Source organism: Vigna umbellata, chromosome 11 (genome assembly GCF_029865625.1).
Source record: "Vigna umbellata cultivar VRB3 chromosome 11, Vumbellata_1.0, whole genome shotgun sequence".
Classification (NCBI taxonomy): Eukaryota; Viridiplantae; Streptophyta; class Magnoliopsida; order Fabales; family Fabaceae; genus Vigna; species Vigna umbellata.
This window is the reverse complement of record NC_142175.1, coordinates 33,414,544-33,547,567: the sequence shown is the minus strand read 5'-3', so window position 1 is coordinate 33,547,567 and position 133,024 is coordinate 33,414,544. Positions and strand designations below refer to the sequence as shown.

The window sequence follows — 133,024 nt, the reverse complement described above, 5'->3', positions numbered from 1 at the left end:
ATAATTATACTCCAAAACTGATTTGGACCGTTGACCTTTGTTTTGTACATCTCAAAACCAGTTGCAACTATCGAACCACAATGCAAAATTTCAACACAGGAAAAACTTGTCACTAAATCGTTAACGTTTCCATTCAAGTTAACAGATAATTTGATAACGAGTAATAAATTACAGAAATAAATTGAATAAACAATTTTTTTTATTAAAATAAATTATTTAGTCTAATTCAATCTTATAAAATTAATTTATAAGATAAGATTTACATTCATCAATGCAAAATACCTTCATTTGGTTAATTTCGTATTAAAATATGTACAGAATCATCTTCTTCAAATTACCATTGTCTATGTGACTACAAATTTTAAAAGAAAGAAGATTTCTATTGGTGAAATAGAAAATGAAATGGTTAGTAATAACTTGTAAATAAATTAGAAACATATATATATATATATATATATATATATATATATATATATATATATATATATATATATATATATATATATATATATATATATATATATATATATATGGGGTTTGCTAACGCGCGTACGCCTGTTTTTCAGTTGGTACATTTTAGCAATGTGTACCGGATTTTAGTAGACAAAAATATCCTTATATATTATGGATTCCAAGTTTTAAGGTTAAGGGTATTTTAATAATTTTCATTTTCAAAACTTAAAAAAAAAAAAAGAAACCCCCCACTCACCTCTCTCATTCCTCTCAATCATTTCTCTTTCATCTCTCTCACTCCAACCTTTTCTCTGTCATCCCTACTGTAGCCCCAATTGAAAAAAATCAGAAACACATGCCTTTAAAAAATTTTCCTTTGTAAAGAATTGAGTCATTGACATATTCACCTTCAAGGCAAAGGTTCATTCAAGATCTCTTCAATTTCACCATCTTCACTAACCTCTCTAATTTCATCATCTGTATTTGTTGAATCATCATCTCTAAAAAAACCCTCCAGGCCAATTACCAATTCTTTCTGATGTCATTATGCTTGTGAAAATTAGATAAAATTATATACGACAAAAATTATAAAATGAAAACTCATTATAAAGTCATTTTTTTGTAAGAAATTGTTTAACAACTGAGTGTTTCTGATTTTTTTCCAGGCCAATTACCAATTTCTTTGATGTCATTATGCTTGTGAAAATTAAATAAAATTAGATAAGACAAAAATAATAAAATAAAAACTCATTATAAAATCATTTTTTGTAAGAAATTGTCTAACAGCGAGTATTTCTGAATTTTTTCCAGGTCAATTACCAATTCCTTTATGCTTGTGAAAATTGGATAAAATTAGATAAGACAAAAATTATAAGATGAAAACTCATTATAAAATCATTTTTTTGTAAGATTGTATAACAGCAAGTGTTTCTGAATTTTTCAATTGAGGCTACAGTAGGAATGACAGAGAAAAGATTGGAGTGAGAAAGAGGAAAGAGAAAGGGTTGAGAGGAATGAGAGAGGTGAGTAAGGGTTTGGGGGGTTTCTTTTTTTTTTTTTTTTGTTTTGAGAATGAAAATTATTAAAATACCCTTAATCTTAAAACTTAGAATCCATGATATATAAGGATATTTTTGTCTACTAAAACCCGATACACATTGCTAAAATGTACCAACTGAAAAACAGGCGTACGCGCGTTAGCAAACCCCTATATATATATATATATATATATATATATATATATATATATATATATATATATATAAATAAATAAGTCTAAAAATTGAAAGTTTTGTTGTAAAAATGTAGTTTAATTGTTGAATGTCTGTAACATCCTTATGAAGCAATGGACAGGGATTAAATAGCTCCAAATTTATACAACATAAATGTTGGCTCATGTTTTACCAAAAAAAGCAGCATGTCTGAAGACGCATGTAACTGCCTACAGTCCCTTTTTTCTCTCTAATTTCATCTCTTCCCATTCCTCCGCACTCTCCAATATACCATAACATTGTACAATCAAAGCCTTCAAAGTAAGTTCCTCATTCTTTTTTCTGATCCAATTTTCCATCCTTCATGAATTGTAAAAGTAGTTCTATTCCAATTTTCCTTTTCAATCATGGAAATCGAAGGGGGAGGACCTGCTAGAAATGGACAACCCTGCATATGATCATGTCTTTCTCTATCTACATCTGGGAATGAAATTGTTGAAAAACATCATTATTATAATTGTGCATTGACATTGTTAATGAAAACGTAGAATTCAAACCTTAGAAAGTCACATGTTTGATATCGATAACCCACCCTAAAATCATGTCAAATTTTTATTTCCTTCGTTGTTTTCAAAGCATTATCTTCCTTTGGATTTCATATGTTAGAGCCTATGAACAGAACAAACTTTCTAACATCGTTGTGATTATCTGCATTGTTTGAAATTGAGCATTAAAAATACTCTTATTTCAGGAAACTGCCAGATAGATTTGGTATTTCTGGCGGTCTCTATGTAATTTCTTCAAAATGTTTGACTCTGGTTACAAGTCACAGTATATTGGAGGCCAGAAGGAGAAGTTCGTAAGGTATACAATACAGAAGCACATTTATTTCTCTGCTGCTTGTGTTTGAATGTAGAATGTTCAATACGATGATGTCAGAGTTCAAATTATATCGTTCCATGCAATTCGTTGTTATATCAATTTCATTTTGATTAATGATCATTGTATAGTATGCACCGAAAGAGTAAGTTGTTAACGAAAGTGTCTCCGAATCTGACGTACAGTGGATGATGTAGGTTGGATGATCTGGATTCGAATTTGTCGTATCAATCAAGCTCAAGTGGGATGAAAAAATTAAGATTCAATTTAGATTCTCTGCCAATTCCTGGTCGTGGAAGAAAAAGAGCATCGAAATCGTTTAAGCTAGGAGTGAAGAAGGGTTCGGATGGACTAAAAACATTTGGAAGATCACTCAAGAGTGGGGTGACTACATGGGCAGTGTTCCCTGAAGACCTTAAAGTTTCAGAGAAAAAAGTGTTTGATCCTCAAGACAAGAACCTTCTGTATTGGAACAAGTTTTTTGAGATTCTATGCATTTTTTCTGTGGCTTGTGATCCCTTCTTCTTTTATCTTCCTTATTTCAACCACAAATCATTTTGCCTCGCCATAGACAATGAGCTAGCAAGTTTTGCTGTCACATTGAGAACAATATGCGATGCCGTTTATCTTATCCGCATAAGTTTTCAGTTCCGCACTGCTTACATCGCACCATCATCTCGGGTATTTGGACGAGGTGAACTTGTCATAGATCCTACACAGATTGCCAAGAGATACTTACGACGTTATTTCATCATTGACTTCGTTTCTGTGCTCCCTATACCACAGGTTTACTTGCATTACTGTGACACACACATACATACATATGTGTATATATATACACACACACACACACATTCATGAAAGGTTATGTAGGCGTCATTAATACACAGAAAATACTAGGATTTATCGTCCATCTTCTATCTTTTTGTCCTACAAGAAGATTGTTTGCGGGCTTTTTCATGAACTACCAACTGTTAAAGGCATAGGAATTTCTTCGAATGATATAAATTATGGACGAAGTTATATTTGCAAAATTTTTGTGCAAGAGGTTCATTTATTGTCTGCATGTTTGGTGCAGATTGTAGTGTGGAAATATCTTTACAGATCAGGACGTGTAAAGGTCTTGGAAACAAAAACGTTACTGCTAAGAATTGTGATTCTGCAATATTTTCCAAGATTTATACGTTTTTTACCTTTAGCTTCTGAAGTTAAAAAGACAGCTGGTGTTTTTTCTGAGAACGCACTGCTCGGGGCCATGTACTATTTGATATGGTATATGCTTGCTAGTCACGTAAGTTCAACTCTTGGATATAGCAAACTAAATCGTCTCCGTTTCTTTTGACCATACAGGCTAATTAATTCATGTTTGAAGAGAATTTATTAATTTATGAAGTAATAACAAGTTCATTCTTCTGACAATTCTCCAATGTCACAGATAACTGGCTCTTGCTGGTACTTACTAGCCATTGAACGTAATGACACCTGCTGGAAGAATGCTTGTAGAGCAGTTGAAGGGTGCAATATACATTTCTTGTACTGTGCGAATTCGAACAAGCGTATGCCAGGGTATGACACTTGGAGAAATGTTAGCGAAACTGTTCTGAAAAGTCAGTGCTATGTGGAGGATGGTTCCTCAGAATTTAGCTATGGCATCTTCTCTCAAGCTATAGAGTCTGATATTGTTGCTTCCATAGAAGTTTTTCCTAAGTTCTGTTACTGTTTATGGTGGGGTCTTCAAAACTTGAGGTATATTCCTTGTCGTGTCTGATTCTCTAAAATTAGATTCGTCTTAAACTTGAGGTAACATTAAATTGCTATAGTTTCCAAATTTTCCAAGCCTAAAGCCCACCTTCTGTTTTGCGTTCCACAGTACACTTGGTCAGGGGCTTCTAACCAGTACATACCCAACAGAGGTTATGTTTTCCATAGTAATAGCTATCATGGGGCTTATCCTTTTTGCTCTTCTGATCGGAAACATGCAGGTAAACATTTATATATCAATGAAGATTATCAAATGTCTTCATTTATAAAAGACTTTAAGAGTCAGTTACTACCAAGGTTTTAATCTTTGTGCTATTTTGCAACCGGACAGACCTACCTTCAATCGATGTCAGTTCGTCTTGAGGAAATGAGGATCAAAAGACGTGATTCTGAGCAATGGATGCATCATCGTTTGCTTCCTCCAGAACTAAGGGAAAGAGTGAGACGCTATGACCAATACAAGTGGCTGAACACCCGTGGAGTAGATGAAGAGAGCATAGTTCAGAGTCTTCCAAAAGATCTCAGGAGAGATATCAAACGGCATCTTTGTTTGAATTTAGTCAGAAGGGTGAGTGAATACTTAGTATAGTAGCCTGTGCTTTGAGATATAACTCTTCATTTCCTCGTAAGTCTAGTGAAAATGACGCCGTGTATTGTTGTTCAGGTTCCTCTCTTTGCCAACATGGATGAACGTTTGCTTGATGCTATATGTGAGCGATTGAAGCCTAGTTTATATACAGAGGGAACTTACATAGTGAGGGAAGGGGACCCAGTTAATGAGATGCACTTCATCATACGTGGGCGTCTAGAGAGTGTCACCACAGATGGTGGAAGAAGTGGGTTCTTCAACAGAGGTCTTCTGAAGGAAAATGACTTCTGTGGAGAGGAGCTACTAACGTGGGCATTGGACCCCAAATCAGGTGCTAACTTGCCATCATCAACAAGAACTGTGAAGGCTATAAATGAGGTGGAGGCATTTGCTTTGGAAGCAGAGGAGTTGAAGTTTGTTGCTTCCCAGTTTAGGCACATCCACAGCAGACAGGTTCAGCACACCTTCCGTTTCTATTCACAGCAGTGGAGAACATGGGCTGCTATCTACATTCAAGCTGCATGGAGGCGGCATTGCAGGAGAAAGATAGCAGAACAGCGCAGGAGGGAGGAAGAAGAATTATATGACTCTGATTATGACAACAGTGATGATTCTGCAAAAGCCTTGGTCAAGCATTCTGAAAAGGCTGATTTTCCTTCTTCTAACCTTGGACTTGCTACAACCGTCTATGCATCTCGCTTTGCTGCAAATGCACTTCGTGGTCATAGGCGTCGTGATTCAAGTTCCAAGGACATACTCAAACTCCAAAAGCCCCCAGAACCTGACTTCAGTGATTATGATGAAAACTGATCCTCCTCCCCTTGCGGTTCAACTTGACTTGCAAGATATGCATTCATCAGCTGATATCACTAACGGTGTTAGCTTATGAGGTTCAACAATTTTTTGTTTGGGTAACCTAGAACACGAGTCTAGGTTTGTTTAATTTCTACTGGTGTTTTTTAGATATAACATCTCATTGCTAGCCATTTCGCACATGTCTGCAGGCTTGCTAGTATTAGCTGTCATGGTATGTCTGCAAATTTCAAAATATTTACCTATGAACATAATGTAAAATATGCTTTCTATTAACAGTGTAAAAAATACGTCAATAAGACTGATGTCGATTCTTCTTGTCTCCTATACCAAGCAAGGAAAATTATCTGTGTTTGTGATGAAGCGTTATCAAACACAATAAGGATATTACTGATTAAAAATAAATTATCTTCCTTGAATATATGTGAGCACATCCATTGACCACTACATACCAACACACTAAAAAAACACAATCTCTGCTAACACTGTACTACTCAAGTCCGCCATGCAGAAGATACTTCTGAATCAAAATTTTCTTCCCACCACGTGCTTGCCTGCATATCACAGCATGCAGGTATAATTTATAACTGAACTAGAGACAGGCCGAATAAGATATAATATCTAATAATAACCCACTGTAGCAGGAAACTGAGTCAACTCAATTCTCAAACAAAACAGTATGAGAATATGCTTGATCATTTGCATAAATATTTAAAAAAGGTGATCACATGTGCATGTAAGAATAATGAAATTGAAAAAAAAAACACTACATAAAATCCACAACAAGTTGTCTTGTATGTCGACTACCCTTATAGAGGATGCAGTGTAGGATCACATGTATATGCAAATTTTACCAGGGACTAAAAGAATAGTAATAAACAAGACAGAAGCATGCATATAAGGAACACAAACTGATTAACACCTTGTAGCCCCTTCGAAGAAATTCTAGAGAGCTCCCCTCTTCTTCTTGAAGCCCCAAGACCCTTAGCAACTCCTCTTTGGCCTATATCAGTCAATGGACTAATATGAAACTATTTACAACTAATAAGAAAATGAGGCTGATTATTTCCAATTAATAAGTAAATGATGTTAAGATTATTTTGAAATTACCTCACCAAGGCTGAACCGATCAGCACTTTCTGCTATGCATGCATAAGAACCATCTGCTTGTTTAAGCATCACCTGCCAAGGACCTGAACAGTTTATGAAGGAACAAATTAGTGCATCATCCATATCAGCAAATAAAAGAATGGTAGTCACACAATAAGAAGAAAAAATTGTCCCCAGCAACATAGAGAAGCATGTAATCACAATAAAAAATTAAAAATATAAAATTAATGTTGCTACTTGTCAGGTCTTATGTTAATATATCAAATTTATGGTATAATTTATAAAGTATCAGTCTATCATATCCGCATATTTCTCAGTAATGCATTACATTTTTATTTCAGTTTTCTTTAACCTCGATATTTATTTTACATAATATGTGATTGCATTAATAGACTGAAAAAATAATATGAACTTGCATAAGTGGGGTGCGTGTGGGTGTCTATTCGTGCATATAAGACACCCGTTCATATACATAGTTGCACCTGGGTACTGGCGGAACACGGCTCCAGAATAATTGACAATATATGGCGCTATTGCAACTGTCTTAAAAACAGAAAGAGGAAAGAGTCAATGTCTATTATTTGATAAAAAGAATCAATATATGGAGGCAATTCAATAAAGAAGTGGTACCTTTGAATACTCTCGGATTCTGATGTAGAAAACCGGAGTGAATTGAGAAAGAAAGCGGTAGTGCAAATCTTTGGCAGGAAAGCCTGGAAGGCCTAAATCAGCACTGCAAATTCAATAAGTATTCTCTGTCAAGGATAAGTATACGAAATTGTTAAGCAATTAGGCATGAATGAAAACTCAATCAGAAAAAAAAAACTCAAGGAGTACAAACATATACCGTAGTGTATCTAGTTCAAGATTAAATAAAAGTGTTGGGGTTGATGTAGCAATTTTATCCTGCAAAACCCAAATAGTAAAATTAGAAGGTATCCATCAAACTAAAGCAGCTAATAAAAATATGCAGAATAAATTCTTTTAAATTGCAGAACCTAGATCAAGTTTTACCATCTAAGATGTTACTACTGGAAGGGATATAATTAGAAGCTAAACTAGGTATGCTGCAAAATCTTATGCATTGACCGAAAATGAGAATAAAAAGAACTCAAATCAACGTACAATTATTTCATAATATTGATTACCAATGAACAAACTCTAAATATTTCTCGCCAAAACTAAGCAAAATAGCAAATGCAGATAAGAGTGAAATTTATTGAAGATTTGAAAAGGGAAAAGAGAGTTTCAGGAAACCATCTAATGGCAGAAACACCGTACCACATACTTCTCTATATATGCAAGTTCACGAGTACTGCAGTTAATGAATATATAGATTGATGGAGGATCACTGGATTGCCAACGACCTGCATTTAAGAAAGAAAATGGTCAATAAATTATTATTTTATCATGATCATGATTTACAAAGCAATACTGCCACCAATAGATGTTCCAAGAATAATTTCATAAATTGATATCCCTAAGTTTATCCTACACACTAGGAAAACGTTATTATTTAGAAAGCTATAACTATACCATTTCCCCAAGAACTAACCTTCGTTGTCATCTTCAAAGTCAAAATCAAGGGTGTTCCTGACAGATCTGAAAAACGAAGTCATAGGTCCAGCTGGGACATCATCTAAGGAACCTATGGTAATGCCATCAATCTGGAAGAAAAATATGGTGTGATCTTTTGCTGGCATGATTTTAGAAAAAATGTTGAGTGGAATGTGGATTGGGTCACTAGACAGATGGGAAAGAAATTCATAATGAGTTATTTTTTCATTACGGAATCTAGAGCTGTTTTGAACAATTGAGAGGCTCGGCGCTTTTCTGGTTTATCAGGGAATACCTACAAAGAGGAACAAATGTAGTAACATTTTGGGAATAGAGTAAAATACATTCATGGATTTCTTTTCAAGGGAAGAAAAGAATGTATTTTCTTACTATGCAAGCTCTGGTTTCCTTTTTCTCCTGGAGCTTTCTTACAACAGCCAAGGCAAGTTGAATGTTGGCATCAATGAACTCATCTGAGGATCCCTTGAAATATTTAGGAATTTGAGTAAATTATGTGCAATTTAATCAAATAAGCATGTAAAACAAAGGTCAAGTAACTAAGAATTAGAACGTTTCTTTTCTTGAAGCATGAAATCAGTGGTCACCTGACATGGTCAGTGACTTATTCAGAAGAGCATAAGATCTAATTGGGGGTGTTTAGAAAAGCTTCCATGGAACTTATTTGGGTTTACTTATCACATAAGCACTTTAGCCCAAAATTGAAGGCGTTAGGTTTAGTTTATCAAAATGATTTACAACATTCCTACAAATTAATTTATTTAGACAATCCCATCAAAAATCATTCAAGCACTTGTAGTCTTATTGAGTAAGTCTATCAACCCCAATTGCAAGGTATGGAACTTGAATCCCACACAGAAGGTATGGGCTTTATAAGGCCTGGGGTTCTCAAACCACAACAGCTACCATTTGTGGTGTGGTTCATACACGGTTTTTATCATGAACCAAGAGATTAGACGATAAAATGAAAGGAACAAAAGTGGCAATGATTAGTGACGACAAGAGCACTGCAAAGAATGGTACCTTATAGGAAGACACGTTGGTGGGCAAAGGCCTGCATACAAAAAAAAAAAAAACCCAAATGACAAATCAGGAAAACACAACCTGGAAAAACATGCAATTCATACATTACACAAAAGGAAAATCAACCAATCGTCATAAGACCAAAATGCAGACAGTACTGCAGAAAACAGGTTGAGAGTTAAGTGATAAAAAGGTTAAGGCATTCGGGAACTGCGATTCAATGAAAGTGGATGAGAATGCATACGGGAAATCGATTTCGAGACGAATTTTTCCGTCTTGAAGCGCGAAAGCTAGGGAATTTGCAGCATCGTTGACGAGAACTTGGTAGGATTTAGGTTTGTAAAGCGAAATTCCGGCCTTAGGATCGGAAGGTGCACCTTCTCTTCCAATTCCAACGCTGTGAATTTTTGCAGCGAACCTGAGTGGGAGAGGTTGAGCTATAGCAGAAGAAGATGGGAAAGTGAAAGTAAGAGGTTGAAGTTGGCATGGGCGAAGGAAAGTGAGCTTGAAAGAAGAAAATGTCGATGAAATCATTGAAATGGCCATTCTTTCTTACCACCCCACACTCTGCTCTCTGCTCACTCTCACCAGCTAACTAACATGGATCATGGATAGGATCATTGATGACGTGTCCCTTTGACAATCTTACTCTCCATCTCCACATACATTTACTAAAATATCCCCTTGGAAGGAAAAATTTCAAGATGAGTGTAAAGAAGTTTTGGATTTCAAAATATCATTCTTCTCCTTAAAATTATTTTCAAGTTGAGAATCCAATTCTGTACATATAAAGTGTTGTGGTGCATGTGTGCTGTGTTGGGGATGAGTCATGAAAGTTGGTAGTTGGGAAGGGATAAGGTTGTAATAGTTACAGAAACATATTTGAGCGAAAAAGTTAATTCAGTTAAATAAGGTAATAAGCAACAAAGTAAAAATGCTTTTTTTATGAGAATTAGGCAATCCAAAAACAAAAAATTTTTCCAAATGGAAATCAATAAACATAGAGCATTTGTTTTTTTGAGAAAAAAAATCAAACTTTGAAAGAAGTGATAACTTATTTAATCTTAAAAAATGTCAGAGGACCGTTTTCAAAATAAAAGTTTGATTTGTTTCAGCTAAATCTGTAATCACGAGACGTTGTTAATAAGGTTGGTTGTCGTAACTCCAAATGGACAACATGGCATCCACACGAAAAAAACAAAAGATGCCCAAACAGGATGATGAATGGACGTTTCAGATTTTGTAAAAGAGTAACGTGCGATGCCAAGATATCAATAATGAACAAACTCTCTTCTCTCTTACCAATTGTAGTTCTTGTGTCCAATGTCTTCTTCAACACTCTAATTTCTTCAACATTTCAAGGTTGTTGCTCTAAAGAAAGTTTTTTCTAACAAAAAAACAAAATGGTTGTGGCTATGAGTGTTGGTCTTCACTTCAGTGCTGCTCATAGTAGCTTGAGAGCTATGGAGAAAATCATTTGCAGCGCCCCTTTCTCGAGGGCTTCATCTGGGTTTGCTGCTACTAAACCGTTTAGCACCTTCAGCAGAAGGTATCGTTCATACTGAATAATTACAGTTCAAGTTTTTATTGATTGTTCGAGTTATGTTTCTGATTTTCTGTTGCTGTTATAATGCTTCGGTATACTATTTTCTTAATTCAATTTACGCTCCCAAAAACTTCTGATTAAAAAGAAAAAGATCGATCAAGTGGAGCTTGCTCTGTGTATAGTTCCTTTGCTTGCACATGTTTATTCAAGAAAGTAACTTTTTACCTTTGGCGTTGTTAGTTTGTGGATTTTCTGAACTGTGTAGAAGTAGAATACTAGGAGGACTATGTTCAGTGTGTTCTGACTAATATTCTCTTCTACAGTTTCTCAAAATTCTTTTGCGCCCTTGTCCTATTTTTTCTGAAAGACTAGTAAAAATTTAAAATTTGAAGTAGTAGGACTGTACTACGATGATGGGTGTACATTCTATTTGTTAATTGCATGTATACTTTTGTCAGATTGTCATCTTCTGGAACTACAATTATCCCTCGAGCAGCACCTGTTACTGATGTGAAGGTATTTAGCCTAATCAGCATGTGTGATTGCCACTAATTGCATGTGAACAGCAAAAACTTTATTCTAATGCTTGCTGATTGTCTTCACAGATCAGTAACAGATTTGCTTTCAATTTGTTTTATGTGATGAACAGGATGGAAATCAAGGAGAGACTGACACCATTCCAACTCCCGTAGTTATAATTGACCAAGACTCTGATCCAGATGCAACCGTGGTGGAGATAACTTTTGGTGATCGGCTTGGGGCACTTCTTGACACAGTAAGTCATTCTCTTAGCAAATCTTAGATGGTGTTCACTTATCCAATGTTTTTCCTTTTTACTTTTGAATGTATGCTTTTATGATTTCAATACAGAGATTGTGGGGGTAAGCAATGTCTCATTTTGTTATTGTATTACCGTTGTTTTATTTTGCCGAAACATGTTTGATGCTGTTCATTAATAAAAAGAGGATTTCCAAAACCAATCTCTACTTGGGTTGCAGATGAATGCATTAAAAAACTTAGGTCTCAATGTTGCTAAGGCAAATGTCTTTCTGGATTCATCTGGCAAGCACAACAAGTTTTCCATCACAAAAGCGTAAGTTCATGTGTGGCCATTATAATGCTTTTGTTGCTCTAGTATTGGTCTTCGTGTATGATTGCTGGTGTATGCTAAATGGTAGCTCAGAATGATTATGTGTTTAGCTGATGTGAGTCATATCTTCTTGTCTGAACTGAGTTGGCTCCTGTATCATTACGTTATTGTAAAAAGGTAGATGTGTTGGCAATTAACATACTAAATTCCCTCTTCTGTGAATGCAAAATTCGAACTATGCCAAAGAAAAAATTGAAAGTAGGGAAGAAGAATAACACTAATAATAAAAGATCTCCACAATAACAATAAGAATACAAGTAGTCTCTGTTTCTCAAGATGATCTCTCAAAGAACTGCTTCTCTCTCGGATGAATGACCATCTTTCAATTCTCACCAAGTGTGGTGAAAAAACAACCCTCTTTTTCTCAAAGAAGATTACAAAAGCTCACTTTTTCTCTTCTCTCTTGCTCTTAAAGAGTATTCTTAACCAAATAGAATGGAATGAAATACTCATTCTACTTAAAGGGGAGATGAAATAACCCTTCTTCATTCATGGCGTGCAATCGTTCTTATTTGTCATGCATCTTGATGGCTTCTTCAAATATTTGACGTTCCCCTTCGTTAGTAAGGTTGACATATTCATTTGAGATGTATGTTCTCTATAGTTGTCTAGATCTCAAGGATCATCTAACTTTAGATTCTTTTTTTATTTGACCATTTTCTGTCACATTCTTCATTTATTAGATTAAGAGGTCCATCTGTCTCTTCATGTTCCAAAATCTATTGAAGTTGTTTTGTTTTATCATGTTCTTTCATATGTGGTTCCAGCTGAGGACTTTCTCGCCTTGAATTATTAGGACTTTGATCACAAACCACCTTAAAACTTAGCTTCTCAAAGTTCTTGATATCTTGGATAGTTTGATCCTCAAAGAATACAACACTTCTCAAACAATTTTCTTGTTTTCAAGATCCCATAGTCTGAAACCAAGTTCATTTGGTATCTATCCATTTAGTGGTCTTGAAGGTGGCAGGTTGATCAAATCGGTAGTAGTTCTATTGCCTCTTTCCAAAATGATTTAGGGAGTTTTGAATGAGAAAGCATGCTTCCAATCTCTTTTGCAATTGTTCTATTGAATCTTATAATTGCATCATTCATTTGAAGTGTTTTGGGGTACCTTAGGCCATCTTATCCTATGAGACTTATAATAATACTCAAAACGACCTTTGTACTCTCCATCATTATCAGTTCTTAGGCATCACTTTCTACTAGTCTCACTCCGCACATGCATGAAACTCCTAAAAGTTTGAAGAACTCAATCTTTTGTTTTCAAAGAAGACACCCACAACTTTCTTGAGTAATCATGAATAGTATTGAACTCCACCAGATGATCTTTCAAGGATAAACTTTGATACCACATTGGAAAGTGGATTTAGTTGTAACTCAATCTCACAAAACTAGTTTTTAAAATGAAGTTTGTATCTACTTACATACTATAATTTGACCGGATCTCTATATGTTCAATAACTTTTTACCAATGATGATTATATTTATTAGAATCATACATTGTAAGATCAAAATAACAAGCGCAAGCGCTATTTTTGTTGCAAATTTGTACAGTATGGATATGAGATATTCATAACATTTTACCAATGATGATTGTATTTATTAGAATCATATATTGTAAAATCAAAATCACAAGTGTTGCAAATTTCTACAGTATGCTACTTAGTCTTAGGGTGTATATTGTCTGATTACAAGTTTACACAAGTATATGTAGCTAAACAAACTTCAGAACTAGCTAGGCCAATAGACTCTAGGAATTCACTGTAAAAAGTGAAACTTGCTGGAACTTGGGTTCAAATTCACTTTTAAACAACAATTATCTTGAATCAAATTTTGAACTAGTATCTAATAGTAATTCATTGGATATGCTGGTGGAAACTTGTTTGCAGTGATACTGGCAGGAAAGTGGAAGATCCAGAGTTGTTAGAGGCAATTCGTTTGACAATTATAAATAATCTTATTCAGTATCATCCGGTAAGCTCACCAAGTACCCTATTTTCTGCTGGAGCTTAATTTGGTTAGAACACAAACGGCAGTTTCAGCTAATTGGAGTTTTGAAACTTGTGTCCCAGGAGTCAAGTTCCTTGTTAGCATTGGGAGCAGCTTTTGGACTTTTGCCTCCAAAAGAGCAGGTGATGAATGCCTACACTTTTCAGTTTCAACTGTATAATATGAATACATTAAAAAATTGCAAAATATGATTTTCTTTTCACTCAGTCTGATTTTTGCTTTGTAGTGTTAAAAGATATCCTAGCTGCCTGGAAGTATTTTCTTTATATATGAATGATATAAAGAGAAAAGTAGAGATTGTATGAGAAAGCTTTGATGTTAACTCGTGATGCATGTCTGTAGAATTTATTGAAATAATCATGGACTAGTGTTATAACTAATTGTCTGACTATATTGGTCCTCTGCAATCTTGTTTATACTTTGTTAATATCTGTCAGGTTGATGTAGATATAGCAACCCACATAAATATTTCTGATGATGGCCCAGATCGAAGGTGATACATTCATCTGGTTCTTCCTTTATCATCAATACTAGAAATCCTAATTGAACCAAAAACATTGCCTACACTTTCAAACTAGTTGAGGCTTTAGAAAAGCATTTTCAGTGCTAGTTTTTGCATTGGCAATACATGAATGTGATCACTCACTTGTCTTCCATTTTGCAGTTTGTTGTATGTGGAGACAGCTGACCGGCCTGGATTATTGGTAGATCTTGTAAAGATTATTACTGACATAAACATTGATGTTGAATCAGGAGAATTTGACACTGAGGTTTGTATGTATACATCATATTCTAAAATATGCAAATTTATTTTTTCTGATATGATCATTCCTATGATGAACGAAATTTATCTGATACGTTTATTTCGAAAATAATATGATAGATACATGATACATGCATGTTGAAAAATGTATAAAAATTCTTAAAAACATATATAATTGTTATCATGTGAATCCAAATTAATATCATACGTATCAAACATTGTCAAAATAAAAAGTTATAAATTATTGTCACCATAAAAAGTACTGTTGTTTTATAGATTAGATATTTCATTAGGAAAATGTGTTTTTAACAACTTTTTCTTGACAACCTTTTTACAACGTCTATGTGATAGCTTGTGATTCGTTCATTTCAAATATACAGACCAATAAGATAGTGACACATAGTCTATTGTCAAAAAGTTGTTAACATATCATAATCCATTTCATTAATAAGTATCGGTAGAGTGTCTTAAAGTATCAGATACACATATTCGTGTCAGATAGTGTCAGATACGGATACATGACCTAAATTAAAGTATCAGTACATCATAGAGTCATTGAAAATGAATTGCCAATCTGATATAAAAAAGCTTTGTTGTATTTGACTTGAACAATAGGGGCTCTTGGCTAAGGCAAAGTTTCATGTCAGCTACAATGGTAAAGCAATCATCAAGCCTCTGCAGCAGGTAAGATTAATCTTGTAACAGATGGTAAAAATGAAAATGGAATCATACATTGAAGTGGCCATGCAAGTAGGTTGTGATGAAGTTTGATGATCTAGTGCTAGTGGTAGACTTCTCTTCACATACCAGCAATATTCTTGAGCTTTTGAACTGAATTAGATTCATGTTTATCATATGGCAGGTTCTTGCAAATAGCTTGAGATATTTCTTGAGGCGTCCGACAACAGAGGAATCTAGTTTTTGAGTGTCGCTTCTTAGAACATATATTCTCTTTCACATGGGATTTACAATGTTTGCACTTCTTTTGTCATATGAAAGACAAATGAAGAATACGGATACTTGATAAGCCACAGTGCATTAAATCATAAAATTGAATTAACATGAATAATAGGATTATAAACCCACTCTTATATCATAAATTTGAATAGTTGTTCTTGAAAATACTTATAATATGTATCTTATGTTTTCATATCACATCCATATTTTTTTTCTACCTTTTAATTAGTTATTTGACGAAATAGAGGTATCTAGTTTCTTTAATTTTCTTTACTCAAATTTATTATTTGAATCTTGTTTTATATTTATAAATATATTATAAATAAATAAAATCTATATAGTATTTATTAAAATAAATATAAATATTATTTTGGACGTAGAGTTAAATGTTGACTTAAAACATTTTCATTGTTGTATATTATAAGGTTGTTATTTTTCGTGCTAAGGTAATCAATTGGAAGTATTTATTAAAAAGTATTCTTACCTTAAAATCAATTCAGGTTGGATAGTAAAACAATCAATATTATAATAAGTGTATAACAAAAATTTTAATAACTATATCTTTAATTTATATTTATAGTTTTTTACATTAATTTTTTTATTTTACAAATTGTTATTTTATACGTTCGAACGATCAGTTTAGTTATTGTAATATGTGTGTACCAAATGATACATACCGTACAAATACTTTTATTAATATATATTTATTTATAACGGGCATGCGATAAAATATCGTGGTCTACTGCCGCCGCTAAAAGAATATATCATCTTAAAATATATTATATTTTACTTATAAGTATGTGGCTCTTAAAATAGTTTATTGATTTTCAATTTGACTTTTCCATGTATTTCATAATTTTCTAATCTATTCTTTTACGACTCTTTGACTACTTCTCTTTATAAAATTCTTTTAAGAAATTAATCTAAGTGTTAATTTTTATTGTTTCTATTTTTAATTACTTTTGGATAAAATAGATCGAAAATAGATAAAAGAAAGTGGAAATAGAAGATAGGAAATAGAACATGTTTGGCATAATGAAAATGGAAGAAGGAAGAAATAAAATGTATAAGTTCGTCTATTAATTTTAATTTTTTGGTTAAATCGTTTTATATTTCTCTTGCAAAATAATTAATGATTCTGGTGTATAGTCTATTTTTGACCTGTATTTTGGAGAAAGAAATATATTTTTAATTGTTATATAAAAAAATAGAGACAGAATAAAAAAAAATGATAATAGATTGTCGATATCTCATCTTGAGCTATCGCTATTTTGGGTTTAAATAAATTATTTTTCTTCTTTTTCTATTTTTCCTATTGTTCTTAAACTAACATATTGATCCTAGTCTTCATATGTTTTTATTCATCTTATTTTACTATTTTCATCCACTTATTTTGTAATATATTTATTTTATTCTTACCAAAATAAATGTTCTCTTTGACCATAAATGTTCTCTTTGACCAAACTAACATATATATATATATATATATATATATATGTTAGTACAAACAAGATATGTACTTTGTTCTTATTAAATTTAAATAATAAAAAATTGAATAACATGTATAAAAATAAAAACATTAAATTAAAAATTTTAAATCTTAAATCGTAAATTTTAAAAACATTTAAAAATTAAGTTTAAAAATTTGGGTTAAATATATTTTGTAGTATATAAATTTGTAAACAAAATTAGAATTTGTCATGGTCTTAAAATTTTAAAAATAAATTATATAATTTTTTTAATCCAATTTTATGAAAAATTTTGAAGGTATTAAATTTTAATTATCGTTTGAGTTATTTAAATTATTTAACCCATTCAAATATTAATTTCAAACATAGTTTTGAACAAAAAAATGATATTATTAGATCAAAAGATTTATCTTCATTTTGTTTTGTAAACAAAAATTAATTTTACGTTTAAATTCAAAAATTAAAAATATTCTTAACCCTATAACTTAAAAATTTTGTCTTAGAAATACTATCATTAATAATTAATTTTTCCGAAATATATTCTTAGAAATTTATGAAGAAGAATAACATTTGTGGAAAAACTGAACCACAAATAAGGTGTTTCCAATTGGTTAAAGTAGATTTTCCTTGTGTATGTAATATGAGACGAATGGCTGTAATAATTATTCTCTTACGAGATGGGTCAATTATAGCAAATTCTTGAAATTTTTAAGCAAATTTACAGCTTACAGTGGCAGAAGAAGAAAAGGCATTAGCAAGATTTTGATACTGTTGGTGTCAAAAGTCTCGAGGATCAACAAATATAACTGGCGAAGAGGATCTAGAAGTGAACCAATCAGAGTTCTGAGAAGAACCCTTGTGAAGATTCTTTATACACCACATGTCCTCTGCCCATGAGAATTTTCTCCAATGTGGGACTACGTCTCTGACTGGGTCCCTTTGGCCCAGTTCAGCCACAATGGCCCCACAACCACCACCATCTCTTCCCATGTTATGCACAAATGCACATAAGCACTTCATCAGTTGAGCACCACACTTTCCTTCCATGTGCAGTCCATACAAAAAATAAACCCCAAATGGCCTGAAAACATCTGGAAACGAAGGTAGCCTTAGCCATGGCATCCATTCATCCAACAACCTCGTACCTACGCAGCAGGCATGTGCCAATGGTGACACACCCTTTACTTGCAATTTGAACACGTCTTTGGTGTTCCACACGCTCAGTATGGCATAGCTTGGAGGGAGAATGCCCCTTTTTGGATCACACTTGGAGAAGTACTTCTTGGGGATGGCCATGAAAGTCCCCAGATTCAGCTTGTTGCACAAGATCGAGTCTTTGTCTTTAGGGTAAAATTCTGAATTGGCAAACAACTGGTCATACATGGAGCCTGCAAGGCGTGGTGGAAGGCGAAGCACGGCAACGTTGGAGCTGATTGGTTTGTAGTGAGCATGCACAGGTTGCACCAGTATGGTTAGAGTCCTGAACTTTGAGTAGCCACATTTTTTTGTGAACAGATTCACTGAAGGCTCATTGGTACAATCAGTTGCCATATATGCATACTTAGCCCCTTTTTGCTTGCACCACTCTTCTAAATGTTCGACTAGTTTTGTGCCAATGCCAAATCTCCTGCATATGCCAAGATAAGTCTTTTACTTGTTGTTGCCTCATCAAGCATCAGAACATTTATACCTACTGCTTTTTGGTCTCGGTATGTTTTTATCTAGAAATAGATATGTAATTAAAAGTTATGATGAAACGGAAATTAAAATGAAGGTGGATCATGAGGAATATTTGAACTGAATGGAAAAGTAAGGTTTGTGTGGACCTTGGTGTCTAGATGAAGAATTTTGTACGAAATTCAGTGAGATGGTTGAATATAAGAATAAGACATCATATCCAATTGCAGTTTCTTATTAAAGTAGTCTTAGTGGATACATCATACATGTGTCAATGACAGGCTAGCTTAACCATACTTTTTTCACCTTTCCATGATACGAGGAACATTGCCTTCTCTTTTTCTTAGAATCTAATCCTCCACCCCTTCTTTTTTTTTCTGATTTTTTCGTTTCTCTTATTTTATAAGGCCCGAATGAGATTAGAACCAAGAAAGCACACAACTAGCTGAAGAGAAAGGGATTAGAACCAATGGCAAACAGAACAGAAGCAAAACCAGTTTCAGAATTGACTTTTGCTTTTGTAAGTTGGAGGAAAACTGATTATGACTCCTCCTTCTGGTATTTTATTTATCTGAAACAAACACATGCACATTAACATCCAAAAGGACTTATGACTCTTAATTCCTTTTGATGACTTTAATGTGCAGTGCAGAAAGAGATTGAAGCAAGCAAACCAATAACATATGAGCAGAGTGGAATAGAACCTGTGTCGAGGGGAGACTCTGAGCCCCAAAATATAGGCCAGTTTTACATAAACCGAATTCCCTCTTGTAACTGTTTTTACACAACCTCTTATCACCCCAACAACTTCTCCTCCTTCTCCATATTCTGCAACCTGTTATTTTGACCAAATGCAACATTCATTAGCCTTTCTCAAAACCAGCAACAGATCTATCTGAAAAACATAAATCCTACTTCAGTTTTAAAGGAATGCAGGCTGATTATCATACAATTTCAAAGTGTGAAACTGATACTATTCCAAACTCACATATTTTTTGTGCTGCAATCAAAGTTGAAGATAGTGTAAAACTGAAAAAACTGAAAAGTAATGAGATTTTTAACTAGATTTGTAGCTGGTTGCTTACCAGCATGACATGCAATTGAAAGTGACGGATACGGCATATGGGGTCTCCCATGAGGTCAGTGACAAGAGATGGCTTTCCACTCTGCCCAACTTCACAAAGCCTCTCGAGTTTCTCTACTGCCACCTTGTGTCTATCTTCATCATATTCGTTTACCACAATCAATGGCTCCATCACTGTCTCTGATGGTGATTTTGGATAAACTTCTGCTGCTATCTTTAGAGACATGGTATAGATACAGATGATTAGAACAATCAGTAGCAAGCAAAAGAGAAAGAAGATCACTAATTATCCTTTGCTTCTTCTCAGTTGTGCTAGCTTCTATCAGCTTTCGATGCTCATCTCCCTATCTGTATGTGCATATATACATCTTAGAAGCCCCAAGAATATGCATACGTGGCACCTCCCCAAAGTTTAGTGGACCTTGTTCTTTTGGCAAAAATGAAAAGAAAAGGATGGAAAAAATCTAAACTTGTATTCTGCTATTTCCATTCCATAATATTACATCATGTTCATATCTTCTTTTGTTTGTAGTGCGTGATCCAATACATCATGTACATATCGAAATTAAATAAGCTCTGGTGCGCCTGTACACTTTTTGTGAGAGATAATAAACCACATATTATTTTGGATCACTATGCAGAGAGTTGAAATTTCAAATTTTTTCAGCATTCACATTAAATGTGCACAAGGGAGAGCTGCACTAACCAGTCTTCGCATTCATTCACAATGTGATACACCCATATGAGGATAATGATGTCCTAATAATGACAGGAACAACAACAATGACAGCAATAGCAGTTTAAGGTAAAGTTTATCTGCAGTCAAATGTAGTGCCCAAACTATTGAATAATTGTCCCTTGTTCATAATACAAGAGTAGGTATCACTTATCCCTATCCAAAGAAAAAAGCTCCACTGAAGGTTTATTTTGGAATGACATCAAAGTATGTGGTTTTGGATGAGAAAGTGTGATTTAACTGAGTAAAGGGTTACCATTTATGTCCTTGTGTGGTTAGTTCTGTCTTGTTATTGTTATTGTTATTGAATGAAAGAAGAGTGGTGGGTCATTGAGTGTTCTTTAGAATCATGATGGCAAATGTTGTGCAAGATTCGCCCAGGTGTTTGAAAACTAGAAGCCTGAAGCATACACAAATAAAGCCCTTATCTTATTACTTTCCTTTCACCAATTATTGGGGGAGGTGGCATAGAAAGCATGCCTTTCACCACGTTTTTGGTGAACATGTGGGATGCTACTGTGCGGCTTAAAAGTGGGGTTTTGATCACCATCATCATATGCACATATTGAGCTCTTTTTTCAATTGAAACCGTACCATTCCTTTGTTTGTTTATGTTTTAAAAGAATGGTGCCAAGTGTTGTGAGAGAGAGAGAGAGAGAACAAACAACTCTTTCAATGGCTACGCATGTCCCTAGAAGCTTCATTCACCCCAAGCCAAGCCCATATCTCATTAGCTGATGTGTCTTCTTTCTAAATTCGGATCAGTTTTGCTCATTCATGACTGCTACACTGTGGTCCATTTGTACTACAACTTACCTGTTACGGAATGCAAAATTTAATCTAAAATTTCATACACTTTGAGTCCTATCACCACTTGCTCCAAATGATACATGCAAATGGTACAAAAGCAAAAAAGAACTCTCTCATCATCAAAAACAGAGAGCTCTCAATACAGAAGAAAGCTATGCATATACCAATGTTCTGATTGGACTTGCATGATCAATGCACTATCACCAAAACGAGAAGCTGGTCAAGATAGAGCTGCAAATTCTGATTTGCCATATTAATAATCTGTCCAAAGCATATACTTTGACATGAGGAAGTTGTGTTCTCTGTCCTTATACCAACAAAATCCTCAATCATCATTCTTTGTAGCTTTGGTAATTCATCATGAAGGCTATGGTCAATAAATGAATGCTCGCTCTCTTTTATCTGTCCAACTTTTCAGACCATTATGTTTCATTGTTCTTCAGTTTTTATCACTTTTAGTTTGCTTCAATTTTCTCTCCAGAGTAATACAGTCAAAGGTGAACATCAGAGTCTTAATCTTAAAAAAAGAAAAAAAAAACACCCAATTATCAGAGTTACACCTTACACGTATGTTCAAGTTTTAAGGCCATCGTTGCAGAAATTTGATGCCTTTAAAACATAGAAAAACTGATGTGACGGCATTAATGTTGCATATGACCTGCCTGCCATATCTTTGATACTAATTTTTCTTGGAAATATGTTTTCCAACACTGTCAAAAGAAAAAAAAAAAAACAAGAGTCTCAATCGAATCAATTTTGTTCTTATTCTTTTCATAAAATGATTTGAGTAAAGTGGTGAATATGGTCGATTTTGTATGAACGCGTAAAGTTTACTTTTTATCAAATTGAAAGCAAACCATAAATGCAAAAGGGGTTTGAGCATGAAAATTTTCTGCTTTAGGTATAATTTTAGCTTCATTTTTAGAACCAATGATTATTCCAAGAAGACATATTTTCTCTTCAAACAAATTGATTAAGATTCTAATAATTTTTTTTTCTCAAGAAATAAATTATAGTTAAATAGATATTTAAAAGATGTTTTTTTCCTAAACTGTCTTATATTAAAAAATAAATGTTAAAAACAAAAGCTCAACTAAATATGAAAGCATTAATTAAGATTAGCATACAAAACCTGTCGTACTTGTATTCAAATTTTAAATAAATATTAACTTTGTAAAGTTTAAGGAAACAATATGAAAGTACGAAATACGAAAGTACTAAACTAGATTTGTAGGAAAACCTTAAAAAAATTGTGTAACCTGTTACTACCATTCTTTAATTATATTCTTCTATCAGTATTTTGTTTAATTAAAAAATGATTAATGATTGACATTCACACATTGGAAAAAATAACTGCAGGAAATCTTGATCCGTTGAAACCAGTTTCACAGTAACAGGTTTGATTAATTTTGATTTGTCTGTCAATCACCATTGATTACAACATCAAATACGTTATATTCGATTCTGTTTTCTCGTATCAATGACCTGCATAATTATATTGACTATATTCTCGAGTTCGTTGTTTGAGTAAATTAAGTGTAGAAATTGCACTGACCAAACTTTGCTGAATATAAGATTCAACAAAAATTAACATCAGTAATGCCTAAGTGGGCGCGGCTGCAGGGGAATTTATGCAAATTCCTTACAAAAACAAACTTTATATTATTAAATTCCATGGTTTATGACTTGATTAGTCTTTTTAAATATATTAATATAGTAGAGTTAAGAATATCAGTCTAAGTCTAAGATTTATACTGGGTAAAAATAAAAAAAATTAAATAATATATAAAAAGGAAGATTTATAAATTTATCATTATAAAGTTTTGAAATTTGAATTTAAGTTTCACGTTGTATAGAAATGAAAAGGTTAATAAAAAAGTATTTATAAATTTATCGTTATAAAGTTTTGGATTTGAAGTTACATCAATTTCCAATGAAAATTAGGCTCATGTCTTATCTTGTTATATCAAAATATCAAACAACCGGTATTAGAATTATTCGAAAGACCCCATATCTATTGGAAGTCTCACATTGATTAAAAATAAAATCATTTTACAATATATATATATAAGCAAATACAAATTTTATTTTATAAGCTAATTTGGTAAAGTTGAATTAAATTTAAATTTATTTTTTAACATGATATCGAAGTCATAGATTAAAACTTATCTTAGCAAACTTTATTGTTTGTTGAGTCTATTGTTTTATATACTATCAGACCACCAAAACTCGATATATATATATATACACACACATTAATGTAAGGACTGAATTAGACTTAAAATTCACTTCTTGATCATACTCAAACTTTTATTCATGGCGAAGACTTGATAATATTTTCAAACACGATTTTTTTTTTTGTAAAATTGACATGCATCAAGAGATGGTTTTTCAAAGTTTGGACCATACAATCAACTATGATAATAAAGAGTATAGTTTCTTTGTTGAAAGTGGAATTTTACGAGAAAAACAAGTCAAATTGTTGAAGGAGAAAAAGCAAGATGAAATCTAGGAGAGAAGTTGTTCCGATTTGCCTAATAAGAATAGGTGTAGGTGCATAAAATCTTCCATAAGAAAACAAAGGACATATAGAAGAGGTGTGCATGTTCAAAGAATGAGGCACTACATAAAGTAACATTCCAAATTAGAGATAGGCATGCATTTACTTTCCATCTTCACATTAATTACTAAACACATATCAAATTATTTACATTGCTTAGCTTCCTTTAAGTTGTGGCGTTTGGCATCACATGAACAAGGTGGTCCTTCACCTAAAAAGTAGGAAAAATATTAAATAAAATAATAAATAGGGTTTATCCCTAATCATTATTATACTACCCATAATATAAAAATATTCCCCCATTAGTCAAAAAGCAAGTTTAATATTGAAAGTGTAAGAATTAGAAGAAGTGGTAAATTTGTGTAGGGATGCATACCGACAATACTAACCTTATAATAAAATGTTAACTAAAGCAAATAGCTTAAGTTATAATAATATTCCTATTCATACACTTTATTTACGTGCTCTCAAATCATTGGTTTTCTCGTCCACATGCATATAAACTATTAAGAATGGATTAATTATGGAGTAATAAATATATTCTTTTAATTAAAAGCACTTTATCGTGATTCTTAATATTTTTAGTTAGAGCATTTTAAATTAAATGAGTTTGTCTATAATGAGAAGAGCATTTCGTACATTCTAGATCGTTATTTATTATTTTTCTGAAATATTAATCCATGTTATTTTTCTTTTTTCGATCGCTTGGAATATCAAATAATAATTTAGTTTTTATATTCAAAGACTTATCGTTTTTATTTTTATATTATATAGTTTTTATATTCAATGACTATGGTTGAATCAATTGATTGCATCAAGAAGCTCTCCTAGTTATTATCGTGACTAGCTTATGGAGTCTTTTAATATTAAATTTATTATATGTTTTTATTTTATTGTGTGCTTTTATTTTTATTTTTATTTGTAAATATACTTTTACTGGAAGAAATTATTATTTATCTATTATGCAATGATTCACAGTATATATTATCATTCTTATTTTACTATATAGTCATTATAACATAATTAAAGAAGTCAAATAGTACAGATATAAGAAGTAAAGCCCCTAAAAAGGGTGATGTGGTGTCGATTTTACATAGGCTAAAAAGTAGCGATGGGAATTGGGTTTTATTAGATATATAGATTGCACTACCAACTCAGCCATTAATATTTTAGTTTTGAATTTGTTTTTTTTTTTCTTATACTTTTAAATTCTCCAACTTTTGAAATTACGTGTTTTTACTTTGTATGTATACTTAAACGTAATATTTATTATTGATTACTTATAAAAAAACTAAATTCATATATATATATATATATATATATATTTTAAATATTGAGGATTAATTAATTAAATTTTGAAATTAAGAGACTAAAAACAAGTTTCACCAAAAATACAATAACCAAAATCATATTCAATCTTAGTTTTCAATTTCGACCCTCTTGCTATCGTGCTGCTTTGACATTTTTTTAATAATATTAGAGAAAAACAAATCCTAAAGCATATCTTAGGAAGAAGCTTATATTAAGTGACAAGAATCAAGGCATAAGTTAAAAAAAAAATGAATTGAGATTTAATTTATATTTTGAACCAAGTAATTTAACCTCTTAAAATACAAATATATGAGTTAAATATTTTTTTAGTTATTTAATTTTAAAGTGAAAATTAAAACTAGCATCTTTTCAAAATTTTGGATAAATTTAGTAATTCATCTTTAAAACTACTTAGATTTAGTTATTTTAATCAAATTTTGTTAAGTTTATTTCATGTTTTAAACATATTTTTCAATTAATATTGAACTAAAAATATATAAAACAACGTAAACAACTTAATAAAATTTAATTAAAAAAACTAAATTCATGTATTTTTAAAATTAGGAGATTAAATTAGATTAAAATTATAAAAATGAACTATTTTCAATTTTTATTTAAAATTAACGAATAAAAATATATTTAACCTAAAAAAAAGCTACTGATGACATGTTTTGTTTGTGAAAAGAAGTACTATAAAGAGAAAAGTAGAAAACACGAGGTTGTAGAAATCATCTTAGGTTGTGAGAAACCATTATTTTTATAACAATATTCTAACTAAAAATAGAACATTAGTTATTTGAGAATTATATAATGGTTATTATAGACATATATACATATATTTTCTTTATAAGATATCATTATTATTTTTTAAAATTAGTTTACACTTTTTTTAAAATTGAAAAAACATTGATATGATTCGATTAAGATTATTTTTAACTAATAAAATAGTAATATTTAAGTATCTTTTTATATTATTTAACTTAGATTTTATATTTGAAAGTTAACAATTTTTTTATATTTTTAATGTGAATAAACACATGGTAATATTAAAATAAAAAATAATTGATGTTTTAAATATATTTTTAATACATAAACAAAATATTAAAATCACACCACGTATTAACTTATTAAATTATTTTGACACAATTTATTTTTATAAACTATTATTTATTTAATTTAAAATTAAATCTTAAAAGATATATAATTTTTTTAATGAAGCCAATAATGTATTTCTTTACCTTATTCACATCACATACTCTCTCATAACTCTTCGTAAATAAGCATTGATCATAAACTTATGTAGTTAAAGAATAATAGTTTGTCACAGAATCAATATAGTTATTTTTCCATTTTTCAACAAATATTTATTTATTTAAACCGTCAGTGGATGAGTTTAATTTAATTAAACTTTTGTGAAATTGTTGTAATTTAAATTAATTAAATTTAATCAATTATCTGAATTTAGTGTACTAGTTACTAAAAAATAGATGTAATAATGAGAAAATGGTTTAACTTAATCTGAATCTGTATAATGTGTTAAAAATATTTAATGAAATGAACAAAGTTAAATGAAGAAAAAAAAATCAATGATAAATTTTATGGAATAAACAAAGTTAAATTTGTAAAATATATAATCAAAATTTTCTGTTATAATAGACTTAAAAAATATATCTCAGTATTTCTCATGAATAACTTTGCATTTATTTTTAAGTGAACCTTTATATCTAACCAATGTTACAAAAATCACATATCACACAACAAAACCAAAATTTATAAAGGAAAAGAAATTTAAACAGAAATATAATTGTTACAATAATCTATATATAGTTTATCATTCATTTAATGTTGTTTTTCTTTTACACCCACCAAATCTTGCTAGAAATCAATTTCAAAATAATGATTATTTTGGACCCAACAAAAAACACATGGACAGTGTTTGTGTTCCGGGTTGGTGAGAAGCAAGAAAAAGACAGCATATGAGAAGTGAAGAAGCAGTGAGTTTCGGAAAAAGAGGATCTGCAGAGTTATGGGAATAGCGGCGGCTATCGGAGTGTTGTCACCGTTTCCGTTCTATTACTGTCTCTGGAATTGGCCCCAATCATGGGTGGAGCTGTGTGGTAGAGGCAGAGACCCTTCTAATGTTATGGCTCACGTTGCTCATTTCTTGAAGCTCGTTCAGTTCATCTCCCTCTTTTCTGTCTCTTCATTTCATTGGCCTCCTCCATTATACTTTTGGCCCCTCTTTGCTTTTGGCCAATTCCTAAACTTCAGGTTTGCCTCTCTTAAATCTTATTCCCGGCTTTTTATTTTCTGGGTATGTTGCAACTTTCTGGATCTTATACTGGGGTTTATCAAGTTGCTTCCTTTATTTTCCTATACTATTGGATGCCGAAATGAAGCATTTTTTTAACTGTGTTGTTTATTTGATAGTATGATAGTTCGATGATCTTTGTTGGCTTTTAGAAAAAAGAGTTTGTTTTAGGCCACCTTTGGATTAAAGTTGGAAAAGTACTTCTCGGAATTCCAGGAAACCAAAGGAAAGAAAGAAAATTTTGTACTTTCTTGAGTTAAAGCACTTTTGAATTGAACCCTCTAACTGCAATCAAACGTACGGTGATGAATTCCATACTTCTAAAGTTTTGTCAGTCTTCCACTTTTGCAGTGTTTAGTTTACTTTGTGTTTGTGCTTAAAAAAATAAGAATAGAATCTGAAATTAGTTTGTCTTTAAGTTAAAATTAGTTTATGAAGAAACTCATTTTATGTTTCAACAAGATGTCCTTCTGGAAAATCTCGTCCTAACAAATCTTGTATCATGCTGTGGTATGAAGTTGTGATGTCTCTGTTGGGGTGACTATAGCTTCGCAGAAACCAGAGATAAACATATTCTGTGGATAAGCATATCATGACTGCAAAAGGCATGTTTTCATTGCTAAGTCTCATCATGGAAACTAGAAAACAAAAAACTCCTGTGTGTGATTAATAAAAATGTTAAAATAAATGGCTGCGTTTTACAAATTGTGAATCCAATAGATCAAATACTGGTTTACGAATTAATTTCCCTGAATGTCATAATAAATGTAGAAATAGTGGGAGGAATGGCAGGTTTTCTGATGAAATACTTTTAGAATTTTCTAGCTTGTTCCCCCTATCATTTCTAGCTTGTTCTTATGAGCCTTAATTTTTTTATCCTTGTGTGTGCCTTACTTCTAATTAGGGAGTGCAGTTACTTGACTTTATTGCTTTGAAGGTTGTCTGTGCATAATGATAACATTGTCAAATAACAGGGTTTATCAGCTACTGGGTGAGGCTGGCACATACTATGGTGTACGTTTTGGAAAACATATTCCCTGGGTTACTGAGTTCCCTTTTGGTGTCATCAGAGATCCTCAATACGTTGGCAGCATTATGAGTCTTCTTGCATGCCTCTCGTGGGTTCCTTTTCAATACATTCTCCTTTGGGTTTTAGGTTATGTGTTTATGATGCAAGTGGAATCAAAGGAAGATTCATCTACTCGTGCCAAGCCACTCCTCTGATTGAATTTCAGTAGGTTAGAAAGAACTTGAGGAACTCCAAATTTTTGAATGCTGCTGTTTCTTTCCACAGCTCTGGAATGAACGTTTCTATTTGTATGTTCTGATTCCATCAAACTATTTCTAAGGAACTGCAAAACTTCTTTCTGGTTCTCATGATATTCAAACAAGCCATAGCGTTAAGTGAGTAACTTTAATGCATGCAACGTCCACCTATGATAGGGGGTTTTTCTTTTTTGTGTGTTGATCAAAGAAGAAAAGCATTTATCTTTTTGTTTTTCGATAGTTTTATTTCTGTGTCTTTCACTGTTTTCTCAACCCAAATTTTTACAGTGTTTTGACTTTCACTTTCAATTCTGTTTTCTCATTCAGAATATGAACTGAACCATAACTATGTAGATATACATTTGTCTTTATTAATTAAAAAAAACAGTTAATATAATCCCTTAACCAGAAGTACAAACACTCCCTTTTTTCTCTTTCACTATACTAAAACTGGAGCCAAATTGAATGTTTGAACTGCGGTTTTTATGGCCTCAACATCAATATCTATTAACTTTCCTGTCTTGGATGATATTATGGTGCATTTCTTCTCTTCAGCCTGCGGAACAAACTTGTTTCCCATCTCTTCAGAGCAAAATAGTGCAATACTGCACAATAAGAGGAACAAAACAGGTCTATTATTTAAATGATCTGATTCTGTGTTACATGATTCCTTCAAGGCTTATTAAGAAAGACATTATAATTTGTTTGAATGATAAAATTACCAAGTTTTGTCGCGTGCACTTGCAAGTTGAATGGCAGCTGTGTTTGTAGCTATCACTCCAGCTGAGTCATTAATAAGAGCAGCCAGCTGAAGAAAACAACCAAAGAGGGAAATACAATTAGTATGAGTGAAGATTCCAATACTCATTGCTTTGTCCCTTACTTGATTCTTGTTTCATGATTTATTCACATACTATTTCAGTGTTACATGTGTAATTTTTTTACTGTCTAGATTTTTTTTTCATATGTTTGGTGCTTGCAAAATAACCAGAAGATATTTGAGTACCTGTCCAGGGGTGGCGATGAAGACAATAGAAGCATCTTCATCGAAGTTTTCCTCCACATTTTCCCTTTCCTTTTCATGAGGAATGACAAAAAGTGGCGTAACATCCCTGTCACACTCAAAATATTGTCAGCAACATTCATACCATGCAATGATAGAAAGCAAGCAAAAAACTATACCAGAGAACTTATTGAACATCATTAAGAATGATACCACTCTACTGGCTGTCATCAAGTCTTATACATTAAGAAACAATAAGTAACACAAGTCCAAAAGAATGTTCCACGGTGTTAGATTGAGATCAGAAGAATGATACTTCGACATCCCACAAAGAATTTGCATCCATTTGACATTATAGTTCAGTGTCATTCACTCTCTTTTTCTTTATAAACATAAAAGTTCACTTTTTTTAAGATCATTTTACACTTTCAATAGATTTTCAAATGGTAATTATTGGTGTGAAGCAATCTTTTTCCCTGAGTCCAGTTCAACACGAATTCCATTTGGTAGCATGACATACCTTATAACGTCAGCAATTTCAGCCCACACTTCAATGGGTAGCAAGCTATCAGGATCACCCCTAGACTGCATAGATGCCTGTGAATCTGATTTTATCCCGTGAATTACAACATACTTTCCTTTTTTCACACCTGCTTTTTCGTATTTTGCCTCCACAACCTCCTTCAGCTTCCTTGAGATTGACACCCTGAGGGGTGGCACTACTTGTTGTGGAAGGTCTCGAAATGGTTTTCCCAGCCAGTCAACCATCTGATGATACCTAGTTCAGCATACTCATTGAAAATGTTCTCAGTTGTATGACCCAAAAACTTCAATTCAGTTCAATATTATTTTTAATTTTAAGTTTAACCAAGGGCACCAAAATCCACCCCAGTATAAGGTATTTGTATGGTACTATATAAACTTACTCACATATGATACCCTCCATCTGAGAGATTTAAACTATCTGGTACAAATGTTTCAGATAAAAGTAATCCGGCTCCTGCAGCATTCACATTTGGGTACACGTAGCTAACTCTATCTCTGGCGGTTGTCATAAACAAAAATGCTGCATGGCCGAGGCCTGCCAATTTGGTGCTTAGGACCATGTCATAGTACCTATTCTGTGAGCAGAATGCAGCAACTTATGTTAGTTTTTAAAACAAATCAACTTAAGAATACCATTGGAAGAAATGAATTTTTGCAGAAGTTTGTCTTATATAAGCAAGAACGACCAGGGTTGCTTAACCATTAAAAATACAATTTTTGAAGTCAAAAAGAATTCTTGAGTGAAAAATAGTGAAGTTTTTAAATTGTATGACATAATCATTGAAGATATTCACTAAAAAAATAGTTTAGAACTGAAATTAAGTTTTTGCATTGAAGAGGCTCTTAGGAAGTAGCATGCAAATGCAGCCGAGTTGTTAGATTTGGTTGCTGTATATGTACACCAAGCCCCAGCAGCTGCAAATTTCGTTAGAATTCAATCAAGATAGCGTGTTCTTTAAGCTTCTTCACGTTAGGGAAGGCAATCTAAAATCTGAATCCTGTATTTGTCCATAAAATTATCACAATTTTGCGACATAAACCTGTAAATCACAGCTTCTGCTGTCTGATAGAGTGACGTGTAATTTTATTCACAAATAGTTTTATTTCACCCATAATCTAATCCTGAGATGATAATTAACTCGCTGCTTCTTTTTTTCTATATCTGCATATGCATATAGAAAGGGGTCATGTCATCATTACTTTTTGGCAATATGGATCAACCATCATTAGGACCATGAAAAGTTGTTGATTCACACAAGATATTTAGAGAATATAAATTGTGGCCAACCTTTAGAACTCCAATCATATCAGCATACTCAGCAGGCTCTGGAAAATCATCTTCAGGGTCATAGACATTTGCCCACCTAACATTCTTATTCATTTCATAGGTCTGCTTCCCCCTCTCGGTCGCCACCACATCAATCTGAACACCAGGATACCTGTTCTTTATCAGCTGAATTGCTGGAAAGAACAAGAGATTCTCATAAACCCCACCAGGTATCACACAACAGCATCTCCTCACATCCCCTCTCACTTTCAATGCAAGGGACGCTACCTCCACAGCATATCCAGAAGGGAACTTCAAAAATCCATAAGGGTTGTCAGGGTCATCTGGTGGCCTAGGATCCTCCTCCTGCAACCCGTTTGCAAACAAGGAACCACTCTCCATCTCAGGGTCATCCCCATCATCAAAAGGGTCTAACCAAGGATTCTTCTTCTTAGCATTGGCCTCAACATGGTACCCTCTTCTAGTGGAACAATGAAACGGATAGTCCAATGAACCCAACAGTGAGACATGACTGGAAGGAATGGAAGGTAGGTTCCTAAGAAGATTTGGGAAAGTTTTCGGACTTTGCAGGTTGTAATAAGTTGCAGCCATTGAGCTTTTCAAAATTGCTACACTTTTGCCATTGTCGTACTGAACTGATGCTATATTACAAGTTATTTCATAGATTAGAGTTTAGCTCTGGTTCGAATGTGTGGAAAAGCGTTGGATAAGTGGGTCCCATCTTTTGATACCCTTTTTCTTTTTCTTTTTCTGTGTGTGCACCTTATTGTTATCCTCACCAATCTTCTTCTGCTGGCTGCTATCAAACGACGACACCAATGGTTGTCGTTTTAATGTTGAGAAAAATACATAAACAGCGGCAAAGGGTGCCAATCTCCCATTTCACCCTCAGCAGGCACAATTGAATCAACAATTAAGAGTCCGACAAAAGTGTCCTACTGTCGCAAATTTCTCTTTCCTACGTGTCACTCCCTGAATGGTGACCCTTCAACTTTCCTCTCCCTCCGTCTCTTTCTCTCGCACAACACGCTCCTTTGGATTCGTTGCTTTCACCACCAACTTACCATCAGAAATTTCCATTCACAAAAAAAAAAAAAAAATTTCTCCCACCCATTAACTTTCTCTCACTCTCTTACTTTTCTCCGCAACTTTCTCAGCACTCTACACTCCCATTTCAGCTTCCATGACCGAACCACACAAACATTGCAATCTAAAGCTTCTACCTTTTTTAGTAAGAGAGCGAGTAGTTATCAGCACGAAGCAGCTGAAGGAGTTCTCACTCCCTCTAGGGTTTGGTTTTGTATTGCATTGGAATTGAAATCCCACTACTCAAATTTCAAAATCCCAAGACTTTACTCATCGAAAAACAAATAGCTTTTTTTATTCTGTTTGAGAAGGTTTAAAATTTGAATTTCGAATTCTGCATTGACCTGAGAGTGAGTTCGAGAAGAAGGGTTTTTGAGTGCAGGGTTTGCAATGTCGGGCCCACCCAGAGTCCGATCCATGAACGTCGCGGTCGCTGACCCCGACGCGCGTCCAGTGCTCGTCCCGGCAGGCAACAAAGTCCGCCCCGCAGTCGACGGACGCAAGCCGGTGAAGAAATTGACGCCGGAGACAGAGAAGAAGCCGGTGGCGCTTTCAAATGCGCCACCGCAATGCATCTCCGCTCCTCCACCGTTTATTTTGCGGCGGCAGGAGCGTCACCAGGCCGTGCTGAAAAACCTGTCTTCGATGAGCGCTTCGTACTCCTCCGATGCGTCATCGACGGATTCCTCCACTCACAGTAGCGGCGCGTCGTCAAGCGGGAAGGTGGCTCGTCGGGTTAGTGTGCAGTTGAGGAAGAAGCAGTGTGGTCCCAAGATGGAGAAGGTGAGTAGTGACAATGTGGGTGGTTCTGAATATGTCGATTTGAGTGATAGCTTGGAGGGCAAGAAACGGTGTGCTTGGGTTACACCAAATACAGGTATCTTTGTTGCTTATTTGTTTGATCTATATTGTTGGGTTTGACATTGCTGTATTGATTTTTAGTCGAGTGCGAATTTGGAAACTGAGATGGATTTGTGTTTATGTTCCGTGTCATGTTTGCTGTGTATTCCCTTTGTATGAGTGGGAAAAGTGAATAGAAATATCTTACAAAAGCTGCATTTGGTTGTAAACTTGTAATTGGCTGTTGGCTGCATTATACAAAGTGAGAAATTTCAGGATAGGAAAGTAAGCATGTTGATTTTAGGAATTTTCCTGTGTTTAAGCTTTAGTAAGCCACCTCGTCATTTACCAGTTCAGCTAGTTAACTAGTCATTTGACTCAGAAATATTGTAGAATTTTGTCCTTTCTGTGTATGACTGCTTACATGTGTCAATGTCAAGATACATTCCTAATTTTGATAGGTCATATTTCTAGTTGATATGAGATTCTACTACAACCTCCCATGCCGAGGACTAAAACATCAGATTGAGATTAGATATCCGTAGGTGATCCAATAGTGGGTGGCATGATAGGCTCAAAAAACCTTGATAAGATAGACTTTAATACGAGTTTAGAAATTAGATTTTAGACCTAACTCAACTTCATAAAAATGTATATTAAGGCGATGTTTGCACCTACTTATATACTTATAATTTGATCATATCTCTAGTTGATTTAGGATCTCCAACAATTTTCTTGACAAAGGAAACATGTGTTACTCATGTAGATTTCCTGAAATTTTTCGTACATGTTAAATTTAAAACCGTTATGTAGCAGGACATTTCTTATATGTAAAACAGTAATAAGTACGGCTAGTAAATGCATAAAAAATTTCATGTTCACGCATAGTTGACAACATGAAGATACTTTAATGAATGGCTTGGCTTGCATAGTGGTGAAAGGTTAAAGTTTGCAATTTGTTAGAATTGGGATTTCTTTAAATGCTGCACAAGGGTTGTAGTAGTTTTTTTCTTGCATAACTCGGGTTATGGTTGCTCGGCCTTATCCATGACTTTTGTGTCTTTGTCTTGAACACTTAAAGGAAACTTTGGATACTCCTAGATCCTAGCTTCATGTTTACTATTTTTGTAAATTTCTTTTTGTACCAATACAAATGAGAATATCATGTTCAAATCTAAATAAATGAAGACAGTTTTTTATGTCTACAGTAATATTTGCACAATATAAAACATCAACTCTCTCTTTTTGACGTAAGATTTTGTGTTTTATATTAATTTAATACTATTTTTACATATTGCATTATGACCTTGTCATCATGTCTTATAATTGTTTTAATTTGCTGTATGTGTCCTTTGTATTATTGCTTACTAGCTATACGGAAATCAATCATTTGGAGTTAGCCTAGCTAGCTCAACTTATGATGCTACAGATTATCTCCCAGAGCTCTGGTCGCCCTCTCCTACATTCTTTCAATGTCTCACGGATTGCATGCAAACTTTAAGTATGAATGCTCCATTTGGTGCTATTTATGCACGTGGGACAAGTGTTTGTTACGGGACACTTGTATGACAGATTGACAGCTCATCTAACTCACGTCTCTTAAGTTTCCAATTTAAAAGTTGTTTAATTCAGCTCAGATCCCGCATGGGCACATTGTCTTAAATTTTATTTGTACATATATAGTTTTACCATGCAAAGTTTGTTTAGGAAATTTTTTGCATAATTTCAGTCTTGAATATGAATTATGAAGCTAATATTTGATTTTATAACTATGTATGGATGGTTGAGATTGTTTTACTTAGAAATTATCTTGACCATCCATTTATAGTTGTATGATCAATGATTCCTTTCTCTCGTTAAGAACATGCACCCACCTAATATACTCCTTATGTGTGTCATACTTGTGTCCTACAATGTTTAGCATTTGCTGTACCCGTGTCATGGTTCATGTTGTTGTTTCATAGCATGAAAGGGTTTTCCTTTCCTTGCCTTACCTTCTCTTTCTTATAGCTATCGAATTTAGCACCCTGTCCTTACCACAAAACTCTAAGGTGGTTTAAACTGTTTGTGTTGGAGTGGAGTAGACAGTAGTTACTATTGCTCGTTTTTCCTATTAATTTGGTAAAATAGAGGGGGTTAGATGTACTCTATTACCTGTTAGCATCACTAAATTTCATTCATTCTTCAAGACTAAAACATCGGTCAGTGAGGTGAAAATTTCGCACATACCATATTTCTATGAAATGGCAAGACATTATATACTATTGCCTCCGAATTTAAGTGAATGCATATGCCTTGGTTTTCTTGATTGATATTCCAGTACCTGTGACAGCCTAGAGTGCGAGGATAAATAGAATGTTTAAACTTTGGAGTTTGAATTTTCTATAGGAAAAATGGTACAGTCGCATATAATTGCAAATTTATTTTTCATTTTTTATTTCTAACTAGTGTTTTGTTTCAGAGTCATGCTATGTTGCTTTTCATGACAACGAGTGGGGAGTTCCTGTTCATGACGACAGGTACGTGGGTTTGCTTCGTTGAGGGTACAGTCTTCTGTTTTGTTTTCAACTTCTAGGTTGAAACTGTCTCGATGCTGAAACTTGGTTTTTGCAGGAAACTGTTTGAGTTGCTTAGCTTTTCTGGAGCCTTGGCTGAGCTTACGTGGCCTACTATTCTTAACAAAAGGCAGCTATTTCGGTATTGATATATTTTTCTTTTAAATATATTTTCTGGATTTAAATATGTTATTGGCATCTTGAAGATACAATTCAGAAAAGGTTGCTCATTAAATAATAGGCTCATTATATTTCCCTTCCGTGCTTCATTTTGTTTTTTATTGACTCAAGATCTTTTGTGTGGAATATGCACTTATAATGTTTGGGATGTAATTTTGGATTAACTGTTCTAGCGTATTCATGAACACAGGGAAGTCTTTTTGGATTTTGATCCTAATGCTGTTTCTAGAATGAATGAGAAAAAGATAGCTGCACCAGGAAGTCCTGCCAACTCATTGTTATCAGAACTCAGGTTGCGATCAATAATTGAAAATGCACGTCAGATGTGTAAGGTGAACACCTCTCTGATAGTTTTCTTTTTCCACTCTTGTGTGTGAACTTGCAATTTTAATTTCTTTATAATTTTTTCTGAACCAAAAAGGCTCTTGCTTAAGTGAAGCAACCCATACACTTACCTTAATTTTCAAACTTTTCTGCTACCTACTTTGGAAAATATTAAGAAAAACGAAATAAACCTGCTTCCTGACCCACAGATGAATATTATGAAATGAAGACTCGGGAAAAAGAAAGACAAATTCTCAACTCAACTTGTTTTAAGGGGCGGTGGTATCATGATTTTTCCATAGTTTATAAGTGTCAAACTGTGAGGGTTGTACTTATTTTGTCTTTTAACTATATATTTTTTCATACACAGGTAATTGAAGAGTTTGGATCTTTTGACACATTTATTTGGAACTTTGTTAACCACAAGCCTATAGTTAGCCAATTCAGATACCCACGCCAGGTACCTGTGAAATCTCCAAAAGCTGAAGTCATAAGTAAAGACCTTGTAAAGAGAGGTTTCAGGAGTGTTGGACCGACAGTCATCTACACTTTCATGCAAGTGGCTGGCCTAACAAATGACCATCTTATCAGTTGCTTCAGATTCAAGGAGTGTACCTCCAATGCAGAAGCCATGGTCAACGAAAGCTCCCTCAACTCCAAGCTCAAAGACAAGCCAAACGACGAGACAACTGATGTAGGCCTGTTACTGGCTGTGAACAAAATGAACTTCTCCTCTAAGTAGTACAACAATGGCTTTGGTTAAAATGATCATCTGGGGGTTAATCAAGTAGTTGTAAGGGGAGATGAGTAGATTGTGGAGTGTACAAAATCGATACATATGTGAATGAATTAGCCAGAAGGCTTAGTTGTATTTGAAGAGAAAAATGAGTAAATGACCTTTGGCATTTCTTCAAATTCTTGTGTATTAAAGATATTAAGTAGCCGTATTTGCATTTGTCTACACTTTCCCTTTATTTTATTTTGTGGCCATTAATAGTTCCTTTTAGGTTTTTATCCTATGATAGGGACCAGACCTTTGGCACTTTACTTTCCAAGTCTTCGCCGTCTTACCGTCAACTATGCCCTGCATTACCTACTTGGTCAGTGGTCATCAAGGGACAGTGCTGGACTTTTTTAACTAATCTTTGAACACTTCACCATTGCCTGCGTACCTATTACTCTACCCACTACCTAATTTCAGGAAATCAGACTTAAAATATTGCCTTGGTAAGCTCAAGACTTTCACTAAGATGTTTCAAAATCACATTTGAAATCCTTCTAACCCATAATAATTCTTTACCATATTTTATTCAAATTTTAAACCCCCAACAGGTTCATCCTCAAGGGTCTTCTGTGCTTGGTACACTGTTGTTTGAGTAGCATCGCACACCAGCATAGATACTTCTGAGAATCTCAAAATTAAGTTTTTATCCTTTGTATAAATGGCCTTTTATAGAGTGTGTTATGAGAATTATATGATCAATTTAAATGAGTCTAAAACTGAATCGATTTCAAATTCAATTATTAGGAATCATTGCTAAACAATATCAATCATAGTCCAAAGTCTAATCATGCAGATTTTCCTTTTCATTCCTCAATGTTTCGAGTTACAAACTATCACTTACAATACTTGATCAACATGTAAGACAAGTTCTCGAAATAGAATTGTAAAAGTAGTACTAGGATCTTGAGTCTGTACAGTTAAACTTCAGGAGATTCAAAATCCGGAGGGCCAGATATATTGGCCAAAAAAGGCTTGCTAAATCTTTACCATCATCATGAGGCAGATGGGTGGTGCAGAGCTTTTGATCTTTCTGTTGTTTAATCAGCTCAACATACTTATCCTTAGCGGAACTTTATTTCCACTTGAAGGATCAAAGATGTACCAGCCTTCCATGTTGTATTTACACAGAGAGATCCTGTGCTCTAAAGAATGATCTCCATTTTATGGAATATACTTAAACATTGACACTAAATTAGCCACATCAACCAAAATTTCCACTCAATTATTGTGCAACAATCTTCCTGAGATGGCAGCAACAAGTGCTGCTCTGAAATTAGGATCCGTGGTCAAAGAAGTTGCCATCTGTTCCACCAAAACCTGCTGCACTTTAGGTGTATCTACTTTAGTTTTCGTGCTCTTGGAATCGTTGCTGCCCTTAGATTTTGTCAAGTCAAGGGTAACAAGTGTTGGAGTGGCAGCTGCACAAGGCACTGAAGCAAGGGTCACACTACGCCCAGAACCTGATGTTGCCTCCATTTGTGAAGAAGCTTGGGGATGGTTGTGCTCCCCTTCATAAGTAGCAACCAGAACAGATTGATCATCCACACTTCTTTGCACCTTCTTTTTTACAGGGCAGCTTGGAGCAAAAGAGCATTTGAAATATGCTCTTGGACATGGGTTATCTCTGGTCACTTTTTGCCCATACTTCCTCCACTGGTACCCATCTTTCACAATCTGAAACCACATACAATGAAAAACCTGTCAAACAGTTACTCCTAATATTTTATGCTATTAACCATGCCTGATAGGAAATTAATGTAAAGAGTCTTACAAGGGTGGTGTCAGATGCTTCGGTCCTGACATAAACTCTTGAAATTTTTGGTTTCATGGTTTCTTCCCTCGGTTTCTTGCAAGATTCTTCATCAGTGGAACTGCTCTCGGAGTTTCCATTATTAGTTCCCATCACACAAATACTATTGTTGTTGCTGCTTTCAGACTTCCTTTTCTTTGATGTCGGGCTGGTCTCTTTTTCACCATTTTTCCTCGTATATTCCATCAAATGGCTTCGCAAAGTGTTGTAGTTCTCACACACCACCGACAGCATTTCAGCCAACTTCTTGTTTTCTGCTGTCACCCGCTTCAGTTCCTCCTCCAAGTCACTAGTAGACTGAAATGTCGCCAATAACATCATCCATGTTAGAACCATTCACAGAATTTCATCCTCAAGACCCGGATCTTTGTCTCAGGGAACATCATCAAATAAATACTTCTGTTTTCTTTTCATGTCCTACTTTTCTTTTAATTCACGAATTTGGCACCTTTTTTAATCTGTTTCTTCTTTTCAAAATATATATAAATAAGATCACGGTTTCGTTTCAAACTAACCATCGGAGATATAATAAAGATCTTGAAGGAAGTTAAAGAAGAAACAGTTAACTGGGTGAACTAACCTCATCTTTGATGGGTCTTTTAGATTCCCAACATTCTTCGACGTTAAACTTGGGCATTCCCAAAGAAAAAAGCTTGCTTTCTACCTCCTTCTGAAATCAACAGACGACAATGAATGAATTGCTTCCATGTATATCAAACTATAATCAGAACGAAAGCATGTCCCATAAATGCTTCTTCTTCTGGGAATGGTCACCAGAAGAATGACATATATATATATACACTTACGGGAAGTTCTCGATGAACTCTGCGTGGGTTAATGTTGAGATCCAAGGAAGTGTTGATCCATGATGAACAATCCATCTTTGAACAAAACTCAAAAAGGTGTTTTGTTTTGTCTTAGTTTGTAGTTTAGTATGTTGGAAGAAGGAAAATGGCAAAAGTTTCAGAAAGTGGAAGGAAAAAGAAGCATATATATAGAGCAGGTAGCGGAGGCAGCACTAGATAGAAGGAACTCAAGTTGAGGAAGGAAACTGAGTGGAAAGAGACACATGCGAAACAATAAGCCACTTGCTTCTTTTAAGATATCTCTCTCCAACGTTAATCGACCATGAAGTTCTTCTGTTCCTGTTCCTGTTCTTTTTTATTTATTATTTATTACTTTTAACACGTAGTGTGAGAAGTACTAGAAGCATAACAGATAAGAACGTGCGGATCCATGTGTTCTTAAATTAGAATATTATTATTTATGTGACTGGGTGAATGAAATTTCCAAGTCAAACCACACCTCTTCATCAAATCAATCCATAATAAATTCTGGCTTCAAGTGGGCCAATGTGTCACCTGAACAAGATTACGATCTTTGCATCTGTATCTCAATAGAAAAATATGATATTTTAATATAAATAACTTTTTTACATTTGATATTATTTTTTTTATTTCTTATTTATTTTTCCAAACAACTATAAAAGTCTAAAGATCATTTTATTCTATGTCAAATAAATATTAAAGTGTACTGTGTTATCCTTACTCCTCTCACTGTACATTCATTACTGGTTTCATCGTAAACTTTCACCTAAGGATAAAATCATCGTAAAAGTATAAATATTTATATATATTTTTTAAGAAAAGTAAAAAAAAAATCAAATAAATATGAAAAATTTTAGGTGTGTCAAAAAATATTTCTTTTATTAATTCTTAATTTCTTACTCTCTCGTTTATAAATGAGTGTTAGTATAATATCAGATTAAGTATATTTTTAAGTAAAAAGTGAAAATATTATATGAAAATTTTCACTCCAAAAAGAAAAAAGAACTTAGTAAAATGTTTTAATATAAATAAAAAAGTGATTTTAGATAATGTAGAAAAAAGAAAAAAAATGGAGAGAGTTGTTTGTTGACCGAAGGCAAGTGTTTTGTTGTTTGGCTGTGTTATCTGAACTCTTATAAAGCAGTGTGTGGGTGCTCTGTATGTGGTCCCTTCTTTCTTTGTTTTCACTTTAACCATTTCAAACATTTTCCACGTTCCATCTATTATAACCTATTTTCTATGCCCACTCTTTACTTTCTTCTCTTCTTTAAGCCCCACACTCACTCTTCTGCCATGCAATTTTTAAAAGTCTCTTATATTGTGGTCCAAAAACTCAGCTACAAAAATTCACCAACCTTTTATCCCATTTTCCAATTTGAATTTCTCACTATGTGGAAGACTGCATATATTTCATTGGTTGGTGTTATATCTTATTTTTGGTTGAATTCAATTGAATCTAGCAAGATGACAATGACAACGTGGAGTGGCTTTAAGTATTGTTTTTACTCTATCGTTTGGAGGTGTACTTATCAAAAGTTCTCCGATAACTGTTCACACGATAACTCAATGCTGGTAATAAATGCACAGAAAAACGATCACCTACCACTCATTTTTTACCTGTATATATAGTTTTCGGACTTGAGATCGGGAAGATATTAATCATGGTTCAATCTCATTCCAATACATTTAATCACTTATTATCTTAATCCTTGTATGGGAAGTTAGACATCCACTTATAGTCATCTGATTATATGTGTCGATTCTGTTACATTCAATCACTTTGTTCTTGATTGTTGACGACGTCCGATCTGACTTGACATCGATACCTTTGCGTAACCGTCCATACGGTACATTAATTATACCTAGTGTGAAAAGTTTGAATTTGCAATCTTATTTTATTTCTTTTTATTTTTATTAATTTTCTGTTTTGTTCTTAATTTATGAAAACAAAATTTGAATGGATAATAGAAAAAAGTAGGTTTAATGTCTCCGTAGGTCCCTATTTTGGTCATGAATTTCAAATAGGTCCTCTTCATTTTCGGCGTATCAATTGAGTCCTTTTTTTTGTAAAATTGAATCAATCACAGGCCTGCCGTTAATTTGGACAAACGGCCGTTACAGTAATCAGACGTGGCATTTAAAACGATTTTTGTATTAAATAATTCAGTTTTGGGTAAGGGCAAAGTCGGAAATTCGAAAAAATTAAAGGGCAACTGAGATTGGGGAAAGAATTTGAGGGTTTTTTTTTCTGAAATAGAGACATTCACCTCTGCCACCCACGACTACGCCTCAACCTTCTCCCAACCGGTCACCGTAGACCAACGCTTCTTCGAACCAGCCACTCGTGCCTCCACCCTCTACCGATCTCGACGTCAACGGCGACCTCAGGCGCCACCGGAATCACTGCCTTCCCTCTCTCGTCTCTCTTTGAAATCGGCCACCGCTAACCGCGATCCATGGCGTCACCAAGGCCGAGGCTCGCCGCCGGAGCTATCACCGGTCACGACTCCAGACTCTCCCTCTCTATTCGTAGCTACCATTGCCTCCGATGCCACACCGCCGCGTCCCAAGGCTGGACCAGAAACATCAACGGCGACAAACGCTAATGTTGGAGGCGCCGTCGCCCTTCACGGGTCTCCTTACGAGTCTCCTCCTTCCTCCTTCATGAATTGCCTCCTGGATGAGCTCGGCCCCCATGCCGGCCAAGGCTTCCACCTCGAGACAGCCACCACCAGAGGTTCTGCCAGCGCCTCCGTTGGACCCTAGTCGCCACCCATGGCTACCACTGGGCTTACGAATGGAGTACGTGGTTGTATGTGATGGTTGTGGTTTTGTTGAGTAAATGGAGGAAATTGTGATGGCTAGTGCGAGTACGAGGGTCCCTGTTTTGATGGTTTTTTTAGGTGAGCATTGGATGTTGGCTGTGTGTGAATATGGAGGATAGGTGTTTGGCCGTGAGTTCCTGTGAGGAAGACGAGATAGAGGTTTGGCTGGGAGGTAAGGATGAAGATGGGATGAAGATGAAGGTGATGAGGTAATAGTTTATGGATGAAGATGAGGTGAGTTCACGGACGTTGGGGCTCAAGAGTTGGAAGTTCTTTCCCCAATCTCAGTTGCCTTTAATTTTTTTCAAATTTCCTACTTTGCCTTTACCCAAAACTGAATATACATCTGTGCATAACAATTATTTAATACAAAAATCGTTTTAAATGCCACGTCACTGCACTCAACCATGCCACGTCTGATTACTGTAACGGCCGTTTGTCCAAATTAACGGCAGGCCTGTAATTGATTCAATTTTACAAAAAAAGGACTCAATTGATACGCCGAAAATGAAGAGGACTTATTTAAAATTCATGACCAAAATAGGGACCTACGGAGACATTAAACCAAAAAAGTAAATGGTCAAGGAGTAAAAAAGTAGAAACATCAGTGTCAAATCAAACCGTTTGTTAATTAATTTTAGATATTACTTTGTAAATAAGGATATAGGTGACCTTTCAATAATTACTGTGTAAAATTAGTCATAGCGATTCACCAAGTCATGTTTCGGGTGCGGTCGACCTTCCCCTCGAAAAATTATATAATTAATTAACAACCTTAAATCATGTTTAAATTAACAAAAACAGTTAAGTGAAAGTATTATTATATGTGTGATAATAATAGCAATAATGAGTATAGATGTTAATGATAATAACAAATTGGCTGTTAATAATATATAGCTAATTTTAACTTTTTTTAGATTATATATATTAAAATGTTTTTTTTTCTCACAAAGCTTATATCTATTAATTAATTTGTACACAAAACTAAGGGTAAAAAAGGATTAACTCAAAAAGTGAATAAAATGATTAAGTAAGCTATATGAAATAATCCATTAAGAAATTAATTAAAGTCTGCTCATATTTATTCTTAACTTTTTATTTGGTTTTGATTTATCCTGCTGACAGATGCCTTAAACTAAACATAGAAGAGAGAAAGGGAAAAGAATAATAAAAGTTTGTTTTAATGTGGTAATAATAAATTAATTAAACGAAAAAAAAGAGTATTTAAAAAAATAATAAAACAATAATAAGTGAAACTGTGTTTTTCTTAATTCGTTGAATGATATACTTAAAATTAATTTTCATTAATTTTCAAGCATACAGACGGTGTTATCTATTTTTGAGTATTTTTTGTCATAATTTTGTTCTTAAAATATGTTTAAGAAATTAAAAGGAAAAAAGAAAATTTAAAATTGACATTCACTTCTGTATGAAACTATTGGACCTAGTAGAAACATAATCTAAATTGAAATAAAAATAGAATAACTAATTATACCAACGGAGAATTTAAATGACTAATTGTTGATAAAATCTCACCATACAGACACTCTGGTATTTTTTTAAAATTGAGTCTACTATTTATTGATAATGGAAGAGTTTTAAATAGCCGTGATACTTATAACGAAAATAAAAATAAACACTGAAAATAAAATAAACTATCTTATAATAAAATTTACTTAATTTATCATAAAATAATATTATATCTAGATAAACAGAAAATCATAAATATTTATCCATATTTTATTTCTATCAAATCAAACTAAATATTATTAGACCAAAAAACTAATAAAATAATACTTAAATAAAATTATTAATAAAACCTAATATTTAAATTTATCCGAATATTAATTTTAGGGTGGGTGTTAATGTTAGTTCATCCAGTGATATTTTAAGATCAATTGCTCTCTATTTGACATATTAAAAGTTTATACTATGTTACTATTTTATTTTTAAAAAACAGTTAAAAAATAAAAGAAGTATTTTTAATTTCAACTTCTAAAAAATGTAAAACTATTGGTTCATAGGATAAAAACATGTATTAGTAATATTAGAAAAATATTAATTGATTTTGAAAAAGGAAAAAAAAGGGTGATAGGTTCATAGGATAGATCGAACAAAAACAGTAAAAAGTGAGAGACGTGTTAGAAAGTTTAGAGACCGAGTGATGGACCATGACCGAATTAATAATATGTGTGGCCACGACAGCCATTGAGACAATTAGTCAATCCAATGAATCGAAGCCAGAAAACCAAAATCCAGAAATTTCTTCCGGCATGTTCATATTCATCACTTCTCTCATATGTCCATTTAATTACAGCACCCAATTATAGACAATTACTCCTTTGAATTCAAATCTTTCTCGTCTTCTTTCTCCACACATGCTCTTGACAAACTTCAACCACACCCTCTTTCTTCATTCATATCCCCCTATTTACAAATACACGAGTATTTTATGGGATGTCGTTTATCATAAAGATATAAAAATTAATAACATTAATCAATTTTGTAAAATATAATCAACACAACTTTTAATTCAAAATTTTAAAACGAGTTAGAACTTATGGGTATATCAACGGACCATTTATCGAACAGATAAAAAAAATCAATAAGATACGAGTTCATTTCATATACAAAATCGATACACTCTCTCACAAAATATTAAAACAAGGTTTAATATCTATTTTGGGTTTTTGGATATTTTAGGTTTGTTCAAAATGATCCCACCTTTTTTCAGATAATCACAAACATTTTATATTTTGTAAAAACGGTTCAAGTTGATCCTTTTTGTTTACGGCTTTAAAAACACTAACCATATAATTGTCTTGAACCAAAACTGAATGAGTTGTATATTTATATATGTTTTTTTTAGTTCATATAAAAAATTAACATTGTTCTCAATTCATTAATAATTTCATCTCCAACTTAAAATCTTTAAAATAAGAGATTTATGAATTTCTTTTTTTTCTAGTTGTCATAAAATATTGGTAATATTTTTGATCTAAAATTTTAAAATAATAAATTAATGAATATTTTTTATATACTAGTTAATTATGAGCTGAGATATGTAGATATACACTTGAATTTTCCAACAATAGATAATAGCTTCAACGTATAACAAAATTGAAGTGGAATTATTTAATCAGAAATCATTATATTAAGTGGTAATATTTTTGATAAATTAAAATTATATATACACGGGTGGAGTTCTATCCAATGATTTTGGTTGAAGGCTTGACCATAAATGATAGATGTGAGAATAAGTGGTGTGTTTGACTGCTTTGGTGGTTTGGTTTGGATGACAATAGAAAATTGATTGGTGCAGGCAAGAGTGTGTAGTTTTGGTTTTGAATTGAAGGAGAGAAAGCTAAAAAAACAATGGGAAGGAACAGCGAAGAATCACACATTATTTGACTCGAGAGCGACTTTCGTAGATTCGTATGTGACTTTGTCAACTTATGTCGGCTGTTTCATTCATTCCCTCAAATTACATCATCACCAGACGTACGTATTCATCTTCTATTTTTTCTTGCATATTCTACCTTTCTTTTTCTTAATCATTTTTAACTTGTCTTGAAAAATAAACTGGACAAAGATTCATTGTCTGTGTCATTAGTTTTGATTTTTTCAGTCTTCTCCTTGTCCAAGTCGCGGAAAAAGTGATTGTAAAAACACTCCGACGCTCAAGTCAATGACTTTGCGTAATAATCTTGTAATCAAGATTTAGTTATAAGAGCTCTAAGTTTCAGTTCAAGTTAAGTCTCCTTTACTAGACAAATATTTGTAAATTATAATGAGCTTATCGTTAAATCTGACTCATTAACCACCAATGAATGACAATATTAATTGTCAATAAATGACAATTATTTTCATTAACTCTCCGACAGTTATTATCATTAATTACCTTAACGGCTGATTTAACCGATCGGTTCATGGACCTGAGAGGTATCATCGGTCGGACTGATCCTTCTACACCTTTATCGTTCGATCACTGTGAACTCATACGAACAGTTTGTGTCATCAGTTTTGATTTTTTACTGTGTTTGATGGTAAATTCACGTGACTGTGATTCTTGCATTATTGCAGAAATTTATTTTTTATACCAATTTTTAAATCAGTAGAAAGAGGAAGCACAGAAAATATTTGATTTTTTTTTATTATTTTCAGACTTTCTATATTAATTTTGAAATTGGTGTAAAATATGAATTTTTTATACGGATTCTCACGCTAGTATAAAAAATTTATGTGTGCTTCAGACTTTTTATACTGATTTGTTACTTAATTGGTATAGGAAGTTTGATATTTTATATGGATAAATATTTCAATTGGTATAAATTTCATTTTTATACTGATTTATATTTCAACTTATATAGAAAGTGAATTTTTATATTTACTGAGCATTAATCGGTATAAAAGTCACTTTTTTTTTTCAATAACAGGTTTATGTGTTACCTAACATATATAAATGCATAAAATTCATACAAGTACCAAAACATTCTAACTATATAAAATTATTACTATACTTTATATTATTTACATATTTAGTAATATTTTCTAACTACATAAAATAATGAATGCATCATTTAATATTTTCACAAAAAATATTTAAAAACAATGAATACATGAAACAATGAATACATCATCTTTTATAAACATTTAAAAGGAATAAAATTCACTATGGAACTTCACTTATGACCTTGTATTTTATTAGAAATGTTTTATCGAAAATCCACATAATAAACAGTTTGAGTCAACTTAGATGGATAAATACTTAAGCTATTAATTATAAAATATTCACATTATCAAATTTCATAAGTCAAAAACATATGTATATATGATTTTTGACATGTGTCTTATTTCACAATATTCACATCCAAAATTTCCTGATAGATACAAACAGTACAAATTAAATTCATAACATCTATTTTATATTTCAATAGTTTAAAAGATTAAGTACTTACAATTGACTCGATGAACCATAAATCCTGTATCCTAAAATTTAAAACCTAAAATTATATGTATTTTCTCCAGTCTTAAATAAACATTAATTATTCTATAAAGTTTAAATGTACCGTGTATAGTATAAAATTACATGAACATAACAAAAAATTATAACAAAACTTTCACTTAAAATATATTGGTATAAAAAAAACTTCTTATATTTACTACACTTTCCGCTGAATTTCAACTTATATAAAATGTTAATATTAAAAAAAAAAACTTATTTTGTACTTGTATGCCATACACCATTCTCAAGAAAGGTTATGTATAAACAAGAAAAATAGTATCTAAAATGTGCATGGTAATTAGAAGAAGTGATGGCATGGATGACGTGAGATAAACATATTCAACGCAATACCCCACAGATTATTGTTCACACAGCAGTCATCACTTCGTGTCGGCTTCCCTTTTATTTTTATCCATCATTTTCTCAATTCCTTTCATTTTATTCTTCACGTTTCTCTAACTATATAATAATGATATCATTGAAATATAAAACTTTTAATTTATAAGATATTTAAAACTATTATTCTCAAATAATCCTATTTATAAAAACATATTCAACCTAAACTTGATATAAATAGATAGATAAATAAGGAGTGCCGAAAAGGGAACAGTACAGAGCAGTAGAGTTTTATTTATATTTATTTATACGCACGTGGGCCTACAATGGTCTTCAATGCAGCACGTCACACGTTTCTATATACACGTGCGGTCGACACCTCTTCCAAGTCTTTAAATTCATACCAAAACTATAAAATGATGGAAAATCATTTTTTTCTATAATAAAAACAAAAGAATGATAAATTAAGACATTTTATTTATGATTTAAATTGTCGTGTTTTAATGTTTGTTTTTTGTTATACTTTAAGAAGTCCTCCGACAAACATTTTTTACTCTGCTCACGTAACCACGCAACGGTATTTTTATTTTAGAAAAATGTTGAAGAAATTAGCATGTTTTTCACACCTGAATAAGGAACACATTGTGGATATAGATTCACTTATTCTATTCGACTAATCAATCTTAATTAGAATTCTGCAATTGCTCATGTGAAAAATGGGGTAACGCTGGATTTATATATACTTTTTAAAAAATATTATTATATTTATTTATTTAAAGGACCTGTTAAAAATTAAGTAGCCATAATATTCTATAATTTTTATACTTTTATTTTTCATGCTTTTATTTATAACTGTATTTTTTTTCTGGTGCAATAAATTAAAAATGCTCATTTAAACATTTTCCTATAGTTTTCTTGTACGTGTAGTGTTTATTCTAAAGTTTTAAATCAAGGTTAGATAGTTTTCTTTAGATCCAGAAATGATACAAATGAATGGGCCTCGTTTTAAATTTTTTAGCTACAAAGAAAGCCCATTATTGGAACAAAGGGAGTTACAGGAAAGAAAGCCCGTTATTGGAACAAAAAAGAGAGAATAATTGAAGCCCATTATTGGAGCCCAAAAAGAAAAACCAATTGGATCGAAACGCGCGCAAAGATACACACTAAGCACTCTCTCTCTTGATCATTGTCTCTGCTGTGGATCTTCATCGGCAACTTCCTTCCCTGTCTGACAGGTAAGTCACCGGTTACACCTTCGATTCGTATTTTCCCAATTCGATTTCTCCGATCACGCGAATCGTCGTGCGCGTTCGTCTATCAGATCTTGTGTCCGTTGAAAAGCAAGATGTCGGGGCAAACGCAGCGTCTGAACGTGGTCCCCACCGTCACGATGCTGGGAGTGGTGAAGGCGCGTCTGGTGGGAGCCACGCGAGGCCACGCGCTCCTGAAGAAGAAGAGCGATGCGCTCACGGTGCAGTTCCGCCAGATCCTGAAGAAGATCGTGACCGCAAAGGAGTCCATGGGCGACATCATGAAAACCTCGTCGTTCGCGCTCACTGAGGCCAAGTACGTCGCCGGTGACAATATCAAACACGTGGTCCTGGAGAATGTCCGGGAAGCCTCTCTCCGCGTCCGCTCGCGCCAGGAAAACGTTGCCGGTGTCAAGCTCCCCAAGTTCGAGTACACCTCCGACGCTGACGCCAACAAGAACGACCTCACCGGACTGGCGCGGGGGGGCCAGCAGGTGCAGCAGTGCCGCGCCGCCTACATCAAGGCCATCGAGGTTCTCGTCGAGCTCGCCTCGCTTCAGACCTCGTTCCTCACTCTCGATGAGGCTATCAAGACCACGAACCGTAGGGTTAACGCTCTGGAGAATGTGGTGAAGCCGCGGTTGGAGAATACGATTAGTTACATCAAGGGGGAGTTGGATGAGCTCGAGAGGGAAGATTTCTTCAGGCTGAAGAAGATTCAGGGGTATAAGAAGAGGGAGATTGAGAAGCAGATGCTGTTGAAGAAGGTTGAGTCTAATTTACCTCTGCACAAAGCGGTTTCTTACAATTCCTCTAATCTGTTGGCTGTGGGTGACAAAGATGAGGATATTATCTTCTGAATGTGGTTCCATCCGCTGCTGCTTCTGCTGGGTGAGAGTTCTCTGCTATTGTTTAGGCACAGTTTTCTGTATCATGAATAAAGGTTCTTAGTATATGTTTATTTATTTCTTTCTTCATTAATTCGAGACGTCATCGTTTTAAAGTATGGTTCTTATCATTCGATCTTATGGAAGCTTTTGAACTTGCTGTGAGTAGCTGTAATTTCGTTTCGAAATATATTACATCTCCATAGAGTTGTGGGCATTGTGGAAAGGCATATTTTAAGTAATCTTTTGCTTGTATTAGAATTGTTATTATTATTCTTTTAGCTTGCGGGTTGCATTTTACTTATATCTGTACACCATCGATGATTACAGAAGTTTTTATTTTTTGATTGGATGAAGAATGGGGTTTGAGGATGTGGTCTTTGGAATATGAAATCCTTAGGTTTTGGTCTCGGGGTGTGAAATAATTTATTTCTGGTTAGAAACTATCACTTACAATACTTGATCGACATATAAGACAATTTCTCAAAATAAAATTCTAAAAGTGGTACTAGGATCTTAAGTCTGTACAGTTAAACATAAAGAGAAATTCAAAATCCGTAGAGATGCACTGTGAAATATCTCAGAGAAGAAAGGCTTGCTAAATGCTTACCATCGTGATGAGGCAGATGGGTGGTGCAGAGCTTGATTTTCTGTTGTTTAATCAGCTCAACATGATATCCTTAGCGGAACTTTATTTCCACTTGAAGGATCAAAGATGTACCAGCCTTCCATGTTGTATTTACATAGAGAGATCCTATGCTCTAAAGAATGATCTCCATTTTATGGAATATACTTAAACACTGACACTAAATTAGCTTACCAACCAAATTCCATTCAATTATATGTGCAACAATCTTCCTGAGATGGCAGCAACAAGTGCTGCTCTGAAATTAGGATCCGTGGTCAAAGAAGTTGCCATCTGTTCCACCAAAACCTGCTGCACTTTAGGTGTATCTACTTTAGTTTTCGTGCTCTTGGAATCGTTGCTGCTCTTAGATTTTGTCAAGTCAAGGGTAATTAGTGTTGGAGTGGCAGCTGCACAAGGCACTGAAGCAAGGGTCACACTTCGCCCAGAACCTGATGTTGCCTCCATTTGTGAAGAAGCTTGGGGATGGTTGTGCTCCCCTTCATAAGTAGCCACTAGAACAGATTGATCATCCAATCTTCTTTGCACCTTCTTTTTTAGAGGGCAGCTTGGAGCAAAAGAGCATTTGAAATTGCTCTTGGACAAGGGTTATCTCTGGTCACTTTTAGCCCATATTTCCTCCACTGGTACCCATCTTTCACAATCTGAAACCACATCCAATGAAAAACCTCTCAAACAGTTACTCCTAATATTTTATGCTATTTACTATGCCTAATAGGAAATGTATGTAAAGAGTCTTATAAGGGTGGTTTCAGATGCTTTGGTCCTGACATAAACTGTTGAAATTTTTGGTTTCATGGAAATTTCAGAACATGATTTCCTTTTTGAACCAGTTCTTTTTATAACTTCACCATCCAGAATGGCCCTTCAGTTTGACTGTGTATCATCCAAAATTTGGACCTCTCTCTTACTAGTAACATCAGGTTCATGACCCTTTGTTTCCTAATTAAGAATGAGATAAAGTTTAATACTGCACTAATATTGACTTGTGCTTTAACGAAGCAATCCCTGGAATTGTATTTCCAAGGAAAATTTTAAATTAAAAATAACTAATTGAGAAGAGTAGAAAATAATTTACATCATGCGGTTGTTCCTTTGCAACATTAGGAACATTAAGCTTGTTCTCAGCTTCCTGAACCTAAAGCATTGCAAACACAACCAATCCTAACATGAATCTAACCCAGACAAAATCAAGCAACAGCTTGTTGCAAATAACAATAAATATGAAGATATAAATAAAATAGAAATAGATGCCATCAAGAATGAATGCTATTAGACACAAAAACAGCTTGAGTGAGAAACAATGTTTTGATGGTAAATTACGGGCTTATTAGCAATGGAGTGGTTATTTTTCTCTGCTGGAATTTGATCAAAGCTTCTTCCTTGAATAAATGGACACAGATGACATGGTTGACAGCTGTTCATTTCCTACTTGAGTTTTAGTACGCCTATTCCTTTTGAGCATGTTTTTGAATGATTAAAATCATTGAATCATAGACTTGGCTAAAATTGGTTATTTAAACCTCCAACCCTCCTTCCTGGAAAAAATCTGACTTTGTTTCACAATTTTCCTTTTCCTAATTTCTTATTCCTAATGTTAAATGCTCTTTTTCAGTAATTCTTTCTTTTACAAAGCATTGAGCACCATATGCTTTCTCAAAGAATTAGTTTTTAGGTGATTCTTTTAGAAAACATACTAATGAGACAACAGTCACAGCAAGGTTCTAGAGAACTTGCATACATCAGCTAAATTTGTTCCATGGCTTCCAATATGAAGCCAAATTAACACTAAGGAAGAATATCATGGATTAGCTATAACAGTTTATCTGATAGAGTATTGCAAGTAAAACGAACCACTGTCTTCTTACTATCCACTGCCTTCATGAGATAAGGCTTGAGCTTAGCAGTACAGTTTCTGATTACTTTCTCACCCAATCTGGTTTAAGTCAATCTGATTAATTGTAAGTCGAATTCTCAGATATCATACAATAACATAATAATCTTAGTCCTTGTCCTTTTGTCATCATTTATTATATCTTATAATGATTTTTCTCAATTTTATAAGATAATGTATGAATTGGTATATAAATATCACTTATCATATTAAAAAATTGTGAAGTAATGATAAGGTGCGGATGTCAAACCAAATCAATGTTTGGTGGTTTTGTATATGATATGATTATCTATTATGGTAGCCATTGAAAATTGAAAACGATGTTATATGGTACGTAAACATAACAAAAGAAAATCTATTTTCAAATTTTACTCTAATAATAAAGTTACACATTATAGTTTTGTATTCATATTTTAGTTTTTATAACTTTTAATTATCATAATTAAACATGTTTTATTTTTAAAATTATAATTCTTAAAATTTAAATATTAAATTTAAGGGTCCCTATAATAAAATAATAATATTAAGTATTATTGCATTGAAGTGACACTCATGGGCTCTAGCTTTATGCGGTCTCATTAGCTGTAATCGACTCAAACACACGTCAGCAAGATGGGTCCCACTTTTCTCTAACTTTCCCACTTTCATTCCATCATTTAATTAATTGATTGATTAACTGCGAGATTAACGTAACAACAAAATAACACCAAATTGATCCATACAACCCTCTTGACAATGTTTAATACATCCAATTAATAGAGAACAAATTGATCTATAAACTAAAATTTTTATCACTCCATTGGGACATTATTGAAAGAACAAATTAATGATACTTTTTCTTGAAAAATTAATAATATTTTCTCTTGAAAAAATTAATAATATTTTATCTTGAAAAAATTAATAATATTTCCCTTCACTACATCATTATTCTAAGCTCATCCACACATCCAACACTTTATTTGTATGAACCAAAAAGAAGGAATAAAATAAAGGAAATGGAATAAATTGAAATACCAACCTATGGTTTAGGTGAACAAGAATTTTTAAAAATCTTAAATAAAGACAAGAGTGCGTGTTATTTAGGTTGATGGAAATTGAAAAGCTATATTAAAATAAAATAATGGATTATTTTACCCAAATACTATAAATGGGCTAAAAAAATTACTAGATAACATATTATACTATATATATTTATTCGTTTTTTTTTAAGGTTAAAATTCAGTTTTTAAAAACCAAATTTTAAACTGTGATTGGAACGAAACAGATTAAAACAAGGGAGAATTCAGATTCTCAAAATCTAAATTTGGAACTATGATTTAGAAGAAACCAGTTGAAAAATAAGTTAAAGTTTGGTTATTCGACAAAAAATAATAGATTGTTTTAAAACAATTACAAAAAATAACACAATTTAAAATTCGATTGAACTGAAATAAAAAAAGTATAAATATTTCACAGAATATGCTATTTAGATAAATTTTAAAGTTTTGGGTGAAACAAACATTGTTTATAATATTGAAACAAAGACGGTATGTGTTTAAATGGTATTAATTTATTTCCGACTTCAGTTGAAAAATGTAAAAATCAGAATAATTACGTTAAATAAAAGCATAAATGAACTACTATTTGATAAGAATATACTTTATCTTTATCAGAGAAAAAACATCTTAAATAAATAATTTATAATTACTTAATATATGATATATGTTTGAGATAAGACTAAAAAAATATAAATAAAAGAGTAGAAGAAAAGGTAACGGAATTGGGTTAGATCCCCACGTCAGCTCCACCTCCAACGTTACTGTTAGATTTCTCCATATTTAGGTTTTCAGGATATTTCCTCTTCTCTGCCATTCTCACATCTTCTCTTCTTCACTTCTCTCGTTCCTCTTTTCAACAACTTCTCAATCTCAGCCTTATCCACCAAAATTTCCTTCTTTTGCTTCACGTTTCATCTGTCACTCTATTGGGTATTCTTCTTCTTCATCATACATGCACCATGAAGATTTTCAACCCGTCTGAATGCTTTCTTCGGAACTTGGTATGTCCCTCGGACACCATATTCCTCAAAAGCATCAATCTTTCTCATCTGGGTTCTTCCCATCTCTGCCAATTCACAATGTTCATCCTCTCCTGGCCCAATTAGTTGCATTCTGATCAATACATTTCCAAATTCTTCCCACCATTTCTCCCATGGATCCGCAGAACGAATCCGACCAAGCAAACCCCAGAAACATAATTTTCAGTAAATACGAGATGGGGCGGGTGCTGGGGCAGGGAAACTTCGCGAAGGTCTACTACGGCAGAAACCTCGTCACCAACGACAACGTCGCCGTCAAGGTCATAAAGAAAGAGAAGCTGAAGAAAGAGCGACTGGTGAAGCAGATCAAGCGCGAGGTTTCTGTCATGAAACTGGTGCGGCATCCCCACATCGTTCAACTCAAGGAAGTCATGGCCACCAAAGGAAAAATCTTCCTCGTCATGGAATACGTTAAGGGCGGCGAGCTTTTCACCAAAGTCAACAAAGGAAAACTCTCCGAAGACCTCGCCAGAAAGTACTTCCAGCAACTCGTCAGCGCCGTCGACTACTGCCACAGCCGCGGCGTCACCCACCGCGACCTCAAGCCGGAGAATCTCCTCTTGGACCAGAACGAGGACCTCAAAGTCTCCGACTTTGGACTCTCGGCGCTGCCGGAGCAGCGCCGCGCCGACGGCATGCTATTAACGCCGTGTGGGACCCCTGCTTACGTGGCGCCGGAGGTTCTGAAGAAAAAGGGCTACGACGGTTCAAAGGCTGATATATGGTCCTGTGGGGTAATTCTTTACGCCTTGCTCTGCGGCTATTTACCCTTCCAAGGTGAGAACGTTATGAGAATCTACCGAAAAGCGTTCAGAGCTCAGTATGAATTACCCGAATGGGTTTCGTCGCAGGCCAAGAATCTCATTTCGAATCTCCTCGTTGCTGATCCTGCCAAGAGGTATTCCATTCCCGATATAATGAAGGATCCCTGGTTTCAATTCGGGTTCATGAGACCCATTGCCTTTTCGATTAAGGAATCCGAGGTAGAAGACAACATTGATTTCGAAGACGTGTACAACAACGAGGACGAGGTCTCGATGAGGAAGCCCGCGAGGCCGTTTTACAATGCGTTTGAGATAATCTCGTCCTTGTCGCACGGGTTTGATCTCAGGAGTTTGTTTGAGACGAGGAAGCGGTCGCCGTCTATGTTCATCTGTAAATTTTCGGCTTCGGCGGTGATGGCGAAGGTGGAGGCTGCTGCAAAGAAGCTGAATTTTAAAGTGACGGGGAAGAAGGAGTTCGTGGTGAGGATGCAGGGGGCGGAAGAGGGGAGGAAGGGGAAGTTGGGGATGACGGTGGAGGTTTTCGAGGTGGCGCCGGAGGTGGCGGTGGTTGAGTTTTCAAAGTCTGCCGGCGACACTTTGGAGTATATTAAACTGTGTGAGGAACAAATAAGACCGTCTCTGAAAGACGTTGTTTGGAGCTGGCAGGGTGATAGCAATAATTAGTTTTTACCTATTTTAACTGTTTTTATGTTTTATTTCATACCATACCATGTACATATATTTGGAGTCTGTGATCGTGATTGAACTACAAATAGTAGCTAAATTGCAACATTAATCTCGCAAATTATGGAAAACAAAGGCATGGTTTTTCACTTTGAAAAGTGATTCCGTGGTTGGATGGAACAATTTTAATTTTACAACTCATTAAAAAGTGATGATATTTTTATTATATGTGAAACAATATAAGATTGTGTGATTGATGTTATACTAAAGAAAAATGATACTTGAACAACTATTTTTGACAACATTTAGACACGCGCACACGTGTCAAAATCTGAGTGGTCCAGTTGGAAAAATTAAATGAAAATGGACCACTCAGATTTTGACACGTGTGCACGTGTCTAAATGTTGTCAAAAATAGTTGTTCAAGTCTCATTTTCCTATACTAAAACTATGACATCTAATTTTCATAATGTAAGTTGATAACTGAGCTATTAAATGTCAGAAGTTCAGTCCAAAATAATGACCCAAGTCACCAGTAAAAAGACCAGTAAAAAGGCCAGTTAACTGAAGAGTATTATCGATTTGAAATTAGAATAATTTACTATTAATATCTTAAAAACTATATTAAATTTAATTTAATAATTTTTGAATATTTTCTAAAACTTTATAAAATGATTTCAAATACTAAAAATCTGCATGCTTTTGAAAACTTTAAACATAAAAATTAAAGGGGGTGTTTGGACCGCTTTATCCAAATGATAAAACGCGCGGCGCCGCTGCTTGCTACCAAACAAACACAAATAAACGTCATTGCTTAGGCGCCGAAGTTGAACCCTAAAATATAATTAGTTATATCCACCAATCAATCCACAAGGTAAATTTAGAACTTCAATACTATTGCTGAATTGATAACGATACTTTTGATAATATTTTTTAATATTGCTGAATTGATAATATCATGTTATTAGTTAATATTAATATTATTATGTAATATTAATATTTATTGATATTACATAATAATACGTAAATATTATAAAAAAAATATTGTCATAACTTATCAATGTGAGACCGGACTTACACCATTGGTCATTTTGCTAGCACTAGAAAAGACCTGAAAAAGGACATTGAATTGAACATGTTTGGTTTTATTGTTGCGGAATGACAGTGGAGGGTACATTAGAAGTTGTCCCTTTTGAGAAAAGTGTGGAGAAGGAAATGTGTGTTTGTAGGAACCATTATTTGGGGGTCCTCCACATACTACAACGTACCATCAGCTGACTCAGATCATACTCACTTTTCTCTCAAGATGAGGCCCTAAATAATACTGCATTTTCCCTTCTCCTCCATCGACTATTTGTGCAACTCAACACCATATATCATTCTCAACTCAACTTGCCAACTTGCCAAATTGCCTATGTACAGACACAATACCATATCATCATTCTCATTTTCCACAACACACCCACCTAACGTATCCCTGCCTCAACTATATTATCATCAACAAAATTATCTATCTATCTATCTCTATCTCTCTCTCTCTCTCTATATATATATATATATATATTAGTATAACAGTTTATCAGTTTAAGAATTACGGTTATTTCCGTCATAGTTTCAAAGGAATCCGAGTGATTGGTGTTGGAAGTTTCACATCGACTAGAGATAAGACTAAATTATAATATATAAATGGGTGCAAACCTCACCATCCAAATCGATTTTGTGTGACTGAGTTAGACTTAATAAAATCATTATCAATTAAATCATAATTAAGTTAATATTAATATGAAACACATCTTAAAATCTATTTATAAATTTGTTGTATCTTGTAATAAGTTGGTTATGTTTATTATTAATATTATTTGACACTTAACTTTAGTGTTGCAAGTATATCTCAAATTGATCGAATGGTAAAAAATGTAAAACAAAAGAGAAATACTTGAAGTTGGAAGATATCAAAGAAAAGATCTCATCTCGATCAACTTATATATATATATATATATATAATATACTTAGTATATGATATGTTAAATGTATCAGCTGTAGGAAATTTTGGATTGTTTGGAGAAAAGTTGGGTTGTATAATGAATTAGATTATTGGGATGGAAATAGTATGTGTTGTATAAAAAAAGCAACGAATTATAAGACAGAAGTCTTATCCCGAGATTTGTGTGAAAAGTAAGCAGGCATATATATTATAGTACTGCAATGATTGAAGGTATTAGCGAAGAGAAATAGAAAGAAATATAGTATCAGTATGACAGTCCCACACGCCAATAACTTATATATATTATATTAACTTAATAAGTTTTCGGTTTAACCATTCACGAAGTCCTTATTTTTGGGTGAAATCTCAATTTAGTTTCTTAGTTTCTGGAATTCTCAATTAGGTCTCAAATTTATGAAAATTACAACAATTGGATCCTTTCTGTTAATTTGTCTCCAACGGCGTTAGTGTGTGTCTGTAGTCAGTTTCTTAACTAACGTGATTGACTGAAGCAGGGGTAGTGAAACACGTGGATAATAACAATTTTTTAAGTCCTCCCCACATAGTGCGACCTTATCAACCCCTGCTGAAAGGAAACCCCAGCTTTTGCAGCGTAGCCAAGCGCAGCCACCACCCCAGAATCGAGAACTGCAATCACAACGTCGCACTCAACGGGGCTCTCAGTGGCCAGTATTTCCCCGAATTTCCTCCTAGACTCGTACACAGACCTCCCGAAGACAACAGAGTTGGGAAGTGGGAAGTGCGAAGTATATGTGCTCGAAGATGCATTGCTTTGGCTCCTGATGAGTCACGAGGCAGAGGGATTGGATTCCCGTGTGGTCCACCACCACAACCTCACCCGGGTTCACCTCTCTCTCATACATCGCATCGATCAAATCCAGCACGCATGTCTCCGAGGCGAAAACCACAGCGCCGTTCTTTCTCCTTCCCATCACCAAAGGTCGGAACCCGAAGGGGTCCCTCACAGCCACCAACTTGTCCTCCATGAGGAACACCAGGGAGTACGCCCCCTTCAGATTCTCGTAGGCATCCAATACTCTGAGTAGGAAAGGTCTGTGCTTGGAGGTGGCAATCAGGTGGAGCATGACCTCGGTGTCGGAGGTCGTGTTGAAGATGGACCTGTTGTCTTCCAGTTTGGCACGTAGGGAGCAGTAGTTCACGAAGTTTCCATTGTGTGTGACGACGACGGAGCCGAAACAGTAGCCGGCGACGAAGGGTTGGACGTTCACGAGCTTGGGCTGGCCAGCGGTGGAGTAGCGGACGTGGCCAATGGCGCAGGAGCCGGGCAGCTCAGATAACTTCGATTAAACCCTAAATACCCAAATTGATACCCCAATTTGTGAAATGGAATGAACTTTGGACGAACCGAACCCTAGAAGTACTCAGAACAATCTCAATCCCTAATTCGATCAATTCAAAATCTGAATCCCCATTTTGGTTTAAAACATTTATTTTCTTTTTTAAAAAATTGTTATTATCCACGTGCTTCATTATCCCTACTTTAGTCAGCCACGTCAGTTAAGAAATTGATTACAACGTGCCACGTCAGACACACACTAACACCGTTAGAGATAATTTAACAAAAATGATCTAATTATTGTAATTTTTATAAATTTGGAACTCAATTGAGAATTCCAAAAACTAAGAGATTAAATTGAAATTTTACGAGAGTTGGTGAATGATTAAACCTAAGTTTTCAGGGAAAAGTGATTTTTTTCCGTGGGAGTTTTGAAAGGATTATGATATCATACAGTGTGATCCTGATCCCTGTGTCGTGTCTCCCATGTCAGCAAATTTCACTTATGTCGAAATCAATAAATGTTTGGTCGTTTCATACGTCTGATAAAACAAATGAAGCACATAGTTTTGTTAGCAATAATATTTTGATATAAATAATTTTTTTTATTTGATATTATCTTCTTCTGATTTTTATTCTTTTTTTAAATAGAAAAAATTATTTTTATAATATATGTTAAATAAATATAAACATATGTCCTTTTATCATTATTCAAATTAACTAAAAAAGATTTATTTTCTGACTATACAGTATTTCATTCATTCTGGACCCTTTCGTTTGAAGAAAAACAATCATTTAAAACATGAAAACACACGCCAAGAAGATTGTTTGATGATTGGTTATGACGAAGTCTTTCTGATAATTATTATATATTATATATTACTTTTCTTTGGATGCTTTCAAAATTAAGATAACAAAACTAAAACACACGAAATATTATAATAAACTTATAATATTTTTTTTTCATTTACATCTATGTTAAATACAAGTTTAAATGTAGTAATTCTATCATTTAAAATAAACTAATTATAATTTGGAAAGGAAGGAAGTGTATATATAATATATTGTGAATGTAATCATTTGTCCAACATTCTTTTTTGAACTTATTTCAATTTGTATCTATGACAAGTAATAAACAATGAAGAAGAGAATACCTGTGAATTGTTATATAATGAACAAATAACCTTGATTCTAATTGAAACATGTCGCAATGATTTCTCCACATCATTATTAGAGTTTCTAAAAAATATAAATAATTATACTTTAAAAAGACAACATTTTTAAAATAATGATATGAAAGTATTTAAATCATACATTATACGACAAAGATTTGTTAGAAGTAGCAACTAAACTAAACAAATGTATCACTGAGATTTATATATCATCACATATTTGTGATGAGTACTATATATTTTTTAAGAATTTGTTTTTTTAGTAGATTTGAGGGAGTGGATTTGAAGGGATTTGAACATAAATTTTTTTGTCATTTATTTGAGTGAATTTGGAGGTAAATGAGAGTGAATTTGGAAATAATTTTTTTTAATTTGTCACGTCAATACAATTCTATAATAATTTTTACAAATTTTATTTCCAAATTCACTCTCATTTACCTCCAAATTCACTCAAATAAATGACAAAAAAAATTATCTTCAAATCCTCTCAAATTCTCTCAAATTCACTCAGAAGATTCACATAAATTTCACATTAGATTGTTGGGATTGATTGTAAGGAATTCGAAAAAAGAGTGAGTTATCCCTTACAACTCTTGTTTGAAGTTTTCTCAGTGATTAAATTTTTTTGAGATGCTTGAATTAAAGTTTCCATATGGATTATTTTGGTGTAGGTCTCCATCCTTCTCAACCAAGAATGAAACTAATTCATGGTTGAAACATTTAGAGGATTTGATTATTCAATCATATCACCTTCTAAATGATTTCCCTTTGGATTGGTTTCAAGAAGGCATAAGTGGATACTATAAATTGGATTTGTGTAAAAAGTTTAAACTGATGACTCTTCTTTGTGAAGAAGCTTTGAGCACTCAATAAGTACTGTTAAAAAATATTCCTTTTTTGTGTATTCTTCTTTTGTTTTATTACTTCAACACTTCATCTTTTTTTGTTTTTTTTCTTCTTATTTTTGTTGTCTTAATATCAATTAAAGCGGTTGGAAATTTGTTTAATATCTTCAGAAAACTAAGGAGCTATATTCAGGACGAAAATTCAAGACATGCAAAAGTAGTGAAAGAAACAAAACTTAAGATTGCTGCAGCTAAGGAAAAGGTAATAGAAAACAAGGTCTTATGATGCTCTTTGTATATGGATTATCCTTGCTATTACAATTCATAATAATTCTGTGTGTATGATATGTACAGATAAAGTGTCTTGCACAAAAGTTGCAGAATGAGAATTCCAAAGTGTCCTCCATTCCAGGGGAGGAGCATGTGATGATTAATTGTTTCTTAATAGATGTTAAGGTTAAACATCTAGGTAGGTCTTGGTTTAATAAAGAAATAAATGTTCTTAATGTGGTAAAAACAGAAAATAGAGTATGTGTAAGTAATTTTGTTTCTTAAATAAATTAACGCTCTTAACAAGGTCAAAATGGAAAGTTTGGATACATACAGTTGTTTTATATGTTGCTAGTTTTAATGTTTATGCTATTGTAAGGGTTGACAATTGTTTTTTTTATGTTAAAGACAAAAGTGGATGTGATGCCACGAGAATCAATCCAGAGTTTGCGGACAACAATGGGATGACATTTTGGAACTTACAAAGTTACAATGACGAATCGGTTCTTCTGCTGCAAGGTAATTCTAAAAATTTATGAGCTCAATTTGTCTGATTGATGATACCATTTTGACTAGGGAATTAGCAAGTTTTCTAAAAGAAAGCATCAATGCAGATATGAAGATACAAGATGAAACTGCTACTTTACTTGAAGAAAGCTGGTTTGTTTACGGTCTTCCAGAAAATTAAGATAACAAAACTAAAACACACGAAATATTATAATAAACTTATAATATTTTTTTTTTCATTTACATATATGTTAAATACAAGTTTAAATGTAGTAATTCTATCATTTAAAATAAACTAATTATAATATGGAAAGGAAGGAAGTGTATATATAATATATTGTGTATGTAATCATTTGTCCAACATTCTTTTTTGAACTTATTTCAATTTGTAACTATGACAAGTAATAAACAACGAAGAAGAGAATACCTGTGAATTGTTATATAATGAACAAATAACCTTGATTCTATAATTGAAACATGTCGCAATGATTTCTCCACATCATTATTAGAGTTTCTAAAAAATATAAATAATTATACTTTAAAAAGACATAACATTTTTAAAATAATGATATGAAAGTATTTAAAACATACATTATGAGACAAAAATTTGTTAGAAGTAGCAACAAGACAAATGTATCACTGAGATTTATATATCATCAGATATTTGTGATGAGTACTATATATTTTTTAAGGGTTTGTTCTTTTGAGTGGATTTGAGGGGATTTGAAAGGATTTGAAGATAAATTTTTTTGTCATTTATTTGAGTGAATTTGGAGGTAAATGAGAGTGAATTTGGAAATAAATTTTTTTAATTTGTGACGTCAATACAATTCTATAATAATTCTCACAAATTTTATTTCCAAATTCACTCTCATTTACCTCTAAATTCACTCAAATAAACGACAAAAAAATTTATCTTCAAATCCTCTCAAATCCCCTCAAAAGAACAAGACCTAAGTGTTTGTTTTCGTTGTTTATTTTGAAATTTCATTCAGTCGAATTAATATTTGATTTGAAAATTGTAATTGTCCAATTTCGGAATAGTTATTATACTATATAGTGTGTCAACTAATAACATAATCCAACAACTATTAATCGATAGAGTGTGATTGATTGGTGATACGGTCGTTAAAGACAGTTTAAGACTAATTAATAATATAATGGTCATTAATAAATGATTAACAAATATATTAACAATCAATAATTGTTAATTAATAGATTTGATTAACATCTATCAATACAAGTTTGAAGTCAAAGTAAAGACGACATAACTCAATTTATTACCACCTTCTTGAAAAATATATTTGACTTAGTGTTGGAGTTTTTTCTACCCATCAAAATACCAACTGGTTTGAAGATTACCTGCAAAGAGGTATGAACAATAATAGTAGAAAGCAAACTAAGATAGGATGAGACCTTACATAATCGAAATAGTTATTATGGTCATGTAAGATGATTGATGATTCAGATTCCATAAACCCTAATAATAAATTTACTATTAAAAAAATCAAAGCGTAATAGTTTGCATTGATATTATTTATCCCATAAGCTATGCTGCAAATAGGACCAAGTTATTTAATTCGGTCTGATGTGAGATTTTAGGGATGAAGCAGAACATATAGAATCATCGTGTGCAAAAATGTTTAATAATGTTTTTTGTTTATGAAAATGTTGTTCAAAATTTGTTGAATGGATATAGGTGTAAGGTTGAAGATGGTGACTGAAAGTGGTAGAAGATGGAACGGTGGAAGAAGCATAGATTGCCACATAGAAGGAAGAAGCTTCAAGATTTTATTCTTAACTTCTGTATTCTATCTCCTCTGAAAAATTCAAATTCTTGTCACTTTCTTAAATTATCAATGCTTTTATATTCAGTAGTAATGTCAAATTTGGACTCAAACCTACTTCTAAACAACATTGGAATAAAATAAAATAAAAGATTGTGTAATTGTTTCATTTGTTTACTTACGTACAAACTACAAAACAGATTCACGTTTCAACCAAGTTTGTTTAAATTTTATTATATTAGAACAGGAATTTAAAAATAAATACATTATTATGAAAGTTTTCGGGATGATTTACAAAATATAAATAAGAAAATTAAAAATAAGTTATTATAATTATTAAGGGTTTATCATAAATAGAAATTTTTAAAATTATACTTTTGTGTAATCCATTATTAGAGTTTTTTATTTTTCGCGTTAAGTATGTTTTTTATTTCCAAATTATTTTTAAAAATTATGGTTAAATTTAAATTATATGTATATTTCAAACTATTTAATGAAAAAAAGTAAAATATTTTTCAATAAACAATACTGACAATATTTTCTATGTAATAAATAGAATCTTATAATAAACTATAATATACCATTCACGGAAAAAATATTTTATATGATTTTAATAAAATATAAAAATAAAACAAATATATTATTTAAAAAAAAATACTGTGAAATTTATTTTATTATCATGTTTATTTTGGTGACAAGTGTTCTAAAAATTAATTTTAGGGAGAAAATTAATGTTGTTTTAGAGAGAAAATTAAGAATCCATAAAATGTATATACACATCGTACGACATACATAAAGAAGACGATTATTAATTGGTTATATATATATATATATATATACAACTGGTGGTGCAGTTAGAAAGAACCTGTAATAATTCTAATATCCTTTTGGATTAGGGCTTGCTAAAATTTCTTTTGGGTCACAATTTCTAATTTTTATTTTCTCTTTCTGCACCCACGTTTTCTTCCTCTCAGTGGAAAATGTCAAAAATATCCTTTTGTCAGATTTTGTTAGACAAACTTTTTAAATTAACTCATGATTAATTAAATAATTAAATAGGCATGCTCATTTTTAGATATAGTGATCATATAAGTTTCAATGAAGTAAATAAAGAAGACAAGATTTACAAAAATTGAAAATTTATTAATACTTTTTTTTTTTGTTTTAATTTCAATACGAAACGTATTTTCAAAATAAATGATGAATTACCGTTTGAGGAAAAACGAATATTATTTTGGCCTTTTTCTTTTAGATAGACACAAGAAGTGTTATCATGTGGCATGCCATGCATACGCCATCACTAAAATGATAGTGTTAGATTGTGAGAATGGGTTGATAATGTCCATAACATGTGAACATACCCATGCCATTAAAATAAACTTGTGAGAAAATCACTATGTGATGAGGTAGATTAGATATGTAAGAATATTTGTATTTAATCAGATAACTAAAAACCCTAGATAAGTGGAAAAAAATAATAAATATTACTATCATACAATATATAAATATGCACGTAATAATATTTGAGTTTATCACTTGACGAAGAAATCAACATATAATTTTAAGAGTAAGAAAATGAAAATTAATATATATATATATATATATAACAAATATCTTGATAACAAATGATACATTAAGAAAAAAAATTCTATTTAAAATATTTTAACACGTAACTTTGATATTATATTAAAAATAAATTTTAAATTTAATTCAACTCCTATTTACATTTTATAAAATTATCTAAGTGTAATTTTCTAAGTTTTACAAATTATTTGATAATTTAATATTTATGCAAAAGATAGAGTAGAATTTAAAATATTTAATGCTAGGAAACAGAAGTTTACGTTGACTTTGATAAATAAAATAGAAAAAAAAAACGAGATATATGGAATTTAGAAATAAAATAAAGAGAGAAGATGGCGACTGTAATAAAGAATAGCAGCACATAGGTAGGATATTATTATTAGGTGCTGCTGTTACTTTAATTATATACTTCTCACACTTGAAGGGCCACTAAGACTATGTCATTGTTTAATTCATTCAAATTTTAATAATAAAAATATAACAACATAATAATATTTTTAAACCAATAATCAGAGGTTAACGTCTCTTTTCACATAAGCAATTACAGAAAATCTTATCTATAAAGAATTTTTTTTTTCATAAAAGGACAGGATTTCAGGAAAATACAAAAAACTCAATGACTTAGTTATCTAGCAAATGTATTGACTTTTTTATTTATTGGTAATAATAATAATAAGTGTCTGTTTTTTTTTCCTTAAAGAAATAATATATAACTTTGAAGCTTTTTTTATATTATCATTCAATAAAAATATAATGTTACTACATACTCAATAAAAATATATTAAATATTCTATGACTTATCTAAAATTTCAAATTTATTTAACATTATCTTTTTTATTTTTTACTTTTCTATTTTATAAATGTAAAAATTTATATTTTTATGAACATCTTATCTTTATACTCTATGTTAAATAAATGTAAAAATGTATGGTGATATCATTTCTACCTCCAAAATAAATAACATCTCATACAATGATTAACCTTTGAAATCAAAATACATCAAAGGTTAAATATAATGTATCAAAGGTTTCATGACTTTTATATTCCTGTAAATTTTATATTCATAAATATAATGTATCAGTGATTACGGTACATATGCATGTTGATTTTTACTTTTTGAAAATATGAATATATTAAATGGTTAAAATATAAAATGTGAATTCCTAATATAAGTGGGAGCAGGTAGCTATTTGAGAAGTAGTTTGTTCTGCATACATAAGAGTTTTCGTTGTGCATAAGGAACCATTTTCTGGTTTCTAACAAAAAACAGCTACACTTCCTTTTCTGTCATCATCATCTGTTGTTTTATGCATACACATACCTCTCTCACTTCGCAAATTCTACTTTCAATCATATGCTATTCTACGTTTCATTCCACAAACTTCCTTTTTGGTCACCAAAAGTATCTATAAACATGTATTCATGTTGAAGACTTTTCGTCTCTTTTGGAGTTTTGGCTGCAGAAGAAAATATGAGCGTGACAGGTTCATCTTCTGGGCACCCTCAATTCATTGCCACCACTGGTAACAGAAGCTTGTCCAATGCGCCGTTGATCGAGAATCCAGACTCTGATCAAATTGTCGTACCTGATGTCAGTTTCAATGGCCCTTCTAATCTTACTGGTTAACTCTGCATAATGTTCTTGGTTGCTTTATGGATTTGAAAAAGCGTGTAGGACATAGCCGAATATGGCTTTATATGTTTGAGATTAACGTTTGTTGTTTTGGATTGGATGCTTTATTCTCTACTTATATGTTAATGCTAAAGTTTATTTTTTTTAGCCCTATTGATTTGCTTACACTGATAACGTGAGCTGGGAATATGCTGAAAAATGGAATGACATAAGGGGGCGAAGTAGGTTTTGATTTGACTTGGTATTTAAGAAGAACCCGTCTTTGTTTATGATTCAGCTACTAGACGTATTGATTATTATTCTTGTGTCGTGTAGGACTAGCTAACCATGAATACATGAACTTATCAGAGTGACCCTAAATAATAGTATAAAATAATACGTTAAGAAGTAGAGTTTAAGATTAATTTAATCTCAAAAATTGATTTATAAAGTGAGATTTGATCTATTTATATATTTTAAATTGGTCTTATTTTTAGTTTATGGTTTCGGTTAGGTATAGATGATACAAATAAAACTGAACAATGTCTGATATTGAGATTAATCTAAAATGTGTATGTATTAGTGATCACAGTATAATTTCTATCGGTTTTGTATGAATAATTTAGTCTGATATTCATTTCAGAAGCTGCTTGTAGCTTCTATGTCTTATTCTGACAAGGAATGTTTCAAACACACTGCTTATAAACTTCCAAGTAATTATTTGACTCGTGACATGTGCAGAAAGAGAATCATTTTTCACTGGGAATTTTATGAACTGAAAAGAATATTAAAGTTTTTCTTAATTAGTGGTATAATATAGTTGTATATGGTTTCCTGTATTTTGCAGAGAACAAGCTGGAAAAACTTATTTGCATACGTGGGGCCTGGATTTCTTGTTTCCATTGCATATATCGACCCTGGAAACTGTAACATCACTTATTCATTGCTTTCTTTTGAAATAAAAGGAAATATATAATTGCTGACATAGATTTGCTAATTATATTTTTACAATGGCTTGCAGTTGAAACGGATCTTCAATCAGGAGCTCAATACAAATATGAGGTGTAGTTTCATGCAGTTGTTTCAGCTTAGGTTCATTTGTTTCCAATTTAGAATCTTGAACAGTAGTTGATTTTGCTTATGATGTTTTAGTATGCATGCATTGGATTTGGATACCCACAAGCAATATAACCGTTATATTTGTGTTCTACATAATAAAATAGGTTCATGTAGCCAAGGTGGTTGGTTTTTTGTTTCTGTCATGGTTTCTGATTGATGATTTTGCAGATTTAAATTTTGTCATTTGAGTGCAATTACGTTTTATTGAATAATTAATAGGTTGTTATACACCTATGCTCCAGACTTCACATTACTGTTTTGTCACATTAATGCTTTCAGTTACTATGGATCATATTGGTGGCATCATGTGCTGCTCTTCTAATTCAAACAATGGCTGCTAATCTTGGGGTTGTCACTGGTACTTGATTTAGTAATCTTTTGGTTTTTACTGAATAAATTGATGTGTATGAGTTTGGATTTTAACTTTCCTTCTTCTGTTATCAATATTTTCAAAATTCTATTTTCAGGAATGCATCTAGCTGAGCATTGTAGAGCTGAATATTCTCGACTGCCCAACTTCATCCTTTGGGTGATTGCTGAAATTGCCATTGTGGCCTGTGACATTCCTGAAGGTATACTACATACAGTAGGCTTTCAGTCTGAGTTTTACATTGAATAAAAATGAAAAAGCAGAGAAAAAATTGAAAACTCATTATCTTAAGGGTTTTTGTGTGGCTTTCTATGCAGTAATTGGAACGGCCTTTGCATTGAACATGCTCTTCAACATACCTGTTTGGATTGGTGTTCTTCTGACAGGACTCAGTACATTGGTCCTCTTAGCATTACAGCAATATGGGGTAGTTTTCTGCATTCTTTATCAAACCATTGTCACGTTGTATGACATCTGACAATGGTTGTTAGAATTCCAAATGTGAAATTAAGTTTCACATTTAATAGAAATAAGAAAGTAGAACACCATATAAGATTAAAGATCCATTAATACATAACTTTAAGGTTTTGAATAGATAATAATGTCAATTCTTTATATGGTTGAGCTCATATCTCATTGATGTTTGTATCTATCCGGTAAACCTCCTTCTCCATAGGAACTACAATGGTTTGAACAAATTAATGATTGACATTGCATGTTCCATAAGACTAGTGTTTACTAGAAAAAAATCTGAGCACTTTTTCTTGGGTTCTTAACAGGTTAGGAAACTTGAATTCTTCATTGCATTTCTAGTATTTACAATTGCTGGTTGCTTTATGGCTGAGCTTGGATACGCAAAGCCTGTGGCCAAAGAAGTTGTGACAGGTCTATTTGTTCCAAAACTTAATGGGAATGGTGCCACTGGTCTAGCAATTTCACTGCTTGGGGCAATGGTTATGCCGTGGGTTCCTCTTGTCTTCCTTCTGCAGCATTTTCTTTCTTCTGTCCCTGAGTAATTTGCTCTAAATCAGTGCTATGTTTCTTTGTTTACTATGCATTTGCTTCAGACACAATCTCTTCCTCCACTCAGCTCTGGTGCTTTCCAGGAAAATACCCCGATCAGTTCGTGGAATCAAAGTAAACATTTTATCTCTTGTATGCATATATTCATACAAATCAATTCATTTCCAATTATAAGTGAAAGGATGTTGGCCTACTTAGAATATTGACATAAAATTTTCAAACATCAAGGATGTTGCACTTTTTTTACTGTTATTAATATCGTTTTTAAGATAAGTTTACTGAATAGAGCAACATTAATCTTTACAATGGTACATGACTTTTGAAGGTAGAATTCTTTGGAAATCTGTGAGTCTAAGTTCACATTCGATAGAAATGAGATACTTAACCATAAATCCAATATCTTAAGGTTTGAAATAGGGAGTGATGTCACTTTCTTATATGGATTGGATTTAAATCCATTATGTTCTAACTCATTGGTGTTGTGTCTTTCCCGCTAGTGTTTCTGATGTCAATCATCATTCCATTATCTTATCTTTGACAGGAGGCTTGCAGATTTTACATGATAGAAAGTGCTTTTGCTCTTATGGTGGCCTTCCTCATAAATATTTCCGTTATTTCTGTAAGTGGTGCAGTTTGCCATTCTTCAAACTTAAGTGCTGAAGATCAGAAAAGTTGTGAGGATTTGGATTTGAACAAAGCCTCCTTTTTATTAAGAGTAAGTAAAACAACTATATGTACTTAGTTCTTGAGCTTCATGTACCATTTTTGTTGGAAAGTGTGCTGATAAAATCATTGATGATATTTTTATGTGGTCCACACTAAGAATGTCTTGGGCAAATGGAGTTCAAAACTATTTGCAATTGCTTTGCTTGCCTCAGGTCAAAGTTCTACCATAACAGGAACATATGCAGGGCAATACGTCATGCAGGCATGATGTTTTTTTTTTCCTTTTTCTGTTCTTTTGGCAGTAAAAGGAGTACCTACTTCTACTTGTCATTTCACCTTAATCAGTATCTCATTTCAGGGATTTCTTGATTTGCGACTGAAGTCATGGATTCGGAATTTGCTAACCCGTTGCATAGCCATTGTTCCTAGTTTGATTGTTGCACTCATAGGTGGCTCTGCTGGAGCTGGAGAGCTCATCATAATTGCATCGGTATGATTCCCTTGCTCTTATTTTGTCTCCATGGTTTTTATGTTGGAAATCCAAGTGTGAATCTAAATCTCACGTTAAATAGAAATGAGAAAGTAGAATACTGTATAAAACTGAAACTCCATTAACTCGTTATCTTAAAGTTTTAGGTAGAGAGTGATATCGATGATCTTAAGGTTTTGGGTAGAGAGTGATGTTTGTAATCTCTTGTATGATTGTATTCTGTAATTTCTGTCAGATCGTGATGGATAAATCTTGTGCATAATAGTGCTATTGATCTTTTGGGATATGCCATAGTTTGTGCTGAAGTCCCTCTATGTCTGCTGTCAGATGATCTTATCATTTGAACTTCCTTTTGCTCTGATTCCACTCCTCAAGTTCACTAGCAGCAAAATCAAGATGGGAGAACATGTCAACTCAATCACGGTAACTTTTTTCACGACAAGAAAATTTGAAAGTTCTTAAAAATAGAAAATTGATTACCAACATCACTGATTACAAATGTTGTTCTGCATCATGTCTGATAAATGATTTTCTATATATATATACACTTGAATTGCAGATTTCGGCTGTTACTTGGATCATTGGTTCCCTCATCATGGGCATAAACATATACTATTTAATGACTAGCTTTGTGAAGTTGCTTCTTCATGCTCACTTAAGAATTGTGGCTAAGGTATTTCTGGGGATATTAGGATTTTCTGGTGTGGCACTGTACATTGGAGGCATTGCATATTTGGCGTTTCGCAAAAATAAAAAGACTACACATATTTTGACACTTAGAACATTGGAAGATCAGCAAATGGGTAATGCAGAAAATGATGTATCAATGTATAGTCTGCCAAGAGAAGACATAGTAAGCATGCAATTGCCTCAAAAAAGGAGTCCTGCAGAATTTGATTAAGAAATTACTCAGTAAGGTAAATTAGCTATATGTGGAGTCCTAACAAAGGTTCTATCAGGAATCTCTAGAAATTGAGTCTGTGTAAATGAGAACATTATTTGGTGCAAATTGTTGAAAGTCGTATATCGATTAGATTAGAGATCAGGACAATTTAAAGTATATAAATGGATGCAAACCTAATCTTATAAACCTATTTTATGAGATTGATTTAAGCTTTAAAAACCATTTCTTAACACAGATTAAGTATCAAGTAATCATCACCTCTTATATAAAGTGTCAGTCAGTGTGAATATAGAAACAATGCAGCTATGTGTGGCTAACATAACTCTATGGAAGATAATAGTCTTTCATGAGCAGGACTTCTGGTAAATATCATAATCAGCTTTTAGTTTATTCATTTAATGCTTTTCTTGAAATATCAGTGGCGCTTCTGTTGAAACTGGAATGACATTCTTTCAATCCTTCATATTGTCACTTGATATACCTTATAAATAGAAAAGTACTTTTGTGGGAGTATTTTGGAAGAATTTGTAGAGAAATTTTGTGAATATAATTCACTACTAAGATTTTTTTCATATTTTATGGAGATTTTCCTTGTAAATTTCTTATAAAAATTTGTACGAAAAGAGTTTCCTGTCATTTTTCCTACGAATTTTGATCGATAAATAATACTTGCCGATTTCTTTTTTCCAAAAACTTATGCATGAAAACATTAAAATACCTGCAACTTTTCTTACTTCTTTTAATTCGCAAAACCAAATAGAGAAAATTAATAAATATTAAGTAAAATCATAGTAAAATTTGCAGGAATTTTTCGCAAATTACTTTTGTCAAAATATTACTACCAATTTCCTGCAAATTAATATTCATAACAAAATTTATAAGTATTTATTGAGTAAAAAAAATTCAAAAAAATTAGCAAGAAATGTGCATTTTTTAGTAGTATAATTTTCTGCAAATAACTTTACACCAAAAAATTGTAGATATTTCCTTTAAAATATAATTCTAAAAAAAATCATACATATTCTTTACTAAAAATATTTTACACAAAAAATGGTAAGTATTTTTTGTGAATATTTTTTTGCAGAAAAAATAGTAAGTAATATCTTTTTGCAAATAATTTTATACAAAAAACTTTGCAAGTATTTCATGAAAAAAAAAATTATAATAAAATTCCTATATATTTCCTGCCAATTATATTTTATATGAAAAACCAAATGAATTTCATGCCAAAAAAATTTCAAAAATAAATATGCAAGAATTTTTTGCTAAAATTTTTCCATTAAAAAATTGGAAGGTAATAAACATTTTTCTAGTAGTGATTCGCACTATTTATATTATAACTCTTTTTAACTTATTTCAATAAATTTCTTCGCATATTATATTAAAATAACTTCTTTATATCTTATGGAAAATGAATCCATTGTCTTTTTTTCAACATAAGCTATTGTAAAAACTGAGTAAATTGTCATGATTAGTATCTCCTAAATTCAACAAATCACTCAGAAATTAACCAACATCATAATCATGTAATATTATATATATATATATATATATATATATATATATATATATATATATATATATATATATATATATATATATATATATATATATTCGTTTCGTTAATCAAAATCAATTTTCAAAACCACTCAAAATGTATTTTAATAACCAATTAAAATAATATAATTATTAATAGGACAAAGAATTTTAATGTTTTGAAACATAACAAAGAATCCTATGCATGATTCACAATATTCAACGACAACTCGACAAAAGAAAAAACATTTCTTTTTTCTGCATTGCTAAATCAAACCATGTAGCTAGTGATGAACAGGGTTTAAACATGTCACTCACACATGTCTAAAAATCATCCCCTTTCCAGGTTCCATTGTAACTTATTGTCCTAACATAAAAAAAAAGGAAAAATATATTTTTACATTAATAATTTTTTTACATTTGATATTATTCTTTCTCTTTAATTTTTTTGTTTTTAAAAAAAAATATAAAAATTCAATCTTTTAATTATTTTACCTTCTTTATTTTATTCTTATAACATACGTGAAATAAATGTAAAAGTGTACCACTCTGTTATTATTTTAAAAAAATCTTCCTCCAACTATCCTTTTCCCACATATACAGGGATAAGCAGTAACCAATCTTATTGTTACAAGTTTGTGCTTTATAGGAACTGTGATGTGAAAAAAAAGAGAAACTTGTGGAGAATATGGACTTTGAGTGACGAAGTTGGTATGTTTATTTCAACATTTTGGAGAAACTGACCTTGCATATTAAGCCAAAGGTGTCACTGGGTTATTATTATTTTCATTTCTTTCATTTTCAGTGCAACCAAATACAGAGTGAAGTCAAACTGATTGAATGTCAACGTCTGTGTCTGTCTACAAATATCAAATTGCTTGAACTTCTGAATGTGACAATAACTTGAAGCAAAGAAGCATAATTACAAAGGGTGGAAAATCCATTAATATTATCAATTTTACTTTTACACAAGGCAGCAATTAGCATGGAGTGTGTCTTACAAACTCAGAATGCACGTACTTCTCAGGATCTTATATAATTAACTCAAGACAAATTCATTTAACAATAACTACTTTAAACTTGTTAATGTATTGCAACCTAGCTAGTTAGGATTTAACTTCAATAGGAGTTTTCTTGCTTTGGGAGCACAGGAAGGTGGCCATTGTCTTGCAGATTTTTAACTGTGTCATATAGACTCTGTTTCACTGGGGTGAATTCCATTCCCAAATCTTTCAGCTTTTGGTTTGAAAACATATAAGGTTTTACTCTCGGGTTCTTTTCATCTGAACATCTGCACAAATGAAATGTCATGTTAAGTTCCAATCTCTCACCAAAAATCAAATCATCAGTACTATTCTTTGATGGAAAACAGCTTTTACACAGGTTAGTAGTAACAAGCGTATCTAACTTCTTCAATCTCACATGTAATGATTTAACAATTATAAATGGTTGCGGTTGCAGGTTTTCCAATTCCAATCATATGATATATGATGTGCTGTTCTTCCAAGTAAAAAAAAGGTGAAAGCAACCTATTCTTGGTGGTTAAAGTGTTTTTGTTTGCTGTGAAATTATGGTATAAGTAAAGGTCATGAAGAAGTCAAAGTTGGTATACCTACCCCACAAAGTTTTACATTTATAGTATCTACATTTTTGTATTCTACCTCACCAGAAAAACATATCATTGTTGGTAACCAGTACTCAGAGCTATGACACATTCATCAATTTCAAATTCTGTGCACAAATAAAATAAAGTAATCAAGAGAACAAAGTCTTACTTGGTGGGAATTGGGTACTCTGGGAAAAACTTGCCCAAAATTTCAACGAGGTCACCACGATGCAGTGAACTTTCGGCACATATGTATCGACCAGAAGCTGAAGGAGTCTCATACACAAGAACATGGGCTAGTGCGACATCCTTAACGTGTACATAAGACTGTGTGGCATTTACATAGGTCTTAGCAGAGCCAGTAAGGTACTTCAGGATGTGAATTGTGCTAGCATTAATGGTAGGTTGAAGCAATGGACCAATAACCACAACTGGGTTCACCACAACCAAATCCACCCCTCTTTCTTTAGCTATATCCCATGCTGATTGTTCAGCCACCGTCTTCCCATAGCAGTACCAATTCTGCAGATCAAATTAGCCATTCCATTATTAAAACACACATTTCAAGCATTAGTTCCACCTAAAAGGACACGTATAATAGCATGCTGTTTAAGTCATCGAATTGGTAGGAAACAAAAAACAGAATGATTCATCAACCTTGGTGTTCTTGCAGTACTCCAAATCACTCCAGAATGATTCATCAACCACCACATCCCTACTCGTGTTAGGGTTCATATACACCGTGCCAATTGACGAAGTGAACACCACGCGCCGCACTTTTGCTTCTGCAGCTGCTATTATCACATTCTTCGTTCCATTCACTGCTGGCTCCACCATCTCTTCCTGTGCATAGCCGATTCAGTACAAAACGTTTAGTTCTTCGTTTGAAAATAAACCCTCAACAATTTAGCACGAGAATTTGTTGATTTGGGGAAAAAGAGAAAACTAACGGGGTTGTCGGTGACCGGAGAAGCGGTGTGGAAGACGCCGTGGCAACCGTGAAAAGCAGCTTTAATGGAATCAATATCAAAGAGATCAACTTTATGCAGAGTGAGTCTCTCCTTCGCTCCTTCCAACTTCTTCAAATGACCATTCTTCGGATCCTCTGATATAATCATTCATTAATACAACACATACATAACATAACATCACATAAATTCCCGCTAATCAAGACAACGTTAACTTTAAACAAACAAATTAATTAATTAAATAATTGATTTAATTAGCATGCAATGCAATACATATATACAGTACGTACCTGGGTTTCGAACGGTTCCTCTCACAGTGTAACCTTTCTCTAACAGAACCTTCACAAGCCAAGAAGCTATGTACCCGCCGGCGCCGGTCACGCAGACGGTTTCACCGGAAAATGATGACGTGTCAGTTGGCATCTCGGCGACGATTGATTGAGAGAAAAGGAATCAAAACTAAAGGAATAATGACACTAAGAAGTTTGCAGGTTATGGAATACGAAGATCAACATGCCCAAAGATTCCTTTTATAATCCTGCATGCACCCTTCTCCATCTAACGTGTCAAAAAATTCAATATAATATTAAAATTATTATTACAAATTGCTCTGATTTATAACATAAAACACCATTTAATTTAGTAAAAGCAGCTGCATCTACATACACCTAATCCTTATCCTTGTAGAATATATATATATATATATATATATATATATATATATATATATATATATATATATATATATATAAAGATTATATATTTTTTATTTATACGAAATCTAGTGGGATTTTCCTGTTAAGATTCAAAAGTTTGCATTTTTCATCAGTGATGAATGATATAAAACAAATATTGCTAAAAGGGTCCTATTCTCTCTTTCTCCATAAGCTGTCGCAAAAAAATAGTTATATTTGTTAAGAAATGTCATGATTTCAAATATTTACTAAATTGGAATTTTATGATGATGTTGTTTCTTAGATTTTTTGTTAGCAGATGATGATTCAGAAAGGCAAAATATTTAAATTTTAATTTTTGTGTGAAAATATTAAACGTAGAAACAAGTAATTTCTTTTTCTCTGTATTCTGTCGCTAATAATAAGCAAAATGAAAAAAATATTATAATTGACTTTATATTTCGAATGCACGTTGTTAGTTGTTTTATATATACAATTTTATATTTTAAAATATTTATATATAACATTCGACACGTGCGAACTTAAAATGCAAACGCGCTTCTAAGTCAAACTTGAGTTGACAGAAAACGCGGCTTGTGAAACATTAACTAACAACCACATTTTTAATCTGCTGAAAAAAAAATTCAATTTCAATTTAATCGGTATGTTCCATTTTTGGAATTATATAAATTTAATTTTTTAATGTGTTTCTTAACTAATATTAAAAAGAAAATGTTAAATCATTTAAACAACATGATAAAATATATCTGAAACGTTAAATAAATTTAACAAAATTTAATTAAAATAATTAAATTCACATGTTTATAAAATTAAAAATCTAAATTATATCAAAATTTTAAAAATAAAATAATTTCAACTTTTATATATCAAAATATGTTTAACTTTAAATTATTCACTAAAAAATATATAAAAGATCCAAATATTAAATTAATTATAAGAAAAGAAAACTTGTAATTTCATAAAGAAATATTCACAAGAGTAATCTTTTTTGTGAAACTAATATGTTTATAATATTTCATATATTATCAAAAAAATAACGAGACTGTAAAATAGCCTAATATACTTTTAACAATGCTTAATATATCTTTTTTAATAACATTGTGTTTTATATTTACTTTTGATTCGGAGTTTTCAATCAAATTTAAAATTTAATACATGTTTTATCATCTTGAAAATGAAGAATTATTTTGTAATTAAAATAAATTTCTTATACTAGTTTGATTCTATTTCTTGTTCTTCTGATTTTGAATAGGTTTTCCATATTTTGAAAACTTTATGTATTATCCTTTTCTCTTGTTATTTCTAACACACCTAAATTGCACATGTGAATAAAAAACATTTTTCAACTCAATGTCAAGACAATCCTGACCACTATAAAATAAAAATAATATTTATTAATATTAATCGAAAACGTTATATTTGACATCCATATCAAAAGTAATATTAATGTTTTTTTTAACTATATCAAAATAAAATCTAACATTAATAATGATTGAAAAATAAATGCGATTGAATTCAACTTGAAAGATAAATCCAAAATCCATGACGATTTTACTTTAAACTCAGCTGAACATGTTGATGGTGATATTATAATCAAAGTCAACCATTTCAAATCTAATTTTTTTAAAATAAAATTTAAAATTATATACAGTTATAAAAAATCAAACTATTATCATCCAATTTTAAAATTAAAATTTCTTTCAAAATTCACATGAAACAACCTGCCACAGAATATTTCAAACTCTTCATAAAAATAAATCATCCTGAAATATTTATACGGTGTAATCTTGTTTAAGTTTTTATTCATTGAATTAGTTGGCATTACCAATATTATTTATTACTAATAAAAAAATTACAATTTGTTTGTAAATTAAAGTTTAAATTGATCTTTAAAATCAATTACCAATATTTAATTACTTATTAATATTGATTCTAAATTAGTATTTAGAAATAATAGTAAGTAGCTACATCAAACAACTGCACAAAAAATCCCAAAGATTATTCTGTAATAAGTAAGGAATTTCATATATAAAATTTACAAAGTAAATAATAGTTTGAATCCACCATTACCAAATGTTTTTATGAACTTTTTCATTCTTTACAGTCTAAACATCTGTCACAGGTATTCTCGTCTTTATATTCCCTCTATTTTACAGTACAATACATAATGAATTTAGATCTATTTTATATTCACAAATCAATTTTAAAAAATGAGATTTAATTATATTTAAATACTGTAAATTGTTAATATTTTTAATTAATATGAAATTTTAAAAAAGTTATGTAATATTGACCACCAGGTGTATGATAAAATGTAAACGGGAGATGTGGGAAACGAATCACAGTGTATGGATTGTTTTGTAGTTAAGTGGGAAAGGCAAAATATGCTTGTAGCTAGTGCTTGGGTTGGTGAGGGAAACCGATTCATGAATACTATAGTCAAAGTCAAGAATAAGAGGATGCAGAAATGGCCCAAAATCAACACTGCAACAACCATTTACTTCGAAATTCCAACCTTTTGGACCTGTTGAAGGAGTGGTGAGGAAACAGTATGGGAAAACTCAGTTCTTTTCAAAAGGTTTGGTGAGAACTATCTTTCCTCCTTTTTGACCCCGTGATGCTGCAATTCAATGCCTTTTTTCTAATTTAGCAAACTGCAGCTTGACACATATCACGCTGATTTAAATCCTTTTTCTTTAGTTCAATTGCAGACGTTAGTTGACGTTTCTGATACTGGGAAAAGTCACTTCTAAATTTTTTCTTAAAGTATGTTTTTAGTCTAAACTTTTTCATGAAATTATAATTTGTTTGTGTTCCAAATTTTGATGTAGTTTGATTCTTAAATTTTAAAAATAAATAGTTATAGTTTCTCTAACATAACTTAATTCAATTTTTCAATTTCTTTTACATGTCAAAAGATGTTTCAAATTGGCGTATGAATTGTTTATAACTTTTGATATGTTTCAGGTCAAATATAAACCTAAAACGTTATTTACCACAACAATTACCACAACAAAGACCGTGTTTACTTCTTAATGTAATATTAGAATCATAAATTAAAACATATCTTTAACAAAATTTATTGTTTGACCTGCTATCGGTATTTATCATACATATATTTATTTATCATACATATATTTATATATCATACATATATTTATATGACGATTCAAACACCACTTATGTCTTTGGAAAAACACACTTTTCACAAAACTTGCTAATAGAACAATCATAACGTACTTTTGGATGCATCTAAGGCAAAACGTTTAAGGCGTGTAAGTTACATACTACAGGTCAAGACAAGTACAGTAAAACGATACTGGTTAAATCACATCACAACTTTTATGTTTTGTATTTCTATGATGACGTTTGAAAAACATAAATATTAACCTAGTACAGAAATTTGCACTATAGAGATGACAACCACTACAGTGAATAAGACAATTAATATAGTTTTTGACACAGAGATAGCAGTGTGTTTCATGTTTCACAAAAATTTAGACTTTTTTGTTGTCCTTGTTTATTATGTTTCTCAAGCCAACTTTCAAATTCAAAGATGAAATCATGGCAACACTTTGCTATGTCAAATTCTGCATGCAATGTACCAGATATGTTAAGTAAGTTTGAGAGACCAGGTTTTGAAAATGGTGTGAAAAAACCCTTTTGAAGTAAACAGTCTTAGACACCATAATATATCAAACCATTCTAGACACTGACAAGTTTAACTATGAAACAAGACATACTAAACTGATAACAGGGTAAGCAAAAGTTACAAGCTTTAGAGCCAACTAGTAACACTGCATTGAGGCCCATAGCAGGTAACCTTGCACAACCTTCTCCATTTTGACAGAATCAGCTGTTCCTCTTCTGGTTTTTAGGCTTCTTAGAGTCATTTCTGCTAACAATTACAGGTGAATCATCACCCAAACCAGATTTTTCAACTGCATGAGCATGTGTATGTTTCACAGTTTCAGGTTTGCAGACTAACCTGGACTGAGATTTGATAGTTGTAGCTTTGGCTGACACCAGTTCTGATTTTTCCTTGTCTTTTTCTGCTCTGTATATTACATATAACTTGACACTATTAGCATTCTATATCAGACAAACAGTAGTAGCAAAATAACTGTTTAGAACTTAATTGATGACACCAACTTAACAAGCATATAAATAAGACAAAAGGCCAGTTATTGGTATGAAATTCAAGATAAATTTGTCTTTACTTTAGTATAGATAAGATATAATTCAAGGGATTTAAAAAAATTAAAGTAAAAACCTTATGGTTTGAGGTCCTCACTGGGCTTTGAGATGTAGATATCATCAAAGTGAGTTTTGCTCAACAACGAACTTAGTGTTATGTCAGACTAAAGGAATACACTAGAAGTATTCATTGTTTGATGAAGGTAAAATATTTGGACAAAAAGAGAGACCCTTTGTTTTTTATACATAATTGATAAAGGTCCAATCCCAAGGAAGTGTTTGCATCACCATGGGACAGTGCTAATGTGCATAATCAACATTAATCAAGGTTTCCTCTCTTGGTTCTTGGAAAGGAAAAGAAGAGTATAATGCCAGTAATATTAATGCTCTGCAGACCAAATTATACTTACACGTCTGATGCTTCTGCGAGCCTCTGAAGTGTAAGTCCTTCCTGATGGCAGAATATCAGTATGCACGAATTAAATTTATGAAATGATATCATATTATACACACATGCACACAATGATTAAATAAGTGTCAAAGATTTCATCTTTATTCACCTCAACTGATGAAACAGCAATAGACAAGTGTGAAGCACGTACTCACAATAATTAAAAAGTTGTTAAAGAATTATACTCACCTCAGCAATACGCAAAGTAACTAATGAGCATCAGAATTTTTGCTCACCTTGTCTAACGAAACGTCAACTACTGTCCATTTCTGTTTTTTGAGGTTCAACACTTCAACATCACCATCAGCATACAAAATCTATTAAAAAGCATTTCACAGTATTAACAAATATAACTATCAAACTCATTCAATGGTTTAAGCTTTTCATGTTCAGAAGTGTAAGTCTAATTCACACGAATGTTCTTGTTCCATAATCAATAGGTGAATTTCAATTATCATTTTTGTATTGAATAATTGTGCACGAGAAGAATGAAAAAAAGGAGATTGTATGATTAGTTGATTAAGAGATTAATAGATTCATTACATTTTGCTTTGGTCTGGTAAGGCGGTGAGTGGCACAGTTCAGCAGCCTGAAGTTTTAAATTCAAGCTCTTTATTTACATCTACATAGAAAATCAGAACTAAATATGGGAAGTCATCAAAAGATCCATTGTGTTTGACAACATGTTCACTATTTTTATTTCCTATACAAATCTTTGAAACAAGAAAGTGAAGACAAAGAAGCATTTTGTAGTTAATAGTGAAAACATTTAGTTGAAAAAAAGGACTGGAATATCTTCAATCAGCATGTAACATGGTTTTGTGATAAAGAATAGCATACATAATGCATTCCAAATAAGTGGCAATATAGAAAGCTTACATAGGCAGAGATTCATTATTGAATTCTAGAGATAAAAAGCATAAAGATTAGCATCAGTAACTAACATCTCACCTTGTGCTTTCCTTTGATAGGATCATAAGATTCGATAACACCTTCATAAAACCTGTAGTGAAGAATTAAACAAACTAAAATTACAGAAAAATATAAAGTAAGCAACAACAGCACGCACACATGAAACAGGTTAAATACTTATTATGCTTAGGAAAGATCTTATATAACAACTGACCAATATCTCTCAAGGAAAAACTTCCAGAACAAAGCATTTAACTCTGAAGCTAAAGCCAGAAAAAAAAAAAAAAACTGATTTGAATCATTTATCTAAATCACATAGCATATTTCTTAATTCAAGTGTTCCAGCACAGTCCAATGGGCCACCCTAGAGAAAAGAGATAGTAGATGACCATAAGTGCCTCCACCCTATTTTCAGAAGTACATGCAATTATCTTATGAGCCTACTGAATGAGTTAGCAAGACACGGATAGTGTTTTTCTATTCTCTTCTCACTGTAACATCAGAGGGCCTAATGAATCTGAGTTTATAGTATACTTGGTTAGAAATTGGTAACAGACTAGCGTAGAGATGCCACCAAGATACTTACGTCTTATCTTTTGGCCACCAGACCTTGATTCTCTTACCGACCAATGATTTATCCTTGTAAAGACATTCAGATGCCTGCAAAAAGAGGTGCAGCAAATGGTAATTTATTGAGAGGAAAAAGGTTAGCAGGGGTATAAATTAGGACAAAAAAATTAATAAAGGGGAAATTTCCACCAAATAAACAGCATTTGATGACAAAAATTTTCCTAAAACCACCCCATCAAAAAGCCTAATGTTATTTAGACCACTATTGCCATACAGTAGGGTAAAATATCTACACGAACAATGGCCAAACACATACACATATGCATAGTGAGAGAAAAAGATGATCAGATGTAAATTTTTAATTACAAAGTCAAAGCAGCATTAGGAAGGCAATATACTGCCATCTGGTTAGAACAATTAGTACACAGTCTCAGAGTATATAACACATTAAGGACCTTCCAGAGTAAAAGGAAAAAGAATACTGAGACATAACAAAGTTAAAGAAATGGAAAACTTCATGGTGTGTTATTGGAAAAAACTGAAATTTTACCAACTCCACAATGAATTTCAAATGCATACCTTAGCACTCACATCACTGTGTCTTCTCCTCAGCCTTGCTTGTGGGGTTTCCTTGACACTATTTAGTGTTTTACTTGCAGATTCTGCTGTCAGATCCTAAAAAGGTGGAGATATCAACCCCAGGATACAATATGTGAGGTTTGCTAATATATTATGCATTGTACTGGGGGATTGTAAAAAGATACTAACTATACCTTCACGGCTGATAATTTGTTGAGGCCCTCGTTAGGAGTAGCATCAAGCCCCCTCCTTTTCTTAACATTTGTTTGAGTTGAGAATGTGCCCTCTTTAATACTTGCTGGCTCATCATTCATAGATGACTTGTGTTTCCCCTCTTCTCCACATGAATCGTTCGGCTCCCCATTAGCAGCTGATTCTGGACCCATGACAAGTTTTCCATCAAGCCTTAAGGAAAATTTGATTTTCCTAATGGGTTTTTGTTCAGAGATATTCCTTGCTTCAGATTCCTTTTCCAACCTAACTGTTGGGGAATCCAAAGAAATCTTCTGAGGCGGAGGATTCGAGTTGTCTTTTAACATTGACAAAGAATTGGAATGAACACCTTCATTCCCCATGATATTTGATTTCCTTCTCCGACCCCGTTTGCTGTGACATCCATCAGAAATATTATTATTTGTAGAAGGAGAAGCATCAGCATTATCATCAGCTTTAGGCTTAGAAGCTGAAGCTTCACGACCTTCACTTGTATCATTTGGGGGAAAATCATTGCTAATATTGTGAGTCCTTCTGAGTTTCGTAGTTTTTGCTATGTCCTCACTTTTCGGCTTATGAACTAGAGTTTCACTTACAGTTTTATTCTTTCGATGCAACTTATCTTTTCTGGAAGTAGCTTTTTCAGAAGATCGAAAAGGAAACCTGGAATCGCATGACTTTCTGGATAGTGTTGATCTTCCCACTTCAGTTTCCCGACAAATCCACGAGTGATCATAGCCTTCTTCTGCATTCATCAGAGAATTAGGCTTACGGCCCCTCTTCCTTGGCACAGTATTCAGCTGAGTTTCTGATTTTGGTTCCTGAACAGACTCTAAATTTTCAGTTTCCAACTTGGTTTTTGCACTCCCTTTTTTTGAGTTCTTGGAAATTTCAGAACATGATCTCCTTTTTGAACCAGTTTTTTTTGTAACTTCGCCATCCAGAATGGACCTTCTGTTTGACTTTGTATCATCCAAAATTTGGACATCTCTTTTACCAGTAACATTGGGTTCATGACCCTTGGTTTCCTAATTAAGGATGAGTTAAAGTTTAATAATACACTAATATTGACTGGTGCTTTAACGAAGCAAGCCTTACAAATATTGCAAGGAAAAATTTAAAATAAAAATAACTAATTGAGAAGAGTAGAATATAATTTACATCATGCGGTTGTTCCTTTGCATCATTAGGAACATTAAGCTTGTTCTCAGCTTCCTGAACCTGAAGCATTGCAAACACAACCAATCCTAACATGAACCTAACTCAGACAAAATCAAGAATAAATACGAAGATATAAATAAAATAGAGATAGATGCCATCCAGAACGAATGCTACAAAAACAGCTTGAGTGAGAAACAATGTTTTGATGGTAAATTACTGGCTTATTAGCAATCAGCTGGAGTAGTTATTTTTCTCTGCTGGAATTTGATCAAAACTTCTTCCATGAATAAATGGAACACAGGTTTTTAGTATGCCTATTCCTTTTGGGCATGTTTTCGAATGATTAATCATAGACTTGGCTAAAATTGGTTATTTAAACCTAATTTCTTATTCCTAATGTTAAATGCCCTTTTTCAGTATTTAATACCAGCCACAGCAAGGTTTTAGAGAACTTGCATACATCAGCTAAATTTGTTCCATGGTTTCCAATAAGAAGGCAAATTAACACAAAGAAAGAATATCATGTATTAGCTATAACAGTTTATCTGATAGAGTATTGCAAGTAAAACGAACCACTGTCTTCTTAGAACCATTTGAATCATCACATTGAGGGGATTCAGATTCATTCTGGCAAATATCAGTTACTATCTGTGCATACTCATTTATCGCTCTGCCTGAGGACTCCACTGCCTTCATGAGATAAGGCTTGAGCTTAGCAGTACAGTTTCTGATTACTTTCTCCCCCAATGTCCAAGACATAGGTGAAACAGTCTGGGAAAATAAATAAAACCAGATTGACTAAGTTACACAAAAAAAAATACATGAAATCAAATTAGCATATGAATAAAATAAAGAAAAAGAAAAGAATACAAGAAATAGATATAATGAAAAGTACATTACCCGATTTTCATTTCCTACACTATCCAACAGTGGTCTAAGAAGATCTGGGGAAATTTGTTCACTTTCTTGTAAAATCATAGTCATTATTGATTCCATTGAATGAAATGCACTACAGGGATGGTTTGACCTTTAAATTGACAAAATATTAGTAAATAATAATTCTAGAAGTGAATGAAAACTTAAAAAAGTGGGAAAAGTAAAAAAGGAAAAGGTAACCAACTTTTGTTTATGTAACAAGAAATCTGCCTTTTTCATCAGCCCTTACTAATGTAAAACAACTTCCAATGTTTATCTATGACCTACTAGTCGTTGGTAAAAGGAAAATGCAAAGAAAAATCTGACTTCCTTGGCTACACCAGTTCCTGTTTGAATACGAATAACACAAAAGAATTCAAGGAAATAGCTTCGTCTTCAGAAGCACCTCAAGTAAATGATAGGAAACTGCAAAACAGAGCCAAGTTTGTCTTTCTACTAATACTAAGGTGATATCGGTAGCAGAGGGAAACTGGTCAAAGAACTGATGAAAAACATGCATCCAAAAAAGAAAGAAAATAGAGACTGCTAGATTTAAATCACCCCAGATCCTTTATCTTACAGCAGCTTAACCTGCTAAGCATTGAAGGCGCTTCAGGATCCTGGTTTAAATTCCTCCCCATGCCTTTCATTGCTTTCATCCCAAATTTGCAACTAATAGCAAATTTGCAACTGATTCTAATAGTTATCTCTACTACTTTCCTCATTGCCGACATGAAACCCAATCCCACGCTTCCCTTTTCCAAACATACACCATAGTAAATGGTAGGTTGTCTAACATATGTATTCAAGACTAATCAGGAAAGCATGCAGAGCATCTGGTACATGATTAAAATTCAATACGATCCTATAACAACAATACCATAACCACAATAAGAGGTATAAGTATGGCCACTTAGACCACTATAACTATAACCATAAGGATATAAGTAAAGGTACCGTACACCTAAGAGGAAATATATTATATGAAAGGGACTCACCCTTGAAAGGAGATTGTTGGGAATAATCCAAGTGAGTCAAAAGTCCAACATTGGATAGAAAAGACAAAGTTAAACACTATATAAGATGAAAGATCCATAAACCATTGCCTTAAGATTTTGAATTAAAAATAGTGTCAAATGTCTTATGTGAGATAAGGCTAAATGTCATATCACATATATATAACCTCACCTAATGAAAACCCCTATACATATATATAAAAAGCCCATCAGGAAGAAATAGATAAAAGAGATATTGTGAAGCTCTCTAACCTTATAAATCTCAAGAAATGCTGAAACATTTCAATAACCAGGTCATTACACTCAAGGTCCAGCATGACCAAGCATAATCTGACCTTATTGACATTTTCAAGTATGATAAGCACTTTTTCATAGGCACAGCCAGATATGTGAGACAACTTCTCCAGAGATGCCACAGTGAGCTTGAAGATTTCCTGCTCACCAAGAAATGATGTTTACAAAAAATCATTGACATCATTTATGGTATACTATACAGTATATTTGAATAATTTAATAAAGAAAAATCAAATGTATCGAACTAAAATTGGTGCCTTCATTTGTTCATCATCATAAGGGGCATCTGGCGCTGTGATTCTTGCAATCTCAGAGATGCAAGATATAACTAGAATTTTAACATCCTCATCTGCGTGCCTCAAAAGTTCATCTGAAATCAATGCCTTCATGCAAGGTACAAGTGATTCTTGAATTAGCTTAGTTGGTTCTTGATCCAGGGTTGATAATACAAGCTCCAGTTTCTAAACGTAAGAAAACCAAAAAAGTCAAAGTTCAATCAAGCTTGGAAGGCCTGCCGTTACAATGATTATAAGCTTTGTTCCAAAATTCATAAGAAAAACTGAAATACATGGCCATAACTCCCTATGTTGTTACTTGAGAGGCATCAAACCTGATATTCCACTTCATCTTTTCAACTGATCTGATGGAATAAACAAAACTCGTTCTAAATATCCATATTTTAGTTCACAATTTGTGAGCACAGGTCAAATAACAAAATAAGACTTGTTTTTGCATCTAATCAACAAGCAATATAATAAAACCCGTGATCAAATTCAACAAAGTAGTGAGTTCATCTGACTAATTGTTGCAACCATACAAGAAATTCAAAAGGGCCTGGGTTATAACATCAAGTACACAGAGAGCATTAAACTCCATAGGTCAATGAAAAATGGAAAATTTAAACATCAAAATAGAAAGAGAAAATATCTGAAGAAATCTGTCCAATTCCTTTGCATACCGATGGTGAGTAAATGGGATTTTATAGTTCTGGTATCTAGTTTGGAAGTGTGTTGCATTCACTGTTCAGTGCAAGGATTTTATAGGGGTTTGAATGGAAGTCCTGGAAGTGTCCTACCATCAAATGGTGCTGGCCAAATGGAAGTGTGGCTTCCCTTGAATACAGAGGCAAGTCAACAAAATGTATGTGGCCTTGTTGATTACAGCCATGCAGTCCAAATAGAAAACTTGATCTTCAAGGAGGCTTTGGACTTCCAAATGGGATTGTAAAGACGGACATTGGACAGTCAATCCATTCAACAAATGATTCAGAAATTGGAAAAGGGATTTTAAGGAACACACCGCATAAGAAAAGTGAATACAGTCACACAGACCCAAAGAGACTCAAAGTCAGAAAATTCAAGAAAAATGAAAACTTGAGTGCTGTAGAGAAAATGGAAGACATGTTAGATCATGAGAATATCACAACAATACCTTTTCAAATACAAAATCTACACAGTCTCTTTGATAGATATCCAAAATTTGGGCGTCCAAATCCATTTGAGGTCAGAAATACCAAACATAACAAAACAAATATCTGCACCGAACACAGGAATTAAAGGCAGCAACTAGAGATCTACTGAACAATGATGGTCCAACTGCTAGAAATTCATGATCAACTTCAGAAGACAGTGGAACTCATGGCACAAAAAATCAGCAGGGAGATAGAAATACATGCATGTAAAAAAGCAGATGAAAGATCATTACATGAAGCAGCTGCAGAAGCTTGTGAAGTGAAGAGCCCTTGAGAAGCTTCCTCCCCAAATGTCTAAGTTTTTTTGCCACACTCCTCTCAGTCTCGTCAGGAGAGGCCATTTTCAGGTCAGAATGTTTGCACATTCACTAGAATGCACAATCAGGATTTATACTTTATAACCCTAACTGGTGAGGTCACTGCAAATATCTGAGAAGTTGTTTTTTGTGAATTCAGGGGCTTCAGGAATGTGTTGCACGTGCACATGCAAACACACCCATATGATCACCTGCACAATCCATCCACCAATGATTTTACAGTTCCACTTCTCGTTCAGTTTCTTTCTGGGTGCGCTTGAAAACAGCCATACACAGTTCTGAGATTACTTTTGTTTTTTCCTTTGGTTACTTTAAAGACAAAATGAAAAATAAATCCTTAAAAGGATCATTTCTTTTCTTCCTATTGTCACTTTAGACCTGTTTTTGAGCATTGAAAACAGTGCTCATGAACTGAGTTTTGGTAATAACCCTGCTGCAATTACCATTATACCACTTTCTCATTAAATTTGAAGTGTTACAGGGCTATTAGATTCACTGCCTACACTGTTACAGAGGCGGATTTAATTAAAACAAAAATTTGCATTCCTATTATTTCACGAAACTATTGGAGAATCTCTATCACATGCAGCTGTAACATTATCACACAACAATAGATAACAATCGGATATTAACATCACAATTTAACAGGTCCATAAATAGAATGTGAAAAACAGTTTAAAAGACCTTCATGAATGGAATAGAACGAACAAGACATCTTTTGTGTGTGATTTTTCTTTGCATTACAATTCTGCATATGCACTACTGTTATGTGCGTGAAATGCTTATGCATGAAATTTTTATCATCTTTTATTTAAATGAGTAATCTAGTCTTCTCGTTGTTTACTGCTTTGGTATGCAGAGGGGGTCAATCTCATTCCAAGAGTAGGTCGTCTAATGTTATTATTCTTTAACTTCGGTAAGTGGATACTCAAAGATTATTTGATATTAAAGTTACTTTAGTTTGAAAGTAAAAAACACAAATATTAATTAATGTCAGAGCTACCATCTTACCTTGTATTTTTTATTTATAATTTTTATAATGAATTTTTTATTATAATTAGTTTAATTAAAGTCCAAACTCCACTAATATTAGTTAATAATTTAATAAAACGATTTTTTTGCTTTAAATCATTCCACCTTGATAGTTTGGTAAAATATCATATTTGGTTGTTTAGTTGATTTTTTGAAAAATTCGTTGACCGGAGACATATCATACGTAAGTCTCTAAAACACGAGTATCATTGAAGAGTTGTAAAGGAATTTGTGTTTTGGTCGCTTGATGCTTTCGACCAATTATCTTCATTATCTACCATTTGTGTATTCAATTATGATTATTAAGAATAACAATTAGTACGCTTCAAGCTTTGCGCCTATCTTGGAATGCAAAACGTTTGATTGATTTGGACCGTTAGATGCAAGGAGATCTGACATTTAAGACTACGTAACGGTTGAGTACCCACTTCTGGTTTAGTGTTTTCTTGCGTTTACAAACATATTGAATCCCTTTTTCAAGAGAATTGTTTCCATTCTTTTGTCTTTGTTGTTATGAGATTGGTTTAAAATTTTGAAGTTGAACAAGTGTTTGAGATATAATCTCGTTTGTATGTATTGGATAACGTCAGTAACATGAGAGAAATTTATTTGATGAAAATAGTAATTGTATGTACCAAATGGTGTTGTAATGACAAATAAAATTGTATTATCCTATGTTAAATTACAAGCAATTTGATCAATCATAGAATCAAAGACGATTATAATTTAGGTAGTCAACTATCAGAGCGAACAACAACCAACAACTCAGATAGTCAACTAATCGAGATGACAACAAGTCATCAACCTGACAAGTCATTAGATTTTGAAATTCGAGAAAAAAATACTATATTTCAAAATTCAGGAGCAATAAATTTTGTAATCCAAAAGTAACAAATACTGGATTATGAAATCTAATGAGTTCTTTAATCGAGTTTCAAAATTCAATAATTTCCTAAATTAGATTTTAAAATATAATGAGTTTTTTAAACCAGATTTTAGAATTCGACGAGTTTTCTAAATTGGATTTTAAAATCACATGCATAAAAGAGAAATTAGGAAAAAAAAATGTGTGAAGACTTGAGATACATAGTTAAAGAAATATGGAGAATATAGTAAATATGTTTTGGTTTTACAATAAATAATGTTTACCTTTTTTCTTATATAATTTTTTTTATTAAAAGACAAAATTATACACTTAGAGAGAAACTTTGGAGATGAATCCCCAAGTATATAGTCCTTTTAAGTCTAAACTTGGATTCTATTGGGCTCGTACAGACTTAGTGGTTGATTTGGGCCTGTTGTGAATAATTGGATTCAAACATGACATTCATAGAGGCGTTTCTCTCGCAATTCCATAATTTCTTCTTACACTTCTATAAAGACTTCAATTTTACCCTCCTTTATTTTTTAATTCCACAATATATATCTAAAAATGTTCTGGAATATATAAAATTTCGTAAAATTTTCATTTTAAATTATATAATTTAAAATAAAAAATAAAAAATACATTTTAAAATTTGTAATACAAACTTTATATTTTGAATCTATATTTTGAATTATACAAAATGTAAAATAAAATATACATTTCAAATTATATTATCTAAAATATAGAGGAGAAAAATGACAAGGTGAGGTAAAGAATGTTTGATGGAGAAGAAGGATATGAGTGAAAACTTTGGTGAAAGTGAAGGAAAGAGCTTTTTAAAGGTGAAGGAAGAAAACACGGAGATGAGTGAAGAAGAAGGATAGGGAGAAAGAAGATAAGGACATATTTGTCTTTTTCACTTTATTTATGTAGATGCAGAAATAAAGTATGGATGTGTAAGAAGAAAGAAATTTGTTAATCCTACGTTCCTTATTTATTAAATTAAAAGAGGACAAACATTGTTATTTATTCTAAAATTTATTTAAAACATATAAAACAGAAGAGTATGTCTCAGAGTGTCTTTTGCAGGTATCTCTCTTATACAACCGAACGGCCTCCAGAGTTCAATCAACTCAAACATGAAAAAACAAAACGATTACAACAAAAAGATACGTCTTTCGATCTTACACAAATCCCTACCAAAACAATAATAATTATCGATTGAATCATAATTAAATCGTTACTAATTCAAAATAATGACGTAAGAGTAAATATTCTACCTTAGTGAAATAATAAACTTGGTAAATGAAAAATTAGACTTACCAAAATTTACCATCTACCATAAATTGTAATCAATATTAGCATTTGATTTCGTTATAAATGATATGGTATAGACGAAAAGATATTTAAACATTTTGAAATATACGAGGCAATAAAAAAAAGAAAGTGGTAAACTATTTTAGGTGGGAAAAAGTTGAATAGCTTTGATATATTGTTATGTGAGAAAGAAAAGGTAAAAAGTTTGGTAGCTGGTTTACATATTGTCTGGTGTGGGCTGTTTTATATGGAGAATCGTGTAGACGTTTGCAACCATTAAAACGAGATATGAAATATCTGATTGTAGAGGCAGAAGAAGTTGAGCAAGTGTAGAGATAAATGGTTGTAATTATTAATTAATTAATCGATGAAAAGAAAGAAAAAGAGGAAGAAAAATATTATATTAATATGAGAAAAAAAAAGAGGAAAAGGAGAAGTGGGAGAAAAAGGAATCCAACCACTAATTTGTAACGAAGTAATTTGATTTCCTCCTCTTTCGCCCACTTCTTCTTTGCTTCTTTTTCATATCAAAACAAAAAAGAAAACCCTAGAACGGGAGAGATTTCATTTCCCCCACAAATCTCTTCCTTCTCTATCCTCATTTTTCACTTCCCACTTCCTCCATCCGAGGTAGGTTACGATAATACAATCTTATTATTTATTTTTGATTCATTGATTTATTGTTATTGTTGTTGCTCTTGTTGATAATGTTGTGGTTGAGGATGTTATTGTTGAATTTGAATGAAATCGAACAGATCTGTAGAAGTGTGCAATAAAATTGCTGTCGTGGTTGCAAGGAATGCCGCTGATTTTACCGAAAAGCGATTCGATCCAGATTCGCGAGGTGTGGAACGATAACCTGGAAGAGGAATTCTCGTTGATTCGCGAAATAGTGGACGATTACCCTTACATCGCGATGGACACGGAGTTTCCGGGGATAGTTCTCCGACCGGTGGGGAATTTTAAGAACAGCTACGATTACCATTACCAAACCCTAAAGGACAACGTCGACATGCTAAAGCTCATACAATTGGGACTCACCTTTTCCGACGAGTACGGCAACCTTCCCACGTGCGCCACCGACGTCGACGACGATTCCCACACGTGCTGCATCTGGCAATTCAATTTCCGGGAGTTCAACGTCAACGAGGACGTCTTCGCCAACGATTCCATCGAGCTTTTGCGCCAGAGCGGCATCGATTTCAAGAAAAACAACGAGGACGGCATCGACGCCCGCCGTTTCGGGGAACTTCTCATGTCGTCCGGGATCGTTTTGAATGACAACGTTCATTGGGTTACTTTCCATAGCGGTTATGATTTCGGGTACTTGTTGAAGCTCTTGACGTGTCAGAATTTGCCCGATACGCAAGCGGAGTTCTTCAACCTCATCAACATGTATTTCCCCACTGTATACGACATCAAGCACCTCATGAAATTCTGCAACAGCCTTCACGGCGGTTTGAACAAGCTTGCCGAGTTGTTGGAGGTCGAAAGGGTCGGGATTTGCCATCAGGCCGGTTCCGATAGTTTGCTCACTTCATGTACGTTCAGGAAATTGAAGGACAATTTCTTTAGTGGCTCGTTGGAGAAGTATGCTGGTGTCTTGTATGGGTTAGGTGTTGAGAATGGACAGGGAGCCCATTGAGGACAAAAAAACAAAAAATTAAGAAAAAAATAAAAAATTAGAAAAAGAAAAGAACTTTAAAACTTTGGTAGATCTTTTGTTGTTGTATATCTGGTGGAATACCAATCTCTATTAATGTAAACCTTTGGCATTAAGTGTCTTTATTAATACTCTTTCTTACTACTTATCCTCCATGCCTTCTTGTGTTCTGCTCTGGTTTTTGTGTTATATTTTGATCAGTTTTCAGGATACAAGTTGGCCCGCATTTTCCTGTCAAAAGCAAATTCATGATCAGAGGCAAACCTGAGTGTTGCGGGTTATTGCATGTACATTCCCTCTTATGCCAAACCAGACATGTGGTAAGGTTTGTTCTTGTTTTTATGCGTGCTTTTGATTTGACTTTGCAGGCTGACAGCCATCCTGAATGCCCCAAACACATACACATTTTTAAGACAGTGAATTTGGTTTCTCTATGGCATGATTGCAAAATCATATAATGATTCTTGTCATTTGAAGCACCATGACAATTTTTTCATCCAGAGGTTTCTATTTTAGGGAAGGGATGTGGTCAGGCAGTTGTTGATTAAGAGGCACCAACTGGTTTTTGAACTATTTCTAGCCACAAAAGTGTTACCCATTTCTTCGATTTTCTTGCTTGTTGAACCCGTATGACATAGTTGCTTAATTTTATTTCAAGTGAGAGGAAACAATGCTGTTATATTAATATGCTTCCTACTGTGTCATTTGTATATGTATATCAGACATAGAATGCCAACTGATAACTACTGAGGTAAAGCCACAGTTCATATTAATTTTACTGCATAGCTTAGCTAATGACTCACCCTTTTGTTAGTTTAAGTATTGTCAAGAAGGGTAATCTCCATATGTTCCTCTTATTTGTGCGTTGATCTGATTTCTCTGTAGGATGTTAGTGTCAACACAATACTAAAAGATTCATGCAATGTTGCACTTTTCCCTGATGCAGTCTTATTTTGTCAGAGGTTCTCAAAGATAATCAAACAAGTTGGAATGGAGGAATCATATTTTGATAAGAGAAAATGACATTGGAGACATGAACATGAGATGAGAATCTTCCAGTTTTGTGACGAAATAAGACCAATTGAGACCAGTTCCTGACTACCTAACAGCCACCTTAAAAAATTATTGTGAAAATGAGTTTATTAAACTCTTGATAACCAATTGAGACGGCCTTAACCTATGTTGGATGTTGGGGACAAAAATGGAGAGAAAATCACTGAATTGAAGGAATAGCTTTTATGGAGACTTGAATGAAGAGAAACAATCTCGAAAGAGAACATAAAACTCGAGACTGACAATGAATGTTGACTTTTACATTGATCATAAGAGGTGTATTTAGATTTTAGTTAGAAAATTTAAATCTTAATATCTTATCAGAAGCAGAATTATCACAAATTTCAGTTGAATTAAAACGTATAATAAATATTTTTTTCTTAATTTAAATTGAGTTTAACTCAATTTTCTAACTAAATTCAAACAGATGAAATAGTAGAGAAAACAAGAGACTTTGTGAACATTTCTCTTTTACGTCCCGTGCTTGATCTTTTAAGTGATCTTCATAGTTTTAAAACTTATATAGATTATATTGGAGTAGATTTTTATGAGAAAAATAGATAAAATATTTTTTTTGTAAATTAAAATTAACTTAGATATAAATTAACTTATAAAAGGTTTATTCTACAATTTCTTAATTCATGTATAAAGTAAAATTATCTCATGAATAAATTTTTTACTTTTTTTTCTCATATTTCTTATTATTTTAAAAAAATAATGTTTAAAGGTAATAACTTTCAAATAATTGTAAACAACTATTAATAGAGTAATAATGATAATCATTCCAGGAACTTGTTTAAAGATTTCAAAATGAGCTTAATGGGTAAATTCAGTAATATAAATAGATTAAAAATGATGTTTTGTGTAGTTTTTAAAATAATCATTACCTTGGATGGTGTTATGAAAATATTGTACATTGTAAGAACATATCAAAATTTCTCCTTAAAAATATATTAGCCTAAATAAATAAATAAATCAAAGAATCAATTAAAATGAAAGAAGCATTTAAATATAAAGTAAATTTTAATATTTTTTTCAAGAAAGGAAAAATAAAAAATAAGAAATGATAGTATCAATTAAATGTAAACAGTTTATGTGTTAAAATATTATTTTTCTTTGTAACTTAATTCAAAGTCCTGTAGTTAAATATTGATGGAATTTATCCAAAAAATTAAAAAAAATAAAAAACTACAATGATTTAATTTCTCTCTATTATTAACTAACAAGATTTGTAGTTTAGAAAGATAAACTAAATATACGTATCTTTTTTTTTAAAAAAAGGTTTGTATAAGTTGATTAACCGACAAGGCATAAAATCAGCGCAAACAACCTCAATCGATTCATAGTTTTATATTGAGGGAACTTTGTCTGTCAGATTACATATGTTCAAATCCATTATTTATGAAAAGTTATCATATTTAACGATTATGCCAGAAGCTTGCTTCAAATGCTCATTCAACCCTTTGATATATCAGCATTTGTACTCCCTGCAAAGACATTCATTCAAATTTCAGATACATTAACTAAACTGAAACATGCACATACCAGAATTTTTTGTAGCCGTTTTTTAGAAAACTGGTATACTTAATTCTTAGCATTCAGCCCCATTTTATTTTCTAGTTCTAATATTATTTACCATAAACAGTGATGTTCAAAATAGCCAACTTCTAGAAAAGCAAAAACCTACTGATGCAGTGATTGAATATAAAATAACGTAACTCATTTATGTCATGATCAATCACTCCATAGATAATTCACATTCAGAAGGCCAAAGACACGAATATAATGTGTTCATTAATCAGACACACAAAATGCTCAACAAACTTCAACTCAGTCTCAAACACTAACCTTTTGACTATCCTCTCTTGCGCTTAGCTGCTGGCTTGATACGTTCCACAATATAAGTGATAACTTCTTTCAATGTAGCCTTTCTTTTTTCCTTGAAGTTCCATAGCTCTGCAACAGTATATCCACCACTTGCATTGTATTCGTTTATTTCTGTCAGGGCTGTTACAACAGCTGAATATATCTCATCTCCCCATTCCTGCTTGAGGCTTCGTAACTTGTCATCATTTTCATTTATAATTTTCTGCACAAATACAATCTCATTATGTTTTCAGTATTATACTACTCTGCTGTAGTAGTATTAACGATACAAAGATAGATCAGGAGCGAAAAGAGTATTTCCAAAACAGATTACACAGGAAACGTATGCCAAGCCAAGTCCAAAATTTATACAGTTATATAATAAACAAATTACTAACAATTAAAATTATTTTCTTGGGACGAGAAAGCATGTAAAGCAAATTTCTTCAATGTGTGAGCAGAAATTTACGAGTAACAACATCAGATAACCAATTGAGGCTGAACTTCAGTATGAACGCTAAGCATGCCAGGGTGGTTCGTACCTCATGTTTATTATCATCAGTCGTGATCACTTTAAATGGATGCCAAGCAGAATTCTTCACGTTTTCCTGCCACAAAGAGCAAAGCTCGACACCTTTGGTCCCAGCTTCTTGAGGAGAAAATCTTTCCTTGCATTTAGTCACAAAAACCTTCTGATCAAGCTCTCCCATTCTCTTGAGCCCAATATTACCTTTAGAACCATTAAGCATATCCTCTAACCCCTAAAATATTAGAAGCAAACTAAACATTTAGTCTACCCAATCTACTCAAGATCCAACAACAGAATATCAAAATTCTTATATCCAACAAATGGTGAAGGGAATATTCTCACAGAAATGTTCACAGCTTAGCATGATGAGACACAGGAACAGCAGTTGCTAGTTAAAGTGGTTATATTCAAGAATCAAAGAAGAAAAATGTTAAAGCTCGCAACTGAGTGAAAGATATAAATTGAAATTTATTAAGATATACCCACTTGTGTTCTAGAAGTAGGTTAGCAAGTTATAACCATGATTTTCTTCAAATAATCCTAAGACGAAGGTGCACAGTAAAAGATAGGTAGGTAGGTATATGTATATGTGTGTGTGTGAATTAATGTGTTGGGGGCGGGCGTGGAGTCTGCTAACAAATATCTACTTATTATTTAGGGGTGTTTTAGCAAAGATATAACTCCAGTTTTCTTAAACTATATCAAGGGTAAAATACTCTTTTTGAAAAAAATAAGTGAACATACATACGTTAGCAACATACTCTTTTTGAGAGCTTCAATTTCGGCAAGATATAACTAGTATTTTCCTAAAACACAAGTCAAGTTATAGCTTACTAATGTACTCCTAAAAAACGGTTCTGTATATAGTAAATCTACATATATAGATTGATTAAAGGGGAGGCAGAGAGACTTTTATCAGAGAGAAAGTAAATGAGATCGTACTTTTATTAATTCTTTGCGAGCTTCCTGCAGTTCATCATTACTCTGACGTTCCTTCACAATGAGGGTTTGATTCATGCTCTCCACAGATTCCAAATTCTCTATTTTTTCTTGCAATTCCTCATTCATTTCTTCTATCTTTTTCTGAACAGCTGTATCATCTTCATCTCCAAGATGCTTCATAACTTGCAATTTCCCTTTTAGCTCTTCAATTTCCATTTCCAATTTCTGTTTGGCATCAAGCTGTTTTTCCAGCTGAAGTATCTTGTTATAGGCCTCCTCTTTCTCTCTCTGAAATATTTGAAATTCACAACATTAGCACATTTTCTCATGCATAAGAATTAAGTGACAAATAAAAAACTTCTCATAACCAAGACACTAAATAGTAAATAGAAGGCAAACCTTCTGCTCTTCAACAAGTCTTAAGACATTTTCGTCCGCTATCTTCTGTTCTTTTGAAGCCAACAGGAGTGATTCATTCCTCAAATCTTTCTAGAAAGACAAAGAGATCATGGGCTAGTTTGGTTACACTAAAAGTAAGTATTTCTTAATTAAGCAATTTTTAAAATAATGACTTATTTAAGAAGTAAATAGGATTTGCTAAATAAAATGAGCAGAAAATTGCTTATTTTAAAACAAGCAGAATAGACAAAGACATAAAAACAAACTGAAACCTACTTATATTGAAAAACACTTCTTTAAAATAAAAATAAGCACAAACAAACTCACCTTACATAAGAATCCTGTAAAAGAAAATCATAAATGTTAATGTTTTCAAAGCCTATAAATAGGGCTAATTTTAGAGAAAAAACTAAACTGACTTAAACTAAATTAGGTAATTTTACAAAACTGAACTAAACTAGTTCAATTTAATACTGAATTAAACTACACTATTTAACAAGTTTAGTTAACTGTTTCTATATTAAAAAACTAAACTGAGATACTATAGTTATTGAATTTTATAGTTATTAAACTATATTTTTTTAACTAAAACTAAACCAGAAATTAATGTTTCAATAAACATATAATTTTTCCTAACAAAATAGATGCTGGTAAAAACATAAAAAAGAAGAAGTAAAAAGTAATGAAGATAAGAATTTGCATAAGTAGCCTACTAGAAACTAATGAGTTGAACTAAATTAAATTGTATAAAAACATAATTAACCTACAAAAATAGTTTGTCCAAATTAACTAAATTAAATTTTTTACAACTTATATTTAATTTTACTGATCAGTAGCAACCAATAATATTAGTAACAAACCAAAGACAAAAATATGGAAAAAGTTTTGAAGTGACAATGATTGATAAAATGTATAATACCTATTTACAGGAGAGAATGTACAAAACACATTACCTTCTTCTTGTCGTCTGCAAGTTTCTGCCTCTCTTGATCAGTTAGTACCTCACGCTTGTTTAGATCTCTGCTCCAAGAATCAAGCTTCCGCCTTTTCTCATCCAATTCACTACTCAATTTTTCTTGCTCATCCAAGATCCGCCGTACCTCATTACGTGCTCTACGCTGCATACTCCTTGTTTCTGACCACAAAATGAAACAATTATGTAGTGTTATCAACTAAAAAGTTATTGGTTTTCTTCTGCATTCATAATTGCAAAAAAATGTAACTCATTATAGCAAAAACATGGATTGTACATGCAAGAAGGAAAAAGCAGAAGCTATGAATCAAAAAGTATACGAACCTTCTTCAAAAACATTGTGAAGCTTATCTTTCTCCTCAAGCATTCTACTCAAGGACATAGTCTTCACATTAAACTTAGACTGCATTTCGTCAAGGTTATCATTTGTTATCTCGATTTCTTTCGTGAGGTTTGTCACAATATTATTTCTGCTTTCAGATGCTTCTTGAACAATATCTGAAACTGTCCTCAATGTTCCTTTGCTGCGGAGGTATTCCCCTATTGGCCCTCCACAATTATAATCATCTTCCCGCGCGACCCATCCATAAATATTTGAGTCAGCTTCTAACTTGTTTGAGCTCCAGTCCTTTTTACCACGACGTGCAGTTTCAAAAGACTTCTCAAATTCAGTTGCATTTATGAAACCATTCCAGTCACTATTGAACACTACTACAGCTTGAGCAGCCATGTCACTATCTTTCATAAATATATGGGAATCAGTTGGTCTGAATTTAGCAAATTCCTTCAACCAGTGTGTAGAATCAATCAATTTACCCTTTATGTTAACAATTATGCCAGTCCAGGGCCAAACATAATAAAGATATTCTAACTGTGAAGGTTGACTAACAACTGGGGGTAAAGCTGGGTTCTGGATTGGCTCTGCTTCACTAGCTAGATCAATCTCCAAATACTTTGCTAGAGCAAGGTGGTTTGCCTTTTGTTTTGCACTTCTGTTAGCAGAACCCTTACCAACACCGGATGCATGTTGCAATAAATCCTTATATTTGTAGTCTTGTTTTTTCTTCCCAGCACAGTAAGGGCATCTAAGAGTTCCATTCAAGTTTTTAACCTTATATTTTCCAGCCCTTAACAGTTCATAAGGTTTCTCTGAGTAGTCATAAATCTCAGATTCACTTAGATCTGAATCTTCTTCGGAGCTGTAGTCCATGGAAGTTCTACATAAAAATGCCAAAAATCAGTTCAGGAAAAAGGGCAGCATACAATTTGCTGGAGAAATTTTTCAGAAAGCATCAAAGCCAAAACTTGGGGAAATTTTCATCAATAATTTCCACACAAAAAAATAGATAACATAAAAAACAATACTACTGAGGAACAAGAAAACAATGGTCTGCCTTGCCTTGGAACACGATCACATATGCATGAAACAACCGCAACCAAAGACTCCAAAAACCAGCTATCTCTGTCTTTGTGTATTTTTTAAAACACTTGTTTCAAAAATATTTTTCAATACATAAATTGAGGATAGAACCATCAACAAATTTTGATTTTCTTTTAATTGCTAAGATGGAGGAGTGGGAGATGTAGGGGTGGTGACAGGAGTGTAGTAAATCAAGTAATTTTTTCTTTCGAAAAACAAGTTCTAAAATTACTTTCATAAATAATTTTTAAGGTAAAAAGGTGAAAAGGAAATCAAAAACGTCCTTCCATTCTAAAAAGTGATGCCATACAAATTTGTGATTAACTCTATAGAAACTTCATACATTACAGCGATTGTGCTCTAATCATCCTATTTCATCTGAATATCAGGCGCGCAAGCTGTCATGTACAGCTTCACGAATCACAGTGTGGATTGCTGATTATTTAAGTTACTACCATTTTACTCAAAATATCACAAACCACAGTCACCAGAAAATTGGGAGTGGGATTATTCAAGGTTCTCTTACTACATGCAACAAAAAAAATCGAAAACAACAAAACAAACACGACATTGAACAGATCACGCATAGAATTTTATCATTTCAAGCACAGAAAAATCTCAATCGCACCATCAGTGCAGGGAAGAACAGGAAAATTAGTAGAGAAAAAGAAATTGCACTTACAGAAGGTGAAAGATGGACACAGTGAAAATGTAAGAGCAGTAGAGACTATGAAAGAAAGCTAATAGCCCTAGAGATAGAAATGATAAAATTAACTGGAGGTGAGAAATGATCAGGTGTGTTGGCGCTGCATAGGTTTGAGGAGGACCCTTTTTTTGTTATTGGTTTGAAGCCAACGATGCGTCAACGTGGATAGACATGTTACTAATCGTACGGCATTAATTGGTCTGATGTTGACTTATATTAGAGTGGAGTCAGTAAGTGTATACCCTGTTGTATGTGATTCCTACGTAACGTTGGTACCACAAATAAGAGTTTTGGAGTATCCCATGGAGTATCCCAAGGTCAGTAAAAGTAGAATATCCCGTGACTATGTAATAGGTAATTGCTTCCTCCACCTCCTTAAATTTCTTCTCCCACCCCATCAAAAGCTTCTGGAAAAGGCCATTTGGGCTTATTTTCCCGGACACCAAACGAACTGGCCCAAGCCCGTGAGTGATTTATTTTTAATAATAATAATAAAAAATAATGAATTTAATATTATGCGTTGTTAACTTGTAAATTGTTACTGTCCATTTAAGCATGATGTTTTAGCATTTTTATTTTTTATTTTTATTTCTGGCTTTGTTTATTTTTGTAATTGGTGCACTATTTATATTGTTATATATTATACTTTTCTATTTTATATCAGAAATAACAATTATTTTTTAATATATATTGATTAAATTATTTTTTAAATATGTGTGTAGTGTTATTATAAAAATATATTTCATCTTTAAATTAAGTCAGAAAGTATTTAAATTCAACACTTTTGTAAAGCATATTAATTTTTAAACGACATTTGACTGTTTTGTATGTTACAAACGAAGTTTTAAAATTTATAATATAACATTTACATGTTATTTATTGAGAATAACTTTTATAAAATACACAGGAGTACGATATTTATTGAGAACAACCTTTTATAATGATTTAGATACAAATAACATATTTAATCCTTAAATTATTTGCTAACTTATTATATGAAAGTAATTAATTTAAATTACTTATAAAAAATTTTGTATACGGCACCATATTTCATTGCTTAGATATTTATTGGAAAAAATCACCTTTGAACCCAAACATTACTTAAAAAAAAAGGGTGCATTTTGAATTCATCAATCCAATCAGATATTTTTATTAATTAATGTGTTCTGAACTGGACAATGGCATTTGAGTTTCAGATTGAATAATTTAAAACACATTTTCGGATTCAGAAATATATTTCGAATTGATTAATTTGAAACTCACGTGTCATTTTCAAAAATGTATTTCAAATTGATCAATCTCAAAATGATACCAATCTTGAATTCACTTTTAAATTGTTCAATTAAAAAATTATTTAATTTTTGAAATAAAAAAATCGAAATACACTTTTGGATATGGTATTACATTATGGATTATCTAATCTAGAATCTAATTTAACTTTTCTCTGTAAGATTATTTGTTAGTTTTAAATATTTAATATTCTAAACTGTTTCTTATTATTTACTGTAATTAGTTTAACAATATATATATATATATATATATATATATATATATTATAATATTGATTAAATAATGTGTTTATGTTTAATATAAAGAACTTAATTAGGTGTAGAAAGACAGAACCATTGTCTTTTTTTTCCACTCTATGTGATTTGATGTTTTACTAAACAAAAACTATTCAAACATTAGGAATCTCACATTTCTAGATGGATTGACTCTTCTACAGTATAAGACCACATTAAGCACATAGTAAAGTTTTGACTTTGTCATCATCTCCAAAAATAAAAATATAGAAAGAGCCTTTTAAAGCAACATAATTCGTTTTAATGCTCAAAAGCACAAAAAAAATAAATAGAGAATTTGGAATGTTTCTTTCTCTCTTTTTGTTGCTTTTTCAAAGTGTTTCTTTCTCAATGCACTTTGGTTTTCTAAATGTAAAACTTACCTAAACATTATTATATATTTTTTACAGAAACTTCAATAAACATTTAATTTTTATTAAAAACATTATTAAATAACATAATATTAATTTTTATTAAAAACATTATTAAATAACATAATATTAATTTTTATTAAAAACATTATTAAATAACATAATATTAATTTATATGTATAAGGAGGAGGATATTTAACGAGGAGACATAATATCAATGGAAAAATTATTCTTTTGACACACGTATTTTACATCCATTTGATACTATATGCTTTTTACTTTTTACCTTATTTCTTTCTTAAAAAAATATAGACTATTCTATACTTTATATCAAATAAATATAAAAATGTATCATGATACATTATATCAATCAAATCTAAAACTAACTACGATAAATTAACACCACTTTTCTACGCAAAATCTTACCATAATGAATTAATAAATATTTCACTTTTATATAATATATTATTTTCTTATTTTTATATAATGTGAAACTTATACTCAAGTTTAGATTTTCAACCGGAGAATGTAAATACCTTAATTCTTGATAGGGAAGAACAAAAGGAAAAGTTCACTAAAGTGTCAAAAGTGTAGAGATACTTTTATTGACCTAACCCAACTATTGAATGCTCCACATGAACAGTATCTCCAACAACATGCAGAAAATCATGTGTTTAATTACTAAACAAAGATTCCAATGTACAGAGAAGAAACATTGTTCAGAGTTTCAAATTCATTTCCTGATGATTGCTGAGACAAGTGCATCTGCCACAGTGAAAAAGAATGGCCAACAATCGCCATGGAATAGAAACCAGAGAAACACATTCAATGGTATATATGGAAACAAATGATTGATGTCTGACGTTTAGGGCTTCTCTCCCAAATGCAGAAGAAGGTGCATCCATAAACAGCAGCTACCAGGCATTTTCCTTTCTACCTGCCACAGTTTCAACCACTCATGTCTTTTCTCCTTCTTTCCATTTCGATTCTCTAGTCAACTACACTCCCCCTATATAATATCTACCTCACACTCTTCCATCCTCACACTTCAATCTAAAGACAAAACTTACACAATTCACGAGGGTATCTTTCTCTCCCTCCATCACTATTCTGCAGTCTTGTCTTTTTTTGTCTTATCTATCTACCCTACACTTTGTTTCTTCAGGTACTTACTTCTTAATGGACAGCGAGGAAGTCCCATCAGCACCTTCCACACCTGCAACACCAGGGGCTCCTCTTTTTGGTAGCAACCTCAGGTTTGAGAAACCTAATGTTTTAAGGAAATCGTCCTTCCTCAGAAGTTGCAAATGCTTCAGTACTGTTGAACAATGGACCTTGGAAGATGGAGCCAAGCCTAGAGTTTCTTGCTCTTTACCATCCTCTCCCATCCCCCTAGCAAAAAAGGTATCAAAATTGCACTAAGCTAAGCTCTTTTTATAGCAAAATGATCAAAAGGGTTTAGTTGAAAGAAGCAATGATGACCCTTTTGCTTATATACGTTGATTGATGTTACTGAGTTGATTCCAAATTAAACCAGGTTGGAGCTGAGTTTATTGGCACGTTCATCCTCATGTTTGCTGCTATTGGCACTGCTATTGTGAACCAGAAGACTCATGGCTCGGAGACTCTGATTGGATGTGCTGCAGCAAATGGACTTGCTGTCATGATCATCATTTTCTCCACTGGTCACATCTCTGGGGCTCATCTCAACCCCGCTGTCACCATTTCCTTCGCTGCATTAAAGCATTTTCCGTGGAAGAATGTAACTAAAAATTAAGCCGTAACATAGTTTTTTGTTTATCTTTTTTCTTGGTCTGATGTATCTTCTTTCTGAATGAAATAATTGCAGGTGCCAGTGTATATTGTTACACAAGTTTTGGCATCAGTAAGTGCTGCATTTGCTCTGAAAGTGGTTTTTCATCCCTTCATGAGCGGTGGAGTGACGGTCCCTTCAGTAGGATATGGGCAAGCTTTCGCCACAGAGTTCATTGTCAGCTTTATTCTCATGTTCGTTGTCACTGCAGTGGCCACCGACACAAGAGCTGTGAGTATCTTATTCTATTAACCACTTAGTCTGATAAGTAACTAAACCGAATCAGTTGAAGAAGTATACGAAAACGATGTTTTGAGATCGACAAACGTTAATTAATTACTGGCAACGGAAGAGATTAGTGGATAAGTGATAAACTCCCAAAGAAGTTTTTGTCTGTTTCTCTATTTTTATATGATTTTGTTTGTTTAATATTTCTGTCAGATCTGAGGATTGGTTTTATTTAGTATTTATCAATGCATGTTTTCGATCTTAGAAAGGAGACAAGTCAATGAAAACATTGTATGTTATTATATGACACTAGTTTGAGCCTTGTCTCCCTTAGCTAGATCCATGAAGCTCATGATACTCGTGCATGTACCGTAAAACAAAAACATAAATAAAACTGAAGTACATCTCGATGTTGTCACAGTAGCAATATAATTTCTTTTCTTTTATACACTCACCTTTAAGGATATTTTAACAATTTTTTTTAATAACCTTTTGACAAGTGAGAGCATGTGTCATTATTTATCATATACGTTTTGTAAAAAAAATTTCAAGTTGTTAAAAGAGATTTTTTTCCTTTTTTAACTTTTATTTTTATCTCTTTCCTGCAAAGAAAACGTTTTGTATAAAATTGAACACAAAAACAGATATTTTTGTCACAATAATATTGCATGCATATAAATAGCAATAAAAGGTTATTCAAGACTTATTTTTGCATGCTGCTGGATTAGTTCTTTCGAAAAGATCTTTAGTTCATATCTCAGTATTGTTAGTTAAATTGAATTATCTCGAGTGAATTTATGCATGTATGTTGTTTTTGCAGTTTCAAGTTTCTACAGATGTGCGTCTCTATATATTTCAAAAATATATCAGAAGTTTAAGCATTTGAAATATCTCGCATGAGGATAACTTTTCCTTGTTAGTATATTAACACAATTAAAAAATTTTGAAACTATTTTTTGTATTTTTTGTTGATTATTTTATTGATGATAAAAAAACTTAGTGAAAATAATGATTTTCTGGGTTTCAAAGACTAGTTGAAATGATATTTATATTATATAAGAAAATGTAATCACAGGGAGATCAAATATGTGATTTTATTACTTTTGTGTTGATTTGAAAAATTCATAAAGCAATACTACTTTTTTGTTGGGATACCGATCCATTTACCCTTAATATTTCAAGCTAGATGTGTTCATTTATAGTTCATGCAATTAGGGCAAAGACAATTGGTACACATACATACACACACACACACACACATATATATATATATATATATATATATATATATATATATATATATATATATATATATATATATATATATATATATATATATATATATATATATATATTCACAACAAATAGCTAACTTTCCACTTCCATAGTTGAGCCAAACGTTGTGCCAATGCTTTAAATAGAAATAGAGCTAAACTCCAAGGAGAGTTTTTTTATGGTAAATTCCGTTTTCTTGTTTTCCACCAAAAACCAAATTCTAAAAAGACTATGCTCGCCACATATAGTACCAAAAAAGAGATATATATTAATAGAAAATAAATATATGAGCAGTTTTTGTTCGTTTTCTACCACTACACTGCATGAGTGAGATATACTATGTTTAACATATATATATATATATATATATATATATATATATATATATATATGAGTAGATATAACTGATATATATTATAATCTGTTAATATTATGCAGGTGGGAGAGCTTGCAGGAATAGCAGTGGGAGCTACAGTGATGCTCAACATACTTATTGCAGGGTATAAGTCCCAACTTATTTTCAAACACATTACTAGTACATTATTAATTAACAATTATTGGTGGTTTTCTGCATAAAAGAAGAAAAAAAAAACATATATAGTAAGAAGCACATGGGTCACTAGGAACATCAATAATATAATAATAATACATATCACATATATATATATACAAATATGTTTAATGGTTTTAATTATTCTTGGCATAATCCAATCTTTTCAAAGTGGAAAGGGAAGGGCTTTAGCAATAGCACAAGTTGGGGTAGTCATGGTTGAAGCAAAATAGAATCTGTCCTGTATTCGAAAGTGTTTGATAATATTTTCTAAAAACGAGAGTGAGAAAGAGAATAAAAGATGTGTATTTTTTGAAAACATGGTCCCCTTTGAAATGAATCAGAGAAGGCAAGTAGAGATAAGAAAGAATGGAATAGTGTGCGTGAGTGTGGAAAAAGAGGAAGTGGTGATGGGTGAAAAATATTCGTTGATTTGGTTAATTTATTATTGTTTATGTATAATTATGGTGACTAATTAAAGGCCAGCAACTGGAAGTTCAATGAACCCTGTAAGAACATTGGGTCCAGCCATTGCTGCAAACAACTACAAGGGCATATGGGTGTATCTCATTGCTCCCATATTTGGAACTCTCTGTGGGGCAGGTGCCTACACTGTGGTCAAGCTGCCCGAGGAAGAGGCAACAAAGCCACCACCTCATTCGCCTTCTGCCATTGTTGGGAGCTTCAGAAGCTCATGATCAATGTACCCATGAAAATATTATAGATATTCGATGGAAGCACATGCAGAATTCACCACTGTTTGGTGCATGCAAGTATATTAGATTAGATAGATATATATACACATGGGTCTCTGTTCATGTATGCGTCAACGTCTTCTGTAATTTTGGAATCAAGCAGGCTTCTTCAATGCAGCTTTTTTCATGTTATAAATCTCTATTTCTGCCTCACAGGCAGCTATTTTGGCATCGTACATGGCTATCTCAGCCATTTTCTCTTCCTCGGTGTCCTTCTGGCACCGACCAGGATACGAAAATCGATGAATCCGATCTTCATGCAGCATATATAAAAAAGTATTAGGACAACATAAAAACATAGTCTGTAACATGTAACGGCAAACCAGAAAGAATAAAAGGATTTAAAAGCAGGTGTGAACAGTAAATTTGAGGGTGCAAAAAGTGCAAATAATAAAAAAAAAACTTCCAAAGTTTCTCCTTCTTCACGTGCAAACACAGATGCATCCAGGACCAGTCGCCGCTGCACCTCTCCATGGCGGCCAGAGACGCCGCCGGCGACTCCATGGCAGCAGCGCTTCTTCCATCCATGTCATTCGAAACGCAATCCCTCCAGAATGCCACGACGCCGCTGGCCACCATTGAAGCCATCTTTGGCGACTCCAACCCCATCACTCTTCCCTTCCTCAACGTGGGACACTCCGATACCTCCGCTGCCGTTCGCGCTATCGCCATGCCAGGGCCTTCGTCCGCGGTAACTGGAGCCGTCATCATCACTGGCAGCGGCTCCATTTTCATCGGTGTCAGTGGTGAAACAGTTTAATTTATTAAACTAAAATTTTAAAATATTTTCAACGATTCAGTTAACTAATATTACAACAAAATATTGTCACAGTAAATTTTCTTTTTCATTTTGCCTGTAAAACATGTCTTTAAATACATGAATTTGGTTTGACCTTCAAATTTTCGAAAATATAATTATAAATTGACCATACCATCTAACCAAAATAAATAATTTATAACAATACCATAAACATAATAATGTTATGTTACTGAAATATCTTAAAACTTGTTCGAAATTTATAATCCGTGAATGAATAAATTTACATTTTTTTTCTTGAAAAAATAAAAAAATCATTTTTTCCGAGAATTTTAATTTTATACCGTATTAAATAAATATAAAAATATATTATCCTATCATTATTTTATGTGAATTAATATGAAAAAATAAAATAACATTTACATTACTCTTTGAAAATGGAATGAAAAAAAAGAAAACCTACATGTTTACATTAATTGAAGACGCAATACCTAAGTAAAAGATTTAAGGACTTTACCTAATTTTTTTTGTGGGTTAAGTAGTTTTTTGTTTTTAAATAATTACAAAAAGCCTTTTATAAGATATTATATAATTTGTATAAAGTATTAAATATAAATATAAGACAACTTTAAAAGTCATTGTTAATGATTAATATATGGGTTTAAAAAATTTAAGCAAAATAAAGTAAATTAGTTAGTTTTATTAGAATGTGATTATATTATAATGCATGAATTGCTCCATACACGTCTTATCTAAGGAAGGAAAGGATTGAGATCTATCTAAAATTCTGGATTATAAAGCAAGCAAACTAGTTTTTATTTTATTTTTTTTCTCTCTGTTGGTAGAAAAACACAACATAGAAAGAAAATAAATCAAAAAGAAAGAGAAAGCGAGCAATTGCAAGTCGTCTGTTCGTGGGAGCAGACGACCCGTCTTCATCGCCAAACAACCTCAAATCGCATCAACGTTCGCTGTTATTCCATCAAAAAATAAAACATCGTTTGATTTTTGATCTTTCTTTAGTTTCTGATCTATGGAGGTTCCGAGTTCCTGGGATGCCCTTCGCAAGCAGGTTCTTAATTTTCTATTTTTATGCTTTCTTTTTCAGATTATGCATCTGCGTATGTTGGAAATGATGCAACTAAAATGGGCATGCATGATTCGAGTGCTCCAAATTTTAATCTTTTCTATATGGGGTTTCTTCATTTTGTCGGTGATGGGGAATTCATGGGATTGGGGTTCTACCCTTTTTCTATCTGTGCTTTAAATTTGGTTTGATTTGTTGGGTTGCAGGTTTACGGCAGTGTATTGATGGATTCAATTATAGAATTCTGCCTTTAGGTTTAGGTTCATTTTATATATTAGGAATACATCTGATTTGTTTAAGAAATAAGGTTTTCCTATTCTGATCTACATCATATTGAGTTTCGATTAGGAGAAGATCTTTCGAAGGTGCCAAATCAGGATTATTGTAACTTATAACAATTTTTTCTCTGATCATAGATGGTATATGGATATTGATGTGCTGTTAAAATACAGGAGCACAACTGTGTAAACTGTTTGGAAAATATGAAGTGATGTTGAGTGACTAAGATCGTATTTGATTTACCATCATACATCAATTTTTGCAATTTCCAATGAGTAATACGATTTTCAATGTTATTCCCCTCAGGTTTTTCGAAATCAAATATATCTTAATTGATTCCAATGCCAAACCAAACAGACTCTGATCTTAAGATTCAATTAATTTCGTGAATCGTGAAGCTAATTTTTGAATTGTAAATCATAATAATTTGTATCAAATCATAAAATTCTTCAAAGACGATGGTAAATAACTATAAATATACCATATAGATGATTAATAGTGTTCAATGTAATAATTTAAAATTAGATAAAATCATAAAACGGTTTGTAAAACAAAACTATCAGTGAGTCCGTGAAGCCTCTACATTGGAAGAGTGGAAATGAAGAAATGTAACAATCAATTAAAGTTCATGCATTGAACAACTAAGTGAGAAAGAAAGTATCCGTATAATTAAATAGAACAGTTTAGAAATGTGTCTTCAATTCTTTTCATTTATCACTCAAAGCTTATGTGACTTTTCAATTTCTTAGCGAATGCCAGAAGGAGGAGTAAAAAGGAAATAATAACGAATTGTGGAACGTGTGATTCATATCGATTTTTATGAAAGTGTATCAACCCAATCATTTATCGTAAGATTCATAGACAATTGAAATTCATCTTAAGATACAAATTGTAGTTAACTGAATCACATCAAATGGTATGATTCAGGTTGTGCATTGCTCTATTATAATAACTCTGCGAAATAGTGAAGTTGTACAATTCCAACCTTTTGTTTTCATGTACTGACAGTTAAAATCGATATTTTTTAGATATGCTTCTCTGTATTTGCCTTTTCTTGGAGTTCTGATGAAAAGCTTATGCAATAGATAAATTGTATTTGTATAAATAAAGAGAGAGATGGAAAGATAGAAAGTGTGAGATAAGATGGTTGATGTAATTTATAGAGAGAAAAAAAATAGTGTTACGTGATATAAATGTACATAATATTATGGAATTTTAGTTGTCAGTCCTTAAAACTTCAAGCTTGCAATTCCTGTACATTTTGAAATATGTATATTAAATCTTTTGGGACATTCTTCAACATGAAAGTGTGGATTTTAGTTGACCTATTTTGTTTGCTGGTTTAAGTGTCGTTCAATGTGTTTACAAGTTGTTTCTTTTCCTTAATCATAATAACATAATCATCATAGTAATGATAATAATAATGAAAAAGAAGTGAAAATTTTGATACTTTTGATTTTGGCTTCCTTTGTAGTTACCTAGTTTATAAATATTTTAGTTTTCTTAGGAAAATGATTTATAGTTTTTCCTCCAAATCTCTTTCAGGCCAGAAAACTTGAAGCTCAGTTAGATGAGCAGATGAATTCTTATCGTAAATTGGTTTCTGCTAATGTTTCTTCAAAAGCTGATGCCTCAGAGAGTGATCTAGAGTCTTGGATTGAGCGATTACTAAAACAACTTCAACAAGTAAATGCACAGATGCAAGCATGGGTGTCATCTGGTGGTTCAGAAATGGTTTCTCACACTTTGACTAGACACCAAGAAATTCTTCAAGATCTCACCCAGGTATTGTACAGTTGAAGCTTGTGTCATCCTGCACCATTTTGTGTGAGCCTATGCTAGTTATGGAGCTTTTATTATTTTGAATTGCTTTCTGCATGTAAATAGGAATATTGACATTTCATGTATACCACCCTGAGACCAATGGTTCATTCTCACAAGTGAGGATTTTAACCCAAATACGTTAAACTTTTTTACTTCCACTAATGGCAAGTAAATGTTGAAGAAACTTTCCCAATTTAACTTATAAGTTTTTGTTTACAAGGACTTCTTCTTTCATTTCCATAAGATATGACAAACTGCTGGTAACTGTCACCGGCATTATATCCTGATGATAGTAGCATAAAATTAAATCATATACATTTAATATTTATTTTATCTACTAGTATTCAATGCTACTATGATCCCTCTCCCTGTGTTGTATCCCAATATTTTTGTCAGCGTCTTTGATGTTTTTGCATTAAGTGATACTTGATACTAACTTTCTAATTGTCACTATATATTATTTCCATAATTTGCTCTTAGATCTTCGACATAAGTTTTACCTTGTAATGTATTTTTTTGTTTTTTTTATCAATTTCTTAATGTCTTCAAACCTTTAAACTTTTTGCACTAAGCTGGATGCAATTGAACTGCAGGAATTTTATCGTCTTCGTTCAAGTCTTCTAGCTAAGCAAGAACATGCTTCACTGCTTGAAGATTTTAAAGAATTTGATCGGACAAGATTAGACTTGGAACAAGGTGTAGACACTGAACAGCATGCACTCCTAAAAGAGCGTGCATCTATCAGCCGAAGTACAGGACATGTTAGTGATACAAAAACACTTAGTTTCACTTTTCTGATTTAAAATGTTGTTTTGTTTCTTCTCAATCCAGATGTTGCTAGCATATGTTATATACTTATATTATATATGAACCCTTTTTTCCTACAATGCATCTGACTTGTATATTGTATTGTATAGTTTTTCTTTAGCTGGGGCATTGGTAAACATATCAGGTTTTGCTTTAGCCTGTCAGGCTTTAGGAAACATTATAACCAACCCTTATATATTCTATTAAAGCCGACACTATTTTTCTTAGTGTACTCTGTCTCCTCGACCAACACAACTTTTCCTTTATCATGAATTTCAGATTTTGTCATTTATTTTTCTCAATTTTTATTGCTCATTTATGTGGTTGTTAATGCCAGAATTTACATATGTGTAATGTAAATTTTCTTACAGCTAAATTGATTTAGTTGGTTCGAGTTTAAAGTGTTTAGATAGGAATAATCTGTTTTGAAATTATTTTTCTTTGAGGGATCAATATTCATCAATACTTAAATGTTAGAAAACAAGTTAGTCTTTTATGGACTTATTGGAATTTCGTATGTAAGAAATGCTAAGCAACACGCCATGTACTAGGGATACAGCAACTGCAAAGAACTGCTTTTCCGAGAACCCTTTGATTTTTTCCTTAAATTTGTATCTTATGTCCAATTGTACTAGTCTTATTTTGAACTGTTCTGCCTATTTTTGGGCTGCAGATGGACAACGTTATTTCACAAGCACAAGCAACACTAGGAGCACTTGTCTTCCAACGCTCAACATTTGGCGGTATCAATTCGAAGCTTGGCAACGTTAGCAGTCGCCTCCCAACGGTATGATTCTCATCATTATGGATTTTGGTGTTTAAATCATTTCCTGTTGGCCGTATACATCTTGCATTGTATAAGTAGTGCAAGAAAAGGGACACTGAATAAGGTTTCATGTTTCGTGAGTGTTTGATGTAGCAGTTTTTAATAATGTTTCAGGTAAATAATATACTTTCGGCAATAAAGAGGAAAAAGTCAATGGATACCATTATACTTTCCCTTGTTGCAGCCGTATGCACATTTCTCATTTTCATCTACTGGCTATCCAAGTGAAGCTGCTGCTTTTGTTGGATGCTCCACTTTTGTAAACTCCTGTATGTTCTTTTGACTATTGAGTTTAGTACCTCGTCCATGCTGAAACACATTTTTCAGCTAGTCTATTTTTTATTCCATTGTTCATCCATGTACCACAAAAGCAATGCTGAGCAAAGTAAAGATCAGAAATTTCCTAGTGTTCTATTTCTTGGTTCCCATTTCATAAATCATAGCATGTAGTGAGGAGGGGTGGATTATTATATATATATATATATATATAAAGTGTGTATTTTGGTTCAATTTATCCTGAAGAACTGTTTTACATATCAATTTGTTGAGACAGTTTTTGTAAATAAAGATGAAACATCAATATTGTTTTGACAGAATTGATGTCTTGTTCTAAAACCAACAACGAACAGACAGAGAGAAATTGAATATCTACTTTTAGAATGTATAAAAAGTAGAATAAATGTTCGAAGTAATCCTTGAAATTGTATCCTGTTGTCATAAAAGTCACTGGAACTAAAGAAAATTAAAATACCTGAAATTTTTATGGTTACATTAAATTCCTTTTTCAATTTTGGTCTCTAAATATGTTAATATCATCCCTTAAATTTTTGTACTATGAACAATTAAATATTAGGAAAAATAATGCATCGAATTTTTTCTAATTTTAAAATTAAACATTCTTCTTATGTTCTTCTGGAATGACAGTCACATTTGTTCATACACTAAATTGATCATTTATTCTTTAATTAAACATGTAAGAAATTGATTTCCTGGAATTTTTTCTTCTTCTAAAAGGCCTTCCCAGAATCAGTTTCCAGAAAGAGTTTTTTATAAGTAACACAAAACCAAGAAAAAAGGTGCAAAGAAGAAAAAAGAGAGTGCAAATAAAATAAATAAGTGTAAAAGAAAGTGGCCATCAACTGCATTGGAATCTTTACTATCTTTCATTCTATTGGGCATACGCTTAAATACAATTTAGTCACAATCAACAAGATTCAAGGATGGTAGCTGCACAACTCAAAGAGGTATGAATCTCTTAATTAGTTGTGTTAAAAGCAAAAGTAAAACATGCTCTGAATAATACTGCCAAATGAGAATCCTAGAAAAGAAAAGTTGAAAGAATTTATTCATATAGAAAAAGAAAAAGATCCATGTTATCATTCTTTTGCATCATATGATCATGAATTTATTCAGTTGTGATGTCATTCGTGGGCTTTGAAGTACGAAGCTTTATTACAATTTTGTTCTTTAAAAACATCTTTAAAAAGATTCATGTTATCATTCACCTGCATCATGTGATCATGAATTTATTCAGTTCTGATACATTCGTTCGCTTTGAAATGTGAAGCTTTCTTACAGTTTTGTTCTTAAAAAACATCTTCATGTTATCATTCATTTGCATCGTATGATTATGAATTTATTCAGCTTTTGGTGCCATTTGTTGGCTTAGAAATGTGAAACTTTATTATTGTTTTATCCTTAAAAAGTATTTTTAGAGGTGAAAAAAAAGAGTATTTAAATTATCTTAAACTTTGACTTTTAAGCAATGTAGAATTATTTGTTGGGTAGGAGGAGGTTTCTTGGGGTTACACAAACACCAATAACATTTGAACCAACTATATAAGGGATCAACACCACTCTTTATCCAAAACCTTAAGATATTTATATAATGTTTTACTTTCTGATTTTTATCCAACGTGAAACTTGGACTCACACTTGAATTCTCAACATTATTGAGTACGGTAGTGACAACATTTGAAAAAAAAAAAAGCCATAAGTACAAAAAAAAGGGCTTAACTGAAGTGGTTGAAATTGAAATAGGATTGAAGCTGCAATGGCTCTACTTTTGGCCTAACTTTCTCCACTCAGTATTAAGATCTTAGCATCTTAGTAGCAATGTGACTGCATATGAGTCACAGACACGTGTGTTAGATATCTCTTCTGTCATATTCAGATTAACACTTCATGAAAGCACATGGTGATGTGATCTGCATGGTAGTGGAAATAAGTGGTCATTTTTGAGTTATCGTTAGAGGTTCTGGTGTTGCCATGATGGGTTGGTAATGGACAAAGTCTTGAGTCACTTCCTTTTACAACATTGATGCATGCTGAATGAACAAGCATGAAGATCTTTTAAAGGGATTTTCAGTCAAATTCGGCCCAGCAAACGCTATAGTACAAAAGCAGAAAACTTTAACAGCAACTCTATACTTATCCTATTTCACCTTTATCTCCAACCATATCAATGCATATTTTCATGTTCCCTTGACTTCCATCAACACCTATGAATTTCACCAACATCATCCATCATCTAATTATTCTTTCACACTAATCACTCTTTCTTCTTAGCATAACGTGTTATTTTGTGAGTAGACTAAATCACATTTACACTTTTCTGATGTTTTTTTACTGAGATTATGCATACTTTTCTTAATATTTAAACACAGTGTTGGATCTATCGAGTAAGAGATTCATTTGGGAGATACAAACACTAATAAGATCTGAGTCCAATCACATACGAGATTATGTCCAAAACCTTAAGACAGTAAGTTAATGAACCTTTCATCTTCATTTCTATTTAATACGAGACTTGGACTCAATTTTGCATTCCCAACACATACTATCTAAAGTTTTTCAAACAACTAAATATAGATCAATTGGCTTCTTATATTAAGATTGAAAAAGAAGAAGCATCATTATGCAGTATAATGAAAAAATGAACCCATATGCGTGAATAAGCATTGAGAATTGACGTGTTTGTTCCATAATCAATGCTCCACCAGACAAAGTTATTCACTTTTCTTGGCAACTCAACTCACTTACTGTGAAAAATTACTTTTTGTACTTTTCTTCTCTCCTTTTTTAAGAGATTTTTCTTTCTATTATTTTACAGTTCATTGTAGCCAAATAACTGATCTATTTCTCATGTCCATATCTCAGTTTCATAGTAACATACGAACTGTTAGAATATAAATGAATGGAAATCTCAACTTATAAATTAAAACTAATTTTGTAGAAACGAATTAAACTGAAAAATAAAACGTGACAGAAAAAAAGGAAAAAAATATGAAGAGATTGTACTATACAATGCATTAATCAGTTCAACATCAGGTTATAGGCCACATGTCATATTCTCCAAGGCTATCTGCTAAACGACAGTTGACCAAAAACAAAGAAGAACACGACAAAATAGGAAAGGCAACCCTCAGTTTCCAATGAGATTTCTCCTTCCAAAGAATCTACTAATTAAGACCCTCTTTCAACAATATCCTACCAAACTAACCACACCACACAAGTACAATTAATTTAAGAAATCATCTACAAGAGTAAGAAAACAAAACTCAAGAAATTTGAGTTCAATCTAATTTTTTACAGACATCAAGATGAAAACAGTGGTTAAAAAAACTTGTCCCTTTTCTTGAAAGATTGTGTTTAACCTCTGCATGAATTTGCTGTGTGATGCAGACACAGGAGATATCCTTTTCTTGTCAGCATCCTTTCTTGTCAAGCATTTGATTCCAAGCCAACGTGAGCACAAGCAAAAGAGTTAAACAATCTCAAAAGTTATTACTTATCCATCAGATGTCAGAGAATTCTTTGCAAGGTATCACAGCATGTGTTTCTGCAAGCCAACCGTGCGGCCTCAGTTGCTTGTGTACAACACTTTGTGTTGGTTGTTGTCACAATCACCATAAGATGAGGTTGCAAGCAAAAAGGCTCCAACCCTCGAGAAAGTGAAAGCTTGCAAGAGCTTCAAGGGGGACCAAGAGGGACCTCTTTTTCATAGCATTGCAGCATTGGATTGGATACATCATTATCAGTTTTCCTTGGTGCTTAAAGAAGATTAATTAGAAATTAATCATTGCCTCATTCATGCCAAGCTTCTTATCAACATCTGCTACAAGACAAAACCTGTAACAGTCTTTGGTTTTTTCATCATACAAACTTACCTAACATCATTTTCAACTGTTACCTAAGGTGCCTGCCTGGCTGATTAATAACACACTCGTGAACAAATTGCAGTTCCACCACTTGAAAGAGATGCATGCAGCTCATACACACCTAAATTCAGCTTTTGCAACAATTATCTTTTGGGTGTTTTTACAGCCTAACTTTGCACCCAAAATTGAAATTTATCTTATCTCAAACTTTGATTCATTCTAATCTCCAAATTTTAAAAAGACCATGATATTTTAACAACTTTTTTTAACAACATTTTGACAACAAATTATGTGTCATTATTTTATTGTTCTGTATATTTGAAACGAACCAATCACAAGCTACCACATAGGTTATTGTAAAAAAATTGTCAAAAAATGTTGTTAGAGTCTTTTTCCTTTTAAAAATAAATAGATATAACCCTTTTAACCTAATAAAGTTAACTTTCTTTTAGGTGTTAAACAATATTTCAGACTAATATTTGAGTAAAAACATTTCATGTAACATAAACAACTCAAACTTTACCATATCGTTTAGTATGTAAAAAAAATTCATATAATTGAATTAGAATAACGATATTTATTCTCAAACTGTATCAAAAGTTTGAGATATTAACAAATTCTAATTTTATATCTAATTTTAGAAACTAAAAAACATATTCTATCAAATGTTTGATAAATTTATCTTTGATTAATTTATGACAGAATTTAATTGATCCCTCTTATTAAAAGGATTTTTTCCCAAAAACCTGTTTTCTTTATTCATAAAGTTAAATCTGAAACCTGGTTTAAGGAATACAAGTTCAGTATTTTATCATTGAACTAAAAGTCTATTTACCTTTCATTATGTTACTCACAGCAAAAACTAATATCAGATAAATTTATAAATAATGATACTTTGATAACATTTTTTTTATAATATTTTAATCTCATCTATGTGTCAATGATTGGTTCAAAATTACTCTACAATCAATAATAATAATCATAAATACCAATATAGAACACTCACAGAATGACACGTAGATGGTGTTAAAATGTTGTCAAAAAAATGTTGTCAAAGTATCATTATTCTAAATTTATAGACAGAGAAATGAATAAATAAATGTAAACTTCTGGCAGTAGGGCATTATAATACTACACTATAGATGTGATGATTTTAATAATATATACTCTTAAGACACTGAAAAGTTGTTTGAAAAGAGAAAGAGAGAGAAGATACGGAGTCTGTGTGTGGTCTGGAAAATAGAGTGACACGTTTTATGTGACAGAAGAAGCAAAATGGTATATGACAAAGAGCATAAATGGTAGATGCAGGCAAAACATAATAGGAGGGAAAGTTGGATTGGTTGCTTTGTATATGGCAATTTTTCGTGTCACGTTTTACTAGTCGAAGAAAGGAAACTGCCATCTGAAATTCCCAGAATAGGCTTCAATTATTAAGTGCTTAAACGAAGCATTAACTAAAACACAAACGAGAAATGACACATACCCAACTATGAAAAGCCAGTTTCTTCAGATAAACTGCTAGGGACCATAGTTTATGATGTCTTATCAACTGTAACATCTCTGTAAGTAAAAGCTACCTACATATATATCAACGTGAGATTTCTGTAAGTAAAAAGCTACGTCATATTAGACAGTTGAAACCTCAAAAGTACATGTTCAAACTTCAAAAAGTACTATGGAATCGTGTTATGTTTTTCATATAATATATTCACACAACACTTTCTACTTTTTACAACATTAATTTTTCTCTCTGCAACAGTAATTGTTCCATCCTCCTTTATACAAAGTTTATATACAAATAGTGTTTCTCAATACAAATTTCAATGGGAACATAAGTATCATGATTAAGTTTCGAGACATAAATATTAACATAAGTAGTAGTTGTTGGAAATGTAAGAGTGAGTCTAAGTTTCACCTTTGATAAAAATGAGAAAGTAGAACACTATAAAAGACCTATTAATCCATTACTTTAAAGTTTTGGATAAAGAGTACTGTCAATGTCAATCTCTCTTATATGGTTAGATCCAAATCTCATTAGTGTTTGTATATTCACAGTAAATCTTTTTCTCGATAAACCCAACAGTAGCAACATAATAAGAGAAAGTTAGACCAGAGACTTTTGTCTGGCTACAACATGACAAACACTATAAAATTATTTAATTTTTCTAAAAGGAAATAGCTAAAACTGTGTTTTATTCTTGTTCTGGTTTATAATCTACTGGGTGAATATTACTTAAACAATAGTGATTTGTTAAGTTTAAGGGATCAAGAGTGTAGCTGCCATTATTGCTAAGTTACCCTTATGATGTATGAATCTCTGGCTGTTGCATTGTGACAATCTTTTGAAGGAACCCAAGAATAGAAAAACTACCTGGTGAAATTTAGTTGTCTCATTTGTCAATTCTTAGCAAATAGCTATAAGTTGCTGAAAAGGGTATGACCACAATTTGAATAGTGGTTGGTTGAACTACAGGTTAGAAAGTTTGGTTTAAAATAAATCCCAAATTTTAGTAAAAAATTCCCTTTGCAACCAAACTAGCTTCTGGTTTATGATTGATTCAAAGAATGGTTTAAATATAAGTTGCTGAAGAAGTAGTTTACAATTGTTGAAGTTAAAGAAAATGTACACTACAAACCTCTTGTCAAAAAACTCGATTCACCATGTTGTTATTTCATTTATACAATCAATAATACAATTTACAAACTCAATAATACAATTTAAAAATATGAGTAGATACTTGTAAAATTGCAAGATACTACAATTTAAAAGCATTGTTCCAAGTATGGAACCCTCTGCAATTATTTGAAAGTACATCATCACATTCTGACTCTTGAGAATTTTTTCTGGTATGGACTTTTTCTTTTCTTAAATTGCAATGGAGTAAATGGGTGTGAAACATAAAGTGCACACCATTTCACATCCTTAGTTACGTAGGGCCTACCTACTACATCGACATTGGGAAGTGGTGACACCAATGTCCAGGTGTAATTGGCAATGAGAGCAGCATATTCCTCTTGCATGGCTTTAAGGCACTTCAAATCTATGGTTGTTGCTTGCTTGTGTGATTAGAAGCTTCGTCTAAAGAATGGTGAACAAACACAGAAACAGAAGGCCTCCAATGATTACATCTTGAAATTAGCCACAAGAGCCTCCATGAAAAAAGCCACTTTACTGTTTACAAAAATCAGACAGCTCATTCATTCAAGATATTCTTAAGTAATAATAATTCATGCATCTTAATTTGAAAACTAATACATTGAGTTAATGTCTCTGCTGGCATTGATTTATCAGAAAGATTCTACTTTTCATCTGAGTTTTTGGAATGATTAATTTATGGAGCATTCACAATTTAGTGGTTAAGCTAAGACTTTAATCCGTGGAACAACTTGGAATTTTGGAATAATTGATTCATGACGATGAACATCACATAGAAGACATAAACTCAACCAAATAGTTAACTAGGACAGAGAGATGGACTTTAAGCCTAACTCAATCTCACAAAACCAGCTTATAAGACGATGTTTGCACCCACTTATATGTTATAAATTGGTCTTATCTCTGGTGTGGGACTTCCAACAATAATGATTATGTGTTACTTTTATATTATTTGCTACACTGGATTTTGTATATTTAGTTGGTGTTCTAGAATGGAATAAGCTACTCTGGAAGGATTAAAGTGATATAAGTTTTTTACACCTGAAAAGTAAAGAAATTGAAAGTGTGGACAAGTCTATATCCTAGGAGGAGATAAAGAAAGCAAAATGCAGGACAAGGACAGAAGAGTTTCAGAGAAGATACTGCAAATCCACCAACAGGATTAAGAAATTCAGTATACCACACCTTTTATAAGACAAGTCCATTCTACAATACCACATTATTCTGAATTTCAAAAGTGGGGTATTGATCTTATCTTGGATTTTTAGCCCCTCATAACCTATAGACATGAATATACCGATAAAAGGCAGATACAGAGACCAGAAATGTAAAGTGACAAGTGAGAAGACAAATAAAAATTACCAAAAAAAAAAGAAAAAAAAAAAGAAACTTTGAATGAGGTATGCACTAGCAAGCTGTACGTGGGTGTTCTACATATGTTCCAATCAAGCACACACAGACAAAGGCATGTCTTAATTTTTAGGTCTTGCTATATTAAGACCTTGTAACTGTAAAATAGTGCTATCTACTTCTATACATAGCACACACCATTTATTGTTGTTACATCACTCACAAACTCCATCTTTCTTGTTCTTGTTCTTGTTCTTCCTGTTAAACCAAACTTCCATAACCAACACCACCACTGAGGCAATTATTGCAAATTTCTTGCCACATGGATCTTCAAAGGCAAGAGCCATGCCCTTTTGAGAGCTTGAACATGATTACATTTTCAGATACTATGCCATGCCAAAGATCTTCCATAGACACTCAAAGAAAGAGGAATCACACAGAAAGTGATGATCAAAAGCACCCAAATGACTCAAATCCTCGTGTCTTACTAGATCTAAGTCTCTCCAACAAGGATTCAGGTGATGATGATGAGTCAAAGCCAGAACTCAACCTCCTCAATTGTTTCCATACGAATTTCTCTGAAAATTCATCAGAATCTAGTCAGGGAAATGAACTGGATCCCCGGGTTTTCTCATGCAACTACTGCCAAAGAAAGTTTTATAGTTCTCAGGCACTGGGGGGACACCAGAATGCACACAAACGTGAAAGAACTTTAGCAAGAAGAGGATACAAAGCAGGTGCAGCAGATTTTGGACACACGTATTCCACCGTGCCTTTTCTTCCTTCTCACGGCTTATACAACAAATCACTTGGAATTCAGGTTCATGCCATGATTAACAAACCTTCTCATCAAGCACCCATTTTTGGGTTGTGCCGTTCCAATGGGTGGCAGAGGCAGCCTTTGGATTCTCAACCAGCAATTGGAAATTTTCGTGTGGGGGCAGAATCTGAGTCATCCTTGGCTGATAGTGTTCCAAAAGTAGGCAAGTTTTCCACAAGGGTAGTGACAGAGGGATTTGGAGGACACTGTTTTGGTAGCTTTTCTCATTTGAAGTCTAAACAAGAGAAGTTGCAGAAGCTTGACTTGTCCCTTAAGCTCTAAGTAGTTACCATTCAACATGCCATACCCCAGTTGATTTGTGTCTTTTCTCATTGTCCAACACCTTCACAGCTCTTTCCTTTTTCACTTCTTTTGTCCTCATGTATCTCTTGCTCCACCAAGTCTAAATGCATTTTGGCTACTTACCAGAGAGCTTGTGTTTTGCTTTTAATGTTGTTTGCTTTATTTTCTCAGTCATGAATAATGGCTTCTTTTCAAGTTGAAACTCCCATCAAGCTTTAAATTGCTTTATAACAGCATCATGAGTACATCAAACTCTCTTTTCTTCGCCAATTCTTAAAGAGGTAGATAAGTTAGGTCCTCACAGCTTTGAGTTATTCAATAAATCTGACATGAAATTGATTCGTTTCAAAGTTAAAGAAGTTGATGGATCTGCATGTGTTTGATTCATAAAAAGCAGCTACTAAAGTTTATTTCACCAGACTACTGATATTTTAACTATGTTTTGGTCAAGCTTCTACTTATTATCAACTTCCCATCCCACTACTAGATACTTTGCATCTTCTACTCTATGAATTGAAGAACTCTAGTACCATGTAGTTATTGGAGTTCCCTTATTATTTGACAATGCAGTAAATGTCAACCTGGGACTGTTTGGATCAGGGCATATATGTCTGACATTTTGGGTGACAAAGGTCCACACTATGTAGAAATTTGGATGGTTGTGAGTGTCGTTTTTTCAAATTCCTATGGAAGATTGGTCCACCAAAATGCACAGTTTCAAAGGCTGTGATTGTCTCACTGACTCCTACTTTGACCCACCTGTAGTTGGAGAAATCGACCATCTCTATTGGGATCAGAGAAGTAGGTGAGGCAAGCCATGTGAAAGTAAGCCAAAATGACACTCAGCTCTGCAATCACATCATTTTAAAAGGAAATGTTACAGATTAAAATCTTGAATCTTGATGGTCCTGATTTCTCACCTAAAGATATCTCAAGGGACAAACAAATTTGTAGGTCCATATCCGCATGATGTTTACACTAATCTCGTTTTAATCATGAAACATAAGTACTATGATGAAATCAAGGAGCAAAAGCAACTGAAAGTCTAGTCATTATGACAGTTAATGATCACAGTAATCTCACGCTAACAAAGGATATATTATGTACTATAGTCTGTGGTCTGCATGATCTGAGATGTTTCCAAAGGTGGATTTTGAGTCTGAGTTTTCCTCTTGAATTTGCATTCTCTGCTGAATTTTTATATACTGATGAACACTGATTTTAATGTTTTAAAATATGTTAAAATGATTTTAATATACTAACGTCAGAATATATTTTTAATGCTCAGCAGAACGACAAAAAAAGAAAACTAACAGAGAATATGGCCTATTTCATCTTCCTATGTCTAGCACTTCGGTTGAGCTGTCTATTTCACCTGTGCTACCATACCTCACTCTTCACCATTCATCCAATAAAATATTAAGAACCTTTAGTTTTGCCACCCTACCAAGAAAGAAACACAAATGAACAAATCCAACGCAAAACGTGGACATGAAATTCTGAATCTAAACTTGCTTTTTCTTCTTCTTTAAGATCTTATTTGATTATTAAATATGAGATTGTCTGTCCTCACCTTCAATAGAAGATAGGAAATGAAAGTTGTATCAGCGTCAACATCTAAACTAGGCTACTCAAACTTGTTTCTTCTTTCTATTCTTATTATTCTGCTTTCACTTTGGTTTGGTATCACTGTTTGTATCTATGCTCTTTATCAAATAGGAGCATACCAAATAATAGTTTTGATTTTCATTTCAACAAATATAAAATCATTGTTTCTTTAAACTTCTATTGTCAAGTATTACTGGTTAACAACATATGTACTTTTACCAAATTTATGTACCTTCAACCGGAGGTTAAGTGATTATGATATCCAATAGTGTATGTATCAGCAGCAGGTGAGGCATTCAAAATTCTGTCTGGATGCTTACAAAGTTCATTTTATATGAATTAAATGCATATGATTTATTTTTTTAATTTTTAATTACATACATAATTGAATTCAAATTCTCAATTTTTTTCAATTAAATTCCAATTATTCGTTCAGTGAACCTTTATTAATAGACAAGACCGATATTCCAGTATATATATATTAATTAAACATTTCTTGAATGGATCAAAAAGCTACAAGATTCAAGTTTTCTTACCATTGAGTCTAGCTTAGTTAGGTTCTGTTAACTACAACTTTAAATGGTTTCATTTTTAAGAAATGAAAAGCGTCAATTATTTCATTAAAATGACTAAAAAATCATTTCACTACAGTGCGTTTATACATCACTGTAACTTGTAAAACAGAACAGAAAAAGAATGGAGACTTATGCAACGTTCATAAAAGAGCACAACAAGAATAAAACTTTAAATTTATGTAAAATTATTACTTTATATTTTATTTAATAAAGCAATCAAATTAGGAAATAAATTGGAAATAAATTTCTGCCTTTCCTTTCTAGAACTCATTTCTCAAGCACATGATACCAAGTTTCTACATTCAGTAACTTTAAGAACCAAATGAACAATCTACAATATACAAATCCTTGTAATCCCAATGATTGCATTTCGGTTGTAATCATGTTTGGATATTCCCAGGCATTGGTATGAATGCTGATGTTCGTAACTGGTATCACAAGCAGAGAGTATTATATACTTTTATAACAGAAGTGAGTACGAAAAGACTGCAATGGAAATTTTGGGCAAATATCAACATCATACACTTACTTTTTTATTGGTACCAATCCAACCATCTAACCAATCTAATCTAAGGGGTTGACAAATTGAAACATAGGCTCTGCAATGGTACTCTACTCATACACCTACTTTTTTATTGGTAAACTTGCCAGCCGATCAACACGGCAAATATCAACATCATACACACACATCCAATATTTTCCTTCAAGCTCTAAACACTCATTCTAATAGGTATTCAATAGAAGCTTAGGTATCTCTATATCCAAACCATCCACAACAAATTCTTGTGTATGATATTTTATTGCAGGAGACATACGTAGTTCTATACTAATAATCATGTTTAGATAAGATTATTTTGGGCAGCACGTGAGAGAAAATGAAAATGTAAAAATTGTATGGAAAAAGCTCCCCAAAGTATATCTTCTAAGCCACTGTTTTGTAACAAGATCAAAATAATTGCATCCATTATTCAGCTGCTCGCTACTACTAGTAATCAAATATTTAAATCACTGTTTATAGATTGCAAAACCGAAATCAAAATCATAAAAGGGGATAAGAATGCAGAATCTATAGAATGGAGAAAAATCTTCCATTAGCAATGCCGTAATTCTATCTTATGTGTGCTATCATTTTTGTTCAAAAACCACAAAAATAATACAGCCATTTCCAATCTCCAGTACAATTTCTTCCAACACTAACTAAAAATCTAAAGCAGAAGTCAACAAAAAACAATGATGTGTAACTGCCTAGATTCACACTTCAGTGACCAAAAATTACAGGAGATTTTATTGAAATTTCAATGTCCTTATTTCCTTTCAATAAAAGACTTGACCATTTGCATCCATCTTACATACTCCGTTTTATCCTTTTGTTTCATGTACTGATGCAAGAAAACAGCAAGTTCATCATTTATGCCCCTTACTTCCAAAAAATCATAAAGGCTGTCTTGCAACGCATCGTCCAATTCCCTGTCAAGAACCAACAGAAAAAGGTGTCATTAACACAATTCCAAATCTAAGCAAACAACCAGGACTGGAAATGAGTGAGTAAACCTACGTGAATTCCGGACCAGCATAGGGCTCAGTTATTATATTCTCATTTGCACGTATGAGCAACTTTTTTATCTCTACACAGTCAGGCCAAGCCGAACACGTAATTTGCAACACACCATCACCTTCTCCCTTGGAGATAGTGACAATTACAGTAATATGCATCTGCATTTCATCAGAATTAATTACACCACCACCGCCTTTTGTTGGAGTTGGAGCAGGAACAGCTCCATCAAACATGGTGACTTCAAGTTTAATGTTTTCATCAGCATGTCGTTTTTCCAATGTAATCCACCGCTCCCCAGCTCGGCCATCCACAGTAAAGGAACCAAACTTCGTAAAAGGCTGTAAAACAAGAGCGGCCATCATAAGAAGTCATGCTCTGAACACGAATACATAGCAGTTCAATTGATACAAAGAAAAACGCTAAATCACTCTTTAATGCACTGTATTGAACACACGACATTACAAACTGAATCTTATTGGGGGGAAAATCACAGAATGTTATAAGCCAAACGATGGTAATTTCGTGGTTTTAAGTAAACTTTATCCGATAGTACGATTAGAAAATTGTTGAAGCTCTGAAACCTTATCAGTAAGTAGAAGTTAGAGGGAAAGGAGAAAAGAAAACGCACCTTGTCGGGAGGAGGAGAGGATTGGAGCTCGTACTGAATCTCGTTGCGGAGGAGTCTCAAAATGTTACCCTCGAAAGCTTCTTTGCGCATTTCTGATATGTAACTTCTTCGGAATAGGTGCCGAGAAATGCATAATTGCTGCTGTTGATGGTGAAATTGGTGTGTTAGGGTTAGGGTTAGGGGTTTTCTGAGGGAACGAAGTAAGCGTGCCATTGAAGATGAACAGCACGAAGTGAAAAGCACAAGCACAAGCACAAGCTTAGGGTTTTGGATCAGATGAAAGGGTTTATGAAATATGATTGAGACTACTACAAAAATACTAAAAAGAATGTTCGTGACATTCACAGATCATAAACAAATTTATTCTCTAATCTATAAATAAAAAATAATAATTTTTTTTCCTACAATGCTGAATTTGTTCTAAAATTAATTTTGGTAATGAATGGCTAAATATGTTGGAATGTGTTAGCGACTAAATCATGGAAAAAAAAATATTTATAAACTGTTAAATTTGCAACCCTTCAAGAAATTTAAGGTGTGCTATGTGGTTATTTCCTATTTTTACTCTAAAATACAAAATAACCATCTTCTTTTAAATTTACTTTATAATTCCATATATTTAAGCAAGAATTAAAAAAAAGCACCTTTATTTAGTTTCTTCATCCATCTATAAATCTTGAAAATATAAAATAAATTGAAATAAAAAATTATTCTGTTGTACCTAATATTCTCATAACACTTACAATTTGAAGCAAAAAGCAATTTTAGTAATTTTCATTTTTCAATGTTTTTAAACATTTTCCAAAGATAAAATCATAAATCAATTTAAATTTCGGATTGGTCACAAAATAATTAGTGATAGTAACCATTGAGTCGCACATTTTTATTTTTATTTTGTATATTGTAATTTTAAGAAACCATGGAAGGAAAAAGAGTAATTTCTTTGTTTTTTTTTCTTATGGTAAACAAAATTATTTTGGCGAATATTGTCTTAACTCATAAACCAAAAAAATTTCTTGATTAGGTATAAATATCAATTATATCTGATTTTTTAAATTAAATATGAAGACACAATATATATATATATATATATATATATATATATATATATATATATATATATATATATATATATATATATATATATATATATATATATATATATATATATATATATATATTCTCGTCTCATCTGTGTACCTGTCTTAATATTTGTTCACGAAGTTATACTTATCATATTTTAAAATATTAAAACACCTCTAACTCAAGAATTGAATATACAGACGTATGGCTGAAATGTTCTGGTGTACCAAAATAGAGCATTTCCTATTATAAAAAATCTATAGATAGAGCACGTTTTTTCCCAAAGGAAAACATAAGGGTCGTAAGAAGTCAACTTCTGACTTCCAAGGTCCTCACTATAAACATTATGAACAGCTGATCTCACATAAATTTTTCTTCCGAATATCTAGAGGTGATTGATGAAACATTTAACAGCATTAAATCCAAACCAAAAATCAACCAAGATGAACATTCCACCACACCAACCAAACTATTGCAGTTGCATTCAAGCCTGTGAAATTGATATACTCAAATATTATAACTGTCTCCAACCATAACCATAGACGAGCTCACAGCTATTGCCTCAAACAAAAGTCTAAAGTAAAGTACTCTTTTCTGGTTTCAATTCACAGAGGAATAAAAGGCACTGAGTTGACTGAATTTTGGTCCAGTGTTGGTTTACTCAATCCAGAAAGAGTTGAAGGAGGAAGGAAAAAGAAGAGGTTCTAGTCCAAAAGCATAGCATTTTGGATTCAATTAACGGGTTAATCATCACGTAAGACAGACAAAGCTAAAAAGCGTACAGCTTTGGCATAAAAATATAACTTACAGGAGTTAATTAAATAAAAGAAGGATGAAGAGTTGAAGGACTAAAAATCAAATTAAAGGGAGAGGATGAACACGCATTTAAAGTTTACTCCCTTCGACATTCATTATATGACCATAGCCTAGAAAAAAAATTATTAATTTACTGGATCCTTACATGACTGCAGGCAGCATAAATAGCAATTACTTTCTAGCTTCCACATATATAGCAACTAAACTAATGCACCAAAAATAGCTTTCCCATTTATATTTTTCTTCCTAATAAAACTTGAAAAGTCTTTCTCAGAGAAAGGGTTGACAACAGGTTTGGTAACCTGTGGAGGATTAAATAACTAACCATTTTTTGAGCAAAGGAGAAAGAAAAAAACCTATAGCTTTTGATCATTTCAATCTAATAACTTAAAGAATTTCTAAAGATCCTAGTACCTTAAGAAGCCCCTCCACTTTGACTCTGGCCTTTGGGATCCTGAAGAGAAGAATTTGGGGTTGCATCTATACCCTTACTCTCTTCACGTAATTCTGGCTTTGACTTGGGAGAATTATGCTTACCAAAAGTGTCTTCATTATCAGCTTTATTTGATGCAGAATCAGTGGGACTAGTGTTTTTTGGTGAAGAACTTAACTGTTTTTTCTCATTATCAGTCACCTGATTTTTTGCTAGGTTGCTACTTGATTGTTTCTCTGTTCCAACAACAATCTCCTTCACAGCCTCTTCAAGTTTCTCAAGTCTCACTCTCACCTCTGAAAGTTGGGGATCATATTTTTCTTCCTTTTCCTCTGGGGGATTTAGTTCCATTTCTTTTTCTTTTTCCTTTGCTTCTTCTTCTTCCTTCTGCTTCTTTTTCTTCTCAACGTCCTATGAAGTGCTTCGGAGAAAAACCGTTATCAGGGAGGAAAATTAACAAAAAAACAGTGTACCATTCATACAATTATTTAAATGTTCAATTACAAATAAAGTACCCACAAATAACAGGTTCATACAAAACATAGAATATATAGTCTAAGAAACTCCAATGTACTTTAAAATAATTCACTATATCTCTCACTAATTCTCAGCAAGTAATATCACAGTGCAGCCACCGCAAGCATTTACAGAATGTAAGGAGTATCAAAGATATAGTTTATACATCATCAGCATCTAGCTAAGAAAATAAAATGGATCAGAACACTGAATAGCCTATACGAGTCTTGTTAGATTGTCATACAAGAAGTTTCATTCCTAAAGGATTCCATAGAAAGTACTTTAGATAGAGCCCTCTGAATTGAATGGTCAGACTATCATGAGTGAATAAGATGATTACAAGCACCTACCAACATTTATACGATGAACGAAAACCGCCCTTATATTACAATACCAGAAAAAGGAAAGATAACTTACCGCCTCCATTTTTCTTATTTCATAACGAGCATATTGTGCCACCAAATACACAGCTGTGTGGAAAAAGAAAAAATCGATGATAACGGTAGAACATTTTGAAAAGAATAAAATAAAACTTTAAAGGGTGAGCATCATACCCAAGGAAGGCAAGCAGGCAAAAAAAAACTGTACAAGATGGAAATCAAACCTGACCAAGAAAAACAGAGATACAAAGTAAGATTTTTTTTCCCTTCCTTACTAACAGTATAAACAAATATAGTTATCTCCCCCTGCCACCACCCAAAATGTAAACTCTTACTTTAGTTTTCGTATAATATACACCCAACCAATATAGTCTTTACCTGGCCTTTAGTTTCACTCTGGTCTGTAACTTTGGAATTCATGATTTGCTTTAGTGAATTTCCACGGCCTTTCTACTAATGTTAAGGACCAATATCAAGGAGAGTCGATTGTTTTAGTTCCTGACTTTAAAAATCATCATTTACATTAATCATTCTCCATTGGGAAAGCTTATTACACGAACTTATTTGGATTTAATGATTACAGAAAGTGACTTATGATCTACTTACAAATTATTTCTTCAACAAAGTTCACAAGTTATCAGAATAAGTTTATGATATAAACTCTAATGTAATTTTTTAATATTAAAAAAATGAGCAAAACTTTCACATGGTGTTTACTTGCAGCTTGAAACTCCCAATTTGTTAGAGAATAAACAGATAGCGGTAGTAAAGCGCAGATAGAATGTATTAAGATCATTAAGTAATGTTATCATCAGTGTTTGGTTCTCATGTGGAAGAAAAAGGTGCAAGGAAAAAAAGAAAGGAAGGTGCTCGACGAAATGCCAAAACAAAAAAAACATAGAATAAAGAAAGAGGGATACCCAAACTTCTTCTTCTTAGGGGGATCGGTGAAAAGGATCTTAGCGGCAGTCACCATGTCGAGATTCTCCAGCTGCCGATACCTTTCGTCGGCGACGATGTTTTTGTTGTCGCCGTTGTTGTTACTGTTTTTAGTTGTTGTACAAAAGGAATAACGGGTTCTGGCGTTGCTGGAGAATGACTTCGCCAGAAACTTGAATCGCTCCGAGGAGCGTAGCCACCTTACTCCGCCGCCAAACATAGGTTCATCACACAAAACGCCCACCACTTTGTTATAATTTCGGATCCACCATACCCGCCCCGTTTCTACTCCCCATCTCCTTTACTGAATTATTTATCAAAAATTGGAAACTATGCGAATTTTTTTTTTCATAATTAAGAGAAAAAATTACCAAAAAAATAATGATAATCGATTATTCAATTCTCTTCTCATTGTTGCTTAACTTCTTTGTTTGCTAATTTATGTAAGTAATATTAAAAAATGTAAGCTTAATTTTGGATAAACTATTTAATTACCATTATTCATTTCATTTCTGTGTTAAGATTCAGCATATCTAAATTACTAATTATATTTTTATATATTTCACAAAAAATAATTGAAATAAACAAGAAATGATTATTTGTTGTTGTCTATAATTATTTAAAGATTTTGTTATGTATTTCCTATGGACAAAGAAACTAATTTTATATTTATAGTAAAAAAAATGTATTTTCACGTCACAATTATTATAACATTGCGAAAACATATTAATATAAAGTTGTTTTGATTAAAGGATAATTTCCAAAATGATTATCAAGCATACTTTGGGATATAAAAATACAAATAGCACAGTTGAAGTAATTTTAAAATTAAAATATAACAGAATTTTTCAATGGTAAAAAATAATAAAATTGTTTATTTTTAGAAAAAAATACACATTAAAGCACTGAAGAATTCAAAATGCAATAAAAAGAAATCATTTTGAATTCTACATTCTTTATCAGTTACATTTTTCATCCATGTAGAACATTAGAAGGTGTTTACAACTAAAATATAATCATAAACTTATAGAAAAAACACATTCATATAGTAACTTATTGTGTGCCCACAA

At 32.6% G+C, this 133,024-nt stretch overlaps 19 protein-coding genes and 2 pseudogenes across 30 annotated transcripts; 11 read left to right on the top strand and 10 right to left on the bottom strand.

Annotated features, from left to right (window-relative positions):
* The first annotated feature begins 2,469 nt into the window (after window positions 1–2,469).
* On the top strand, window positions 2,470–6,179 carry LOC124835886 (putative cyclic nucleotide-gated ion channel 7). Its single transcript, XM_047310915.2, has 7 exons — window positions 2,470–2,528; window positions 2,741–3,329; window positions 3,622–3,834; window positions 3,979–4,289; window positions 4,414–4,525; window positions 4,636–4,872; window positions 4,969–6,179. The coding sequence occupies exons 1-7, from the start codon at window positions 2,470–2,472 to the stop codon at window positions 5,701–5,703; spliced, it is 2,256 nt and encodes a 751-aa protein (XP_047166871.1). The 3' UTR covers window positions 5,704–6,179.
* Window positions 5,995–10,159, bottom strand: LPA3 (Low PSII Accumulation 3). The gene is made up of 12 exons (XM_047310914.2): window positions 9,659–10,159; window positions 9,415–9,445; window positions 8,764–8,856; window positions 8,606–8,668; window positions 8,372–8,483; window positions 8,098–8,183; window positions 7,664–7,722; window positions 7,447–7,549; window positions 7,299–7,359; window positions 6,817–6,899; window positions 6,629–6,709; window positions 5,995–6,260 (listed from the first exon to the last, which is right to left on the bottom strand). Exons 1-12 carry the CDS (start codon window positions 9,958–9,960, stop codon window positions 6,201–6,203), a joined length of 1,134 nt encoding a protein of 377 aa, XP_047166870.1. The 5' UTR covers window positions 9,961–10,159; the 3' UTR covers window positions 5,995–6,200.
* A 518-nt stretch (window positions 10,160–10,677) lies between these two features.
* Window positions 10,678–16,041, top strand: LOC124835939 (ACT domain-containing protein ACR11-like). The gene is made up of 10 exons (XM_047310974.2): window positions 10,678–10,963; window positions 11,419–11,476; window positions 11,610–11,735; window positions 11,959–12,053; window positions 14,003–14,087; window positions 14,186–14,245; window positions 14,561–14,616; window positions 14,788–14,893; window positions 15,502–15,570; window positions 15,749–16,041. Exons 1-10 carry the CDS (start codon window positions 10,818–10,820, stop codon window positions 15,809–15,811), a joined length of 864 nt encoding a protein of 287 aa, XP_047166930.1. The 5' UTR covers window positions 10,678–10,817; the 3' UTR covers window positions 15,812–16,041.
* Window positions 16,042–17,966: 1,925 nt separating this feature from the next.
* LOC124835946 (putative N-acetyltransferase HLS1) lies at window positions 17,967–22,492 on the bottom strand. Its single transcript, XM_047310986.2, has 3 exons — window positions 20,075–22,492; window positions 19,694–19,824; window positions 17,967–18,939 (listed from the first exon to the last, which is right to left on the bottom strand). Exons 1-3 carry the CDS (start codon window positions 20,297–20,299, stop codon window positions 18,090–18,092), a joined length of 1,206 nt encoding a protein of 401 aa, XP_047166942.1. The 5' UTR covers window positions 20,300–22,492; the 3' UTR covers window positions 17,967–18,089.
* Window positions 22,493–27,384: 4,892 nt separating this feature from the next.
* Window positions 27,385–29,307, top strand: PLMT (phospholipid N-methyltransferase). The gene is made up of 2 exons (XM_047310943.2): window positions 27,385–27,761; window positions 28,776–29,307. Exons 1-2 carry the CDS (start codon window positions 27,517–27,519, stop codon window positions 29,023–29,025), a joined length of 495 nt encoding a protein of 164 aa, XP_047166899.1. The 5' UTR covers window positions 27,385–27,516; the 3' UTR covers window positions 29,026–29,307.
* A 111-nt stretch (window positions 29,308–29,418) lies between these two features.
* On the bottom strand, window positions 29,419–32,640 carry PNSB1 (NDH-dependent cyclic electron flow 1). 2 transcript variants are annotated; one of them, XM_088102093.1, is made up of 7 exons: window positions 32,564–32,640; window positions 31,905–32,532; window positions 31,001–31,191; window positions 30,591–30,848; window positions 30,074–30,179; window positions 29,790–29,875; window positions 29,419–29,672 (listed from the first exon to the last, which is right to left on the bottom strand). In XM_088102093.1, exons 1-7 carry the CDS (start codon window positions 32,623–32,625, stop codon window positions 29,507–29,509), a joined length of 1,497 nt encoding a protein of 498 aa, XP_087958219.1. In that variant the 5' UTR covers window positions 32,626–32,640; the 3' UTR covers window positions 29,419–29,506. The 2 variants fall into 2 exon arrangements, with proteins under 2 accessions (XP_087958219.1, XP_047166894.1); XM_047310938.2 differs by having other exon boundaries at window positions 31,905–32,609.
* Window positions 32,641–32,791: 151 nt separating this feature from the next.
* Window positions 32,792–37,868, top strand: LOC124835910 (DNA glycosylase superfamily protein). The gene is made up of 5 exons (XM_047310939.2): window positions 32,792–33,867; window positions 36,292–36,349; window positions 36,444–36,527; window positions 36,756–36,897; window positions 37,260–37,868. Exons 1-5 carry the CDS (start codon window positions 33,381–33,383, stop codon window positions 37,629–37,631), a joined length of 1,143 nt encoding a protein of 380 aa, XP_047166895.1. The 5' UTR covers window positions 32,792–33,380; the 3' UTR covers window positions 37,632–37,868.
* A 587-nt stretch (window positions 37,869–38,455) lies between these two features.
* On the bottom strand, window positions 38,456–40,536 carry LOC124835911 (putative WRKY transcription factor 40). Of its 2 annotated transcripts, none has more exons than XM_047310941.2 (4): window positions 40,290–40,536; window positions 40,064–40,150; window positions 39,445–39,780; window positions 38,456–39,347 (listed from the first exon to the last, which is right to left on the bottom strand). In XM_047310941.2, the coding sequence occupies exons 1-4, from the start codon at window positions 40,362–40,364 to the stop codon at window positions 38,892–38,894; spliced, it is 954 nt and encodes a 317-aa protein (XP_047166897.1). In that variant the 5' UTR covers window positions 40,365–40,536; the 3' UTR covers window positions 38,456–38,891. The 2 variants fall into 2 exon arrangements, with proteins under 2 accessions (XP_047166897.1, XP_047166896.1); XM_047310940.2 differs by having other exon boundaries at window positions 40,064–40,153; window positions 40,290–40,532.
* Window positions 40,537–49,556: 9,020 nt separating this feature from the next.
* On the top strand, window positions 49,557–50,830 carry LOC124835893 (vacuolar ATP synthase subunit D (VATD) / V-ATPase D subunit / vacuolar proton pump D subunit (VATPD)). The gene is made up of 2 exons (XM_047310923.2): window positions 49,557–49,711; window positions 49,798–50,830. Exon 2 carries the CDS (start codon window positions 49,822–49,824, stop codon window positions 50,584–50,586), a length of 765 nt encoding a protein of 254 aa, XP_047166879.1. The 5' UTR covers window positions 49,557–49,711; window positions 49,798–49,821; the 3' UTR covers window positions 50,587–50,830.
* A 4,060-nt stretch (window positions 50,831–54,890) lies between these two features.
* On the top strand, window positions 54,891–56,836 carry LOC124835892 (CBL-interacting serine/threonine-protein kinase 5 pseudogene; annotated as a pseudogene).
* A 2,373-nt stretch (window positions 56,837–59,209) lies between these two features.
* LOC124835860 (amidophosphoribosyltransferase, chloroplastic pseudogene) lies at window positions 59,210–60,174 on the bottom strand (annotated as a pseudogene).
* A 7,192-nt stretch (window positions 60,175–67,366) lies between these two features.
* LOC124835894 (metal transporter Nramp1-like) lies at window positions 67,367–72,527 on the top strand. Its single transcript, XM_047310924.2, has 13 exons — window positions 67,367–67,736; window positions 68,605–68,683; window positions 68,779–68,819; window positions 69,156–69,234; window positions 69,344–69,448; window positions 69,564–69,673; window positions 70,026–70,207; window positions 70,314–70,383; window positions 70,811–70,984; window positions 71,093–71,197; window positions 71,294–71,425; window positions 71,753–71,848; window positions 71,985–72,527. Exons 1-13 carry the CDS (start codon window positions 67,617–67,619, stop codon window positions 72,324–72,326), a joined length of 1,635 nt encoding a protein of 544 aa, XP_047166880.1. The 5' UTR covers window positions 67,367–67,616; the 3' UTR covers window positions 72,327–72,527.
* A 2,257-nt stretch (window positions 72,528–74,784) lies between these two features.
* On the bottom strand, window positions 74,785–76,961 carry LOC124835895 (cinnamoyl-CoA reductase 2). The gene is made up of 5 exons (XM_047310926.2): window positions 76,730–76,961; window positions 76,422–76,576; window positions 76,129–76,314; window positions 75,641–75,993; window positions 74,785–75,156 (listed from the first exon to the last, which is right to left on the bottom strand). Exons 1-5 carry the CDS (start codon window positions 76,860–76,862, stop codon window positions 74,985–74,987), a joined length of 999 nt encoding a protein of 332 aa, XP_047166882.1. The 5' UTR covers window positions 76,863–76,961; the 3' UTR covers window positions 74,785–74,984.
* Window positions 76,962–80,683: 3,722 nt separating this feature from the next.
* LOC124835921 (sister chromatid cohesion protein PDS5 homolog D-like) lies at window positions 80,684–89,375 on the bottom strand. 9 transcript variants are annotated; one of them, XM_047310951.2, is made up of 14 exons: window positions 89,147–89,375; window positions 87,700–87,903; window positions 87,401–87,582; window positions 86,118–86,244; window positions 85,791–85,988; window positions 85,218–85,277; window positions 84,038–85,084; window positions 83,844–83,939; window positions 83,281–83,354; window positions 82,734–82,785; window positions 82,019–82,099; window positions 81,742–81,782; window positions 81,123–81,191; window positions 80,684–81,029 (listed from the first exon to the last, which is right to left on the bottom strand). In XM_047310951.2, the coding sequence occupies exons 1-14, from the start codon at window positions 89,276–89,278 to the stop codon at window positions 80,987–80,989; spliced, it is 2,406 nt and encodes an 801-aa protein (XP_047166907.1). In that variant the 5' UTR covers window positions 89,279–89,375; the 3' UTR covers window positions 80,684–80,986. The 9 variants fall into 9 exon arrangements, 8 of the variants coding, with proteins under 8 accessions (XP_047166907.1, XP_087958166.1, XP_087958167.1 ...); XM_088102040.1 differs by adding an exon at window positions 88,053–88,082 and having other exon boundaries at window positions 80,684–81,191; window positions 89,147–89,272; XM_088102041.1 differs by adding an exon at window positions 88,011–88,082 and having other exon boundaries at window positions 80,684–81,191; window positions 89,147–89,261.
* A 3,447-nt stretch (window positions 89,376–92,822) lies between these two features.
* Window positions 92,823–94,255, top strand: LOC124835888 (putative CCR4-associated factor 1 homolog 6). The gene is made up of 2 exons (XM_047310917.2): window positions 92,823–93,074; window positions 93,200–94,255. The coding sequence occupies exon 2, from the start codon at window positions 93,244–93,246 to the stop codon at window positions 94,087–94,089; it is 846 nt and encodes a 281-aa protein (XP_047166873.1). The 5' UTR covers window positions 92,823–93,074; window positions 93,200–93,243; the 3' UTR covers window positions 94,090–94,255.
* A 2,221-nt stretch (window positions 94,256–96,476) lies between these two features.
* Window positions 96,477–102,123, bottom strand: LOC124835890 (factor of DNA methylation 1-like). Of its 2 annotated transcripts, none has more exons than XM_047310919.2 (8): window positions 101,972–102,123; window positions 100,194–101,086; window positions 99,850–100,031; window positions 98,897–98,986; window positions 98,498–98,785; window positions 97,569–97,787; window positions 97,009–97,249; window positions 96,477–96,647 (listed from the first exon to the last, which is right to left on the bottom strand). In XM_047310919.2, the coding sequence occupies exons 2-7, from the start codon at window positions 101,077–101,079 to the stop codon at window positions 97,016–97,018; spliced, it is 1,899 nt and encodes a 632-aa protein (XP_047166875.2). In that variant the 5' UTR covers window positions 101,080–101,086; window positions 101,972–102,123; the 3' UTR covers window positions 96,477–96,647; window positions 97,009–97,015. The 2 variants fall into 2 exon arrangements, with proteins under 2 accessions (XP_047166875.2, XP_087958660.1); XM_088102534.1 differs by lacking the exon at window positions 101,972–102,123 and adding an exon at window positions 101,269–101,395.
* A 2,386-nt stretch (window positions 102,124–104,509) lies between these two features.
* On the top strand, window positions 104,510–108,676 carry LOC124835947 (aquaporin NIP6-1-like). Its single transcript, XM_047310987.2, has 6 exons — window positions 104,510–105,011; window positions 105,094–105,332; window positions 105,466–105,690; window positions 105,778–105,972; window positions 107,683–107,744; window positions 108,276–108,676. The coding sequence occupies exons 2-6, from the start codon at window positions 105,108–105,110 to the stop codon at window positions 108,490–108,492; spliced, it is 924 nt and encodes a 307-aa protein (XP_047166943.1). The 5' UTR covers window positions 104,510–105,011; window positions 105,094–105,107; the 3' UTR covers window positions 108,493–108,676.
* Window positions 108,677–110,124: 1,448 nt separating this feature from the next.
* Window positions 110,125–114,639, top strand: GOS11 (golgi snare 11). The gene is made up of 5 exons (XM_047310928.2): window positions 110,125–110,378; window positions 112,218–112,457; window positions 113,090–113,257; window positions 113,977–114,090; window positions 114,244–114,639. Exons 1-5 carry the CDS (start codon window positions 110,340–110,342, stop codon window positions 114,355–114,357), a joined length of 675 nt encoding a protein of 224 aa, XP_047166884.1. The 5' UTR covers window positions 110,125–110,339; the 3' UTR covers window positions 114,358–114,639.
* Window positions 114,640–122,161: 7,522 nt separating this feature from the next.
* LOC124835854 (zinc finger protein 3-like) lies at window positions 122,162–123,595 on the top strand. Its single transcript, XM_047310866.2, has one exon. It carries the CDS (start codon window positions 122,621–122,623, stop codon window positions 123,398–123,400), a length of 780 nt encoding a protein of 259 aa, XP_047166822.2. The 5' UTR covers window positions 122,162–122,620; the 3' UTR covers window positions 123,401–123,595.
* Window positions 123,596–126,671: 3,076 nt separating this feature from the next.
* On the bottom strand, window positions 126,672–128,105 carry LOC124835855 (uncharacterized protein At2g39795, mitochondrial-like). Its single transcript, XM_047310867.2, has 3 exons — window positions 127,788–128,105; window positions 127,160–127,497; window positions 126,672–127,071 (listed from the first exon to the last, which is right to left on the bottom strand). The coding sequence occupies exons 1-3, from the start codon at window positions 127,998–128,000 to the stop codon at window positions 126,909–126,911; spliced, it is 714 nt and encodes a 237-aa protein (XP_047166823.2). The 5' UTR covers window positions 128,001–128,105; the 3' UTR covers window positions 126,672–126,908.
* A 1,620-nt stretch (window positions 128,106–129,725) lies between these two features.
* On the bottom strand, window positions 129,726–132,249 carry LOC124835941 (uncharacterized). The gene is made up of 4 exons (XM_047310979.2): window positions 131,936–132,249; window positions 131,190–131,239; window positions 131,053–131,105; window positions 129,726–130,530 (listed from the first exon to the last, which is right to left on the bottom strand). Exons 1-4 carry the CDS (start codon window positions 132,172–132,174, stop codon window positions 130,102–130,104), a joined length of 771 nt encoding a protein of 256 aa, XP_047166935.1. The 5' UTR covers window positions 132,175–132,249; the 3' UTR covers window positions 129,726–130,101.
* Between the last annotated feature and the right edge of the window lie 775 nt (window positions 132,250–133,024).

Excerpts from the sequence above, each read along its gene's own strand:
- LOC124835854 (XM_047310866.2), top strand. The coding sequence starts at position 122,621 with ATGGATCTTCAAAGGCAAGAGCCATGCCCTTTTGAGAGCTTGAACATG.
- LOC124835855 (XM_047310867.2), bottom strand. The coding sequence starts at position 128,000 with ATGGCACGCTTACTTCGTTCCCTCAGAAAACCCCTAACCCTAACCCTA. Across the intron at positions 127,498-127,787 it reads CCTCTCCTCCTCCCGACAAG|CCTTTTACGAAGTTTGGTTC; the intron begins GTGCGTTTTCTT and ends CTTGTTTTACAG. Across the intron at positions 127,072-127,159 it reads TATGCTGGTCCGGAATTCAC|GGAATTGGACGATGCGTTGC; the intron begins GTAGGTTTACTC and ends GGTTCTTGACAG.
- PLMT (XM_047310943.2), top strand. The coding sequence starts at position 27,517 with ATGGGAATAGCGGCGGCTATCGGAGTGTTGTCACCGTTTCCGTTCTAT. Across the intron at positions 27,762-28,775 it reads GGCCAATTCCTAAACTTCAG|GGTTTATCAGCTACTGGGTG; the intron begins GTTTGCCTCTCT and ends GTCAAATAACAG.
- LOC124835941 (XM_047310979.2), bottom strand. The coding sequence starts at position 132,174 with ATGTTTGGCGGCGGAGTAAGGTGGCTACGCTCCTCGGAGCGATTCAAG. Across the intron at positions 131,240-131,935 it reads CCTAAGAAGAAGAAGTTTGG|GTTTGATTTCCATCTTGTAC; the intron begins GTATCCCTCTTT and ends TTTCTTGGTCAG. Across the intron at positions 131,106-131,189 it reads TGCCTGCTTGCCTTCCTTGG|CTGTGTATTTGGTGGCACAA; the intron begins GTATGATGCTCA and ends TTTTCCACACAG.
- LOC124835946 (XM_047310986.2), bottom strand. The coding sequence starts at position 20,299 with ATGTCTCTAAAGATAGCAGCAGAAGTTTATCCAAAATCACCATCAGAG. Across the intron at positions 19,825-20,074 it reads TTCAATTGCATGTCATGCTG|GTTGCAGAATATGGAGAAGG; the intron begins GTAAGCAACCAG and ends TCAAAATAACAG. Across the intron at positions 18,940-19,693 it reads AGAGTCTCCCCTCGACACAG|GAGATTTGGCATTGGCACAA; the intron begins GTTCTATTCCAC and ends TGGCATATGCAG.
- LOC124835947 (XM_047310987.2), top strand. The coding sequence starts at position 105,108 with ATGGACAGCGAGGAAGTCCCATCAGCACCTTCCACACCTGCAACACCA. Across the intron at positions 105,333-105,465 it reads CCATCCCCCTAGCAAAAAAG|GTTGGAGCTGAGTTTATTGG; the intron begins GTATCAAAATTG and ends AAATTAAACCAG. Across the intron at positions 105,691-105,777 it reads AGCATTTTCCGTGGAAGAAT|GTGCCAGTGTATATTGTTAC; the intron begins GTAACTAAAAAT and ends AAATAATTGCAG.
- LPA3 (XM_047310914.2), bottom strand. The coding sequence starts at position 9,960 with ATGGCCATTTCAATGATTTCATCGACATTTTCTTCTTTCAAGCTCACT. Across the intron at positions 9,446-9,658 it reads CGTCTCGAAATCGATTTCCC|GCCTTTGCCCACCAACGTGT; the intron begins GTATGCATTCTC and ends TTTTGTATGCAG. Across the intron at positions 7,550-7,663 it reads CTTGAACTAGATACACTACG|TGCTGATTTAGGCCTTCCAG; the intron begins GTATATGTTTGT and ends TTGAATTTGCAG.
- PNSB1 (XM_088102093.1), bottom strand. The coding sequence starts at position 32,625 with ATGGGACCCACTTATCCAACGCTTTTCCACACATTCGAACCAGAGCTA. Across the intron at positions 32,533-32,563 it reads GAGCTAAACTCTAATCTATG|CGACAATGGCAAAAGTGTAG; the intron begins AAATAACTTGTA and ends ATCAGTTCAGTA. Across the intron at positions 31,192-31,904 it reads ATATGATTGGAGTTCTAAAG|AATAGGTACTATGACATGGT; the intron begins GTTGGCCACAAT and ends TTCTGCTCACAG.
- LOC124835893 (XM_047310923.2), top strand. The coding sequence starts at position 49,822 with ATGTCGGGGCAAACGCAGCGTCTGAACGTGGTCCCCACCGTCACGATG.
- LOC124835895 (XM_047310926.2), bottom strand. The coding sequence starts at position 76,862 with ATGCCAACTGACACGTCATCATTTTCCGGTGAAACCGTCTGCGTGACC. Across the intron at positions 76,315-76,421 it reads CTCCGGTCACCGACAACCCC|GAAGAGATGGTGGAGCCAGC; the intron begins GTTAGTTTTCTC and ends GGCTATGCACAG. Across the intron at positions 75,994-76,128 it reads AGTACTGCAAGAACACCAAG|AATTGGTACTGCTATGGGAA; the intron begins GTTGATGAATCA and ends TTTGATCTGCAG.
- GOS11 (XM_047310928.2), top strand. The coding sequence starts at position 110,340 with ATGGAGGTTCCGAGTTCCTGGGATGCCCTTCGCAAGCAG. Across the intron at positions 110,379-112,217 it reads GGGATGCCCTTCGCAAGCAG|GCCAGAAAACTTGAAGCTCA; the intron begins GTTCTTAATTTT and ends AATCTCTTTCAG. Across the intron at positions 112,458-113,089 it reads TTCTTCAAGATCTCACCCAG|GAATTTTATCGTCTTCGTTC; the intron begins GTATTGTACAGT and ends ATTGAACTGCAG.
- LOC124835921 (XM_088102037.1), bottom strand. The coding sequence starts at position 89,278 with ATGTGCAAACATTCTGACCTGAAAATGGCCTCTCCTGACGAGACTGAG. Across the intron at positions 85,278-85,790 it reads ATGGTTCTAAGAAGACAGTG|GTTCAGGAAGCTGAGAACAA; the intron begins GTTCGTTTTACT and ends GCAATGCTTCAG. Across the intron at positions 81,192-81,741 it reads CTCGCAGAAGCATCAGACGT|AGCAGAAAAAGACAAGGAAA; the intron begins GTAAGTATAATT and ends TGTAATATACAG.
- LOC124835894 (XM_047310924.2), top strand. The coding sequence starts at position 67,617 with ATGAGCGTGACAGGTTCATCTTCTGGGCACCCTCAATTCATTGCCACC. Across the intron at positions 67,737-68,604 it reads ATCAAATTGTCGTACCTGAT|AGAACAAGCTGGAAAAACTT; the intron begins GTCAGTTTCAAT and ends TGTATTTTGCAG. Across the intron at positions 69,449-69,563 it reads GGCCTGTGACATTCCTGAAG|TAATTGGAACGGCCTTTGCA; the intron begins GTATACTACATA and ends CTTTCTATGCAG.
- LOC124835888 (XM_047310917.2), top strand. The coding sequence starts at position 93,244 with ATGCCGCTGATTTTACCGAAAAGCGATTCGATCCAGATTCGCGAGGTG.
- LOC124835910 (XM_047310939.2), top strand. The coding sequence starts at position 33,381 with ATGTCGGGCCCACCCAGAGTCCGATCCATGAACGTCGCGGTCGCTGAC. Across the intron at positions 36,528-36,755 it reads AACAAAAGGCAGCTATTTCG|GGAAGTCTTTTTGGATTTTG; the intron begins GTATTGATATAT and ends TCATGAACACAG. Across the intron at positions 36,898-37,259 it reads ATGCACGTCAGATGTGTAAG|GTAATTGAAGAGTTTGGATC; the intron begins GTGAACACCTCT and ends TTTCATACACAG.
- LOC124835890 (XM_047310919.2), bottom strand. The coding sequence starts at position 101,079 with ATGGACTACAGCTCCGAAGAAGATTCAGATCTAAGTGAATCTGAGATT. Across the intron at positions 97,788-98,497 it reads CTCGCAAAGAATTAATAAAA|GGGTTAGAGGATATGCTTAA; the intron begins GTACGATCTCAT and ends CTAATATTTTAG. Across the intron at positions 97,250-97,568 it reads CTGATGATAATAAACATGAG|AAAATTATAAATGAAAATGA; the intron begins GTACGAACCACC and ends GTATTTGTGCAG.
- LOC124835886 (XM_047310915.2), top strand. The coding sequence starts at position 2,470 with ATGTTTGACTCTGGTTACAAGTCACAGTATATTGGAGGCCAGAAGGAG. Across the intron at positions 3,330-3,621 it reads CTGTGCTCCCTATACCACAG|ATTGTAGTGTGGAAATATCT; the intron begins GTTTACTTGCAT and ends TGTTTGGTGCAG. Across the intron at positions 4,526-4,635 it reads TTCTGATCGGAAACATGCAG|ACCTACCTTCAATCGATGTC; the intron begins GTAAACATTTAT and ends GCAACCGGACAG.
- LOC124835939 (XM_047310974.2), top strand. The coding sequence starts at position 10,818 with ATGGTTGTGGCTATGAGTGTTGGTCTTCACTTCAGTGCTGCTCATAGT. Across the intron at positions 11,477-11,609 it reads CACCTGTTACTGATGTGAAG|GATGGAAATCAAGGAGAGAC; the intron begins GTATTTAGCCTA and ends TGTGATGAACAG. Across the intron at positions 12,054-14,002 it reads AAGTTTTCCATCACAAAAGC|TGATACTGGCAGGAAAGTGG; the intron begins GTAAGTTCATGT and ends ACTTGTTTGCAG.
- LOC124835911 (XM_047310940.2), bottom strand. The coding sequence starts at position 40,364 with ATGGATTGTTCATCATGGATCAACACTTCCTTGGATCTCAACATTAAC. Across the intron at positions 39,781-40,063 it reads AAAGACCCATCAAAGATGAG|TCTACTAGTGACTTGGAGGA; the intron begins GTTAGTTCACCC and ends GCGACATTTCAG. Across the intron at positions 39,348-39,444 it reads AAGCATCTGACACCACCCTT|ATTGTGAAAGATGGGTACCA; the intron begins GTAAGACTCTTT and ends ATGTGGTTTCAG.